The sequence below is a fragment of the Capra hircus genome, chromosome 26 (assembly GCF_001704415.2).
Source record: "Capra hircus breed San Clemente chromosome 26, ASM170441v1, whole genome shotgun sequence".
Lineage (NCBI taxonomy): Eukaryota > Metazoa > Chordata > Mammalia > Artiodactyla > Bovidae > Capra > Capra hircus.
The window spans coordinates 34,295,934-34,432,725 of NC_030833.1; the positions used below are offsets into that span (position 1 = coordinate 34,295,934).

At 42.3% G+C, this 136,792-nt stretch overlaps 1 protein-coding gene across 2 annotated transcripts; it reads right to left on the reverse strand.

The window, feature by feature from the left end:
• On the reverse strand, positions 10,906–110,904 carry ENTPD1 (ectonucleoside triphosphate diphosphohydrolase 1). 2 transcript variants are annotated; one of them, XM_013975163.2, is made up of 10 exons: positions 110,705–110,904; positions 54,153–54,280; positions 40,589–40,706; positions 37,355–37,505; positions 34,083–34,242; positions 32,933–33,172; positions 31,765–32,031; positions 21,905–22,021; positions 17,550–17,687; positions 10,906–15,406 (listed from the first exon to the last, which is right to left on the reverse strand). In XM_013975163.2, exons 1-10 carry the CDS (start codon positions 110,883–110,885, stop codon positions 15,200–15,202), a joined length of 1,707 nt encoding a protein of 568 aa, XP_013830617.1. In that variant the 5' UTR covers positions 110,886–110,904; the 3' UTR covers positions 10,906–15,199. The 2 variants fall into 2 exon arrangements, with proteins under 2 accessions (XP_013830617.1, XP_005698321.1); XM_005698264.3 differs by lacking the exon at positions 110,705–110,904 and adding an exon at positions 110,269–110,349.

The window sequence follows — 136,792 nt, forward strand, 5'->3', positions numbered from 1 at the left end:
ATACTCCATTAATACCTTTCTAAAAATATCTTCTTTTCTCTTTGAAATCTTTTTCATGATGGTTCTCTCATTTCCACTTTCTAAATAAATAAGAAATATCTTTAAGAATGATATAAGTACTGAGAGAAAACAACTATTTTGATGCATAAGATAAACTTATGCTATGTAAATTTTTAGATTTAACTAAAAACTAAACAAAGAAACACACTATTGCCTTTAATACTATTTAGTTATTGATTATCTATAATATTTAATCTTTACTGGTACTGGCATATGGAAAAGGTGGAACTTAACCAAAAAATTCTACAATTAAGTGTGAGACAGCATTATTTCACAGTGTTTCACAAAAACTAGCATGAATTCCATGTATTCCATTACCTAAGTTTGAAAATTAGTGTCTTTTAGTTAACTGTGATCTTATTTTCTAAAAGAAAACCTAGGAACCAAGTCTTGACAAAGGATTTTTCTGATCCATCAATCTGTACATGTCTTTGAAAGGCATCAAAATTAAATCATCCATTGTTCTCAGAACTAAGCCTGAAAATTTCACATCACAACCTGTTTCTGTAGGTCAAGAAAGATTGGGTCTAATTCCCTTGAAACTTCTGGTATTATAATATATATAAAACTGAAAAGGTGACAAACAAATTATAAAAACTGTAGTATATTTTCAAAGATTATATCCAACACACAATGCAATATAATTTCACTACCCACAAAGTTCATCACAGGATTGATAAAAATGTATTAATCCATATAGCACTGAGAACCATGAGGTCTAGAAACCGGACACAAGTAAGTCCTGTGATGCTGCATTTTATTTAAACCTGAACATGTATCTTGGTGCCTGTACTTACAGTCCCTGCTGGAGAGAAACTCAAAATGGAGCACCTTTCTGTAAGTGAGGCCAAGAAAGCTTCTGTCCACTTCCCCACTTTAAGCCCTGCTCAACATTCTCCAAAATAAACCTTCAGCTATACTCAGACCAAACTCTTCTTTATATTTCCTGGCATTTCCACTGTTTGATTTTTCCACCTTTCCCTTAATCTAGGGCATTCCACGTTTCAAAGCCTCATTCAAAGGTCACATCTTCCAGGATTTTTTTTTTTTTTTTCTGACTCTGGTCCTTTTGTGATCTCCACTAGCACTAATAAGAACGTATTTTTTGTTCATTACAGCCTACCCTGCAAGCTCACTTTCTGCCTGCTCTAAAGTGAGGACGAGAGCTAGGCACTGAACTCAACTGCCCTCCACCAATCCTAGCAAGTATCCAGCACACAGTAGGGACTCAATAAATAAGAACCTGGATTTGAAACAAATCAAGCACTGCTCTCGAACGCTGTATGATGGAATGGTTCTCAGCCTTATCAATTCCCAAAGGTGATGACTAATGGATGGGCCAGATCTTGGGGACTACAAGTCTCAGTGGCCCATGCGGATCTGGACCTGGTAGTCTGGGGACTCCGCGGGTTCTTTCCACAGAGTAGGGCTGCAGCCAGACAAAGTATTGGAGTGTCCTACAGGGAAGGGTAAGGACATTTTATGGGCTATTAAGACATTCACCTGAATGGTCAGTGCCCTTCTGCTATGCCTGGGCGGCGAAGTCAGGACGCGCAGTTCACCACGGACTCTGAGCCGTCACCAACCGCCCCGCACCGCTCGCGACGTCTACACCTCACGCACCCCAAGCCTGCGGAGCTCTTCCTCCTCAGGCCTGGACGGCTAGGCGGTCCAGGAGCATGCGCGATGCGGCCTCTCAGCCAGCCTGGCGGGAGCGCGCGCCGAGCCTGTGTGTTCCGGAATTTTCGGTGCGCTACCTCTGCTCACCTTGCTGTCACGGCTTGAGACTCACCCTCGTCCCAGCCTAGCGTGTCTGGTGGGAGCCGCAGGTTTTGATCACCCGCCGCTGAGCTTGTGTCTCAGTAGCCACAGTTGCCCTGGTGGCTGTTCTGGAAGAGATCTGAAAGCGGTCTGGCCTGGATCGTGACAGCCCCACACCTCTCGTCCCGGTGAAGAATTGTATCCCCAACCGGTAAGTATTGGCCGCACGCTCCCCGGCCTGCGCGGGCCGGGGGTGACCACCCGAGTCGCCTCTGAGCAGGTGTTCCTGGCGGAGGATGCTCCCCAGCTGGCCGTGGAAGTGCGGTCGCCCACGCCGTCCAGGTGCGCCTGGGAGCCTGCGACCTGCTTCGCTCTGCGCTGCCTCTGCCTTGCCGCGAGGAGAGATTCTTTGAGTTCAGGCGCTTTGGGTGTGGCATCTCAAAAGACCGCCCGGAATATGCAAGGGGCGGAGGGTGGGGGGGGGGGGGGTCTTTCTCTTTCCGGAGCCTGCTATTAGTGTAACAAATTTATTTTTCAAGCTTGAAATAGGGCATGCTGGACACGCTCACTCATGTCATGTCATCTTTAATAATAATAATAAACTTTACATTGTCTTATCTTCTTTTCCCAGTGATTGACCGCCGTGTTAAAATAAAGAGTTAAATAAAATGTTCTGTGGTTGGAAATTTGTCTTGGCAAACTCTTGGCGGGGGTGTTGGCAGCGGGGGGGAGGAAATTTGCTAGTACGGAAAGCCGCACGGAAGTGCTATCTATGTACGCTTTCATTCATTCAAACGTTTAGCAAATGTTTATTAGCTGCTTTCTCTGTAAGGCGTTGTGCTTAGCGCTTTAATTCTAGAGAAACTAGAAAGTGTTTAAAACTTCTAACAAACCTTGTACATTTAGGGGAGGGGAGATGTGAAAGTAGAGAAACTGCTGCAAAGCTAATGTTCCAGGTTATACTGGTGCATTATGACATAAGTAGAAATAGACCTGCCGTCTATGGGGTCGCACAGAGTCGGACACGACTGAAGCGACTTAGCAGCAGCAGCAGCAGAAATAGACCTGAAGTTCTACTCACCTAATAATCTGAAATAATGCATACAGATAAACGTGTCCAAACCTTGAAATCATTTGGCCAAACTGTCATTCTGAGTAAAATCCTCACTGTGTCTCCCATCTTGATTTTCTAGGGCTCTTCTGTATAGGAATTAAGGAAAAATGATAGTGGAGAAAGAGAGAAAAAGTCTAGAAATACTTCCTTTAAATAGCAACGTTATGGAGTATGTGGGCATGTGCAAATAATATCTAATCTGTTAGGTACACCTAACTCCTGGAATAAAAATATTAATATAATTAATAATTATAATTATTAATTAATTAATAATGATTATATTAATACAGTGTCTTCTGAGTTCACCAGCTCCTAATCCTGTCCACTTAGTTCTTCAGGTTAAGCTTTGAATACTCCAGAAACTCTTCACATAGGACATCACGATTATGGGATAGTTATTTTTCTTTTCTTTTCCATTTGAGTCTTTGTCTCAGCGTGAACTTGTTCTGTGCTTGGTCGCTCAGTTGTGTTTGACTCTGTGTGACCCCATGGACTGTAACCCACCAGGGTCCTCGGTCCATGGGATTCTCCAGGCAAGAATGCTGGAGTGGGTTGCCATGCCCTCCTCTAGGGAATCTTCCAACCCAGGGATTGAACCCAGGTCTCCCACATTGTAGGTCGATTCTTTACCATCTGAGCCACCAAGGAGTCTCATGAATACTGGAGTGGGTAGCCTATCCCTTCTCCAGAGGATCTTCCTGACCCAGGAATTGAAGCAGGGTCTCCTGTATTGCAGGCAGATTCTTTACCAGCTGAGCTACCAGAGAGGCCCCAGTGTGAACCTAGTTTGGCAGTAAAGACAGCATATTCTATACAGAGTTAACAGATTATGTTTCTTAAAAAGCCAGATAGTAAATATTTTAGGTTTGCCGGCCATAAAGCCTCTGTCACAATTACTGAAGTCTGCCACTGTAGCCTGAAATCAGCCATAGGCAACATAAAGAAATGGGCAAGGTTGTGTTCCAGTAAGGCTTTATTTACAAAAACATATCGCTTAACTTCCCAACCCCTGTTCTATACAGTTCCCATCTGCTGTGGGTTAATTTTATTTCCTTCCTCAGGGCTGAGACAAAATGAATTTGCACTTTGTCTGATCACAACTTGAGTAATGTGCTGTACCATCACTTGTGATGTAGTCTGTACAAAGACTTCAGCGAAAGAACCCATTAAACAAATGACCCCAAGCCATTTACTGCAAGTAAGGGACGGTTATACAGATTTAGGAACAGTTTTGTACTGAAAAATGTTAACAATTACTGGAGAGGCTGCGTCTGCTAGTGAAGAAGCACTGCCACATTTCCAAGAGAACTGAAGTTGATTAAGGGGACCAACCACATTCATGTAACTTTTATTACAGTATATTGCTGTAATGTTCTATTTTTTAATTAGGCACATGAGATTGACGGTAACCAGTAATAAAATAAAACAGTTACAGAAATATACTGTAATAAAAGTTATGATTGATTATTGTTGTCAATCTCTTATGTGCCTAATTTATAAATTTTATCATATATATGATATAGGAGAAAACATAGTATATATATAGTTAAGTACTATCCACAGTTTCAGATATCCATTGGGAGTCTTGGAATGTGTTCCCTACAAATAAGCAGGGATTACTGTATCTACTTTGTTTTTACCATTTAATTAAAATTGCCTTCCCAGAGATCACCAACAATCCAGTCAAATCCTGCAGCTTTTCTTTGTTAATGATCTCTGGGATCATTAACCACTCTCCATATATACTTTGTATTTTTAGTTTTGCACAATATTATTCAAGCTCGTCTCTTAATTTTCTGGTAGCTGTCAGTCACCTTAAGTTGTCTTCTTCCTTCTCACTGTAGATATTTTATAGACTCGCTTTGGCTTTGTGCTTTTATTCCTATACTCAATTTTTAAAATCACATTTTCTTTTCAAATCATAAGTATTTGGTAAAGCTTATTTAATAGTTCATAGAAGAATGACTGTTTTATATTTGTTTTTAGAGACTACATCTGTTTTATTCTACAATGTACTAAAGTCTTTTTTTTAGTGCTTGATAGGCAATGGCACCCCACTCCGGTACTCTTGCCTGGAAAACCCCATGGACAGAGGAACCTGGTAGGCTGCAGCCCATGGGGTTGCTAAGAGTCAGACATGACTGAGCGACTTCACTTTCACTTCTGTTTCATGCATTGGAGAAGGAAATGGCAACCCAATCCAGTGTTCTTGCCTGGAGAATCCCAGGGACAGGGGAGCCTGATGGGCTGCCGTCTATGGGGTTGGACAGAGTTGGACATGACTGAAGCGACTTAGCAGCAGCAGCAGCAGCAGCAGGCTAAATAAAGGGCTTCCCAGGTGGCGCTAGCGGTAAAGAACCCACCTGCCAATCGAGGAGACTGGATATGATCCCTGGGTTTGGAAGATCCCCTGGAGGAGGGCATGGCAACCCACTCCAGTAGTCTTGCCTGGAAAATCCCCATAGACAGAGGAGCCTGGAGGGCTACAGTCCATAGCGTCACAAAGAGTCAGACATGACTAAAGCGACTTAGCACACACAGGCTAAATAAAGTTTAGCTAGAAACTGAATTTTGCCTGGGAGTTAGAAATTTCCTTCCCAGTATTTATTCAAGTATTCTAGGAGGAAAATTTACTGGCTAACTCATTTCTATTTCTTATAAGAAGTCCTCAATTAAATCTCTCTCATGTTTTCCTTCTCTTGGAAACCTTTTGCTTGTGCTTATTTATAGCCCTTACCTGAGGAAATGTTCTTCCCAACAGATGGCAAAGTACCAGAAAATCAACACTTTACTAGAATTTAGAAAAGTAACTTTTTGAACTCAGTATTCTGTTAAGGTAGTGATTGCTGTTCTTAAACTAAGATATAATTCTTCTCATCTTTTTATCTAGCCATTATCTCTGAGAAAATTTCCTTTATAACATGTCCAGATGTCAGTTTTCTTCTTTTTGAAACAAAGCAACAGGGAATTTCCTGGCTGTCCAATGGTTAGGACTCTGCACTTCCACTTCTGGGAGCCCAGTTCAATCCCTGGTCCCAGATCTAAGATCCTGTAAACTGTGTGGCGCAGCACTCACACCCACCCCCCTAAAAAAAAAAAACCTAAGCAACATTGGAACAGTTCAAAAATCTTATGTATCTTAGCATATTTTCAGCAGGCATTCCTAAAGAATATCTTCTGTTTAATTTTCTCTTCTTTAATAAAGATATAGTATTCATTCAGCATCTTTTATACGCTGCTTAGCAGTTCTCCTAAGATCTCTACATGTCAGATATAGTACTAAACATGGCTACAGAGGTCAGGAAGAGCCCTTACCTTCAAATAGGTAAGTTAACCAGCAAATATAATAGAGTAGGTGCTATAATACAGGACACACTGCCTATTCCTTTTCATTCTATAAGTATTTATGGCGCACCCACTGTGTCCTAGAACTCTGTTTGGCTCTGAGAAGTCAATATTGAATAAGAAAGACCAGATCCCTTCTCTTATCTTGTCTTTGTGTGGACTAGCAAGGCGTTATATGAAGGAATTCTGCACTGCTGTTCCCGTTACCTAGAATGTTCTATCTTTGCATGGCTGACCTCTTAGTTTAAATATCACCACTTTAGAGTCAGCCTTCCCTGGTTGTCTTATTTAATATTGTCCTTCTCCACCAGTCACTGTCTATTGCATTAACTTAAATTTCCTTATTCCTTGGAAGGAAAGTTATGACCAACCTAGATAGCATATTGAAAAGCAGAGACATTACTTTGCCAACAAAGGTCCATCTAGTCAAGGCTATGGTTTTTCCAGTGGTCATGTATGGATGGGAGAGTTGGACTGTGAAGAAAGCTGAGCACTGAGGAATTGATGCTTTTGAACTGTGGTTTTGGAGAAGACTCTTGAGAGTCCCTTGGACGGCAAGGAGATCCAACCAGTCCATTCTAAAGGAGATCGGTCCTGGGTGTTCTTTGGAAGGAATGATGCTGAAGCTGAAACTCCAGTACTTAGGCCACCTCATACAAAGAGTCGACTCACTGGAAAAGACTCTGATGTTGGGAGGGATTGGGGGCAGGAGGAGAAGGGGATGACAGAGGATGAGATGGCTGGATGGCATCACGGACTCGATGGACATGAGTCTGAGTGAACTCCGGGAGTTGGTGATGGACAGGGAGGCCTGGCATGCTGCGATTCATGGGGTCGCAAAGAGTCAGACATGACTGAGCGACTGAACTGAACTGAGCTGAACTAAACTATTACTTCTCGTTTGAGAACAGGGATTTAGCCTTGTTTGATTACAATATCTCTTAAGTGTTTAAATGGGCTTCCAGGTGGTGTGCAGTGGTAAAAAAAATCTGCTTGCCAAGCAGGAGATCTGTGTTTGATCCCCGGGTCAGGAAGATCCCCTGGAGAAGAAAATGGCAACATACTCCAGTATTCTTGCATGGGAAATCCCATCGACAGAGGAGTCTGGTGGGCTATAGTCCTTGGGTAACAAGGAGTCTGACGCAACTTAGCAACTGAGAATACACACAAGTGTTTAAACAGTGCCTGGCACATTTAGGGCTCCTAATAAGTACTAATATTTGCTGAATGGATAAACTAATGAATAGATGGATAGTGCTGATTCAACAAATAAGGTAATTTCAGATAGTGAAAGAGTGGGTACTCAGAGAAAATATATGGAAGGGTGGAGTCAGGGAGGTCTGATGTCCCGTACTTTAGTACTCCTGACCTTACTCCCTTTCCACCTTTATTTCTTCTGTCACCCTTTCCTCATAGTGCCTGTTCTTAAACTTAAACCCTTAATTTTTATGATCTCTTGGCCACAGGAAATAATATTTATATCTTAACAGTTGAAAATCCTCTCTAAAATTTGGCTTGGCTGATGACCTTTACCTCATGGTTCTTAAGCTTTATTCTTTCCATTAAGGCAAAATAGCAAAATATGTCAATTTTTCCAAGATGCAAATGATGAGCCCATTTGCTTTTTATTTTTTGAGCCTTCAGCAAGTTGTAATATTTTTGCAATAGTATCAGATCACTGATCACAGACCACCACAACAAATAGAACAATGATGGAAAAGCTTGAAATATTGCCAAAATTACCAAAATGTAACAGAGGCAAGAAGTGAGCAAATGCTTTTGGACAAATGGCACCACTAGACTTGCTTGACGCAAGGTGGCCACAAACCTCAATGTGTAAAAAACAAACACAATATCTGCAAAGTGCAGTAAAGCCAAGCACAGCAAATGAGATACGCTTGTATATACAGTGGAATATTATTCACCCACAAAAAAAGAAATCTTGAATTTGCTACAACATGGATGAACCTTGAGGGCATTATGCTAAGTGAAATCAATCAGAAACATAGATACTGTATGACCTCACTTTTACATAGAGGACTCTAAAACAACAATCAGCCAAAAACAAATTAAAGAAAAAAGCTCAAACAGTAGAACACATTGGATTGGTGGTTGCCAGAGGAGGGAGAAATGGTGAAAGGGTTCAAAGGTACAAACTTAAGTCATAGGGGAATGTGTAATGTGTAGTGTGGTAACACAGTTAATAATATTTGTATTGTCTATTTGAAAGTCGTTAGTATTGGAGAAGGCAATGGCACCCCACTCCAGTACTCTTGCCTGGAAAATCCCATGGACAAAGGAGCCTGGTAGGCTGCTGTCCATGGGGTTGCTAAGAGTCGGACACGACTGAGCAACTTCACTTTCACTTTTCACTTTCATGCACTGGAGAAGGAAATGGCAACTGACACCAGTGCTCTTGCCTGGAGAATCCCAGGGACGGTGGAGCCTGGTGGGCTGCCGTCTCAGGGGTCGCACAGAGTCGGACACGACTGAAGTGACTTAGCAGCAGCAGCAGTTCTCATTATAAGAAAAATTTTGGTGTGGTGACAATGTTAACTAGACTTACTGTGATCATTTCAATGTATAAAAATACCAAATCACTATGTTGTGCACCTGAAACTAATATAATATATGTCAGTTCAGTTCAGTTGCTCAGACATGTCCAACTCTTTGCAACCCATGGACACTAGGCTTCCCTGTCCATCACCAACACCCAGAGCTTGCTCAAACTCATGTCCGTCTAGTTGGTGATGCCATCCAACCATGCCATCTGTTGTCCCCTTCTCCTGCCTTCAATCTTTCCCAGATTCAGGTTCTTTTCCAAGGAGTCCGTTCTTTCGCATCAGGTGGCCCAAGTATTGGAGCTTCAGCTTCAGCATCACTCGTTCCAATGAATATTCAGGACTGATTTCCTGTAGGATTGACTGGTTCGATCTCCCTGCAGTCCAAGGGACTCTCAAGAGTCTTCTCCAACACCACAGTTCAAAACCATCAATTCTTCGGTGCTCAGCTTTTTTTATGGTCCAACTCTCCCATCCATACATGACTACTGGAAAAACCATAGTTTTGAGTAGACAGACCTTTGTTGGCAAAGTAATGTCTCTGCTTTTTAATATTCTAAGCTGGTCATAGCTTTTCTTCCAAAGAGCAAGCGTCTTTTCATTTCATGGTTGCAGTCACCATCTGCACCCTGGCTGCAGTCTCATCCGTGTGCCTCGCAAGCTCCTTCCTCTAGGACCGGACCGTGGGCGGTCAGCTCTGGCTGCTGCTGCGGCTTCCTCCTGGGTTCCTGGCCGCCTCCTCGCCCCAGTTCCTACCGCACTTCCTCCTCTTCTCCTCCCACTGCTATCCCGGAGACCATGGGAGGCTCCATATCACGCGGTTCTTCCCGGTCTTCCAGGTTATGATAGCATCATCAGGCTGCGCCCTCCTCCCCGCCCGCCGCCAGCCGAGGCTCCAGTTTTGAGCCCTGCGGATGAATCAGACTCTGCGCGGGAATCTGCGCCGATGCCCTGGTCTGGGGTAGACCTGGGGTTAACCGCCGGGGCAGGGCCTCTTTGGGGCACCTGGTCCCGGTTACAGCGGCTATAGCGCGTGTGTAGCCGGTCCCGTGTGTACCTGCTCCTGGTTAGGCGCCCGCCCTCAGTCCCTGGCGCCCCTCCCTGCCTCCCTCGCACCGCCCCACCCCCATTTGCCTTTTTTTTTTTTTTCTTTCTTTGTGCTCAGCTTTTATGCCTAAAAGCCTATAAGCCGCTTTCTGATTGAATTTTTAAAATTTGAGTTGGTATTTTTCCTCTAGTAATCTTGGAGTGGATATCTGGGATTCTGATGAAGCAGCCAATCTCCCATCCGATTCTATGGACTAAACCATGGATTGACCCTCCAAATGAAGGCTTTCGTGGGTAAAAGAGACATGATTTTATATTAATATTTTATAAATGTTATGAAACATACTTACTAAGAATCAGGAAATGTGCGTTAAAGCTTTAGCTCTACGGCTTAGCAATTGTATATAATTTAGAACAAGCGACATAACCTTTCAGGCCACTCTTGTTTAATTTGTAACCTAAAGCAATTGGACCAGATCAGTTAGCTCTTGTTAAGATGCATCATAAGGATATCGGAAACTAGTATTTCATGAAATATTATTTGTTTTACAGGAGTAAAAAGTGTTTAAGTCAAATAAATTTTGGAAATGCAAACTGCAATTAGCATGAGCATTACTTTTTATAAAAAGCCCTTAGGATTCCTGAAGAATTTATTAAATTTTTATATGTGGAATCTAAAATGTCACAAATGAATTTATCTTTGAAACAGAAACAGACTCACAGACATAGAGAACAGACTTGTGGTTGCCAAAGGGGAGGGGATTGGGGGAGTGATGGATTGAGAGGTTGGGATTAGAAGATGCTAATTACTATTATATATTTTATATAATTATTATATATTATTAAGCTATGATATATAAAATAGAAAAACACCAAGATTCTACTGTATAGCACAGGGAACTATTTCAGTATCCTGTAATAAATCATAATGGAAAAGAATATGAAAAAGAATATAACTGAATCATTTTGCCATACACAAGAAACACACAAATTGTAAATCGACTATACTTCAATACATTAAAAAAAATAATTTATTAAATTTTATTTAACCCAGAATTTCCCCCAAATTATTTGAGCACAGAACTCTTGTTTCCCCCACAGGACAAGCATTAATATGACATGGGACACTAATTGTCTCCAAACTGCTTAGCAAACATTGATTAATCTAAAAGTAATATATTGCAGACAAGATCATTGTTCTTGATATCAGGTTTCTACTGGGGTGGTAATCACAAGATTGGAAAGGGGAATCAAAATGAAAAATGCTGTAAAGGCAGAATGGGCAGGTCTTGGCCAGGACAAGCCCCTGTCACTTCAACACTGATAAAGTTGATTCTGATCTTGGTTCCTTAAGGAAGTGGTGGTGTTAATCATGATAAAATGCAGGAAGAGGAGCAAGTTTATGAGGAAAGGTAGAGCTCAGGATAAGTCATCCTAAATACACACTGTTCCCTATCACAGGACTTTCCTCCCCTCTCTTCTTAGAACCTTGCTATAAGACATGACGTTGTTTCTTAGGAGACTGTATCTCACTTTTCATTGACTAATCCATGTTCTCTGATACTCATCGTGCAAAAGGGATATAGAAATAAAAAGTCAACTCAGGTGCTGTTGAGGGTGATTCCATCATTATATCATCAATATAAATTTAGAAATTAATTTACTTAAAATAGAGAAATACAAAAGGCATAACAACACTTTTAAAACATGTAGTCTTAAATGCCACTTTGAAAGAAGAAGGTTTATGGAGACATTCTTTTCCCAATTAATTTAAAATAATTAAATAAATATTAAAATAACTATTAAAAGACTATTGTGATTAAACCAATTATGTTCAGTTGTATTAGATTCTTGTGCAAATAAAAACTTGAGTAGTTAACTATACACTGTCTTAAACATATAAGGAAAATAAATAGAAGGTCTCTGAGTTAATCTGTCATTTTGGAGAATGTGAGACTGATGTGGGAGGTGCCAGAGCATCCTGGTTAAGGCTGTGGAAAGAAGATGGAATTGGTGATGTTTTGGAAGAAATGACATTTTTTAAAGGATATTCTTTGGCAAGATAAGTAGGTTTCAGTTTATGGAGAACATGCTTTTTAGGTAATGAGAAGCTGTGGTAGACTGAAGCATTGTGCCCACTGTTTCATGCATTTTCTGTAACAATTGGTCATTCACGTCCTTGGCCATATGACTCTGCAATTTTCCCCAGTGTTTCTTCAGTTGGTAAAGTTGGGGGTGGTCATATGACTTATTTTGGTCAGTAGAATGTGAATGGAAGTGACAGGGCCAAGTCTGGGCCAAGACCTGAAGAGGCATCCTGCATTTTCTGTCCATTTCATGTCCCTTCTACTCAGAACATGGCTCAGGAAGCCACCAGACAAGAAGAGTGGGAGATACATGGAGCAGGCCTGAACCTGACCTACTGCCGGAAACAGAGATACTAGCTGACTTGAGACCCATGAACATGAAAATCAATGTTTACTGTGGTAAGCCACTGAAATTTTGAGGTCGTTATAAGAAATTAAAGAAAAAACTAGTACAAACTGAAATACCTGGCTAGTGCAGGCTAATTGTGAGCAACTTGTTATGTTCAAACAAGATAGCCATTATCAGACTCTGAATCAGAGAGGGATGAAACCATTTTGGTGAAATTCAACTCATCTTTCAAACCAACAATACATGAAGATATATTTTAATAGTAATTTTACTATTATATGGTAAACTTTGTGAGCTCTTAAGAGACTAATCTTTAATATTCAAATTTACACTTTGACTATAGAATATAAGCATCCAAATTATCTTGTATTATCTTTAAATCCAGATTAAACTTTCTAAAGTTTAGGGTTAATCATCAAGCATCTTGGTCTGAATGACAGGCATCTCTATTGTCACAAAAAAACACAACAAAACCTGAGGAATAATGTGAAATTCTGAGCTGGGATGTGAAAAGCTTGTTAAGGATAATGTTAAACTTCATATATAATAAATAATAGCAAGGATGTTACAGCATCTATAGCTGTTAAAAGAAGTCCGCCCCACCAAAGAAAGACAAAGTGCATCGCCTGGGTTTTTTAGCTTTGAATGTACTTTTTGATATGTGCTGTTTAATATGGTAGCCACTAGTCACACATGGCTATTGAGCACTTAAAATGTAGTCTGATTAGGATGTGCTCTAAGTGTAATATACACAACAAATTTCAAAAACTTAATATTAAAAAATAAGAAATCTCATTAATTACATATTAATTACATGTTGAAATGGGTTCTAGGCACCTTCACCATAAGTATCTTTGCCATTGACACCTCTGCCACAAGCGTTTTTGCGGCAAACATTTTCATCAAATAACTCATTGCCTATAAGGCACATTCTCCGTGAAAGATAAAATAACCGAGGTGAGAGTTTTTTGTTTGACAGTTTGGTTTCAACTGGTTAAAATGTGTTAGCATTTCTTCTAGTTGGCAACATTATCGATGGCTTTATTCAGCTGGCATGACACTGATTTGTCCCAAGAGTTGGTTTCTTATTTTGAAACACTACTTTGGAGGAGAAAGAGGCCACAGTCCTAGAAGGTGGAGAGGGAAACCCACGTTTCCCACATGGCTTTGGAATGTTTGTCAACGGACACGTAACAGTATGCCAAGAGCAAACAACAGCTGTGTAGAAGCTTTCACAGCACAGCACAAAGCTCAGTTACAAAGATGCCTCTAAGTACTTGGAAACTTACATCACTCTTTATGAAGGAAGAAATTTTAGTGAACAAGAAAAAGTATGATGCAGAATGAGGAGACAAACCAATGAGCCAAAAAAATAAACCCCGTATAAAATGCTATGAATGAAAGACTTGGAAGACAAGTGCTTAGGTACAACCTGCAAAATAAAATAAGCTATTTGTACAGTACTGCCATGAATCTACACACATTTGAAATGTACGCAAACATTTTATATTTCATAGTGTCTTGAATTTCATTATTCATTTCCTTGTGTCCTTTAATTGCCCCTCTTTTATTTTCCATTATTTTATATTTTATGGCAAAATTGCTTCCAAGCCAATTACTACAGCGACAGTGTGGCCACAAGTGCTTGTGGCAAAGATGCTTAAAGGAAAAGTACCTAGAACCAGCAGTAATACTTGTAGATGTGGTTCCTGGCACACTTTGTTGTGTAAATACCATGACACCAAAAAGGCATGCCACTCTCACTCATGAAGTTCCCTCACTAAATTAGATCCTGGGACAGGAAGATATCGCATGGCTTTAGTGAGCATCTCAGGGAGCATCTTTGTGGTGCAAGTGGTTAGCATGTTTAGCAAAATGGAAAGGTTGATGGTTCATGTCTACCTCAGGATGATCTTACACCGGCCAATTTCTTGGTGATGAAAATATTCTGGAATTGGATAGTATGACAGTCGCACAGCATTGTGAATGTACTAAGTGCCACTACACTGTTTATGTTATAATGGTGAATTTTAGGTTCTATGCCTTTTACCACAATGAAAACCAACCCCAGGAGATGTTTTGGAGGACGCATTTTTCCAACCTTATGTTGCCACTGTATTTTTCTTCCTGACATGTGTACACCTAACTAAATAATATGCCCTGATATCTGAATGCCTATATATATATATGTACAGCAGCTTTTAAAATAATCTCTGGTATGGGTGTCCCACTCTGTATCATTTTTGGCATCACCCAGGAATATGTGACTTAGGCAAAAACCCTCTTTTGGCTTGGATTAACTATTACTGCATAAGCACAGAAATTCCTTTGCAAGACTCTTTTGCCCTAGCACGCATTTGCTTAGTCTAGAAAATTTTCCCATGGAAAGGGCAGGCTGGGCTTGGGCGTGTGTCTGTCTTCTCCAAAGGCATTGTACGGCTTTCTTAATAAATGGGAAACAGGTCTGTAAGATCACAACTAAATTAGTTCCCAAGATTCTTCTTTTAGCCAGGGCAGCTTCCCAGCACAGGACTCAAGATTCTCAGTTCTTTTGGGCAAAGTCAATATTGTTCTTTTATAAAGCAATGATCATGAAAGGAGGCAGATCTTTAAGACCCACACAAACAGAGAGTACAAAAGAGAAAGGGGGGAAGTTTGGAAAGACTCACAGAAAAGACAGTGTCTGCCAGGAAGTCCTTGAAGCAGAGGGTGGTGAATACCTCCCACGGAGAGGCTTTAGCAAAAGCCAAAGAAGCCTCATGCTGGTCAAGACTGGCCTTGGTGAGCAAGAGTGGTGACCTTGTGCACCACTGCGGAGGAAAGTGCTTCCTGGGCAAATTTTCTCACTCCAGCCAGAAGATTTCAGCTGCTCCTGCTATACCACGTCTTTCCAGAGATACGAAGGCTTGTGAAAGACAACTATGCCTACGATGATCACTGCGAGCAGGATCAGGGAGAAGAGGACCATGAGGAAGACATAGGTGGAGTGGGGGAGGGGTGCGGACAATGGCTGCTCAGCTGGAATCTTGTTGGTCAGGTTCAGCATGTAGCCCAAAGTCCACCCAACGCTGGTGCTCCGGACCTGCAAACAGTGGGGAAAGTGTTGTTTCTGGTTTGAGGATTAAATGAGCTTTCATTCAACCCTACCCGTAACATTGAACCACTAGGAAGTGAAAGCACCACGTTCGGTTCTCTAAAGGGATTCCTTCTATATTTTGAATTGGGAATATGGCTGTGAGGAGACAGGAGCAAGTGATTAGGAGAGTGTGGGGCCTCATTACTGTATTCCTCAAATTCAGAGAAGAATTTGGTGAATGATGGCTCAGGTCTCCTGCCAAGAAGAACTTAATTCAAATTAGGCCTTTGGAAGTTTGCATTCCTCTTTTGCTGTTTGTGTGAATGTGGGTAGGTGAGGTGGGGAAGGGGGCTGGAGGCTGACCAGAAGCAGGGAAAAGATGAGAGATTAATGACTGTCCCTGTCCTTCTACAACCATGTCAGGCCCAGGAATCTAATCCAAACAAAACCAGGACTTCTGTTATAATTCAACTGGGGAAAACCTGGGGAATAATCCCCATCAAGTCAGTCTTACTCGACTGATGTTCAAAGACATTGCATATGCATGAGAAAGGATTATTCTCAAGGGAAAAAACATTCTCCAACCCTGCCATCTTCCTAGGGATATTTTCAAATCACCTTGAAATGTATTGAAATATAGGTAGTCTGTGAATAATAAATAATTGTGGAAATGTTTCTATTACATGAGTTATATATAGTCACGGTAGGAAAATCACAAAGTACAGATATCTTCTTTTTTTGAAGATAAAACCACCTCTGCTTCATCACTCGGAGTTGTTATTATCATTTTGTGTTATATCCTACCAATCTCTCTGTGCATGTTTTTGACAGAAAAAAGTGGAATTAAATTGCATGTAGAATTCACTTAACAATTCTTTGTAGATATTATCCCACATCTCTTAAGGGATTTCTGCAGCATCATCACTGGTATGAACTACCTTATATGGTCATTTTTACTCACTTTATTCAATTATTTATAAACCCTAGAGATGGAGTGGTTGGACACAGTGATGTTTAAGGCTTCTAGCACATATTGCCAAAACAGTCTTCCCAAAGGTTATGCCAGTCTATATCCCAGCCAATATCACGTGAAATGCTCCTCTCCCCTACGCCTTTACCAGTACTAGGAATTAATAATTTGTAAAATGCCCACTTCCTTTTATGGGAAACTGGAACTTTGTCTGACTGCCTGTGTCAAAGAAGCCTCCAGAGTTACTGGAGTTATCACCTAGGGTTTAGAAATAACAGATCAGAGTTGTACCTCAGAGAATATAAGTCTGACATAGACATCTTTCTCAAACAGACAAACTATGATGGAACAGAAGGAAAACTTGGATGTTAAAACGAGGAAAAGATTCAAATTAGCAAAGGCAATATTGACAAGAGTGTGGTGAAACTAGTACTTTCACGGCCACCACAGTCCTCTGTCTTAATGCTTTGTTTTGCTTGAAGTCACCATATTTAATAAAGGGGTAAATTGTTTTTGCCATTAATTGGTATGAGTTTAAAAGGTAGAGAAACACTGTCCTTAATATTTTTCATCAGGGACGAGTGTGTTCATGTGTCTCACTGCCAATGTAAATGTTGCTCCAGGCCTGAATGCCTGCAGGTGATGCTTTGGTAATGCACAGCCATGAGGTTGCTTCTTTAAGGCTTATGCTAAGCCTGATTTCTTAAGCAAAGGCCCCCATGCACAGTCATTCCTCTCATTCCTCACAGTGAGCTTTCAGACTGGTCATTCTTAAAGCTGCAACTAACAAGGCCTTCACCCCTTATAAGAAACCGTGATCATCCTTTCTGGATTCATGAAGGGGCCTTTGGGATGGATGTTGAAGCCAGCACATAGAATCACTGTGGCTGTTGAAATACTGTTATATTACTTTAATATCTTATATTTTGTCTTATAAAGGGTTAGTCATTGTTATATGAGCAGAAAGGTGAGGCTGAGAATGTAAGTAGACCTCCTTAGATAGGATGCCCACAACTTGGCTGGTCAACATGCCAGGCACAAAATGCCAGCTTGGGTTAGAGGTGAGGTGGCAGAACAGGACATCGGGCCAAAATTTAAATTAGGCGGACTCCGACCTCTTTCAGACTCAAAGCTCTCTCAGTCACTACCACCCGACATCCCCCCCTTAACCCAACAAACCTTGTTCATGAAGTGAATATTTTTCCAGGACTCAGCTGTAAAATGGTAGCCATTCAGGAGGAGAACTAGGATGTAGGTGCCAGAAAAGCAGTATTCACTCAGGTATTTCTCCTTCACATCATCAAAATTCTTCTCCACCTGGAAGCAAAGTGAAGAAAACGTCATACTTGTACAACAGGCCTTTCTCGCTAGCCGTCATGTTCACTATTGAGCGGATCAAGGGAGTAGAAAGCCCCAGCTCACATGGGCCTGAGGGTTGGCCTCTGCAGAGGGCTTTGGGAATGGTGCTGCACGCCTTCCACGGGTGCAGGGGTTCATACTTTAGGGTTTGTTAAGGAATCTTTTCCTCCACAGGGTTCTATGACACATTAATAAATGCTCCAGGAGGAAAAAAAAAATCTAGTTTCTGCGGTCTAATAGGTTCAATAACACGGGATTTTACTATATTTTTTCATCCCTTGTGAAACATTTTCCATATATATTCAAAACTGAAAAAATGTTACATGAAAGAAATCATTAATTTTTGTTTAATGAGCTTGTCCACTTATACACACATTTATTCAGTAAATATAGTATCTGTATTTTCATTTTACAGATCTTTAAGTGTGGGGAAAATTTGATCTTTGTTAAGACATTTCAACATGTAGAATCAAAAGAACTAGGGTTGGAGTCCTGACTCTATCCCAGCTTCCTGCCCTTTGTTGTTGTTGTTCGGTTACTAAGTCGTGTCTGACTCTGCAACCCCATGGACTGCAGCACGCCGGTCTCCTCTGTTCTCCACTATCTCCCATAGTTTGCTCAGACTTATGTCCATGGAGTCAGTGATGCCATCCAACCATCTCAACCTCTTTCTCCCCTTCTCTTCCTTCTCTCTTTCCTAGCATCAGGGTCTTTTCCAGTGAGTTGGCACAGTTACATTCAACAAACACTGCTCTGGAACCCAGTTCAGGAAGCATTTTGCTCAAGAATCCAAGATGCTCGTCTTTCTCCACAGATCACCAGCAGCTGCAAAAAGCCTTCCCTCTTGTAAAGGGCTGAGGCATATCTGAACTGCTCTTTCTGAAAGCCCTGAATATCCTCCTTCATGTCGCAACTCAGACAAAATACTTAAGAGAAAATTCCAAATGTCCAGGCTCTTGTACAATCTTCCTTCCTCAGTTGTCAGTGCCCAAGAGAACAGCATTCATTTTCAATTAATCACATATCTTCAGAATGAAAGCACCATGCATTTTGCAACAGTGTTGACTTAAAACAGCTGCTGTTTTTAGCCACTCCTAGATGATCTGTTTTTTTTTAGAGCAGGGTATATGCAGATGACACCACCCTTATGGCAGAAAGTGAAGAGGAACTAAAAAGCCTCTTGATGAAAGTGAAAGAGGAGAGTGAAAAAGTTGGCTTAAAGCTCAACATTCAGAAAACTAAGATCATGGCATCTGATCCCATCATTTCATGGCAAATAGATGGGGAAACAGTGGAAACAGTGTCAGACTTTATTTTGGGGGGCTCCAAAATCACTGCAGATGGTGATTGCAGCCATGAAATTAAAAGATGCTTACTCTTTAGAAGGAAAGTGATGACCAACCTAGATAGCATATTGAAAAGTAGAGACATTACTTTGCCAACAAAGGTCCATCTAGTTGAAGCTATGGTTTTTCCAGTGGTCTCGTAGTTGGACTGTGAAGAAAGCTGAGCGCCAAAGGATTGATGCTTTTGAACTGGGGTGTTGGAGAAGACTGTTGAGAGTCCCTTGGACTGCAAGGAGATCCAACAAGTCCATCGTAAAGGAGATCAGTCCTGGGTGCTCATTGGAAGATCTGATGCTAAAGCTGAAACTCCAATACTTTGGCCACCTCATGCAAAGAGTTGACTTGTGGAAAAGACCCTGATGCTGGGAGGGATTGGGGGCAGGAGGAGAAGGGGACGACGGAGGATAAGATGGCTGGATGGCATCACCAACTCGATGGACATGAGTTTGAGTGAACTCCGGGAGTTGGTGATGGACATGGAAGCCTGGCGTGCCATGATTTATGGGATCGCAAAGAGTCAGACATGACTGAGCGACTGAACTGAACTGAACTGAAACTCCATATCTTTCTCTTGTGTCCCTGGAAATTTTCATCAGGTAGCACTGGATCTTGAATGACTCAGTGCCTCAGACCAGAAAAAAACTTGTGCTTCTATCATAAGCAGGATATATATTGAACCTGTCTGATGGAAAAATGGTCTGACCACAGTGGTGTCTGTGGCAGATTCTGTGAACTGCCTGTCTTCCTCGGGGGTTAAGGGAAGCAGTGGAAGACAATGTGCTCAGCTCCAAGACGTAGCTCATCATGGATCTAGGGCTCTAAGCTGGTCGTATCTAGCCAGACCTCCTGGAATGTGAAGTCAAGTGGGCTTCAGAAAGCATTACTACAAACAAAGCTAGTGGAGGTGATGGAATTCCAGTTGAGCTGTTTCAAATCGTGAAAGATGATGCTCTGAAAGTGCTGCACTCAATATGCCAGCAAATTTGGAAAACTCAGCAGTGGCCACCGGACTGGAAAAGGTCAGTTTTCATTCCAATCCCGAAGAAAGGCAATGCCAAAGAATGCTCAAACTACTGCACAATTGCACTCATCTCACACGCTAGCAAAGTAATGCTCAAAATCCTCCAAGCCAGGCTTCAGCAATGTGTGAACCATGAACTCCCAGATGTTCAAGGTGGTTTTAGAAAAGGTAGAGGAACCAGAGATCAAATAGCCAACATCTGCTGGATCATCGAAAAAGCAAGAGTTCCAGAAAAACGTCTATTTCTGCTTTATTGACTATGCCAAAGCCTTTGACTGTGTGGATCACAATAAACTGTGGGAAATTCTGAAAGAGATGGGAATACCAGACCACCTGACCTGCCTCTTGAGAAACCTATATGCAGGTCAGGAAGCAACAGTTAGAACTGGACATGGAACAACAGACTGGTTCCAAATAGGAAAAGGAGTACATCAAGGCTATAATATTGTCACCTTGCTTATTTAACTTATATACAGAGTACATCATGAGAAACGCTGGACTGGAAGAAGCACAAGCTGGAATCAAGATTGCCAGGAGAAATATCAATAACCTCAGGTATGCAGATGACACCACCTTATGGCAGAAAGTGAAGAACTAAAAAGCCTCTTGCTGAAAGTGAAAGTAGAGAGTAAAAAAGTTGGCTTAAGCTCAACATTCAGAAAACGAAGATCATGGCATCTGGTCCCATCACTTCATGGCAAATAGATGGGAAAACAGTGGAAACAGTGTCAGACTTTATTTTGGGGGGCTCCAAAATCACTGCAGATGGTGACTGCAGCCATGAAATTAAAAGACGCTTACTCCTTGGAAGGAAAGTTATGACCAACCTAGACAGCATATTCAAAAGCAGAGACATTACTTTGCCGACTAGGGTACGTCTAGTCAAGGCTATGGTTCTTCCAGTGGTCATGTATAGATGTGAGAGTTGGACTGTGAAGAAAGCTGAGTGCCGAAAAATTGATGCTTTTGAACTGTGGTTTTGGAGAAGACTCTTGAGAGTCCCTTGGACGGCAAGGAGATCCAACCAGTCCATTCTGAAGGAGATCGGTCCTGGGATTTCTTTGGAGGGAATGATGCTGAAGCTGAAACTCCAGTACTTTGGCCACCTCATGCAAAGAGTTGACTCATTGGAAAAGACTTTGATGCTGGAAGGGATTGGGGGCAGGAGAAGGGGGCGACAGAGGATGAGATGGCTGGATGGCATCACTGACTTGATGGACGTGAGTCTGAGTGAACTCCAGGAGATGGTGATGGACAGGGAGGCCTGGCGTGCTGCGACTCATGGGGTCGCAAAGAGTTGGACACGACTGAGCGACTGAACTGACTGAAGCCATTTGTAAAATCCTGCATCCTGCTTTCTCAGCTAGCCCTGGCCAATGAGATGTAAGAGGAAAGACTACTAAGGAGCTTCTGGGCTAGCTTTTGCTTTCCTGTAAAAAGGAACTGATGTGTCTGGATGTGATCGCTGAAGCTACACCTTGTTTCCATGAGGAAAGAGGCCTAACAAGAACCGAAGAATGATTGAAGATAGTTAACCTGTTGAACCCATGCCAGCAACTGCCTATTGCCACACTTCAAATTAGGTGAAAATCATTAAGACCTTTTTTGTTTAATCCATTGTATGGCCAGTTATCATGGAATGCCAGTGAGTTTATTCCTAACTGAGTGTACCGTCTGGGCCTCTCTAACACGTGTGTTGGATCTTGGTCACATTAGCACAACCTGAAGAGCAGACTCACGTCCTCCCTTCTGTCAAGGGCACAGGGCAGTGATAACAATGATAACAGCTGCTGTTTCCAGTTGCTTACCTCTTCCCAACGCTGAGCGCAGAACTCTTCCAACTTCTCAGTCAACTTTTCCACAGATGTTGATTCCTGTGATGTAAAGTTGAAAAACTCCATCACATAGTAAAAAGCTGAAAATGCCTACAAGAGAAAAGTGCTGAGTTTGGTGCAGTGTCCAACACAGAGGGGCATTGATTCACTCTCCAGAAGGGCAAACCCCTAGGGAAAGTGCCTGGAAATCTCTGAGGTTAAATCATCGATCAGGTGATATTCCAGACCCAGGAACTGCTTCCTTCCTGGAAGGTGTCACTTTGCCACTGACAGGCATTTCTGAGCTGTTTGGTAGCTAATTTTCTCTACAATCAGGAAGAAAGAAAGAGAATCAGGGAGAAAGAAAGATAGGGAAAAGAGAAGATAAAAGTGAGAGGAATAGGTCAGAAAAATCCCATCTTTAAAAAGCTATTATGTATGAATTTTTAATAAATAAAGCCTGGAAAATTCTACACAGAGGTAATGGGAGTGATCTCTAGCAAAATTATAAGGTGTTTTTTTCTTTTTATTTGTGCAATTTTGAGCCTATTTTTATAATGTACAAGTACTTTCTTTAAATAGCCAATGTTTATTTAACAGATAGTTTTTGCAGGTCTATCACGAGCTAGGCACAACTTAAAAGTTTAAAAAAATCATCATAATATGTGAAAACTATATAAAAAGTTTAAAAGTGAGTGAAAAGAAAAAAATTCTAGAGTAATGGAAATAAAACCCAAAATAACCAAAATGGGACCTTAAAATGTAAAAGCATTTGTACAACAAAGGAAATTATAAACAAAACAAAAAGATAACCTGCAGTCTGGGAAAAATATTTGCAAATGATGTGACCAAAAAGGGATTAACTTCCAAAATATACAAATGTAAGGCTTAATATTAAAAAAAAAATCAAAAAATGGCCAGAAGACCTAAATAGACATTTCTCCAAAGAAAACATAGAGATGGACAACAGGTACATGAAAAGATGCTCAGTATTGCTAGGTATTAGAGAAATGCAAATCAAAATTGCAATGAGGTATCACCTCACACCAGTCAAAATGGCCATCACTAAAAATAATACATGCTGGAGAGGGTATGAAGAAAAGGGAACTCTCCTATACTCTTGGTGGGAATGTAAATTGGTGTAGTCACTATGGAGAATAGTCAAGAGGTTCCTTAGAAAAACTAAAAATGGTGTTACCATAAGATCCAGCAGTCCCACTCTTGAGCATATATTCAGAGAAAATTCTAATTTGAAAAGATACATGCACTCCAGAGATCAAAACAGCACTGTTTACAAGAGCCAAGACATGGAAGCACTCTAAATGTCCATCAACAGATGAATGGACAAAGAATATGTGGTATATATACACAATGGAAACATACTCAGCCATAAAAAGAATGAAATAATTCCATGTGCAGCAACATGGATGGAGCTAGAGATTATCATACTATACTACATGAAGTAAGTCAGAAAGAGAAAGAAAATGTCAAATGATATCACTTATATATGAAATCTAAAAAGGAGATCATGCAAAAGAACTTACTTACAAAATAGAAGCAGACTCAAAAGACATAGAAGACAAACTTATGGTTACCAAAAAGGGAGAGTGGGGAGACGGGGAGGGATAAATTAGGAATTTGTTATTAATATATACACACTGCTATATATAAAACAGATAAACAACAAGGAGCTACTGAAGAACACAGCAAACTATATTCAATATCTTATAGTCACCTACAGTGGGAAAGAATTTGAAAAAGAATATTTATATATAAATGAAATCACTCTAATGGCTAATGGGAACACTCTAATGGCTGGCTGCATGAGAGTCCATAATGTTACTGTATCACAGTTCATTCAACAGCTTCCTACTGGTGAGAACTCCTTTGATGCCAGTATTTTTTCCCATAAGCAAGGTTGCTATCAACAACCATTTAGCTTGTGAACTGGTGCGCTCATCCCTCAGTGGAAGATGAGCTCCGTCGGAAAAGGCAGCCTCTACATACTTTGAACTCAGGAATTCAACACTTTAAATATTGTATGCCAGTTACAGAACAAGATCATGGTATAGTCTTATTTCTATCCTCTTAACCCAAGCCATCATCATCTCCTGTGTGGACACTGCAATGACCTCTTGTTGGTGTCCCATGTTACCTTTCTAGTCCTATCCCAACCCATCCTGAACTGGCAGTCACAGGAATCTTTTAAAAACAAATTTGATCTCTTCTGCTTAAAGCCTTCAGAGACCAAATTCTACCAGATGTCTCAAAGCCATGCATGTTCTAACCCCACCCTCTAGGCCAATACCATCTCATACCACTGCTGACCCACCCACCACATCCCAGCCACCCAGGCCTTCAAGCATGCCAAACTTTTCTTCCCCCTCAGTTATATAATTGCTCTTCCCTCTAGTGGAGTTAACTTCCTTGGCTCCTCTTCAGAGAGATCTTTCAATCACCCACCTAGACTAGGATGCTCTATTAATCCCTCTTACAGTACTTTTTTTCTCCCCAGCAGTTGCCACAGTTTGACTTGCTTTGTCTGTATCTCTGGTCTCTTGTCTGCCTGCCCTCCAGAACACCAGCTCCATACTGTCAGGGCCACATCGGCCTTGCCTCTCAGATGAATCTGCAGCACTAACATGGCACTTGGACATGGAAGAGCTCTATAAATGTGTAAATGGCAGAAAACCACCCTCTCTCTAATTCCTAGAGTACTGGCTAGAATGTGAGAGACACTTGGCAAATCTCATTTCTGAGGCGCATGTATGGCTCAGTCGTGTCCCACTCTCCACAACCTCATGGACTATAGCCCACCAGGCTCCTCTGTCCTTGGAATTTTCCAGGCAAGAATACTGGAGTGGATTGCCATTTCCTACTTCAAGGATCTTCCTGACCCAGGGATTGAACCCAAGTCTCCTGCATTGCAGGTGGATTCTTTACTGCTGAGCCACTGGGGAAGCATAATATGCATAGTGGATGCCTGAAAAGGTTCTCCCCTATTAATTAAAACTATTAAGAGTGTTTTCCTCCAGTGAACTGATTGTGGGTCAGGAAGGAAGGAAAGACTTAAGTTTTTACTGTAAACTTTACATTTTTGTTATAAATAAATTTAACATGAGATCTACCCTCTCAACAAATGTTAATGTATACAGTGAAGGACAAAGCTGTACAGCAGATTTCTAGAAGTTAATCTTTAGCTGAAACTTTATGCCTATTGATTAGTAACTCTCCATCTCTCCCCTCCATCAAGCCCCTGGCAACCACCATTCTACTCTCTGATTGAGTCTGTAAGTTTGATTATTTTAGATATCTCATGTAAGTGGAATCATGCATTATGTGTCCTTTTGTGACTGGCAAATTTCACATAGCTAATGTCTTCAAATGCCATGAAATCAGAAGATGATAGCTTCTTGGCAGGAAAGCTATGACAAACCTAGACAGTATGTTGAAAAGCAGAGACATTACTCTGCTGACAAAGGTCTGTATAGTCGAGGCTATGGTCTTCCCAGTGGTCACATATGGTTGTGAGAGCTGGACTGTAAAGAAGGTAGAACACCAAAGAATTGATGCCTTTGAACTGTGGTGCTGGAAAAGACTCCTGAAAGTCCCTTGAACAGCAAGGAGATCAAACCAGTCCATCTTTAGGGAGGTAAACCCTGAATATTTACTGGAAGAACTGATGCTGAAGCTCCAGTATTTGGTCATCGGATGTAAACAGACGACTCATTGGAAAAGTCCCTGATGCTTGGAAAGATTGAGGGCAGAAGGAGAAGAGGGTGTCAGAGAATGAGATGGGTGGATAGCATCACCAATGCAATGAAAATGAACTTGGGCAAGCTCCAGGAGTTGGTGAGGGTCAGAGAGGCCTGGTGTGCTACAGTCTATAGGGTCACAAAGAGTCAGACATAACTGGGCAACTGAACAACAATGTCTTCAAGGTTCATTTTTGTTTCATGTCACAGGATTTCCTTCTTTTTAATGTTCAATAATATTCTGTTGTATGTGTATACCACATTCAAAAAATCCATTCCTCTTTCAACATTCATAGACATTGAAGTTGTTTCCACACCTGGGCAGATAAACACCCAAAAGAAAGATTGCTTGATCATATGATAGATACATTTTTTATTTTTTGAGGAACCTCCATACTCCTTTACATAGTGGCCACATCCACAATATACAAAGGGGTCCATTTTCTTCACATCCTCACTACACTTGTCTTTTGCTTTTCCTTTGATAATATCCATTCTATCAGGTATGAGGTGATACCTCGTTGTGATTTTGATTTTCATTACCCAGATTGTTAGTGATGTTCTGCACCCTTGCATATACCAACTAGCCATTTGTATGTTGTCCTTGGAGAAATGTCTGTTCAACTCTCTAGCCCATTTTTAATCGAGTTAGTATTCTTCTTGCTGTTGGGTTGTTAGAATTCCTTATATAATTTGGAAATCTATCTCTCATCTGATATAGAGTTTGCAAATATTTTCTACCATTTTGCAGGTTGCTTTTTTACTCTGCTATTTCCTCTGCTGTGCAAAAACTTTCTGGTTTGATGTAGTTTCAGTTATCTATTTTTGCTTTTGGTGCCTGGGCTTTTGGTGTCATGTCTAGAACTCATCGCTAAGACCAATGTCATGAAGCTTTCCACCTATATTTTCTTCTTGAAATTTTACACTTTCAGGTCTTGTGTTAAAGTCTTCAGTCCATTTTAAGTTGATTTTTGTGGATGCTGTAATATATAGTTCCAATTTCATTCTTTTGCATATGGACATACACAGTTATATCAGACTTATGTTGAAGAAAGTAGAGAAAACCACTTGGAGAAGGAAATGGCAACACACTCCAGTGTTCTTGCCTGGAGAACCCCAGGGACGGGGGAGCTTGGTGGGCTGCTCTCTATGGGGTCGCACAGAGTCAGGCACGACTGAAGCGACTTAGCAGCAGCAGCAGCAGCAGCAGAGAAAACCACTAGACCATTCAGGTATGACCTAAATCAAATCCCTTATGATTATACAGGGGAAGTGAGAAATAGATTTAAGGGACTAGATCTGATAGACAGAGTGCCTGATGAACTATGGACAGAGGTTTGTGACATTGTACAGGAGACAGGGATCAAGATGATCCCCATGGAAAAGAAATGCAAAAAAGCAAACGACTGTCTGAGGAGGCCTTACAAATAGCTGTGAAAAGAAGAGAAGTGAAAAGCAAAGGAGAAAAGGAAAGATATAAGAATCTGAATGCAGAGTTCCAAAGAATAGCAAGAAGAGATAAGAAAGCCTTCCTCAGCGATCAATGCGAAGAAATAGAGGAAAACAACAGAATGGGAAAGACTAGAGATCTCTTCAAGAAAATTAGAGACATCAAGGGAATATTTCATGCAAAGATGGGCTCAATAAAGGACAGAAATGGTATGGACCTCACAGAAGCAGAAGATATTAAGAAGAGGTGGCAAGAATACACAGAAGAACTGTACAAAAAAGATCTTCATGACCCAGATAATCACGATGTTGTGATTACTCACCTAGAGCCAGACATCCTAGAATGTGAAGTCAAGTGGGCCTTAGGAAGCATCACTACGAACAAAGCTAGTGGAGGTGATGGAATTCCAGTTGAGCTATTTCAAATCCTGAAAGATGATGCTCTGAAAGTGCTGCACTCAATATGCCAGCAAATTTGGAAAACTCAGCAGTGGCCACAGGACTGGAAAAGGTCAGTTTTCATTCCAATCCCAAAGAAAGGCAATGCCAAAGAATGCTCAAACTACCACACAATTGCACTCATCTCACATGCTAGTAAAGTAATGCTCAAAATTCTCCAAGCCAGGCTTCAGCAATACGTGAACCATGAACTCCCAGATGTTCAAGGTGGTTTTAGAAAAGGCAGAGGAACCAGAGATCAAATTGCCAACATCTGCTGGATCATGGAAAAAGCAAGAGAGCTCCAGAAAAACATCTATTTCTGCTTTCTTGACTATGCCAAAGCCTTTGACTGTGTGAATCACAATAAACTGTGGGAAATTCTGAAAGAGATGGGAATACCAGACCACCTGACCTGCCTCTTGAGAAACCTATATGCAGGTCAGGAAGCAACAGTTAGAACTGGACATGGAACAACAGACCGGTTCCGAATAGGAAAAGGAGTACGTCAAGGCTGCATATTGTCACCTTGCTTATTTAACTTATATGCAGAGTACATTATGAGAAATGCTGGGCTGGAAGAAGCACAAGCTGGAATCAAGATTTCCGGGAGAAATACCAATAACCTCAGGTATGCAGATGACACCACCCTTATGGCAGAAAGTGAAGAGGAACTAAAAAGCCTTTCAATGAAAGTGAAAGAGGAGAGTGAAAAAGTTGGCTTAAAGCTCAACATTCAGAAAACGAAGATCATGGCATCTGGTCCCATCACTTCATGGGAGATAGATGGGAAAACAGTGGAAACAGTGTCAGACTTTATTTTTCTGGGTTCCAAAATCACTGCAGATGGTGACTGCAGCCATGAAATTAAAAGACGCTTACTCCTTGGAAGGAAAGTTATGACCAACCTAGACAGCATATTGAAAAGCAGAGACATTACTTTGCCAACTAAGGTCCGTCTAGTCAGGGCTATGATTTTTCCAGTAGTCATGTATGGATGTGAGAGTTGGACTGTGAAGAAGGCTGAGCGCTGAAGAATTGATGCTTTTGAACTGTGGTGTTGGAGAAGACTCTTGAGAGTCCCTTGGACTGCAAGGAGATCCAACCAGTCCATTCTAAAGGAGATCAACCCTGGATGTTCATTGGAAGGACTGATGCTGAAGCGGAAACTCCAATACTTTGGCCACTTCATGCGAAGAGTTGACTCATTGGAAAAGACCCTGATGCTGGGAGGGATTGGGGGCAGGAGGAGAAGGGGATGACAGAGGATGACATGGCTGGATGACATCACCGACTTGATAGATATGAGTTTGGGTAAACTCCGAGAGTTGGTGATGGACAGGGAGGCCTGGTGTGTTGCGGTTCATGGGGTGACAAAGAGTCGGACTCGACTGAGTGACTTAACTGAACTGAACTGATACACAGTTTCCCTGAAACCATTTACTGAAGGGATTATTCTTTCCCCATTGTGTACTCTGGCACCCTTGTCAAAGATCAGTTAATCATATATATGTGGGGTTTATTTTTTAAGGACTCGATTCTGTTCCATGCCTGTCTTTATGCCAGCACCATGCTGTTTTTATTACAGCACCTTAAATTAAATTAAATGTAATATATTTTAAAATCCACAGGTTGATACCTCCAGGTTTGTTTTATTTTCTCAGGATTGTTCTGGCTTTGTATGGTCTTTTGTTATGCAAATGAATTTCATATATATTTTTTCTGTTTCAGTAAAACACACCACTGCGATTTTAATGGGGATTGCACTGAATGTGTGGATCACTTTTAGCAGTATGGGTACTTTAACAATATTAAGTCTTTCATGAACAGAGGCTGTCTTTCCATTGTGTCTTCCTTAATTTCTTTCATCAGTGCTTTGTGGTTTTCAGTGTACAAGTCTTTCTCTGAGGAACTAAGGGACCAAACAGAAAAGCTACCAGGAGAAGCTCAAGGCTCATCCATGCTTTTCTAGCCCTGTCCTACCTTGATTGGGGGAATTACATTCAAATTACATTCCACCCTCATCCCCATCTTTCCACCCCCAACTGTGCTAAGTCAAAAGGGCTTGTCAAGCTTGAAAGCAAGAATTGGGCCATGTTATTCAGGAGGTAAAGGTTTCAAAAAAGTTAAAAAGCAAATACAAAATAATATATCCCTTTTCTTTCAAATGTAGTTCCCAGGAGTGAGCGGAATAGAAAGGGCCCTTGGCTGTCCCCAGCATCTTTGGCAACCTTCTTCCCTTTTGTGGCACCCTCCTTTCTCTTCCAGCAGCTAGATCCAAGGCAAGGAATTTGGCTCAAAAAAACCCAAAACAGGCAGCCAGTCCTATTTCAGCTATGGAGCATCCAGGTGAGAGTGTAGTTTGTTCTGAATTTGTATTTGGAGCCAACTAATGACCAAATATTACCTTGCCAGTCATTGTGCAGTCATGTATTTCCCTCAGAAAACTGGAGAGGCAGGTAAACTGTGGTCTAGGCCATGGTGAGCAGGATCCATGATTTTACCCATTGTTGTTTTCCAGAGACCAAGGGAATGAAGACCTCCGTATCATTCGCAAATGGTAACGCCAGATTTTAAGCCAGATATGGTTACTACAGGGCCTGTGCTTTCTCCAGGAAGTTTTTTCTGCGACACTGAATTGGGCCAAGAGACCTTGGAGGAGCCTCTTCTGTTGAGGTCTGAGAGAGGAGTTGAACCCCGCTTCCTCACATGCTGATCTACTTTCTGAAAAAGGGAGACTGTGAAGGCAGACAAAAGCCTATTGTTTCTTTGAATGTAATCTTAAGTAGTTGAGATAATATATGTATTAGTCAATAATTAGAACTCAGTTGATGGTAGCTTGGAAGAAATGTTTTGACCAACCTAGACAGAATATTAAAAAGCAGAGACATTGCTTTGCCAACAAAGGTCCATCTAGTCAAAGCTATGGTTTTTCTAGTAGTCATGTATGGATGTGAGATTTGGACTGTGAAGAAAGCTGAGCGCCGAAGAATCGATGCTTTTGAACTGTGGTGATGGAGAAGACTCTTGAGAGTCCCTTGTACAGCAAGGAGATAAAACCAGTCAATCCTAAAGGAAATCAGTCTTAAATATTCATTGGAAGGACTAATGCTGAAGCTGAAGCTCCAATACTTTGGCCACCTGATTGGAAAAACTGACTCATTTGAAAAGGCCCTGATGCTGGGAAAGATTGAAGGCAAGAGGAGAAGGGGACGACAGAGAATGAGATGGTTGGATGGCATCACTGACTCGATGGACATGAGTTTGAGCAAGCTCCAGGAGTTGGTGATGGACAGGGAAGTCTAGACTGCTGAAGTCCATGGGGTTGCAGAGTCAGACATGACTGAGCAACTCAGCTGATGGGAGCTAATGGAACAACATACTTATAAACTGTAAGTACTATAATTTTTGGTCTTCAGGACCAACACATGACATTTGAAATAATGAGTAGATCTAGGGGTACCTCTTTCAGCCTCTGCTTAAATTTTTTTCTTATTCTGAAATAATGAAGAAAAGAAGGAATTTAGAGCCAGGATTCAAATGATCCCCCAACTCTTCAAGATGTAATGAAAATGACACTATCTTCTTGTTTCCTTGGGACTTACTTAGTTTCTACTTCCTAAGTGTCTTTATAGAGGAAAATCCTTACCTAAGACATCTAACTGTTGATTCTTCTTCTGACATCTGAGACATCACCTGTGGCAGATTCTAATGGGTGCCTACTCAACAGCCTTACAGATTCCTTACAATCTGGCTTACAGATTCATGATTTTACCTGGTAGAAGAAAGCAATTTGCTCAAGAAGATTCCCCGGTTCCAGGGAATGAACAGTGATTGTCTAAACCAACCATGGTAACCCATTCCCCTTTATCACAGGTTGGTTTACCAAATTCTGGCTAATGGTATCTAAAAAGATGTCTGTTGACACTTTTGCAGAGTTGGAGAGAGATATATGCAAGATAAACTTCTTTCTTTCCTGCATTGGCTTTGCACAGAGCAGTAGCTGCCATTTTAGCACCACAATAAAGCCAAGAAAATAATTGAAAAGCTGATATTGTTAAGCTAAAGAACTAGCCCAGAACCATCTATCTCAAGGATTATTACCATGTGAGAAGATAAAGAATCCTGTTATTTAAACCCTTTGGAGGCACATATTCTATAATTTACAACCAAAATCATTCTAACAAGTATATCATTATTTCACAAACTTACCCCAAACTGCCCTTGGAGTGGCGGTAAGAAAACCCCATTGAAGGAGCAACTGGAGTAAGGGCAATAACTGGTGTTAAAGAGTTGAATGATGCTTTGCTGACATTGTTGGAAGCGTCCAGTGCCATGGATGTCAACGTCAAAGAGTGGATAAAATGAAGAATTCAACTCATATCTCTTGGTACAGAAACCTTCGTTGAAGACACTCATCTTTACTTTCCTTCTGTATCCGGAGTGAAAGCATGGCTCACGGATGATTCCATTTGTACCCTGAAGGGGAAAAAATCACTTAAAGGCACCACGTGCAAATGCTTTGGACAAAAGCACCAGTCTGACTTCATTAATGTATAGCAACTGAACAACATCCAGGCACTCAGCACTGGCATCAGTAGGCCCCTGCTCTGTCTTTTTGACCCTTGGGAATAGTCATATTTGTTTAACAGGCACCAGAAATGGTATCAGATGTAAATGAACTTTTGCTACTTATAGGAAGCTAATGTGGTTGAAGCTGGGCCCAGAGATTCCACTTGTTTCGATTGGCCCTGAGTGCTTAGGTCAGAAGCAGATCCACAAGGAACACTCTCAAGGGTCTCAAAATTCTGAGCCTGAGGTAGTTCTCTGGGGGTCTGCTTATCTTCCTGCCCCCACGTCTAAGCCAGAAGCAAAAATCCCAAGAACTAGAAGTGCCATAAATCATATTGACACAGGAGTATCAAAATGATTTTCAGCCCACAGCTCAGTCTGTTCAAGAGAAGACCGGGGGCGGCGATGGATGAGAGGCTTAGTGGAGCCTTAGGGCAGCAGCCCCTCCACTCATGGCAGTCATCTTATTGACGGTGCAGAAAGCTTGGGAGGAAAGCATGCACACACACACACATACAATACTCTAGGCTTTTCATTGTCAGCTCTACAGGGATGAGAAATTATTTCCAAAGAAAGGATTTGAGTCGTGTTCTTGGAGACAGGGCAGTAAACAAAAATAGGAGGTGATGTCTAGATGGGACAGTTCACAGGAATTGACCAGATGTTCATAGATATCCTCCCTGAAAAATTTTGGAAAGTACCGCAACCAACTTCAGACCAATTATGCAGTAGAAATAGAAAACAACAAGATGTGGGGGCTGGAGGCCCCCAGCTGTTGGGAGGGTGGTCTGGATTCAGTTATACTTGCCTGAAGTCCCAGGGCCAGTTTCTGAAAAAGTGCTTGGTCTTTCCCATAGCACAGGAAGCTGTGTGTGTATACATTGTAGTTCTTGCCATAGAGGCGAAAGTACAGGTTGTTGTCTGGAGACTCAGTCGTTTCATTTCGGGGCACAAAAGTGATTTGTGTAGAGGCTCCCCCAAGGTCTAAAGCTCCATAGGTTTCCTGAGTATCGTCTTTGCTTGGCTTCAAGTTAAACCAACTCAATTTCTGAAAAAGAGTATAGTCACCAGCTGTAGAAGCCTCTGTACATCTCGCTTTTCATATGATTTCTTGGACTCAAGGACTTCCTAAGGCATAGGAGCATAAGGGTGACACCAAGCTCACCAGAGGTTCCTGAGTCTGCATCAAATCAACAGCAAGAAAAGAGGGGCTTCAGAGACTCAGCTCAGATTGTAGCAATACAGGGCCAGTTTACAACCAGGGGCCAGAAAGACTAAAATTCCAATCTCCACTCATTTGCTCATTAGCTGTGTGACCTTAGGCAGAATAATTACCTTCTCTAGGCCTCCATTTGTGGCTTTTCAATGAGAGAACATCTCCTATAAGTATTCTGAAGATTAAATCAAATGGTATATGAAAAATGCTTTGCATATAGCGCAAGACACACAGCACCGGGAAGATAACAGATACCTTTATTTTCAATGATAGATTTTTAATTTTTCTATGTGTGCGTGTGTGCATACAAAGTCACTTCAGTCCTGTCTGACTCTTTGCAACCCTATGGACTATAGCCCACCAGGCTCCTCTGTCCATGGGATTCTCCAGAAGACGACTGGAGTGGGTTGCCATGTCTTCCTCCATGGGATCTTTCAGACCCTGGGATCAAACCCGTGTCTCTTGTGTCTCCTGCAGTGGCAGGCGGGTTCTTTACCACTAGTGCCACCCAGGAAGACTGATTTTTCTACACTTCTTTATTTTTTATTTTTTCTGTATCTCTGTAAGGTGAAGATATGGCTCCTTTATTCTCCGATAGTAAGAGTAGTTGTAAGAGAATTATACCTCTGGTGACCCTTGCAAATATGAGAGGACGTTAATTTGTTCATTTATCCATCATTCATTCTGTTTAATGGCATTGACCCCCATGGAGCCACCTCCCAGGGTGCTGTGAGATAATCACCTGAGTGAATTTGCCCAGCAAATAGTTGACAGTAATCCAGCCATAGGCACCTTCCTCCTGGCCACTGATGATTCTGGCACCTTGGAAGTCAAAGGGGTACTTGCTGATGCTGCTTGCAACCACAGTCAGGATCTTGTCTGCCATCTGTTTATTTTCCATCCTGCACAAAGAGCTGAGGTTACTGGTTTTGTTTGAATAACTACCACTACCTACTGCAGCCAGAGCTTCCAGCTTGTTCTACTAGGAAGCTGAACCACAAACTCATGGACTAAACAGATGGATGGAGATCCCCACACTTGGCTGTCTGAGGAGCCCTCCCTTGGGGTGAGGCATAACTACTCTTGGCCCCCTCTCTCCAAATCCAAATCCTTTCAATCCCTACATAGGTTGGTCCTCTTAAAAGACCATTTGCATTGTTGTTGCCTGGCTCCAGGAAATTATCAGAGTAATTTTAATTACGGTGGTGGTAGCTGGATATTGCTTGATCACCAAACCTAGAGCTGAGCTGTGCTACATTAGCTATTAATGGAGGCTTTGAGCTGCTTACACAGCCTCAGGACTCTCCTTGAGGTTTTTAATTAGGGCTCTAGTAAATTCCAGGTGGTAAACGTCCTGAGACAGATACCCAAACTCAGTTGGTGCCAGATTGGTTAAAAAATAAAACAACTTTCTCATATTGTGCCTTGGTTTTGGGGTTTGAAATCTTCAGATCTAAAGAAGAAATCTTCCAGGGTTGTCATAATGAAGATGGACAACTGCTTTCACCAAGGTTTGCATGCTCAGCCATGTCTGACTCTTTGCGGCCCCATGGCCTGTAGTCCACCAGACTCCTCTGTCCGTGGGATTTTTCGGGCAAGGATACTGGAGTGGGTTGCCATTTCCTTCTCCAAGGGGTCGTCCCAACCTGGGGTCAAACCCATGTCTCTTGTGTCTCCTGCATTAGCAGGTGGATTCTTTTACCACTGCACCACCTAGGAAGCCCTTCCAAGATCTAGCTAATACAATACCGAGAGTCTCTGGGTCAGAAAATGCTGCCTTCCAACTGGCATCAGACTCCATAATCTCTCAGTCGAATGCCTTCCATACCCTAGCAATGGGCCTCCTTATCCCTAGCTTTCCTCCCTTCCAATCCACCTCTCTACCAGTGTGCATGGCACACTGCATGGCAAATAGAGGGGAAAATGTGGACGCAGCAGCAGATTTCCTCTTCTTGGGCTCCAAAATCACTGTGGATGGTGACTGCAGCCATGAAATCAGAAGCCGTTTGCTTCTTGGTAGGAAAGCTACGACAAACCTAGATGTGTGTTGAAAAGCAGAGACATTACTCTGCTGACAAAGGTCTGTATAGTCAAGGCCATGATTTTCCCAGTGGTCACATACAGTTGTGAGAGTTGGCCCACAAAGAAAACAGAAAACCAAAGAATTGATGCCTTCGAACTGTGGTGCTGGAGAAGAGTCCTGAAAGTCCCTTGGACAGCAAGGAGATTCACCCAGTTAAACGTAAGGGAGATAAAATGAATATTCACTGGAAGGAGTGATGCTGAAGCTGGAGCTCCAGTATTTTGGTCATCTGATGCTAACAGACTACTCATTGGAAAAGTCCCTGATGCTTGGAAAGATTGAGGGCAGAAGGAGAAGAGGGTATCAGAGGATGAGATGACTGGACGGCATCACCAATGCAATGATAATGAACTTGGGCAAGCTCCGGGAGATGGTGAAGGCCAGGGAGGCCTGGCATGCCACAGGCCATGGGGTCGTGAAGAGTCAGACTCGACTGGGTAACTGAGTGTCACCGGTTGTGAAGCATCCTTTCGTGGGTTCCCATTATTTCCCAGATAAACTCCAATCTCCTTGGCATGGCCCATGAGGCACACTGTGATTTGAACCTTGCCCTCTTGGAATCCCACTCAGAATCTGGCTCTACCACTTGCCAGATGAGTGACCTTTGGTGAGTTTCTTAACATCTGTGCACCACAGCTTTCTTAATCTGGTTAAGAATAGCTAATGGTACCTCTTACTGTATAGAGTTACCTCCGTAACATGGTGCTGAGAACCTAGAAAAGGCCCAACAAATACAAGCTTCTACCACTATTATTGTCACTATTGATATTTACCCTATGCACCCTGTGTTCCATTTGTGCAGAACTATCTATAGTCCTCTGAACAGGCCCTGGTCTCTCACATATCCCTCTTGGGTACAGTGATTAGAATACAAGATCCAGGAAAAGGAGGGACTTGTGCCTCACATGTAATAGGTGTCCAATAAACATAGGTTATCAGAGAAGGCAATGGCACCCCACTCCAGTACTCTTGCCTGGAAAATCCCATGGACGGAGGAGCCTGGTAGGCTGCAGTCCATGGGGTTGCTAAGAGTCGGACCTGACTGAGCGACTTCACTTTCACTTTTCACTTTCATGCATTGGATAAGGAAATGGCAACCCACACCAGTGTTCTTGCCTGGAGAATCCCAGGGATGGGGGAGCCTGCTGGGCTGCCGTCTATGGGGTCACACAGAGTCGGACACGACTGAAGCGACTTAGCAGTAGCAGTAGCAAACATAGGTTATGGAATACATAACATCTCCTTGGCCTGTGATGCCCTTCTCCCAACCTCCAACAAGCCCTCGATGATTTGGTTCATGTACTCCTCCTCTGGTGAGTCTTCTTGATCTCCTCCCATCCTTGGCAGGGACAGGTATGTTCCTGTAGCAGCTCTGAGCACTCCTCTAGCAAAGAATTGGCCACCTGTATCAAAACTCGGATCTTGGGAGATGAATAGTCTATTCCCATGTCCTGGGACAGAGGAGGTGGTCACTACGCACTGAATCAATGAGTGAACAAACAAATGAAAAATTAAGCCGATAGGTGCTAAGTGGTGATCAGTAATGCTGTGCTGGGACAATTTGTGTCTTGGGACATCTGTGATCTCCTCTGGGTCTCCTCCTCCCAGATATGGAATGGCTAAATCTGTTACCCCAAATATCAGAGTATACAGGCTCAATCTTTCTTTGTGCCATCACTCCCTTGAACTCCCTGTGGGGAGATCAGCACGAGGGCTTTTTTTTTTTTTTTTACATGTGTAAACTCCCATTATTATACATTCAAAGACTTTGGGAATATTATCTGTTCACTGACATTTTCTTTCTTCGGTGTGGATGTTTAGCATCTCTAGAATTGTGTTAAGAAGTAGTGTGGCATTTGCTCATAGTTCAGAGGCTCTAGTGCAACCAAGCCCAACTCCCAGCCGCGCTCAGTCCCTACAGGCTGCCATACCTGAGCAACCGCATGCCGGCCGTGGCTCCCAGGTAAACAGGTGTTTCTGTGTGCTGGATTGATGGAATCACTTTCCTGGCTCTTTCCATGCATGCAGTCATATAGACATGAATTTCATTTAATTTTTTAGCAAAGCTTGAGATTCCAGGACCTAGAGAAAGATGTAGAAGCAGATGAGAATCGTTTTTAAAAGTAAAGGACATATCATCACATTATTAGAGAAAATAGTGATGTTTTCTGAGAAAATGCAAGCAGATAATTTCTTTTTTTGATATTTATTAGGTTTTGGTGGGCTTCCCAGGTGTCTCAGTGGTAAAGAATTCATCTGCCAAGCAGGAGACCCAGGTTTGATCCCTGAGTTGGAACGATCCCCTGGAAAAAGAAAAGGCAACTCATTCCAGTATTCTTGCCTGGGAAATCACATGGACAGAGGAGCCTGACAGGCTACAGTCCATGCGGTCGCAAGTCAGATGTGACTTAGCAACTAAACAACAACATTAGGTTTTGGTACTTAAAGGATAACTCACTGAATCTAACCTTGGTAGGATTTATTGTCACACCTCGAGCTGGTTTTGTTTGCTGTTCAATAATTTTGCCACTGGGTGGTGCAATTTTCACATTCAATGACATAACCTTCCTAAAAACAGGCTCTCAGATTTTAATGGGGATCTTATAGATAACTACTCTATATATAGCTGCTTTATGACATTACTTCCACAAAGCTGTAGTTAAAAACACTAATTCCTAGAAGACCAGAAAGGTGAAAGGTAACATTTAGAATAAAAATTAAGAGTCTCATGTTCTACCGACTGAGCTAGAGAGATGGTGCGGGGAGGGAGGTGGGAGGGGGGTTCAGGATGGGGAACACGTGTACATCCGTGGCGGATTCATGCTGATGTATGGCAAAACCAATACAATATTGTAAAGTAATTAGCCTCCAGTTAAAATTAATTAATTTGTATTTAAAAAAATTTTTTTAAAGGAAGAAAAATTAAAATATGCACCAGGCACATGGGCTTTTACTGAAAAGATAGGAATGGCTACTAACTGGCTATATAATTGTGGCCAGTCCCCTAAAATTTCTGAAGCAAAATTTCTTCCTTCGTTAGAAAAAACAGGAATAGTATTCATGATTCCTCAGCAATTTTCCCATTCTGATATCCTGACTGCCTTGCAAAACTGTTTATCCAGTTTTAGAGCCTTTTAAACTGTTGCTATGGAGAGGATTAGAGCCAAGATTCCTTAAATTTTTTAAAGTTAGCACAACAATTTTGGCTCATTTTAAGCTAAAAATGCACATTTTCAATGCTTTATAATGAGGATTTGCTTTAACAGTAAGTATCCAGATCTTATCCATGCTGCTGCTATTGTTTAGTTGTGAAGTGGTATCTGACTCTTTGTGACCCATGAACTGTAGCCCGCTAGGCTCCTCTGTCTATGGGACTCCCCAGGCAGGAATACTGGAGTGGGTTGCCATTTCCTTCTACAGGGGATCTTCCCAACCCAGGAATTGAACCTGCATCTCCTGCACTGGCAGAAGGATTCTTTACCACCTAGCCACCTGGGAGGCCTCTATCTCACCCATATCATTCACCAGTATCATTCGCCAAATTTTAAACAGCCTGTCCACTTCACTGTAATAAGAAAAATCAGCTCCAAGTTACCAGCTAACTGTTTTGATTCCAAAAAGTCTGGCTTTCAGTAACTGGTGGCTCTCAACTCAACCTTTCTTTCTGTTTAAATATTTGATTAGAGAACTCTCTCCCTCTCTCTCTTTTGAGAAGGGAAAATTACTGCATTTATTAGACCAAATATGCATGGGATAAATCTCCATAGATAGCTGCGAGGTTAACACAGCAACACGACTTTCAGAAATGGAAGGCAATGAATAATTAAATAGAAGTCAATAAAACGAGGGATTCGGGTTTTAAGAAATGTTTGAAATACTATCTCAGAATTTATGAGACCAAACTGAGGACATCAGGCACTGGATACCATGACTCGCTGTCTTAGAAACACCTCCTATTTACAGCTTTCCTGACAAACTATGAAAAGTCAATTATCTTCTGGGGCGTAGGTAACCTGTCTGACTAAAACTAAACAGTAGGTCCCTGGCTCCAAAGGCCAAGAGAGGAGTCCGAAGATGACAGTGCCACGTGGTAACATTCAGTGCCTGCTGGAGTGTTGGATGGGAGGGAGCAGAGGGAGCTGTTGTCAACAACTCTGTCTTGTTTTGTGACCTGGAAAGAAAACTGACTAGGAAAAAGCTCAGCATGCAATGCAGTGACTTCGAGCAGCAGGGAGCCTGGAGTTGTACTAGGAGGCGAGATTCTTTCCCTAGGTCTGTTCCTACTCGCAAGTCACTAGACTTTCAGATTTTTTGCTTCCTTTTCTGTAAAACACGATTTCAGTGATCCACAGGGTCTTTTTTGCAGCCCTCAGGATCTATGATTTGCCTGCCTATACAGAAGCTAAAGGCTTTTAGAAATTTCTTCCAAGCCTCAAATTAGAGGACAAAGACTGAGAGCAGCAGTTCTCTGGACCAGCAGCATCAGCATCACCTGGGACCTTGTTAGAAATGCAAACTCTCAGACCTTGTCTCAGACCTACTGACCCAGAAACTCTGGGGTGAGAGCAGGCATCTGTGGTTCTGATGCAGGCTCAAATTTGAGAACCACTATCTAACACGTGGGTTTAAAGTTGTGCATGTCTTTGCCCAGCAAAGGAAACCACCAACAAAACGAAAAGCCAGCCTACTGAATAGGAGGAGATATTTGCTAATGAGATGACCGATAAGGGTTTAGTTAAATTGGAGATCTCAGTTTGAGCTCCAGTTCCATCACTTACTAGCTCAAGTAACCTTAAACAAGTGGCATAACTTCTTGAAACATCAGTGCCCTCATTGGAAAAAAAAAAAAAATGGGAATACATTCCTTACAGGGAGATTGTGAGGATGAGATAACGCATTTTCAGTACTTGGTGCACAGCACACAGAAGTGTCCTGTTGACGGGAGCTATTACCCAATTATTCTAAAGTATATTTTTCAAGGGCTTTATCATTAAGGACTGATTCCAATACTATTTTATAATGATAATACATTATTTATAAAATAGCAACAGTAGCAGCTCCACTACGTTCTCACCTGACTTCCCTTTTCCTCGTGTGTTTCACTTTTCACATGCCTCTTGTTCTCTTGTGCCCACTCTCTCCCGGCCCCTTTTTCTTCGTCTTACCTTTCAGCTTGCATTCTTCTATCTGAGTCACCACCCCCGTGTCATTCTCCTTCTCTGCCGGCCATCTATAGATGTACAAACTCGTGTGAGAGGAGCCCGCATCCAGCACAATCCCAAACTGAGGGCAAAACAAACCGAGAACTTGTCAGCGTTACATCATTCTTCTCCACATTGAGCTTGCAACAGAAAGGACACAAAAGACAGGGGCTTTCAGAAACAGGAGGAGAAAGTATTTCAACTCATGGTGAGGGTGGGTTGGGTGCTAGGGGAGTGAGTGCCTGGAGTTGTGCTGATCACAAGATCGACCAACACACCAGTCTCTCTAGAACTGTGGCTCTCAGTGCTGGCTGCACGTTAGCGACATCCAGCCTTTACCCAAGGAGGGGCCTGCCATTGGAAGCTTCTCAGGTGATCAGTATACTGAAGTAGCTGAGACAATAGAAAGGGAATAGAAAGCAATTAATCCAGCAGTTCCCAAGCCTGGAATCATGTGACAATCATCTGAAGAGTTTCAAAGGCTACTGCTGCTAGTGTCTGGCTCCCAGATTTGTGATTTGATTGGTCTAGTATGTATGAGGTCTGGAAGAGAGATATCGAAAATATTAAATGTACCTGTTTTTTTATTACAAATATAGCTACAAATTGTATTCAATAAATTTTAAAAGATTTGTACTTTGATTTCATGATTTTGGCTCTTAAGCATAGAAGGCATGGAAAGAAGAATAACGCAAAGGAAGAGGGTGGAGGAGGAAGGGTAAGAAGACAATATGAGAAAGAATGAGGTGGCCAGAACAGAAAGTTGCCTCTTCATATTTCACGGGGATGGGAAATGCACCAGCAAGTGTTGTGAGGAGTATTCTATAAGAATTGTCTGACTTAACCTTCAGTGCTATAAAGTACATACTGTTCTCATCCCCAATATACAGATGAGAAAAGAGAGTACAAAGAGGTTAAGTAATTTCCTCAAGATTCAGAGTGATTAGGTGACGGAGCCTGGATTTGGATCAGAGTTAGACCTAACTAAGGCCTTGTGTTTCTAATACAGAGGAACAGAGGAGCAAGGTATAGGACAATAGTTTTCCAACTGGCGCCCCATTGAAAGGACTTCTAAACAGGGATGACTATAGCAAAGTGTCCTGATGAATTTTTGCACGTACGCACATCCATATAAACCACCACCAAGATGAAGGTCAGTTCAGTCATTCAGTCGTGTCTGACTCTCTGCGACCCCATGAGCTCCAGCACGCCAGGCTTCCCCGTCCATCACCAACTCCCAGAGCCCACCCAAACTCATGTCCATTGAGTCAGTGATGCCATGCAACCATCTCATCCTCTGTCGTCCTCTTCTCCTCCTGCCTTCAATCTTTCCCAGCATCAGGGTCTTTTCAAATGAGTCAGCTCTTCACATCAGGTGGCCAAAGTATTGGAGTTTCAGCTTCAACATCAGTCCTTCCAATGAATATTTAGGACTGATCTCCTTTAGGATGGACTGGTTGGGTCTCCTTGCAGTCCAAGGACCCTCAAGAGTCTTCTCCAATACCACAGTTCAAAAGCATCAATTCTTCAGCGCTCAGCTTTCTTTATAGTCCAACTCTCACATCCATACATGACTACTGGAAAATCACAGCCTCGACTAGACAGACCTTTGTTGGCAAAGTAATGTCTTTGCTTTTTAATATGCTGTCTAGGTTGGTTATAACTTTCCTTCCAAGGAGCAAGCGTCTTTTAATTTCATGGCTGCAATCACCATCTGCAGTGATTTTGGAACCCCCAAAAATAAAGTTTCTCACTGTTTCTACTGTTTCCCCATCTATTTGCCATGAAGTGATGGGACTGGATGCCATGATCTTTGTTTTCTGAATGTTGAGCCAACTTCTTCACTCTCCTCTTTCACTTTCATCAAGAGGCTCTTTAGTTCCTCTTCACTTTCTGCCATAAGGGTGGTGTCATCTGCATATCTGAGGTTATTGAGATCTCTCCTGGCAATCTTGATTCCAGTTTGTGCTTCTTCCAGTCCAGCATTTCTCATGATGTACTCTGCATATAAGTTAAATAAGCAGGGTGACAATATACAGCCTTGACATACTCTTTTTCCTATTTGGAACCAGTCTGTTGTTCCATGTCCAGTTCTAACTGTTGCTTCCTGACCTGCATACAGATTTCTCAAGAGGCAGGTCAGGTGGTCTGGTATTCCCATCTCTTTCAGAATTTTCCACAGTTTATTGTGATTCACACAGTCAAAGGCTTTGGCATAGTCAAGAAAGCAGAAATAGATGTTTTTCTGGAGCTCTCTTGCTTTTTCCATGATCCAGCAGATGTTGGCAATTTGATCTCTGATTCCTCTGCCTTTTCTAAAACCAGCTTGAACATCTGGGAGTTCACGGTTCACGTATTGCTGAAGCCTGGCTTGGAGAATTTTGAGCATTACTTTACTAGCATGTGAGATGAGTGCAATTGTGTGGTAGTTTGAGCATTCTTTGGCATTGCCTTTCTTTGGGATTGGAATGAAAACTGACCTTTTCCAGTCCTGTGGCCACTGCTGAGTTTTCCAAATCTGCTGGCATATTGAGTGCAGCACTTTCACAGCATCATCTTTCAGGATTTGAAATAGCTTCAACTGGAATTCCATCACCTCCACTAGCTTTGTTCGTAGTGATGCTTTCTAAGGCCCATTTGACTTCACATTCCAGGATGTCTAGCTCTAGGTGAGTGATTATACCATCATGATTATCTGAGTTGAAGATCTTTTTTTGTACAGTTCTTCTGTGTATTCTTGCCACCTCTTCTTAATATCTTCTGCTTCTGTTAGGTCCATACCATTTCTGTCCTTTATCGAGCCCATCTTTGCATGAAATATTCTCTTGGTATCTCTAATTTTCTTGAAGAGATCTCTGCTGCTGCTGCTAAGTTGGTTCAGTCGTGTCTGACTCTGTGCGACCCCATAGACGGCAGCCCACCAGGCTCCCCCGTCCCTGGGATTCTTCAGGCAAGAACACTGGAGTGGGTTGCCATTTCCTTCTCCAATGCGTGAAAGTGAAGTCGCTCAGTAGTGTCCAACTCTTCGTAACCCCATGGACTGCAGCCTACCAGGCTCCTCTGTCCATGGGATTTTCCAGGCAGGAGTACTGGAGTGGGGTGCCATTGCCTTCTCCAGTCTCTCCCATTCTCCAGTCTTTCCCATTCTGTTGTTTTCCTCTATTTCTTTGCATTGATCGCTGAGGAAGGCGTTCTTATCTCTCCTTGCTATACTTTGGAACTCTGCATTCAAATGCTTATATCTTTCCTTTTCTCCTTTGCTATTCACTTCTCTTCTTTTCACAGCTATTTGTAAGGCCTCCTCAGACAGCCGTTTTGCTTTTTTGCATTTCTTTTTCTTGAGGATGGTCTTGATCCCTGTCTCCTGTACAATGTCACAAACCTCTGTCCATAGCTGTTCAGGCACTCTGTCTATCAGATGTAGTCCCTTAAATCGATTTGTCACTTCCACTGTGTAAACATAAGGGATTTGATTTAGGTATGCAACATTTTCTAGCCCCCAGGTCGTTTTCAGTGTCCCTCTCAGCCAGCTTCCCCCGCAGGAAGCCAGTCTTGACGTCTGTCACCATGGAGAAGTTCTGCCTGTTTGGAACGGCAGTAAATGGGCTCACACCGTGTGCACCCCGATGTCTAACGTCTTTCATTCCACAAGTCTCTAAGATGCATTCAGGCTGTGAGTACCCATAGCTTGTCCCTCGTCGCTTCTGTGCTTCATTATATGCATGCACTGTATGTTTATTCATTCCACTGTTGGACATTGGAGGGGTTTCCAAATGTGAAAAACATTTTGTGGGCCTCAGCACCCATTTATTTCAGGTATCTCCCAGGAGTAGATTGCCCACTGGGCTTCCCATGTGGCACTAGTGGTAAAGAACCCACCTGCCAATGCAGGAGATATGAGATGTGGATTCAACGCCTCAGTCGGGAAGATCCCCTGGAGGAGGGCATGGCAACCCGCTCCAGTATTCTTGCCTGGAGAATTTTCATGAACAAGGGAGGCTGGTGGGCTACAGTCCGTGGGGTAACCAAGAGTTGGACAAGACTGAAGCAACTTAGCACACAAGCAGACTGCCCAATGCCCATTTTGAGCGATTAATACTCATCTTTGGTGACGCCCCTGGGTTTAATCAGGAAAATAAATGACATGGTTATCAATGTCTGCCACAGGCTTGTGAGGAGATTATGGTGGCTCGGGTACCTTTTATTTGTCACCCCTATCCTAGAAAGAAACATCAAGCAAAGTAAATGGAAGGGAAAGGGAAGTAAAGGATGAGAAACCAAGGAGGTGCTTCTCAAGTGTGAGCCAGCCACTCACTTGAGTCACACTTTGCTGCCCATCTGAGCTGCGGCCCTCACAGTGTGGTCTGCCGCTTGATACTGCTTAAGTCAGCAGTTTTAGATCTATCGCCTCGTATTGTCTTATCACCTGGGAAGAACCTAAGAGCCTCCAGGGAGAAAAGAAGAATTAGAATTAACTGACCTCCCTGAACCACTGCTGCTGCTGCTGCTGTTAAGTCGCTTCAGTCATGTCCGACTCTGTGCAACCTCACAGACGGCAGCCCACCAGGCTCCCCCGTCCCTGGGATTCTTCAAGCAAGAACACTGGAGTGGGTTGCCATTTCCTTCTCCAATGCATGAAAGTGAAAAGTGAAAGTGAAGTCGCTCAGTCGTGTCCGACTCTTAGCGACCCCATGGACTGCAGCCCACCAGGCTCCTCTGTCCATGGGATTTTCCAGGTAAGAGTACCTGAACCACTAAGGAAGGGAAGGTCGCTCAGTCATGTCCGACTCTTTGCGACCCCATGGACTGTAGCCTAGCAGGCTCCTCTGTCCATGGGATTTTCCAGGCAATAGTACTGGAGTGGATTGCCATTTCCTTCTCCAGTGGATCTTCCTGACCCAGGGATCAAACCCAGGTCTCCCACATTGTAGACAGACGCTTTACCGTCTGAGTCACCAGGAACCACTGCGGAGAGCTAAATGTCAAGCTTGTTGAGGTGTCGAGTTTTCTTCCATTTCGCCACCAGGGAGTGCCACTGTCCTGCTGTGTGAGCCTCCCTGACCTTCCATAACCTCCACAATGTTCTCTGCCCCCTTTTGCACAGTGGGACTTCCCTATGGTGACCAGCATTACACCCTTACAAAGGAAAGGGCCGGCATGCTGGTTTTGGGCATGGTGATGAAGAAAACGGCACAGACTCCTAAGAATCGCCTAAGGTGGTGACCTCTGTGCACAGAGAGGAATCTAACTGAGATATGGGACCTTTGAACTCATGGGAAACCTCCCAGTGTGGAGAAAGAGCCTCAGGGCTTACGTGGCAGAAAACCCTGCTTTTCCCTAGCAGGGTCCCTGAATTCTTCCTGCCAGAAAGTGTCCTAACCACAGAAGTACATGATAAAGGCTGGCTAGGCAGCGCAAGCAGCCTTATTCTGGAATCAGGATGTTCTATTCTGTCTACTCTGTTGACATGAAAGTTACTCTTCCAGTAGAACAGAGGGACCAGGCTTGCTCCTATCAGCCTGTTTCACCAAGGCCTTACACAGTGAGGTGATTGAGAGACGAAAACTTTCACCACATTTCATTTGACAAGTGCTTGAGAAGAGCTGGTAGACAGACTTTAACACAGGAATTGACGTATACATTTCACCTTATATATATAGCAGCTAACCTGTTGAATTGTACTAAATGTTTTTTGTCTTCCAAAATGGATTGCACACACACACACACACACACACACAAAATTGGCATCGCTGGCTGTCTTATGGATAGGTAAAGCTTGATTGTCTGAAAATTCTTAGGTTTGAACATATGGGGTGTTTGCCTTTCATTGTTGCAACACTAAAAGCATATTCATTTGCCGTTCATCGCTGGCTCATTATAGAGTTAGAAGTTCATTTCCCCTAACTGAAATGAACTTCCACAGTTCATTTCCAGAGCAGTTTGACTTGAATGGGTACTTTAATAGTTATGCCTCACCTGACCAATCTAGAACCCCAGGAGCCACCAGCTTTTGTTCTCTTTCCTTACACCAGCATTTTCCAGAGCACTAAGCCTGCAAGGACCCGGGTGAAGAAAGCTTCCCAGAAGTTTGGGGAATGCTTGCTCCCCATCCTGGGCTCATGAACCCACTATGTAGTGACTACTTCAGAGAAGTCTGACAGTGGAGAAACCCGCTTAACCTTGTTTAAGCTGGCATCCCCCAGACTCGGTGACAACAGAATTATGTTTTAAATACAATATCCACCCTATAGAAATGCTTTGTGAAATGCTTGCCATGTTATCACTCTACCCAGTGTGTCTCTGTAGCTCATATTTAAGACATTTCTAAAAGCCTGTATGTCCTTCACATCAAAGAAAAATCAAAGATTTGAGTAGCGAGCTAGAGATCAGACATCCTGTTAATATTATTTTCAATATTACTTCATTTTTTAAAAGTACTACAAGTTTATTAAATAGCATCTAGAAAATTAAGAGAAAAGGAAAAAAGACATTTACGATTTCACCAACTAGACATCACTGTTCCTTTATTCCCTTCTGATCTTTTTCAATTCGTGGTAATGTTTATATAGTTGTGATCAGACTGTGTAAATCTTGATCTTAAGCTAGTTTTTGGTCGTGTACGTGATTTTATCAGTGATAATTGGTCTTGATGAGCTGTGTTGAGTGAATAGAAGCAGTGGTCTAGAAAGAGGGTGTTGGTTCTTGAGACACGAATGTTGGAGCCTTGGTGAAGATCCAGGGATAGGGTGGCAACAAGCCTGAGCTCAGGGAGACTAGAGGCCATGTGGAGGGGGCAAGATCTTATCTTAGGATGGAAATAATTCTACCTCTGCAAATGTCATAAACCCAGCTTCTGAGTAAGTCTCCTTCAATGCGAAAAGAAAGAAAATTGGAACATCAGATGACGCGCTTCTACCCGTGACTTGGCAGAACTGGGATGTTCAACCCTCTCCTTGCTCAGAAAACTGCCCTCATACTATTCTACTCTCAGTTCCCCACTGGCCATGAGATTTCTGTTTCAGAGACTTGGCCCCGAGAGCCCTTCACCTGGGACCCAGCCCTGTTTGACATTCTCAGAGTTGAATCTACCCTCTTAATCCATGCCTCGGATTGCCTGTGTTTTCCCTCTAAAGACGGTACTTATAACAATGTGTAATTACATATTTATGTGGCTAGTTGATTAATATCTGTCTTCCCTGTTAGATTCTAAGCCATGTTAGGGGAGGTCTGCATTGCTTACTATGGTATATCCAGTATCTACCATGGTAGATCCTATTATATGTTAAGTACAAAGAAGGAATTCAACAGACAATTGCTGAGTCACATGAACGAATGAGGGGAGTTAGAACTATATGGTCCCTAAACTCCTTCCAGTTCTAAAAGACGTGAATATTCAGTCTAATATAAAGTAATACCATTGGGCTGAGTTCCATCCCTCCCCCACAACAAAAACCCCAGAAGTCAGGTAACATGGGCTACAGCGTGAATTAACTCTTTTTGGTTTCTTCACACATATTGGTCCTTCAGAATCTTTCTTAAAAGCCCTGTAGTTTTAACGGTAACTTCAGCAACCTCATTGCTCTGTTTCTGTGAGCGCTTTAGAATAAACAGAGCTTGTCCTTTTGAATGACTCCAGTGCTCTGTAAACAAATCAGGTCTGCATTAGCTACAGGGATGCTGGAAGCACCTGGAAACAATTAGGGACCATTTTCTTCTCTTCTTTTTTCTTTAGCTGGAGTTACTAGACCTTTAATACAAACTGCAGTTTTGTTGTCTATTACTTTTATTTTTTAATTGTGGTAAAATACACAGACCCTACAACTGACCAGGTTAACTATTTTTAAGTGCACAGTATGGCATTAAGTACATTCGTACTATTGTATAGCCATCACCACCTCTCATCTCCAGGTGCTGCTGCTTTTTGTTGTTTTGTTTTTAAACCCAGTGGAATGAAAATACTATAGTTATTTTCCAAGAGTATTTGAGGTTGAAAATTGATGCAAATTCTTCCAAATTCTCCATTAAAAAAAAAGAAAAAATCACAAGCGCTGTCCTAAAAGATAACACTTTAGTTCCCAGTGACAAAAGCAGATGCCCAGCACAGGTTAGCAGCAGTTGGAAATCTTGGGAGCACCGGCTTCAGTGAACACAACACACCAAGAGCTGAGGGCCTTTCCTTAAACTCATCCCCAAAGCAGTGTGGACAGCTGGTCTCCACTGAGAGCTTCTGATGCACTGGGCACTCTGATAAGTGAGCTGGCAGTCCTATTCCATTTAATCCTTACAGCCATCTTCCAAGTAGCTATTATCACCATGTTACATATAAGGAAACTGATGTGCGGAGAGAATTTGCTTGCCAGAAGTCTCAAAGCTAGCAAATGGCAGATCTGGGGTTGAAATCAAAGCTGTCTGGCATTGCAGGGAAGTGGCAAGTTTTAATGTAGGCTTTGGACAGGGTCAGTTTGGTGCCTTAGAAAGAAACGTGTGGGGCTCTGTGTGTGCCAGAATGTGCAGTGCTTGTGCTGTAGCAATATCCTGACAGGTCGACAACGGCAACTTAGGAAGTGTTGAGCCAAACAGACCTCAAAGCTACCTCCCCACCAGGTCCACAGGACAAAAACACTTTCCCAGGGGACATTTAGGTACAGATAATGATTCTTCAGTATATTAAGGTCCCAGTTTGTTTGCTTTAATGTGGTCACTGCATATTTACCCAGCAGCAGTTCCCAGACTTCAATGTCACGAGAACGGCCCAGGATGCCTGTTATGTGTGTGGATTCCTGGGCCCTACACACTGGAGGTCTGAATTATGTAGGCTCTGGGAATGAGGATGCGGAGCCAGGACCCAGAGGGCATCCTGAGGCAGAGGCCTGCCTCCCACACTGACAAATTCTTCTGTCCTTCTTCACATCCTCTTCACATCCAAGCAGGGAGCCCACTCTACTCACTGAGTCAGCAAACTTCTGTGAGGCCACCCCAGTCAGATGCTGTGCTGGCCGTAATTTAACATTTATTCTGTTGACAGTTCAGTTAATGATTGTCTCTTCCGCTAGACTATAGCTTTGTGAGGATCAGGACCTGGCCAGTCTTGCTCACTGCTGTAGTCCTAGGGCCTAAAGCAGGGTAGATGGTCAACGACTATTTATTAAATGAATGAATGGAGTGAAAGGTTAAGACAATATTGATATATGCAAAGATGAATGAAACCCAGTCCTTGCCTCAGAATGCTTACAACCTGGGTGGCTGGGCAAGTAAAGCCATCAGTACAAAAGAGAGTTCTTGTGTTTTGTGAGATATGGTCAGGCATGAGGCAACCACTTTCCAACCAGGCTGAACCCAAACTGGATCAGGCAGGAAGATGAGAAGACTGGATCTTTGGAACTGGAGAGCTAACCTGAACTGGGCTAGAAGAGGGCAAGTCAGATGGGAAGAGGCAGGGAAAAGATAAGTGGTGATTTGTCACCAGGCAGACAGGCTGCAAAGATGATAATGATAACACGTAAGTTGCCAACAACAAGGGTGTGTGGTGGGCCAGTATCCTGTTCTGCACTTCACACTGCGTTTACTTTATCCCACTCAACTCCTACAGTAATCTACAAGATAGCAGTGATCAGCTCTGTCTTACAAATGGAGAAACTGAGGCTCAGAGAAGTTATGTCCTATCTCTATAAGAGCAGAGCTGAGGTTTAAACCCAGGTGGTATGAATCCATGGCCCCTGCTGTGTTGCACTCCAAGCAGACAGAATTAATGATCCCCACAATAAGACAGGGATGAAGAGTCAGGAAATGTGTAGAGACAGCCGAAAGCCTTCCCGTTCAGAAGCATATGGCCACCACCCTCTTTAAACAGAAGCATGGAGAGATTGTTCTCAACATGACATCCAAGGTGTTCCATCTTTATCTTAAAAGGTCCTCTAAAGAATCTAATGATAAATAATTATGAATAAATAAATTAGGAAAGGAGTATGTCAAGGCTACTTATTGTCACCCTGATTATTTAACTTAAATGCACAGTACATCATGCTTGGATGAAATACAAGCTGGAATCAAGATTGCCAGGAGAAATATCAATAACCTCAGATACTCAGATGACACCATCCTTACGGCAGAAAGCAAAGAAGAATCAAAGAGCCTCTTGATGAAAATGAAAGAGGAGAGTAAAAAAGTTGGCTTAAAAGTCAACATTCAAAACACTAAGATTATGGCATCCGATCCCATCACTTCATGGCAAATAGGTGGGGAAACAGTAGAAACAGTGAGAAACTTTATTTTGGGGAGCTCCAAAATAACTGCAGATGGTGACTGCAGCCATGAAATTAAAATATGCTTGCTCCTTGGAAGAAAAGCTATGACCAACCTAGACAGCATATTAAAAAGCAGAGACATTACTTTGCCAACAAAGGTCTGTCTAGTCAAAGCTATGGTTTTTCCAGCAGTCATGTATGGATGTGAGGGTTGGACTATAAAAAAAGCGGAGTGCTGAAGAATGGATGCTTTTGAACTGTGGTGTTGAAGAAGACTCTTGAGAGTCCCTTGGACAGCAAGGAGCTCCAACCAGTCCATCCTAAAGGAAATCAGTCCTGAATATTCATTGGAAGGACTGATGCTGAAGCTGAAACTCCAATACTTTGGCCACCTGATGCAAAGAACTGACTCACTAGAAAAGACCCTGATGCTGGGAAAGATGCTGGGAAAGATTGAAGGCAGGAGGAGAAGGGGACGACAGAGGATGAGATGGTTGGATGGCATCACTGACTTGATGGATATGAGTTTTAGCAAGCTCTAGGAATTGGTGATGGATACAGGAATATCCTACCTGATCTCTCTTCTTATCTGCTCTCCAGCCAAGAAGAATCTCAGAAACACAATCTGCGCCCCACCTCCCTGTTTGCTTCCCAGGTAGCTCAGTGGTAAAGAATCTGCCCACCAACACAGGAGACACAAGAGACGCGGGCTCTATCCCCGGCTTGGGAAGATTTACTAGAGGAGGGCATGGAAGCCCACTCCAATATTCTTCCTGGAGAGTTCCATGGACAGAGGAGTCTGCGAGGCTATAGTCCGTGGGTCGCAAACAGTCAGACACCACTGAGCACACGGACACACACCCTGTTGGAAATATAAGCAGTGGTTGACAAGCATGACTGCCCATTAAAATCACCTGGGAAGGTTCTAAACATACCCCCAAAGATTCTAACAGACCCAGGGTAGAGTCCAGAAATGAGTATTTTTAAAAAGCTCCCCAGGAGCCAATCTTGAGCACTGCTACAGCTGAATGAGATATCCATCACTGAGCTAGGCATACTCAGGTGGAAGTCTCCTCTCCCACCATTCCTTCCTGCCCTATGTTCAATATTCTAGCCATGATGAACTGTTGGTGATTCCCCAGGATCATCTGTTTATTTTCAGCTGCCACTCTGCAACAAATGGTATGGCCTTTGTCCAGAAAATGTCCTAGCTCACCTCCTGTCAGACTCCTTAGTGTTCTTCATTACTTGGCCCCAAGGCCACCTCCTCCGTGAAGTCTTCACATGACCAGGCACAACTGGTGACTCCTTCCTCTGGGCAGCTGTAGCACTACACCTATATTCACATGTCTCTGTTGTTCTGAAATTATGTGTACAAACAACTCTCTCTCCTACAAAAGGGTATCAGAACAGTGATGCTTCAGATAACTTTGGTGGCCACTTCATGCTTTTGATCAGCATTTTTCTAGCTCAACCTGTATCTTACCTCTCTATTTCTTCACAGAGTCTTCTCTCCTACTACCTCGTAGTCCCACACAGCCCCTCTGACATATGCGTAAACCTGGAAGTGCCAAGGAGCTAACCTCTGGGGCAACCCTTGACCAACAGGGATGAGAACGCAGGGATAAATCCCTAGAGCAGTAATTCAGAAGTGCTTTCTCCACAGCTCTTCAGAGGGTCCTAGTGGGATTGGGCCAATCATACTACTATAAAGATTCACTTTAGATGACAAAGACCTTGTTCCATTTTTCCAGGCCAACACAATAACACAGAATCACAACAGTCTTGAAGACAACCATCATGAATGACAAAAAGTCATCCATGACCACAAGTATTCACTGAGAACACAGAGCCTGAGTCTGTCATGGATTTTGCCTCCTAAGCCACCTCCCTCACCAATGATGCAATAATGGACATATAAAAAGGTCAAATCAAGAAGGCAATCACATACTTTTGGAGCTGGTAAACAAATAGCACAACCAAGATGTCATGAGGCTTCAATTTTGAGTGAAGTTTAGCCAAGAGAGCCAGCATCACTGAATATTTAAAGTCAAGAGACCATTGACAGTGAGATAGTATCAGCCTTCAGTGCTGACAAAGGGACTGCTGTGCACAGCCCCACTGAGTTGAATGTGTGTGGCAAACAGATGCCAGTGTAACATCCAGGCCTCTGCTATAGAGCAAATGATTTGAGTAAGTGGCAGTAGTTTCAGAGGCCTGGCATATGCACCCATCTTTCCAGGCTCAAAGTTTAGTATATTCAAATGCAAAAATATATATACTTCTGCATATGTATTTCAGGGTTTCCATAATATGTCACTGCCCACACATATGTATGTGTTTATTAGCACACTGGTCTCTGGGCCCTTGAAGATTTATTAACTATAATTCAAATGAAAGTTTAAAATCAATGTATTTACAATAAAAACTTAAACTTACTGTATGTTTTTAAATTAATGGCCTAAATAATGAACATATTACAAGGTATTAGTGAGGTATTCATGTCTTTGAAATTGAACTTTGATTAATTTGAAAGGAAGCAGAAATAAATCACAGCAGAGTTAATGACCCTAATTATTTTTAATGATACACACACACACACACACACACACACACACACACACACTAGCTCTTCAAATGTGGAAATTTCACAAGAAATCTATACATCCATGCGTTCATTTCAAGTTACTATATTCAATACATGTATGTGGTCTCCAGGGGCTTTTAAAAAAATTGATCTTTAAATTGATTTCTTTTTAATATTTTAGAGATGAGGAACAAGCCTTCGCCAGAATCTTTGACTTCCAAAGTGCTTCATACAGAGCTGTCTAGTAAAGTTTATTATTTTGGTGATAGTGATAATAATGGAGTAAGAACAAAGAATGCAGTGTTCAGTAAACAAAGAGTTCATTGTTTCCACAAGGAAACAAACAGTAGGAAGCAGAGACAGTACTAGAGTTATGGAAACCAACACAGTATATCACAGATCTGGATGTGGTGAATAAAGCATTTGTCTCTGTTAGAATACAGATTTAATCAGCTTGCTGAACAATCGTAAAGACAATTATCTTTCCACCCCTAATTGATCCAAGGCATTCTCTCCTCCAGAATAAGCATCCGCTACCATTTTACTCACCTAGTTCAATGGAGACTGACTTGCTCCTGGGCTTCCAGAACCTCAACTCCTACTGCTCTGATTTACCATAACTCCCCTTTCCCTCTGCCCCATCCAGGGACCCTAAAACACATGTACACACACACACATACTCAGGGGTTTGAGTTACCTTAACATTTTCTGGCAGTGCTTTGTTCTGGGTCAGCCCCAGAGCGAGCAACGCTATCACAGCGATGATGCAGGAGAAACCAAGGATGCTCAGTATGTTTTTAGAGCAAAATACCTTCAGTTCAGATTCTAAAATCAAAAGAAGAAGAGAAAACATCAGTAAGAGATGACCAGACATTGGTTTTCCTCCCCTTTCTGTATGGTCTTGTGCTGGCTTTCTGGAGACAGCAAAGAAGATAAAAGGTGAACTTTATCCAAGAGGCACTTGCAAAGTAATTGGGTAAAAGTTAAAAAACAAAAGTATGTGTCTGTACTGTGATGACGGCCAAAACTGAGTGAGTGGCTATGGTAAGGAGAATGGGCAGAATTAGGTCAGTGATGAGAAGTGACAAGAAGGGAAAATCCCAAACGGGCAGCTTGTTTACTGGGTCATATAGATCTACCTATATGGACTTCCCTGGTGGCTCAGACCATAAAGCGTCTGTCTACGATGCGGGAGACCCGGGTTCTATTCCTGGGTTGGGAAGATCCCCTGGAGAAGGAAATGGCAATCCACTCCAGGACTATTGCCTGGAAAATCCCATGGACAGAGGAGCCTGGTGGGCTGCAGTCCATGGGGTTGCAAAGAGTCGGACACGACTGAGCGACTTCACTTCACTACTGCACACAGATCTATCAAGGTTAAAGCAAAGATGGCCTTCCTCATTTTTAAAATCTACCAAAATATGAGCACAATATTAAAAAGTATTCAGAAAGTATCACCAAACAAACAACAAAGTCCCTCTGCTTCATGACATTTCCTGGCTTGACCTTCAACTTCAACCACCCTTACATGTTAAATAACTGTAGGTAATAACATAGGGGCTGTGGAGTTTTAAAGATTTCATCATTTGTATTATTTTATCTATCTTGTAAATACTTTCATCATCACAGGCCATAAAAAAAGTTCCAGAAGGAGAATTCTATAACGGGCAAATTTACTTTGAGCAGGATAAACAGAGCCTGCGGCAGTGGTGAACTCTCATCCTTCCACTCTAGCTTCCCAAACTATCCCCAAACTTTTTCCTAAGCCTTTGGGGAAGAAGGACGGGGTCACGTCAAAGAAAAAAAAAAAGCATGTGGAAATGAGATGGGCTCTCCAAAATAGTTTGCACTTCTCTAAGACAGAAGGCAAGGGATTAAAGCAACTGAAAGAGGAACTTGAGTCCCCTCCTCCTCTTTCCCTCTTGCTCAGCAGCGGCAGCTACGCCAACACAGGATCTCCTCCTTGAGCTCGTGAGCACAAGCTTGGACTTAATCCAAAGGGTGGTGATTGCTTGGGTCTCCAGCCTGCACCTACCTCTAGAACCTTGAATCAGTCTGTTTTCATCAAGTCAAACAGTACAAAACTTAGGGGGGAAGTTCTAGCAACACCATTATTTACTTCTTCCAAACAAAGGAACAATGAATGAAATACACAATAAATGAAATGTCCCCCTCCTCTCTTCCCAAAGGAATCTCAGTTTTGTTCAGATGCCTGCCGCTCCCCCAAGCACCTCATACACCTCCTGGGAAGGGGCTAACTGTTCTGCATAATCTCCTTCCCTCTCCAGTAACTGGTTCAACAGTGGGCACATACCCCCAAAACAGCCTGTGAGACCCTGGAGGAAGACTGCTGGGACAAGTCTAGGAAAAGAAAGGAAGCATTCTCTCTTCTTCATCAGACATGGTCCAGCCAATGATGGTAGAGCAGAGAGATGGAAAGAATTTGAGTTCTTGAAGCATTTTGAGCTGCTGAAACAACTTATCCTGATCTGATCCTCTCATGAGACTCAAGCTTTGATCCAATTAGAATGATGATTTAAATACCTTGAAGCTAAAACATCCTGATACAACTGTGACAGGAATGTCCTTTTTGCTGCCAGGGCTGTGAGATCTGGAAAAGAGCCCCTTAGCTAATTTTACCTATCTTGGTTCCCAAAGTGGTGATACTGACAAACACAGCTTATAAGCAGCACGTGTTTTAGATGAAAAACTACAAATCTAATCTAAAAATTGCACACTGCAACAATAATTCTACTATAACAGAATTGTGAATACTCCCTCAAACTGTTCAAAAGGTTTACCTATTCTTTTGTTTCTGTAAATATGACAATTTTGATTATTTCATTTCCTTTCATCCATTTGGGTGCTAATCCAATGAAAATGACCAAAAAGGTCCCTACTCGTTGGAATTGGCATCTAGTTGGGAAGATAGATAAGTCAGAAAAGAAGTCTGCAGAAAAGGACTTCAGGTCATGAAAAGTGTGGAGGAGAAATTCAAACCAAGAAATGTTATAGAGTGACTTGCAGCAGAGATGGGGTGGGGAGATGAGACTAAGGGTCAGGAAAGGCTCTCTGAGAAGACGACATTTAAGCTTAGACCTTAAAGGTGAGAAAACACCAGTAATGAGAAGGAGAAATAACATTTCAAGAAAAGGAAGCACAAGCTGAAAAAGCCGTGAGATGGTAAATAGCTTGAAGTGAATCTGTTTCTTCCTTTTTCAAATGAAAATATTTACTAAACCATTATTATCACTGAACAGTTGAAAGTGTACTTTTCCAGGGAACCCTCCTACACTGAGGGTGGAAATATGACTTGGTGCAGCGACTATGGAGAACAGTATGGAGGTTCTGCAGAAAAATAAAAATAGAATTACATGGGGAGCAAGACCATCCCCAAGAAAAAGAAATGCAAGAAAGCAAAATGGGTGTCTGAGGAAGCCTTACAAATAGCTGTGAAAAGAAGAGAAGACAAAACAAAGGAGAAAAGGAAAGATATACCCATTTGAATGCAGAGTTCCAAAGAATAGGAAGGAGAGATAAGAAAGCCTTCCTCAATGATCAGTGCAAAGAAATAGAGGAAAACAATAGAATGGGAAAGACTAGAGATCTCTTCAAGAAAATTAGAGATACCAAGGGAACATTTCACGCAAAGACGGTCTCAATAAAGGACAGAAATGGTATGGACCAAAAAGAAGCAGGAGGTATTAAGAAGAGGTGGCAAGAATACACAGAAGTATACAAAAAAGGTCTTCACAACCCAGATAATCACTGGTGTGATCACTCACTTAGAGCCAGACATCGTGGAATGTGAAGTCAAGTGGGCCTTAGGAAGCATCACTACAAACAAAGCTAGTGGAGGTGATGGAATTCCAGTTGAGCTATTTCAAATCCCAAAAGATGATGCTATGAAAGTGCTCCACTCAATATGCCAGCAAATTTGGAAAACTCAGCAGTGGTCACAGGACTGGAGAAGGTCAGTTTTCATTCCAATCTCAAAGAAAGGCAATGCCAAAGAATGCTCAAACTACCACACAATTGCACTCATCTCACATGCTAATAAAGTAATGCTCAAAATTCTCCAAGCCAGGCTTCAGCAATACGTGAACCGTGAAGTTCCAGATGTTCAAGCTGGTTTCAGAAAAGGCAGAGGAATCAGAGATCAAATTGCCAACATCTGCTGGATTATCAAAAAAGCAAGAGAGTTCCAGAAAAGTATCTACTTCTATTTTATTGACTATGCCAAAGCCTTTGACTGTGTGGATCACAATAAACTGTGGAAAATTCTGCAAGAGATGGGAATGCCAGACCACCTGACCTGCCTCCTGAGAAGTCTGTATGCAGGTCAGGAAGCAACAGTTAGAACTGGACATGGAACAACAGACTGATTCTAAATAAGAAAAGAAGCACATCAAGGCTGTATATTGTCACGCTGCTTATTTAACTCATATGCAGAGTACATCATGAGAAACGCTGGGCTGGAGGAAGCGCAAGCTGGAATCAAGATTGCTGGGAGAAATATCAATAACCTCAGATATGCAGATGACACCACCCTTATGGCAAAAAGTGAAGAAGAACTAAAGGACCTCTTGATGAAAGTGAAAGAGGAGAGTGAAAAAGTTGGCTCAAAGCTCAACATTCAGATAACAAAGATCATGGCATCCAGTCCCATCACTTCATAGCAAATAGATGGGGAAACAGTGGCTGACTTTATTTTTCTGGGCTCCAAAATCACCGCAGATGGTGACTGCAGCCATGAAATTAAAAGACATTTACTCCTTGGAAGAAAAGCTATGACCAACCTAAACAGCACATTAAAAAGCAGAGACATTACTTTGCCAATAAAGGTCTGTCTAGTCAAAACTATGGTTTTTCTAGTACTCATATATGGATGTAAGAGTTGGACTATATAGAAAGCTGAGCACTGAAGAATTGATGCTTTTGAACTGTGGTTTTGGAGAAGACTCTTGAGAGTCCTTGGACTGCAAGGAGATCCAACCAGTCCATCCTAAAGGAAATCAGTCTGGATATTCTTTGGACGGACTGATGTTGAAGCTGAAACTCCAATACTTTGGCCACCTGATGCGAAGAGCTGACTCATTTGAAAAGACCCTGATCCTGGGAAAGATTGAGGGTAGGAGGAGAAGGGGACAACAGAGGCTGAGATGGTTGGATGGCATCACCAACTCAATGGACATGAGTTTGAGTAATCTCTGGGATTTGGTGATGGACAGGCAGGCCTGGCGTGCTGCATTCCATGGGGTCACAAAGAGTCGAACACAACTGAATGACTGAACTGAACTGAACTGAGGATCCCACAATCCTACTCTTGGGTATATAATCCAGAGAAAACCATATTTCAAAAAGATAAATGCACTCCAATATTCATTGCAGCACTATTTACAATAACCAACATGTGGAAGCAACCTAAATGTCCATCAATAGATGAATGGATAATGAAGATGTGGTATATATAATGGAATATTACTGAGCCATACAAAAGAACAAAATAATGCCATTTGTAGCAACATGAATAGAATTAGAGATTATCTTACTAAGGAAGGAAGAAAGAGAAAGACTAATACCATATGATATCACTTTCACATGGAATATAAAATATGGCAGAAATGAACCCATCTACAAAACAGAAACAGACTCACAGAGAACAGACTTGTGGTTTCAAGGAGGAGGGGAGAAAGGACAGTGACGGTTTGGGAGTCTGGGGTTAGCAGCAGCAAAGTGTCACATTTAGAATCGATAATAACAAGGTCTTATTGCATAGTGCAGGGAACCACATCTAGTCTCCTGGGATAAACTATACTGGAAAAGAATATTTTTTAAAAAAGTATGTATTGTATAACTAAGTCACCTTGTAGACCTTGTAGCAGAAATTAGCACAACACTGTAAATCAACTATACTTCAATAAAAAATAATTTTAAAAAGAAAGTATACTTTCCCACATTTGCCCAGCTTTTGCAGCGATATCCATATTATTAGAATGTATCCAAGTCTTTCATCACATTAGTCTTATCGAAGATATGATAACAAAAAGGACTTCAATCAGAGAGGAAATTTAGGAATTTTTCAAAAGCTGTATTATCAAAAAAAGAATGACTTTTTCATGTGAACTAAGTTACTTAGGAATAATTAAAATACTATGCTTTCTATGAACTATGCAGATAGTTTTCAGAAGTCATTATCACATGGGAGGAAGCCAGGTTCTTAGGAAGTGGTTTGCCAGATGTGGGGGCTTCCCAGGTGGCTCAGCGCAGTAAAGAATTCATGTGCAATGCAAGAGATGCGGGAGACACAGATTTGACCCCTGGATCGGAAAGATCCCCTGGAGAAGGAAATGGCAACTCACTCCAGTATTCTTGCCGGGAGAATCCCATGGACAGAGGAGCCTGACAGGCTACAGTCCACAGGGTTGCAAAGAGTCAGACACAGACTGAGCAAAACAGCAGACATGGGGGTCCAGAGGTGGGCTTATTTAAGACATCTCCATAAAAGGGAGCCACTTGTCCTTCCTAGGCCCCAGAGCTCTTTCAGATGTCGTGTCTGCTACAGTCAAGTTCATACAGTCAAGTCCATAATAGTATGGAAAATTCACAATGACTATATCCCCCTGAAAAGCTCCTCGTTTCCCTTGCGGATAAAAGAAACGTGGTTTGTAACATACAATGTGAAATTATATTTTAAAAAACAATTTCAAGAAACAGTTTTACCAAAAATATCTTAACGACGAAGTGTTATATTGCTTTGAATTTTCCCACTATCCTGAGGAACTTAAGACTGCCCCTGCCCTCTTATTCCCTTCCTGTCACAGGATGAATGAGAAAGTTTCTCTGTTTTGGCTAAGAGCCAGGTAGAAATGTCAATTCTTCACTTGACAGAGACAAAACTGTAGGAAACCCAAGCTTTGACAAAACAGGCTGATTTCAAGCCAATTAGCTATGTCAGAGGCAAAAAAGCTGATTCTTTTTAACTCTAACAGAAACAGTTATCATGACATCCAGAGCTGGCATCCTATTAAAGATGAAAATTATGTAATTTGTCCTTAGTCAAAATTCTGCAATACAGAGAAATCCCAGCTTCTCTACTTTATGATACCAAAGATGTTTTATTTTAAAATTTCACTCTATTAGTAAGAAAGATTTGGGGTGTTGGCAGATGCGGTGGATTTTAGGCAAAAAAAAAACAAAACCCAGAAGTTTTGCTCTGCAGCTTCAGTGTGACACATTAGATTCAAATGGTTTCCAGTTTCTGATGGGTTACATCCAGACCAAGCTTGGCTTGTCATATAGAGAACAAAACAGCCAATACAGACGAGCACTGGAGAGTGAGCATCAGTGGAGTGCTGTGGTCCCTTCCTGTGTTTACACAGCGCAGTGATGGGACAATCAATGAAGCTCAGGGGACTGGTCCTAATCTGACGTTGCCATTTCTCCAGCTCCTAGAGTCTCTGCCCCCTCTCCACCTCTTCCTTCCTTTCCATTGGGGAGTTCGTGGTGACACATACTTAGATTATTCTCACATTCAGGGGCTTTAAGATCCTTTCTCAGCTGCTTCATTCCAGGTCCCTTAGACTCAGTCTCTTCTATGGCAACATCCCTCCCTCTGTTCCAGTCACCACCGCTTCTCTCTAATAGCCCTTTCTGGTATCTCCCTAACTCTTTTTCCTATCAGAATCCATCCTTCATGCACCTGCACAATTCCTCCATAATTGATATTCCCAGGGCTCTTCCTGATTAAAAATGAAGGTAGTTTCCTTCTGATTGCCAGATGAAAACTTCACTGTCAACCCAGCCCTCTCAGCCCTTTAGAAACTTAAGCACTTCGCATCTCACCATTCCAATAAGCAGGTGTGTGTGTCCGAGATCATACTGCCTGACATTACAACCACTAGACTGTATGCTCCCTAAGTGCCACGACTTTTTTCTGGTTTGTTCATTGCTATAGTCCTATTTTGAATGAATAAATGAATTTTGGATGCTGATATTTTTCAACATGAGATTTCCTTCAGCTGGAATCCTATTCCCCTCTTTCTCCGCCAAATCTTTTTCCTTGTCACGTTCAAAATCAAGCTCAAATAGAGGCCATGCTTCCCTCCATATGCCTCAAAGCTCAATGGTTCCTGTACTCCTCTCTTCACGTGCTTACCTCTAGATATTTAACGGATTGGCCTATTTTGGTTTGGGAGTTCTGTAGTTGTTATTTCATCCATTGTTCTATTAGTCAGCCAACAATTATTTATTCAGTGCATTACACTATTCACTAGACCTGCCTGAGGCTAAAGTTACAGCAGTGAACAAATGTTTCCATTTCATGGTGCTTATATTCTAGTTTGGAAAAATAAAACAAGTAAAGTTTATAGAATGTTAATAATTATAAGTGCTAAGAAATGAGAAGAGGCAGGTAAAGAGGCAGCGCAGAGTGATTAGGAAAGACCTGAGATGGTGATATTAAAAGCGATAGGGATAAAGAGACAGCAAGCACACCACTTAGCCAAGAGCATTTAAACTGGAACTGCAGGTACAAAGGCCCAGGGGTGGAACAGCACCTGGGCATGAGGCCAGTGTGGCTGGAAGAGTGAGGAAGGGGAAAAGAGTGAGAGATGGTCAGGGGTGGGGGTCACTGGGTACCTTGCTCATAGGGCTTTGCAGGTTCTGGTGAGGGTTTGGTCTTACTCTTAAGTGATCTGACTTCCTTCTAATCATTGGTATAATTTATCTTCAGCACCATGGTAAACAAGGGACCACCAGGGACCTTTGAAGACCCTGAAGGAGGGTGTGGTCTTTTAGGTGGCAGGTCTCTGCCTCTTGTAATGAGGAGCTGAGGCACCCCAGTGAAGTCAGCTCTCAGGACAACCACTTAGTCAAGTTCGGACAGAGCCTGGCTCTGCTAGAGTAGAGCCTGTGCCAAGACCAGGGCTGGGAAGACATGGCCAGGAGGAGTAAGAACCACATCGTGATAGATCTTCTCTATACCTTCTGTTCTCGTTGGTAGCTCAGAGCTGCTAAATCTTCGCGGAGAGAACATCCTTATGAGGGGCCTCCAAACCAAAAGTCACCTGGATCCATCACCCCAAAGCCCAACTCCACAGACTTCTGAGGGGTGGCTCAAACTGGAGCACAGTCCAGACAACCTCACCTTTGCTCAGTGTCTAATCCTCCATTTCCCTGCATGCAAGATGACTCATAATAGTACGGACTTCATAGGGTTGCTAGGTGAGAGTCAATGAGCTAACAATACATAACAACCTACAAAAGAACCCTCACTGTATTCCAGATTATGTTCTCAGCACTCTACACACAGCAACTCATTTAACCGTCATAACACTCCTTCGAGGTACTATTTTCATCATCTGTATCAGCTTCCTATGGCTGCCACAACAAATTACCACCAATGTGGGTGACTGACAACAATAGAATTTTATTCTCTCACAATTCCAGAGGCTAAAAGTCCAGAATTAAGGTGTCAATGGGGCCAAAGGCTCTGGAGAGATTCCTTTCTTGCCTTGTCTAGCCTCTGGTGGCTCCTGGCATTCCCTGGCTGTGGCTACGTCGCCCACTCTCTGCCTTGGTCTGTGCATGACCTTTCCCCAGTCTCTGTGTGCAGTAGATTTCCCCCTCCTTTCTCTTTCTTATCTACCAGTCTTTAGATTTAGGGCCCATACTAAAACCAGAACGACCTCAAGATCCTTAACTACATCTACAAAGACTTCATTTCCAAATAAGACTGCAGTATCAGGAACTATTATCCTCACTGCTCTCTCTTTACAGGTGAGGAAACTGAGTCATAGGTTCAGTAGATTGCCCAAAGTTACACTGAAATAAACGTAGGGACCAGGAACTAAAGTCAGGCATTCTGGGTCCAGAAATCAAGATTTTAGCCACCACTCTACTCAGACGGTAAAACGTCTGCCTAAAATGCGGGAGACCCGGGTTCGATCCCTGGTTCGGGAAGATCCCCTGGAGCAGGAAATGGCAACCCACTCCAGTATTCTTGCCTGGAGAATCCCATGGACGGAGGAGCCTGGTGGGCTGCAGTCCATGGGGTCGCAAAGAGTCGGACACAACTGAGCGACTTCAAATTCACTTTCACTACCCTATACCATGGGCTTCCTCAGAGGCTCTGCAGAAGCCTGCAGAGAATTCGCCTGCAATGCAGGAGATGCGGGTTCGATCCCTGGGTCAGGAGGATTGGAGGAGGGCACGGCAACCCACTCCAGTATTCTTGCCGGGGAAATCCCATGGACAGAAGAGTCTGGCAGGCTGTAGTCCATAAGGTCGCAAAGAGCTGGTCACGATTGAAGCAACTGAGCACACACACTACCCTACACTCTACAACTGTGCCTGCTGTGCGGTACAAATGCTGAATGTGGGAGCCAATCCCATTATCCAGAAGGGAGCGAACCATGACTGACTGAGGATTTGGCTGAAGGGCTTGTCTGGACATCAGACAACATCACACTTTTTCAAATATAGAGTCTTTTGGTCCCTGATGGTCAGAAGCTAGCAGCTAAGAGACAGAGGCTGGGATTATGGTTCCCAGGGAGGTTAAGGGACTTGCTCAAAGTCACACAGCTAGTAAGCGGCAGAACAGTGACTGGATCCAAGTCTCCCAACTCCGCTCCACTGCCTCAACTATTGTCCTGCATTAGAGACGCATAGAAGTTACTCAGCTTCATTCTTTCTTGGCTGAAACAATGCAAAAGAACCCAAAGTTCTGTTCAAATAGATCTTAAATTTCACCCCCACCCCATATTTTCCCAATTAATACATTCAGAGTCAGTTTGAAGATAAAGCAGTTTACTTTGGTGAGGTTTTTTTCCTGCCTATTTTTAAGTCAAGGAAGTCAATATAATGTCAATAAATAGACAAATGCTAAAAGTGCACTTCAAGGCCTCAATGATGGTCAATCAGTTAAAGGGTAAAAAGTAAAGGAGAGGAGGGGAAATCAGGTAGACACAGAGAACACGAGTGGAAGGGAGACGGCGGGGGGAATAGAAAGAGAGGTAGAGAGAGACAGGTTAATAAATACCCAAGTCCAGTTCCACGGATCTCTTGAACCACAGACTTCAGAGAAAGTTGTATGTGCCTAGTCACTCAGTCGTGCCTGACTCTTTGCAAACCCATGGACTATAGCCCACTAGGCTCCTCTGTTCATGGGGATTCTCCAGGCAAGAATACTCGAGTAGGTTGCCATGCTCTCCTCCAGGGCATCTTCCCAATCCAGGGAATCCATCCAGGTCTCCCACATGGCAGGTGGATTCTTTATCGTCTGAGCCACCAGGGAAGCCCTCAGAGAAAGTTACTTGACTTGTAAATAATCCTTTGTTTCTGCTCTTTGAAATGTTACTTAGCTGGTTAATCTCAGTTCACAGTACTTTAGTTAGAAAAAGAATGCATTTATCCTAACAAAGTAGCCTGGTTGATCCTGAGTGGTCCCCGAAGAGGCTCAGTTTTGGGTGGGAAGAGGCCATTGAGTGACCTTGGGCAGTGGAACCGGGGTCGGGGAACAGAATAAGCTCTTCCTGCTAGTCAGCCTCAGCCAACCTCAAGCTCATCACCCAACCGTTCTTGCTGTGGGCTATGCTCTTCTCACATTGGTAGCAAGTAACTGATTGACTTGCACTGGTGTGCCTGACTCTAAAACTGTTAATAACTGCAAAAATCAAAGAATAGCAGAGGATCTGCGTATGGGAAATAAGGAAGCAAAGGAATCCCCTTCCCTTTCTCCTTCTTACTTCCTCCCACCACACCACCTACCTCCTCACCCACCCTCTCTGGCCTTTCCTGAATTCTTTTGCCCATAGATTGCATGGAGAACAATAGATCTTTGTGGACGTCGTGGATTCCCATATTCAAGTACAGAGTTGTTTCCGGCAGAGTGATATCATTGAGATCACAGACAGGAATTCCCTGTGACCCAGCCAACAAGGATAATAACCACGTGTATTAATGGTCTCTGCAACAAACACACTGCTTCCACTAAACAAATCCTCTTCCATATCTGAAATTGAAGAATTGTGCTCTGGGGATTCTATGCTTTCTCAAATCAGCTGCATTTGTCAACAAGCCTTGGTTATGCTGGTGAGAAAGACAGAAAATCTGTGCTGGCCATACATCACTAGTGTGGGAGTCAAAGTGGGGATGGGGTGAATTGACTCACCCAGGTAGCCCAGCCTCACAGCCCGCCCCTCCACCCCACCCCCACCTCTGTCTTCTGCATCTCATTTGTAAGTTATCTTATTTCTACCTCCTCATTTTTTCACTTATGAAGTACAAAAGTCAGAAGCAACATAAAAATATTTCTGCAACAAAATATGCCATAAACAAAATAAAAATGACCAACTGAGGAAAATGTTTGTAACAACTATGAAATAGTTGGTTTCCTTAATATATGAAGTCATTAAAAATCGATAAGACAATGATCAAGACAACCCCTCAGAATTACCACAAGTCAATACCAGAAAAATAAACAATCCAATCAAAAAGTGGAGAAAAGACCTAAACAGACATTTTTCCAAAGAAGACATACAGATGACTAACAAACACACGAAAAGATGCTTAACATTGCTCATTATTCAGTTCAGTTCAGTTCATTTCAGTCGCTCAGTCGTGTCCAACTCTTTGCGACCCCATGAATCGCAGCACGCCACGCCTCCCTGTCCATCACCATCTCCCGGAGTTCACTCAGACCCACGTCAATCGAGTCAGTGATGCCATCCAGCCATCTCATCCTCTGTCATCCCCTTCTCCTCCTACCCCCAATCCCTCCCAGCATCAGAGTCTTTTCCAATGAGTCAACTCTTCGCATGAGGTATCCAAAGTACTGGAGCTTCAGCTTTAGCATCATTCCTTCCAAAGAAATCCCAGGGTTGATCTCCTTCAGAATGGACTGGTTGGATCTCCTTGCAGTCCAAGGGACTCTCAAGAGTCTTCTCCAACACCACAGTTCAAAAGCATCAATTCTTCGGCGCTCAGCCTTCTTCACAGTCCAACTCTCACATCCATACATGACCACAGGAAAAACCATAGCCAATGCAAATCAAAACTACAATGAGATATCACCTCACACCAGTCAGAATGCCCATTATCCAAAAGTCTACAAACAATAAATGCTGAAGAGGGTGTGGATGAAAGGGAGCCCTCTTGCATTGTTGGTGGGAATGTAAATTGATTCTGTCATTATGGAAGACGGTATGGAGATTCCTTAAAAAACTGAGAATAAAACCACCATATGGAGGGATTGGGGGCAGGAGGAGAAGGGGGCGATAGAGGATGAGATGTCTGGATGACATCGGTAACTCGATGGACGTGAGCCTGAATGAACTCTGGGAGTTGGTGATGGACAGGGAGGCCTGGTGTGCTGCGATTCATGGGGTCGCAAAGAGTTGGACACGACTGAGCGACTGAACTGAACTGAACTGATGACCCAGCAATCCCATTCCTAGGCACATACCCTGAGGAAACCAAAATTGAAATAGACACATGTATCCCAATGTTCATTGCAGCACTATTTACAATAGCTAAAACATGGAAGCAACCTAGATGTCCATCAACAGTTGAATGGATAAAGAAGCTGTGGAATTTATAAACAGTGGAATATTACTCAGCCATAAAATAGCACATTTGAGTCAGTTTTAATGAGATGGATGAACCTAAAGCCTATTATACAGATTGAAGTAAGTCAGAAAGAGAAAGATAAATATCATATACTAACGCATATAAGCTGAGTGCTGACAAATTGATGCTTTTGAACTGTGTTGTTGGAGAAGACTCTTGAGAGTCCCTTGGACTGCAGGGAGATCCAACCAGTCCATCCTAAAGGAGATCAGTCCTGAGTGTTGATTGGAAGGACTGATGTTGAAGCTGAAACTCCAATATTTTGGCCACCTGATGCAAAGAGCTGACGCATTTGAAAAGACCCTGATGCTGGGAAAGACTGAAGGTGGGAGGAGAAGGGGACGACAGAGGATGAGATGGTTGGATGGCATCACCAACTCAATGGACATGAGTTTGGGTAAACTCTGGGAGTTGGTGATGGACAGGGAAGCCTGGCATGCTGCAGTCCATGGGATCACAAAGAGGCAGACACGACTGAGTGACTGAAATGAACTGAACTGAACTGAACGCATATATGTGGAATCTAGAAAGATGGTGCCAAAGAATTTAACAGACATAGACAACAGACTTATGGACATGGTGAGAGGGGAGGAGAGAGTGAGTTATATGGAAAGAGTAACATGGAAGCTTCCATTACCATATGCAAAACAGATAGCCAAAGGGAATTTGCTGTATGGCTCAGGAAACTCAAACAGAGGCTCTGTATCAACCTAGCAGGGTGGATGGGGAGGGAGATGGGAGTGAGGTTCAAGAGGAAGGGGACATATGTATACCTATGGCTGATTCATGGTGAGGGTTGACAGAATACAGCAAAATTCTGTAAAGGAATTATCCTTCAATTAAAAAATAAATAAATTTAAAAAATTAAAAAGGGCAAAGAACATAAGTAATTTAAAGAAAAAGAAATAAATACTGTCAACATGTTAGAAGCATGTACTAAATGTACTAAATGAAAAATGAGATACTATTTATTACTTATCAGAATAACAATGTTTTTTAAAGTTTGATATTAACAAAGTTTTTTAATATATAATATTACATACTTATTAGAATGGCAAAAAAAATGCAATGTTGGCAAGGATGCAGAGCAGTTGGAAGTCTTATACACTGCTGCTGGGGATGCAAAATGGAACCGCCACTTTGGAAAGAATTTGGGAGTTTCTTATGAAGTTAAAACACACATGTGTGTCTGCATGTGTGCGTGTGCGCAGGTGTGTATGCTAAGTCACTTTAGTTGTGTCCGACTCTGTGTGACCCCATGGAATGTAGCCCACCAGGCTCCTCTGTCCAGGGGATTTTCCAGGCAAGAATGCAGGAATGGGTTGCCATGCCCTCCTTGAGGGGACCTTCCTGACCCAGGGATCGAACCCACGTCTCTTACATCTCCTGCATTAGCAGGTAGGTTCTTTACCACTAGCACCACCTGAGAAGCCCCTTGTTAAAATATATACTTATCATATAACCAGACAGTCCTACTCTTAGCTATTTACCCAAAAAGAGTGGAGATGTGTCTACACAAAAACCTGTGCCTGATTATTTATAACAGTTTTATTCACCACCCCAAACTCAAAACAACCCAAATGTGCATCAGCTAGTGAAAGCACAGAAACTGTGATTCAACAGAATTCTATTCAGCAACAAACAGGGTAAAAACTATTCATGAGCGCAACAGCATGGATGGATCACAAAAGCGTTATGCTGAGTGAGAGAAGCCAGACTCAGAAAACTGTGCATGATTTCATTTATATGATATTCTGGAAAAGGCAAAACTAAGGACAGAAATCAGATTAGCAGGCAGAGGTTCAGGGACAAAGGACGGACTGAGAAGTCCACGAGGGAACTTTCAGCAATGCTGGATGAATTCTGCATCTAGACTGTGGTGGTAATTACAAAACGACATACATTTGTTAAATTCTCTTTCCTCTCCCCCTTCCCTCTCTTTCTTCCTTCTTTCTTCTCTAGTAATTAAAAATTCTTAGTAAAAATTCCCGAAAACCTAAAGGTTCTGAGTTGAAGAGAAAGAATTTACAGAGGGTTTCCAGTTGGGATTAAAGTGATAAAGATGCTAGGAGCCTGGAAAGTGGGCATCAGGTAAATGGGAAGAGATGTGTCTGTGATCTGATGTCACCTTTGCTGATTCCCTGCCCTCTCTACCATCCTGCCAGCCACTCACTAACGTGAGCAGTCCAAGCAGCCATCTCTGGGTCCCCATTCACTCAGTCTTCCCAGATCAACGTCATCTCTTTTGTATTCTTTACAGAAAAATTGTCAGATCTCATTTCGCCAGGCTTTGGGTGGATTAAAAGCTTTATTCTGAGGGAAATTTGGCATCTCTTTTCAGGCCTCTCTTCCCAGGTAGCCCAGTGGCAAAGAATCTGCCTGCCAATGCAGGAGACATAGGAGATACGGGTTCAGTCCCTGACATCGGGGAGATCCCCTGGAGTAGGAAATGGCAAACCACTCCAGTATTCTTGCTTAGAAAATTCCATGGACAGAGGAGCCTGGCGGTCTACAATCCATGGAGGTCACAAAGAGTCAGCCACAACGCTGACTGAGTATGCACACGCCTGAGTATGCACACGCTCAAGCATCTCTGCTGTTACGTATTAATGCAAGAGGGAACAGCTCTCTGGATAAGGCATGATCAAGCTTCTAAACATCCATGGTAACTGTCACAGATCACCTGGTATCTAAGCAACTCTCTTCAACCATCAACGCAGAGTACCTGCACTTCAGATGCTTGTGTGAGAACTCAATCCTAAATTGATTAATATGTAGTTCCTGTCAAGGAAGTGACAGATAACAACTTATTTGGGAGGGGCAATCTGAGAGTACCCTAGATTATTCAAAGCATATTTCCTGTACTCATTTAGTGAGGTGGAAGGCAGGAGTTAGAGAAAGGTTCCTGGGCCTTGGAGAAAGGCGTGTCCTCCTTAGAGCAAAACTAATAAGATAAACCCATAACAGATGAAAACAGCTCCTACCAAAACCACCCACACTTTAAAAAATGTATGTTCAGTCCTGTGACTTGAGTATTTCCTCACATCCAGAATGCAACTAAGAAAGTGGCATCCTACTCACTTTTGTATCTTGGATGAAGAAACATGTGAGAATATGGTGAGGCAGGGCCGTCTGCATGCAGTGAAAAGGCAGCTTAAAGAACTGGTCAGTGCAGGGTCCCTCCAGTACAGTCTGGGAGGGGACGATGTCTTGGGTCACGGTCACTTCCCTGAAAGTTCTTTCTCCATAGTGACGAAGGATAATTCCTCTAAGTTAATCAAACTAACCCCCCACTATGATTTCATGTTCACCAAGTTTTCTTGCCATGATTTTTCTACAAGGTAAAAAAATATGAGCTGATCATTGTTAAACAATAGTGGTATTATGCCATGAACTAGTCAGTCCTAAAGGAAATCAATCCTGAATGTTCACTGGAAGGACAGATGCTGAAGCAGAAACTCTAATACTTTGGCCACCTGGTGTGAAGAGCTGACTCACTGAAAACGACCCTGATGCTAGAGAAGATTGAAGGCAAGAGAAGGGGGTGGAAGAGAGTGAGACAGTTAGCATCGCTGACTCAATGGACATGAATCTGAGCAAATTCTGGGAGTTAGTGGATGACAGAGGAGCCCGGTGTACTGCAGTCCATGGGGTGGAACAGAGTTGGACACCACTCAGCCACTGAACTACAACAATGAAACACAGGCTGCATGTAGAATACAGATGTGATGCAGAGACCGCAGGCCACGGGTACAGCACAGTCTATGCACTTCTTGCTCACACCCAAGAGGTCTGTTTTCTTATTTGCTCAGATTCACAGAGGTAGGAGGGGTGCAGCCAAACAAAGAGGCAACTCTAGGGGCTCAAAACAGACAAGACAGATCCCATGTGCTTTCCCTTTTCCGGAATCATAATAATGTGCTGAATGGAGGGGAAAGTGGCTCTTAGCAAAAGCTAAGGACACCACATAAGGATACCATACTAGGAACCATACATTTTAGTCTTTGGAAATGATGGCTAAGACAGTTAAATTCTTTATAAAGATGCTTACAAACCCAAAGACTCTGGGGAATGCAAGAGTTGAAGAGGAAATTTTTACTCCACCTTCTGCTAGTCTTTGTTTCCTAGAATTGACCGCTGAGAATGCCACATTAGTAGACCCATCTTTACAGGGTGGATAGCTAAATTAGATAACAAAGACACCATTGGGCTGGCTCACCACTAAGTCTCTCAGGGCTGGGTGGAGAAAGGCCACTTCCTTTCTTAGACCTTTACACAGCGCTGATACGTTTATTCCACTTCTCTTGCCTTTAGTATCCCCACTGAACGGATCCATGCCACACCAGTTCTAAAGATTTGACTTCTTCTGACTTGTTTTTGTTTGTTGTTGTTGTTGTTTTTTGCCTCCTTGTACTCTGTGCATGCCTAAACTCCACCTTTCCACAACCCACGTTATTCTTTGATTCACAACACCTGGCTTCTGTCCCACCATTCTATTAAAGCCCCTCACACAAGTATCCAATGGATGTTTTTCCATTTCTTATAGAATTTGATACTGTTAATTACACAAACTCTCCCTTTTCTTGGCTCCCATGACACCAGACTCTTCTTGTAGTCCTCCGATCTCTCTGACCCTTACTTTCCTGGTATCTCTTTCTTATCATACTCTTTCAACAGAGATGTGCCACAGTGTTTCATCTTGGGAAACTTGGCTCATGTTGCTTCACACACATACAACCAACGGAATGGTGATGGTTCCCCAAGCTTTACTGGGATGACCTCCTGATCTATGTCTCCAGTCCAGGACTTTATCTTGAGCCCCAGATCTGTAATTCTAGTCACTTACTGAACATACCTGCTTTGATGTTCGACAGCCAAAATCGCCATGCCTAAAACTAAATTTCCCTGTTCCACACGATCTGCTCCGTGAACATCATCATCATGCCCCTAGTCTCCCTGCTGCTGCTGCTGCTGCTAAGTCGCTTCAGTCGTGTCCGACTCTGTGCGACCCCACAGACGTCAGCCCACCAGGCTCCCCCGTCCCTGGGATTCTCCAGGCAAGAACACTGGAGTGGGTTGCCATTTCCTTCCCCAATGCATGAAAGTGAAAAGTGAAATTAAAGTCGCTCAGTCGTGTCTGCAGAGAAGGCAATGGCACCCCACTACAGTACTCTTGCCTGGAAAATCCCATGGGCGGAGGAGCCTGGTTGACTGCAGTCCATGGGGTCGCCAAGAGTCGGATACGACTGAGAGATTTGACTTTCACTTTTCACTTTCATGCATTGGAGAAGGAAATGGCAACCCACTCCAGTGTTCTTGCCTGGAGAATCCCAGGGACGGTGGAACTTAGTGGGCTGCGGTCTATGGGGTCACACAGAGTCGGACATGACTGAAGGGACTTAGCAGCAGCAGCAGCAGCAGCAGCAGTCGTGTCTGGCTCTTAGTGACCCCATGGACTACAGTCTACCAGGCTCCTCCGTCCATGGGATTTTCCAGGTAAGAGTACTGGAGTAGGGCGCCATTGCCTCCTCCCCTCGTCTCCCTAGACTCTCCCTTCTCCCTTCAATCAAACTTCAAGTTTTTATTGATTCTACCCACTAAATATCTCCCAAAGCCTTTATCTATTTCTTCCCTGACTTCTACAATAGCTTCTGTAGAGGCCTTTCCACATCCAGGCTCTTCCTCTTCCAGCTATCCTCTACTTTGAAGCTAGCATTATCATCCTAAAAATGCAAACCTCATTACATGACCGCCACCAGTGTGATCTTCCCATACGTCTCAAAATAAAAGTTAAACACTTTAACCACAATTTAAAGGCCAAGTCCCCACACAATTCGTGTGTGGCTCAAAGTGTTAGTTTCTAAATTGGCCCTTCTTTTTCGTATTTCCGTGTCTTTTGTGTCTTCATAGCTTTTCTCTCCTGCCACAGGTCCTGCTTCTTTATTCTGCCTGAAGCAGTCTTCTTTCCTCTCTTCTTTATCTTTTCCTAACTTACGAAGAAATTGGAGTTGAGGATAATTAGTGTACGTGTCACCGCTTCCAGGAAGTCTTCCTGAAAGTCTCTTGACCCTTCTCTAATGACAGATTAAATACCCTCCTTTGCATCTGTCTGTGTCAGTCTCCTCTATGAGACCAACACGCTTTGAGAACACTACACAGTTTTAGATCTCCAGAAATCAGCAAAGGATCTGGTCTGTGTCAGTATTCCATATGTCAGCTGAAAAAATGAATGGATAAGATGGATTTGAATCTCTAGTACACAGCGTTTTCCCTCAAGAAAAGGGGAGATTTATTTGATCTTTCCAAATGTGTTTTAACTTCTCAACTTTATGGTTCTGACTATTTTTAGTGAGCTGCCAGGCAACTCAACTTCAGTTTGTATGTATTGTAGGAAGCAAGAGGACAGATGTTTGGGCAGTAAGTCCCAAATCTGGATCCCAGAGCTTAGTCATAAACTCCATGGAATATTCTCTCGCTGAATTACCAAGAATAATAGATTCAAATGATTTGTTTTTAGTAGAAGGAACTACACATTTAGTTTGTCCTTTCTAAGCTAGCATGGTTAACTATATTGTCTCTGAGAGTGAGTCATTCTGATTAAAGAGAAGCATTTCACGATTAGGTAACAATCCATCTATTTCCTTGTGTTTGATTATATAATCATCCTATAGGATGGACTCTCACCCCTGCCTCTTAACTAGCTCTGTGACTTGGGCAACTTACTTGATCTTTCTAAATCTTCATTTTCTAGACTAAAAATTTTAAAACATCTGTCACTTAATTTGGGAAGCTGATGTGAAGATGTAGTGAGCTCTGTATGGAAAAAATGATTTGAGTGATCCCAACCAGCCCCATGGGCTCAGTTCCTACTATCCATATGTGGGAAATACTCTAACTTATATTTAGTCCAGACATATGGATTCTTGATATTTCAGCGGTCTCCTTGACACACAGGCACCTCAAATCTATTCCGCCCAAACGGAATTCATGCTTTCCCCTTCCCACCAAACCTGTTCCTCACCCAGCTCTCCATAGCCCTCAGTGAGCATCTCTACCGCTCATCCAGTTGTGAACCAAGAATAATGACATCATCCTCCACCCCCTCCTCATCCCTGTCCACATCCTAAGAGCTGCCCATCCAGCAAGTGTAACTGAGAGTTGTGTCGAACCCTGGAATTCACCGCCCAAAGATTCTGATGCCCTGTCCTCCACCACCACTCTCTACCGCTCATCCAGTTGTGAACCAAGAATAATGACATCATCCTCCACCCCCTCCTCATCCCTGTCCACATCCTAAGAGCTGCCCATCCAGCAAGTGTAACTGAGAGTTGTGTCGAACCCTGGAATTCACCGCCCAAAGATTCTGATGCCCTGTCCTCCACCACCACTCTGCCACCTTCTTACTTCAACCGCCACCTCCTCCCATGGCAGGTTGGTCACCCTGCATACATCCGTGCCTCTTGACAACTTGTTTTCCACACTGCAGCGTGAACTTTTCAAAGTCTCTATATGATCACAAAACCCACTAGTTACTTAAAACCCTTCATAGCTTCCCATTACTCTAAGACCACAATCCTTCATGTAACTCGTAGGTTCTGCCCTTCCTCAGGTTCCAGCCTCTCTTATCACCTCTCTTCCCTCACTCTGCCTCCTTTCAGCCCTCACTCCAGCTTTCTTCCTCTGCCACAGGGTCCTAGCACAATTTTTTAACTCTGCTTGGAACATTCTCTTCCCACTCTCTAGATTACAGGTGAAAGTCACCTCCTCAAGGATGCCTCAGAAACCCCATGCATGAACTCCTCACTAACTGGCACTCCTCACAGCACTCTAAATGGTTTCTTCATATTGCTTAAGGCTGTTGTAATTAATTAGCTGGGCTTCCCAGGTGGCTCCGCAGTAAAGAATCCGCCTGCCAATACAAGAGATGTGGGTTCAATCCCTGGGTCCAGAAGATCCTCTGGAGGAGGGCATGGCAACCCACTCCAGTTTTCTTGCCTGGGAAATCTTATGTACTGAGGAGCCAGGCAGGCTACAGTCCATAGTGTCACAAAAGAGTCAAATATGACTTAGCGACTAAACAAAAATCAATCAATCCATTAACTACATGCTGAAATCTTCTACCTTGTCAGTCATTCTCAATTCTAGCTGCACATTAATGTCACTGGAGAACTTTGTGAAAATACCAACCCCCGAATCCCATCCCAGACTAATTAAATCAGAATCATCAAGGTGGAGCCTGGGCATTGCTATTTTCTAATGGTTCCCTGGTGCATCTAACATGCAGCCAAGGTTGGGAACCTTTGCTTCAGAGGGCAAGGACCAGGTCTGCTTATCCACAGCTTTATCCCTAGAGCCAAGCACACGGCACTGTCGCACACAGTAGGCACTCAATAAATGGCAAATGTAGCTATGATTAGTATTATTATTGTTATGGTCAATATGGTTATGATTAAGATTATAACTTTTTTCACATTTTTGGCATCTGTGATCCTTTACCACAAAATCCCAATTACGTATTAATAGCAGCCAAATCATGCTTTTAAAATTCAGCAAATTTCTATTTTCCTGTCAACACAGAGCTTCAATTAAGAACTGACTAGGCTTACTTGACAAAATATTTTCACAACAAGCTATCTCTCCAAGGTGAAACAAAATACAGCATATTAAAAAATTCATAGCTTCAAATTCTTTTCTATGTATGTATATACATTAGCAATTATAGTCACTTGAATAGGAACTTTCTAGTTTTGTAATGACAAGAGTTAATTGGATTGCCCACTGCTTTGTCATTCTGATTCTTTTTTGTTTTACTCTTCTCTGTTAGTAGCTTTTCTCTCCTGCCACATGACCTTTTCTTATTAAGCAAACGTCAAACCCACTCACCACCCTAGCTCAATGGCAGTTGAAGTTTCTTCAGCTTGCAGTTTTCCTATTAAGTCCTGTGTCAGAGGGCAAACTCTGTATAACTAACTCCTTTAGAGAACCTTCTAAGGATATAGTTTCTATAGTCCTATATCCCAGGCCTCAGTCATCAACCTGCTCAGAATCACCAGAAAGTTTTGTTGAAGAAAAATCACTGGACCCCACCCTCAGAGTTTCTGATTCAGTATGTCTGCAATGAGACCAGAGAATGTGTACCTCTAACAAGTTTCCAGGTAATGCTGGTTCTGGGGCCACACTTTGAAAATCACTGCTACCTCCCACTTAATGGCTGATATTTTCTTAAAATAGAGAGAGAAGCTATGAGGGCTTTTAGGGGTACAGCGGGTAAAGACTGTATCCAGCGTATTCTTTATAAATATAAAGAAAAAATATGCACAGCCATGGGTCTTTCTCCCATGATTTCAGAGGGATTTTCTCTGCGCTATTCTGTAAACAACTATACCGTGCATATACTTCTCTTTTTAGAAGAGACTGTGAAGCTATGTGGGGGGAGCATGCCTCCAGTTTCTTCCTAACAGGGAAATTAGAAAACACCTCCAGGCTCCTTTTTAAAGGCAGCCCTGGTTCACCATTTCTGCAGCCAGCCAGATTTGTGAAGCCACCCTCAGGATTGTTTAACACAATGGTGGAAGAGGGGTTGAAATAGCAGTGAGGGAATTGCTAAGAAGCTCTTCAAAGAAACAAACTTCACAGTCACTCTAGGAAGTTTCAGCAGAGGTTGGTGGGGAAGGATAGGATAAGGGGTTCCAAGGTATCCCAAAGCAAGCTACTGAGCCTAGCACCAGCACCCTGGCAAGATGCCAGGCAAGCAAGCAAGACACTATCACTGGAAAAAATACCTAGAGTGCACGTAGATTTTAGCCTTAGCAACTGCTCAGCATGTCAGTGTGATATATTCAGATGTGCAGACAAGACATCTTCTCTCTTCAAGGGGAGCGACTAGGACAACAGAGGTTTTCTGTGTGCTGTCCTAATCTGGGGGCCGGTGGAGCACGCTAACGGTGCCCAGGACCATCCTGGTTTTAATGTATCTTCAGACCTCTTTTCAGTCCTTTCAGTTCCACTCCCTTCCCCTTGTACCGTCCCCACTCAGCTTCACTCCTACCTTCTCCACAACCACACAGGCACCCTCTCCTCTAAGACACACGCCCTCCTGGTAACCTCCAGCAATTTTAGTTTCACTTAAACCATTCTTTTTCCTTCCCTGAAGTAATTTTTGTGTCTGATTTCAGCATCATATTCAGGCTTTCCACCATTCTGACTTTGGGGGAATGAATGGGATTTATCTTTTTCAGATTAAAAAGAATCTCAAAGTTTGAAAGGATCCTTAGAGTTTCTGCACTTCAAGGTTCCAGCCCTGACTACACAAGGAGACTCACCTGGGACTTTTTCCAGTCCTACCCAGAGCAATTGTATCAGAATCGCTGGGACTGAACCCACGTACTGGTCATTTTAAAAGCCTTTCAGGTGATTCTAATGCACAACCAAGGTTTCAAAACTTCTTCTAAGTGGCAAATTCAGTTCTACAGAATTCTTGAAAGATGGATATTTAACCTCTTCAGTAAACTTCTCCATTGATGGGGACAGTCACTGGAGTCAGGACTACACTACGTGTCCATGTAGTCCTAGCCTTTGACAGACATCTATAATTATCAAGAAACTCTTATCTTAATTCAAGCTTTGTTACATTCTAAATCCTATCCCTTGATCCCAATGAGCTATGAAGCAACACAGTGTATGTTTATTTCTTTATTAATTTTTTTTCTAATCCTCAAAGACAAAGCTATTTATATACAAAACTATGTTCTGTTGGCAAACTTGCTAATCACACTTTCTTTGTTTTCATTCAAATCACAGATAGTAAAAAGCAGAGACATTACTTTGCCAACAAAGGTCCGGCTAGTCAAGGCTATGGTTTTTCCAGTAGTCATGGTATGGATGTGAGAGTTGGACTATAAAGAAAGCTGAGTGCCAAAGAATTGATGCTTTTGAACTGTGGTGTTGGAGAAGACTCTTGAGAGTCCCTTGGACTGCAAGGAGATCCAATCAGTCCATCCTAAAGGAGATCAGTCCTGAATATTCACTGGAAGGACTGATGTTGAAGCTGAAACGCCAATACTTTGGCCACCTGATGGGAAGAGCTGACTCATTTGAAAAGACCCTGATGCTGGGAAAGGCTGAAGGCAAGAGAAGAAGGGGACGATAGAGGGTGAGATGGTTGGATGGCATCACCGACTCAATGGACATGAGTTTGGGTAAACTCCGGGAGTTGTTGATGGACAGGGAGGCCTGGCATGTTATGGTCCATGGGGTCTCAAAGAGTTGGACGCAACTGAGAGACTGAACTGAACTGAGGAGATGAACGCCAGGTGAGCAAGTGAAGCTTCATCTGTATATATAGCTCCTCCCCATCGTTTGTGTTACCGCCTGAGCAGTAACTTTAGATTCTCACAGGAGATGGAACCCTACAGTGAACTGCACATGAGAGGGATCCAGGTTGCACACTTCTTATGAGAATCATCCTGAAACCATTCCTACCCTGTCCCCAGCCCATGGAAAAATTGTCTTCCATGAAACCGGTCCCCGGAGCCTAAAAATTTGGGGACTGCTGATCTATCACCTTTCTTCAATGTGGATTTCATACCATCTTTGACATGATTTGGTGGCTCAGACCAATCTATGTTCAGAAAACATAGAAAGTGTGATTGGCCAACAGAACATAGTTTTGTATATAAATAGTTTTGTCTTTGAGGATTAGAAAAAAAAGTTTTTAATAAAAAATCCACTTGCAATGCAGGAGATCCAGATTTGATCCCGGACTTGAAAAGATCCCCTGAAGAAGGAAATGGCAACCCACTCCAATATTCTTGCCTGGAGAATTCCATGGACAGAGGAGCCTGCTGGGCTACAGTCTCTGGGGTCGCAAAGAGGCAGACATGATTGAATGACTAACACTTTCACACATTTGACATGATTTAGCCATGATTCATACTAATGCTAATCCTCTTAGTTCATTCTTATCCAGTCCATATTTCTCCATCTCATCTTTAAGCATATCATGAAAGACTTTGTTATACATCTTTCTCATCCTAAAATACTTACATATAAAATTATATAATATGTGGGATTTGTCATAAAAAATTCCAATACCAACAACAAAAAGACTTGGTGGAAGGGAGAGTAACAGAGGAAACAAAAATCTCAGAACATGTATTGATAATTGTTGAAGATGGGTAATAGGTATGCAGAGGTTTATTATAATATACTGTTTTTTGTTTGATGTTTTCTATAACTAAAAATTTTGTGACTCTTTTGCTGAAGTAGAGAACACTATTTGTATAAATTTGAGAGACTGCCAAAATTTATTAATTCTAGCCCCCAACTATCCATCTCCCAAATGGGGGTGATTTGATATGACTTGATTTAAAAACTCCATGCCAGCTCAACTGTTTGGGATCTTTTTTTTCCTAGGTTCTAACAAATCTTTCATATTTATTTTAAGATTTTGCCAAGAATTAACTTCATGTGGAATTTCCTGAATCCAGTCTCTCCCATATTTCATAACTTGGATTGCTAACTCTAGAGTTTAAAGGTCATCTCTGTCATGTTCTTTAAACTCATTTAGAAAAGTCAGGGGCTTTCTTAATAACTTAATAATGCAAGTTTTAGTTTGAATTGATTGAACTGCATTTTTCTAGACTGAAGCAAAATAGAAGTTCAGAGTTCCAATTCCTTTGTGAAATCCATTGTCATTGTGCATCTCCCTTCCTGCTCATGTTCTTGAACTGAATCATAACCAAAATAACTTTTTTTTGTTATCTTTAGCATTTTTTCCTGCCTGCCTAATCTCCAGATGATACTTGGCCCAAGTGACACTATTTTTAAAAGAATTCTCCCAGCTTCTAAACATTTTCTCAATTACTCGCTATTTTTTCTCTATTGTACAAATATCTGGGGAAATTTTTTTTTTATTTCATAAAAGTTATGGTCATCATAGACATTTTCAGGAAAAAGAGAAACACATAAAAGAAAAAACTCACCCATAATTTCTGAGCTCCTTATCAAACTCCCTCTGGTCAAATGAATGTTTTAAATGTTTCTCTTCTCTTATGTATTAAGATTACTTGTGATTCTATAAGTAGATTTCTCATTTAGTTGATTATTTCAATTTTAGACTCAACTTTTTTGAGCCATATTCTTTACTAAATCTGGCCATGGAATCTCACCTATCATCTTTCTGATTATTTTTTTAAATCTGCCTTCTGATTGTATTTCTTAATGTTAGGATTATTAATGCCTAAATAAACTAGTTATTTCTCCTACATTTCTGACCATATTTTTCTTTTCAATCCGAATTAAATCAAGGAAGAAGGGCACTAATGAAGGCTTCACAGGTGGCTCAGTGGTAAAGACATACAGGATCAGAGGTAGATGAGAGGCTCAGAAGTGAGGCCCTCACGTAACACATCTACTTCATCAGCACCCAGTTTTACCCAGCACTCACCCTGTCTCCTTCCCACCTCCTCAGGTGGAAAGAGAAGGACTACAGACCAGAAAAGCTCCCATCACCCTCACAGTCATGTCCAGCATCATTTGCTGTGTGTTTGCTGGGTACCAGGGACTGTGCTAAGCACTCTACATGCATTATTTGTGAAAGCCTCTAACACTGTAGATAACATCAGACCCTTTTTTGCATTTGAGGAAACTGGGAGTCAGAATATGCTCATGGTCACACAGACACTGAGTGCAGAGCTGGAATCTGAACATAAGCTTGTCTGAGTCTGGCAAGTCTACGCTCTTAATTATCAGGAGGAACTGATACTCATCTAATTCTCTTCTATCCCTCCCACCCCCACCTACCACCCACCCACTTCCTTCAGCCAAGCAGAACCAGTTTACGCAGCCATCCTCTGAGAAAAGTTGCAATGGACTGTTTCTGTCTCATAAGTTGTTAGGTTGGGTTTTGTGGCTGACCTTCATATCCTGTGATCTTATGATCTTGGCCACAAGAGGTTGTTCCAGCAATTTCTGCTTAAGCCAAAGCTTAGGCTGGGTTTCATGATCTCAGTTAATATTTATAACAAAACTATAAACTAGGTACTCATATTTTAATCCCATTGTATGGGTGGAAAAACTGCCATTCAGAGAAGTTAAGTTACCAACCTGAGGTCAAACAGCTAGTAAAGGGCAAAACTAGGAGTGGAAGTTGGTTCATCTGCTCTATCTCCTTTTGGGAGAAAGATCAACGGAGTTGGCCTGAACAAGAAACCCTGTTGAAATCAGTTTGTGACAACAGAGGGGAGTTGTCCAGCCACCACAGCAGAGAACAGAATCAGCGAAGAGAGGAGTTTTTTCCGTGGAAGAGAGATCGGAGGGGGATACCTCCACAGTAGCTGTCCAGTCGTGTGAGCTGGTGCTACACCTTTATCAAAGGGGCCCCCAATCCAGCTGATATGCAGCAGTAGAGTCTGTTATCTGTATTTCCTGACTAATCCATATGGGGAAGTAAACAGGAAAAGAATCCAGTCCTTGTCACCTGTGCCTGACACAGACACACTCTTAAGGCTTAAACTCCCTGCAACACACCCCATCCCAAATCTGGTCTGAAGGATGGAGTGACCTTGGAACCTTGCAGATCCTGATCCTTGAATCCTACCTTCACCCCAGCCTCCAGCTTTACTTCTTCTCCTGATAAGTAACTCTTGCCTCCTTCCTCTTTGTCTGCCAGCTTCAGGAAGAGGATACGGAGGCCTAAGGTGCTTTCAACAGGCCCTCTGTGCCCTGGGTGGACATCAAAGGTTGCCTGGGAGAACAGCAAGTCGGGTGTAGTGGGCAACTCAGAAGGCCGTACAAGTATTGGCCTCTAGCATTTCCACTTCCTGGGTCTACCAGGGTCTTGGGGTGGTGGGGAGTAAATCCAGAATCTTTCCCCAGCGTTCACACCTGCAGGTAGAGCCCCTATTCTCTACAAGGGACCTCAGAGCTCACAGACATCCCCACATCTCTGAGGTCGGCCCGAGTGAAGAGTTTCTGGTGAGAGTAAGTGCTGGGAATGCTGACAACTAACCATGGAGTGCGTTTTTAGTGCACCCATAAAGTCTGCGTATTCTAAGGATCTCGTATACATACCACAAACGATGGGCTATCCCAAGAAAGATTCAGGAATACAAAAAGCAGGATTTCTTGGCTTCAAGTCTCTTCCCTTTGAAATTCTGTCTTATGGACAGTTTGGCAAAGGGACAAATTGCTACCCAGATCTTTCCTACTGAAAAGCGAACAAAACAAACACACACACAAAACTGAATAGGAAAATCACTTGGTTATATAAAGCATTCCACCCTCAGGAAGACAGGATATAGTAATCAGAAACAGAAAAAGAGGCAAAAATTGACTAGGAACCTGTTTTTTTTTTTTTTTACATAGATGATCTATTTCGTTCCACCCCTATTCCAGGGCCTCCTGCTGTTCTATTTGTTGGTTACCGAACGTCCCATCTTCAAATCTGTTCCTCCTTTCCATAATCAGCAATATCTAGAAACTGAGTTCCCAAGACAACCACAAATGTTTGTTATTCTTTTTGTCGTGTGACTTGCCCTAAAAATAAACTCAGATATCTTTCCTACTATCAAAATGACAGGAAGAATGTAAATGGATATTGGTTTTTTATGCATACCTATAAAATAACTAAGGCACAATGCCACTTAGGCAAAATTTCTAGGAATACTGTGAAAGTCCTAAAACAGAAAATAATGTAAAAGCTGGGTGTATTAGAAGATTGTTCCATGTTTAAAATGGATTGTTCCATGTTTAAAATGGAACAAGCAAAAGAAGGCTTGGGGAAAATGGATTAGAATAAGCAGATAAAGTTTACATGCAAACAAGTAAAACAAACAAGGGGACAAACAAGTAGAAAATGTTTTCCTTTAGAAAGGGAGAGGCGAAGAGCAGAGGGAACGTTGGCTCTGAGGTCTAGTCAAGGCTTAGCCTCTTTCTGCTGAAATGCCCCCTTGATGTGCCAGCCAAGGACCCCCAAAGACCTCCATTTGAAGCTGACAGTACTTGAAACCAATTCACAAACACGGTTTGTTTTCTGTTCTCATGTGACTCTGGAGTGGTTGACCTTTAGGGAATGATGGATAGAGTCTCTATTACGGCTCCAACATGGTAATGACCCTACTACACAAATTATTGTGAGTTAGGGAGCTGTCAAATTAAATGAGGTTCAACAAATGGCATTGTCACAATGGCAACAGTGATACTCACAAAGCTTTACATTTTGATGGTCTTGACAAGAGTTTGCAAACACACATTTATGTCCATTCTCTTTTCTGATCTCCAGAGAAACTCTACAGGACACAGAAGAAACACACACACACAAATCCCATATTCAGGTATGTAAAAGCTGAGGCTAAATACCAAGGAAACTTGTCCACCCTGTACGTGGCAGGGTTGTACAATTCAACCAAGGCTTCCACGTCCAGCCCCATGTCCTTTTATCTTAGATGTTCTCTATGGCTCCACCTCACCATTCCCATTATCATCCAAGAATCCTAAAACCAATAGAATTTGTGATACAGAGGACTGGAAGTTTAAAAACCATCCTTAGAGCTTTTAGAGAATTCAGTTCAGAAGTAAAACACAGAAAGATTGTGGAGAAACAAACAGGAAGTGTTCAGATGAACTAAGGCAGGATGAAGTCAATAAGGCAACAGGGAAATTCTCTCTCTCTTCCTCCTTCATGTCCTCCCTACTCAGAACTTCCTCAAAGGGCCTATTCTAAGACTCAGGACTTCCCCAAATGACCCTTTCATCCAATATTGGATAGTCTCTTAAATTCCTCTGGCTAACCTGACTCGATGCACATGAGTCTGAGTGAACTCCTGGAGATGGTGATGGACAGGGAGGCCTGGCGTGCTGCGATTCATGGGGTCGCAAAGAGTCGGACACGGCTGAGCGACTGAACTGAACTGAACCAAACCTTCCTGACTGACCAGGAGTAAGTTTCCAACGTTTTCTTGGAACTACCATATCAGTACCAGTCACATTCATGTCATTATCTCCTTTGACACATGCTCCTTATATTACATGGCCTCTGGATCCTTCCCCATTCTGGACACATCCACCCACCTAGTTTGTCAACATCTCACTTTCGGTGTGATGCACAGAGGAAATGTACCACCCATAATGTGATTTTCAGTTCTTCACTCCATAAATCAACCAAAAGTAAATTGGTATGTACTGAATCACGAGGGAACTTTGGGGGTGATGGAAATGCTCCATATCTTGATGGGGACAAAAAGGGCTGTTGTAAAGATAAATGAGATAGTGGAAGTCAAGCTCTTAAAAGGGTCCTTCATGCGCTGTGTTCAGTTGCTTCAGTTGCGTCCAACTCTTTGCAACCCCATGGACGGCAGCCCATCAGGCCCCTCTGTCTGTGGGGTTCCCTGCAAGAATACTGGAGTGGGTCACCATGCTCTCCTCCAGGGGATCTTCCTGACACAGGGACTGAACCCCCATCTCCTGCATCTCCTGCATTACAGGCAGATTCTTTACCACTGAGCCACTGGGGAAGCCCAACTCCTTTACGCATCACTTCAGATCAGTGACTTCACGGCACCATCTCTGCAGTATTACCTACACACTTCAGGGCAGTGCATTCAGAGAAAGACATTAACAGACTGGAGGAAAGAAGATCCAAAGAAAACAAAGAAGCTCTTACGCACTGAACTTCCACCAGCATTTTGTCCCTCTCTGTTTGCCCTGTCCAGCTTTGTCCTGCTCTGGGAAAGATAACACTGGTTTTCATCCTGAGGATGAAAACTTCTGGAAGATATTAGGAACCCCATCTAACTTCTGGAATATATTAGGAACTTCTTTACCTTTGTGGGAGAGCATCTGGAAAATCATGATTGCTCCCATGCCTGGTGTTAAGTGTTCTGGAAAGAATCTCATCTCCCCTCTGGAAGAATCTGGGCAAACTTCCTTAGCTAAATCCATCCCAAAGTGTGTAACAGTCTGCCTGGCTACCCAGGTCCTGGTCCTCATTTCATTTCCACCCAAGGACTAGAGTCTGGCCATATATGTTGACCAAATTGTTAGGGGGCTGACTCCCTCCACTGGTTTCAGTCCGCTCCTTTCACAGAGGACCTAAATGCAGTTTCTGATGTTCTCTCTGTGCTCATGCAGACAGATCTCCCTACCTGACAATGTGGCCACAGACCAAGAATGTACTCCTCAGACACCGCCAGAGCTGGACCCCACTCCTCAGATCCAAACCCTTCAACATGACCGTGGCCTGGATCAAAAATGAGTTTATTCCCCTCCCTTGGACGTGATGACCTGAACTAATCAGGGCAACTTCCTTTCACTCTCCCCCATCTGCAGAGATGCAGGCAAATCTCATGTTAACGGATATTCCATTTAGAACACTGACAGGAAGGAAAAACATACAAAGAGCAGACATGTGAGCTCATAGAGAAAAGCCGGCAATTTAGGATTTAGTACAGGGGCAAATAAGTCTAAAAATACTAACAGAAAAACTTTGATTGGTGCTATTCCATAATTTCATTCATCCATTCATTCATTATGTACTCACTCATACTTGCACTGATCTGAATCATATTTGATTGCCTGGAATGTGAGTGGTTCTAGATACATAAATAGGAATAAGACTTAATCCCTGCCCTTAAAGAACACAAAAATTAACGCTCAGAATGTCAATGTCATCATCTTGACCTATTAAACACATTTTTGAATGCTTGGTGTGCTGTTAGAGAAAAGAGAAAGAGGCAGTACACTTTAGTAAATTAGATAATTCCATCAACAGTATCAGCTATAATTAGCACAAAATGTCATGTGTGAGCTTCATTTCTTTAGGAACAGTACTGTCAGCCTTGAATCTGGCATTTCTAGGCCTGCATCTCACTTTTGGCCCTCCTAGTTATACCAGGCATTGGCCTCACTTCCTTACTTCCAACATGAGAATAATGGTAGTTCTCATCTCTTAAGATTATTATAAAGGGCAAATGAGGTAGTATATACAAAATGCTCAACATGGTGCCTGGAATAACCCTGTTTCTGTTGTGTTTTCCTCTTCAAATATGCACATTATAGTTTTATTTATGCACCTAATATTAACAAGATCTTTCCATTTTTCAATTTTATCTTAGCACCTCTATTTGGGGTTAATAACATCTAAGGTCAGGGGCTTCCCTGGTGGCTCAGTGGTAAAGAATATGCCTACAATGCAGGAGATGTGGGTTTGATCTCTGGGTCAAGAAGATCCTCTGGAGAAAGAAATGGCAACCCACTCCAGTATTCTTGCCTGGGAAATCCCATGGACAGAGAAGCCTGATGGGCCACAGTCCACGGGGTCACAAAGAGTTGGGCATGAATTTGAGACTCAACAACAACAACAAGGTCAAGTGCAACTGGCCTTGAAAAGAAAATCCTAAGAAGTTAAAACAGTAACCAACAGAGAGTCTCCCACCCCGAACCCTTCACTAGAGACTGCTATCCTTGACTACCTCCCTGTTCCTTAAACAAACCATGCCTCTTCCTGACACAGAGCTTGACATATGCTGTTCCCTTTTTCTGCTCTGTGTTCCCCTTGCCACAGTCTCACCCAGCTTCTGCCTTCTCATTTCTTAGATCTTCATTTCATTTCACTTAATTGTACCTCACTTTTGCTGGGTAGCTGCTGTTCTCCTGACACTATAATGACTGCTTTCATGGACTTCCTTATTCAGTCCTTGCAACAGACGCTCCTCTAGCCCCATAGAGGCTTTCCACCAATAATTGGATGACCTGTGGAGACAGGACTCAGATGCAGACTCTGTGCCCCATCTCCCTGTCCCCACACTCCTTCACCCTCTCACCCCCCTGCACCCTCTCACCTCCCTAAGCCCTCTACATCTTTATTCCTCACCTCCCTGACCCTTACCTCCCTGGCACCCATACCTCCCTGCACTCCCACAAAAAAATAGTAATCAACAAAAGGGATAAACTTAGCAGCTGCTGCTGCTAAGACGCTTCAGTCGTGTCTGACTCTGTGCGACCCCATAGACGGCAGCCCACCAGGCTCCCCTGTCCCTGGGATTCTCCAGGGAAGAACACTGGAGTGGGTTGCCATTTCCTTCTCCAATGCGTGAAAGTGAAAAGTGAAAGTGAAATCACTCAGTTGTGTCCGACTTCCACAACCCTAATCAAAAACCGCCCAGAAATTAAAATTTATGAAAAACTTCTCAAAACTATCACCTACTAGGAAAAGAAGCACATGAAACTTCCCAGGTTAAAACTAAACCAATTGTAGGAAACATTAACGAGAATATCCCATTCAAGTTTCAGTGTTTCAGAGCACATCTGGAGTCTGCATTAAGTTACAGACACTATGCTTAGAGTGAGATCTGGACAGCTAAAAGCTGATCCAGAGCTTTCCAAAACATTAGCCAACTGGAGCTTGACGGAAGAGGGAAATACAGTAGGAGACCTAGGCCTCTCCAGATTGGAGAATGACAGACATGGAAGGGTCCTGATGATATCCTTGCAAATATGTAAGGGTCTATCCTACGGAGGGAGATTTAGGTTTGGTCCGTCTCTTTGGCCCAGAGGACAGAACTAGTGGTACCGACAGAGGAAAATGCAGGGAAGGAGAAAGGTTTCAATGAGACTTTATAACGATCATATCTTTCTAACAGAGCTGTCTAATATAGTAAGACAACTTTCTCTGGGAGGTGGGGGAGGCAAAGTATAGGAGAGTAAGAAGAAATCTTAACGATTCAAAAGAGAGCCCAGTGTGACTGAGAAGCTGGCTGGTGGATATGCCCAGTCCATGATAACGTTTTCAGACATCCACAGTAGGAGAAATAAAATAATGACCTAAGAACCACTAACAATAAAAAGAGGATATTAATAATATTAATCTGATAGAATTGTGTGATGATAATAATAATACATACAGAAAAAAGTCTTCAACATGAAAGGCAGAAATGAAAACAAACAACAGTGACAAAAAGAGAAAACAGAGAGAATAAAACTTCACTTTTTAGCCTCAGAGAAATAAGAAAATATTATATCTATGAGGCCAAAAGAGTGTACAGCTTTGTTTAAAGAAACCACCAGGAAATAAAGACAAGCTTTTAGAAATTTAAACCATAAAAGCTGAAATAAGAAATTTTTAAATGTTATGGTTGAAAGATAAAGTTGAAGAAATACCCCTGGAAAGTAGAGCCAACTGTCAAAGAGTAACGAGAGGAAATAAATAACATTTAATTAATATGAGAGACAACATCTGACTAATAGGCCTTCCAGAAAAGAAGAACAGAGAACAGCGTGGGAAGGAAATTATCAAAGAAACCATATGAGAAAATTTTCCCAAACAGAAAGATCTAAATTGCCAGATGGGAGGGGCTGAATGCCCAACACAATGGATGAAAAACACACACCAAAGTACACCAGCATAAATTTCAGTACATAACGGATAAATAAAAATCCTAGACGCTTCCTGGAAACAAAGGGTGGGGTTGAAGGAACAAGTGATATAAAAATAATTGGGAGTTAGAATAACATTGAACTTCAAAATTCTGATACACAAAGGCCTCCAGGGCACCTTTTCTCAGGAAGTTACTGAAGGATGTGCTCCACCCAGATGAGGTAGTGAACCTAGAAAGAGGAAGAGATATAGTACAAATCAAGAATTAACACAGGAGGAAGGTCAAGGGAAGTCCAGCAAGACAACTGTGAAGTAGGCCAAGAGACCAGCCAGCTTAGACTGGAACAAGACAATAGATTCGGAAAGGGGGGTTTAAAAAAGAACAGACAGGAAAAGAAAAGGGACAACAAAGAAAAGATTTGTTGACTATGCAGGAAATTATATCAAAAGTTTTACCAAAAAAGAGTTGCTATCAGAGACATAGATGAAAAAATGAGACCTTATTAACACCAGTAAAAATGAAAAGTCACACAGGAAAGGAAATCTAAGCCACACACAACACTTAACTTAGATTTGCTATGTTAATTAGCAGAGTAAGCACAAATGCCAAAAGAAATCCTGAAAAGATTTAAAGGGTTAATCTGCAGAACAAGGCGTAAGGGTAAGGGGGCGGGCAGAAAGTGATGGTATGGGTGACTGCAGTTCTTTGCTATGATTATTAAACTTGACTTGCTTCCCTGATAGCTCAGTTGGTAAAGAATCCACCTGCGGACGTGCTTCCCTGATAGCTCAGTTGGTAAGGAATCCACCTGCAGTGCAGGAGACCCTGGTTCATTCCTGGGTCGGGAAGATCTGCTGGAGAAGGGATAGGCTATCCACTCCACTACTCTTGGGCTTCCCTTGTGGCTCAGCTGGTAAAGAATCTGCCTGCAGTGTGGGAAACCTGGGTTCGATCCCTGGGTAGGGAAGATATCTTGGAGAAGGGAAAGACTACGCATTCTAGTATTATGGCCTGGAGAATTCCATGGACTATGCAAAGAATCGGACAGGACTGAGCAGCTGCATGCATTACTTTGATAAAAATTGATATTGACTTTTTAAAGAGAAATCCTACCAGTACATCAAATTTAAAAACTCCTGTAGCCACCGAACTAGTTGATTATCAAGGTCTATAATTCTTTGAGACCTATTTGATGTCCTCATGTTCCCTAGCGGAGTTGTTGATCTGTGCTGAGAAACTTCATTTACAAGGCAGACAAAGGAGAATTGTAGCCAATCTTACTATTATGACACTAAGAGTTTAGTGATTTTTCAGTTTTGCAAATACCTGTTCTTTTTTAATCCAATATAACTTTCTCATTTCATTTTCATTGCTACTTTCATCTGCTTCTGTTATTTGAAATTCAGATTTCTTATCTGCTTAATTATTTAGTAGTCAGTAAGTTTCTTTCCATTTAACATTAAAAATTTTCCACAACAATTTTTTATGATTGCAAAATATTATATGCTGACTTTTAAAAATTTGGAAAACAGAAATAAAAGAGGAAAATAAAAACCCACTCTCTTTTGAGTACTCATAAATAGTCCTTTTAATATCTCATTATATATTTTGCCAGTCTTCCTCCTGTGTATATTTAATGTCTACATTTATAAATTTTTTAACAAAATGGGTCTTAATCAAGTTTATAACTGGTTTTTTTCTTAACAATGCTTTTTTTCCTCTTGTCCTTGGAAATTCTTTTACTATATCATTTAATTATTCGATTGTTTCACCTAGGCATGTACATTGCTGCTGCTGCTGCTGCTGCTGCTGCTGCTGCTGCTGCTGCTAAATCGCTTCAGTCGTGTCCAGCTCTGTGCGACCCCAAAGACGGGCAGCCCACGAGGCTCCCCCGTCCCTGGGATTCTCCAGGCAAGAACACTGGAGTGGAGGCATGTACATTACTTTATGTTATTTCTGATCATTCACTATCACAACCATGCTCTAATGAGTATCCTTGAAGGTACATCTATGCACATATCCAGGTTGCTTCACTTAGGGTAAGTTCTGATGTGCTTAGTGCTGGGTCAAAGTGTACACATTTTCAAGGTTTTGAATAAGTATAGCCACATTTCCCTCAAGAAAAGCTTACCCACTGCATTCTGGCCAACAATTTGGGAATATTAATTTTCCCACCTCTTCAACAACAATGGACATTTTTTTAAATGAAAACCTTTTCCTATCAGTATGTGAGAAATGCAGCCCTCCTTGGGTGTTTAGGAGTCAGTGGAAGACCTTCTAGAATCTGTCTTGGGGATATTCTGGGATATGCAAGTGGTATGACGTCTAAGATCATAGATGCCATGACATGTATGTTTCCTTGACGTCTAAGATCATTTTACATATTACGATGAATCATAAGAAAGTGCCAAGAGTTGACAATTTTTGATCTCACAATACTGTCAGTTTCAAAAGCTTCAACCTAATAAATTTATTTGTCAATTGGGGAAGGTCTCTTAGGTTAAGAACTGGCCAAACTGCCAATGCCTTTTTAAAAGTTTCTCAGTTACAGAAGAGCCACCTGTACAACCTGCTCTAATGTGAAGGCCTTGCTGTGTTTCTGCCCACTGGCTGGATGGGGTGGGGTGACTCAAAGCGAACCATGACCAGCATAGGAGGGGGACTCAGTCACTGGAGTCCACTGACAGGTGGCTTTGCTTTAGAGAAGCACTACTGTGAAGCAGCATTCTAGAAAGAAAGTGTAAAATCAGGAAGGGTAAAAAGAAGTCCGAGAAACCTCAGTAACACTTCATGTGTGTGAAGGAATGTCCAGGGGGTGTGGCTCTTGACTAATAAAGAAACATTTACAGCCCCAAAGAAGAAGGCACCTGAGGAGTACCATCTTCTCCCATGAAAAAAAAGTGTCTCTAACTGTTCAGAGTTCATGTGCACAGATGAATTAGAGGACTAGTTTGGCATGAGTGGGAGCTGCAGAGTTTGCAGGAAAAAAGTATATGTCATCAGTGTCAAGAGGTTCTGCAGGACATCACTAACAGGGAGCTGAATGTAACAGGAGGCATGGGGTCAAGGAAACGGATCTTTCAAAAGACAGAGCAGCTGGACTCCAAACCACTCAGCCACTGACAAGGCGGCTTGGGCACATTCCTTCCCAACTCAGGACTTCAATACTTCTGTCCCTCAGATACTGCTGTAATTTGGAGATCAACTTACAAATTCTACTTTAGGAATTTATACTAAAGAAACCTTGTGAGATGACCCACAGCAGTTTTTGTAATAGCGAAATATTTGGAAATTTCCTAAATATTCCACAAAAGGTAATGGTTAAATAAATATATGGTATATCTTCAAATAATGGAGTACTATATATGGTCATTAAAAATCATGGTGGACTTCCCTGGTGGTCCAGTGGTTAGGACTCTGCCTGCCAACGCAGAAGACAAGGATTTGATCCCTGGTCTGGGAAGACTCCACATGCTGAGGTACAACTAAACCCATCCATCATGACTACTGAAGCCTGTGCGCCCTAGAGCCTGGGTGTGTGTGTAAGTCGTGCCCGACTCTTTGTGACCCCATGGACTGCAGCCCCCCAGGCTCCTCTGTCCATGAGATTTTCCAGGCGAGGATACTGGAGTGGGTTTCCATTTCCTTCTCCTAGAGCCCGTGCACCACAACAAAAGAAGCCAATAAAACGAGATGCCCATGCACCGCAACTAGAGTAGGCCCCGCTCGGTGCAACTAGAGAAAGCCCGCACACAGCAACGAAGACCCAGCACAGCCAACAATAAATTAACTGATTTAAAAAAATCTCACCCCAAAACAATTTGATTGTCCTAGCAAATTATAAAGTAAAATATAAGATTACAATCAGTATGGATAACATGGCTCCAAATTTTTAGAAAATAAGTAATAACAATAAGTAGGAGAAAACAGAAAAGGGAAGTTACATGACAATGATGCATGAACAGTGAGCTTACAGAGGATTTTTGTTTTCTTATTTGTTCTTTATATATCCCAAATTTTCTGTAAAAAAAACTTGTATCATGTGTGTAATTTTAAAAGACAGCAATACAATTATATTTTAATGAAGAGATCTGAGAAGATTCAAGTGGCCTTCCAGCACGAACGCTCACTGAGTCTTCTTAAACTGCCAAATGCAGAAATACCTAGACCACACTTGAACTGTTATTTCCTACAGGAGACCTGGGTTCAGTCCCTGGGTCAAGAAGATTCCCCTGGAGAAGGGAATGGCACCTCACCGGGAAATTTCATGGACAGAAGTGTCTGGTGGGCTACAGTCCATGGAGTTGGAAAGAGTCAGACAGGACTGAGCAACTGAGACTTTCTCCACGTCTATCCTGCCCTTATTTTGTCTTAGGATGCATAATTCTCCAAATCACTGGATTTTGCAAACAGATATACCATATGAAACCATAAGGCAGTTCTGGAAAGTGCAACAGTGACTGGGAGCCTGGTGTTTGGGCTGTCTTCATAGTCTGAATCCTGGAGTGAACTTCCTGAGAAAGACACATTTGTACAAGCGTACACACTTCTTGGCCCTGTAGGGCCTCTGCCTTTCAAGGAAAATGACTGCCATATGGATGGTTTATCAGCACCAAGTTATAAGCCTTCCTATAAAAGTTGCCCTTCCCAAAAAACTTTACAGACAGCTGATGGTAGAGGCTGTAAATAGGATACCCAGGACAGAAACTGGCTATTTCTAGCTAAAGTGAACATTTGCTGTACTGTCTGCCAAAAATCCATTTCCCCTTCTTCTGGTACCAGGACTCTGGATTTCCTTTGAGGAACCATGCCCCTTTCACACTCCACCACGTTCTCCAGATATCACTGATTCTTCTTTAGTTCAGGGAAGAGGAAGGGGAGAGGAGAAGCAACAGGATGAAGTCCAGTGAGAATCTAGCTCCCAGCACTCCACCAAACGGGCTCTTACGGAGCCGGCCACGGCCCTCCACTGCGCTAAATGCAACAGTCACTTCTCAGCTTCACTTTATTTGACCCATGAGCAGCATTAGATCCAGCCAACCACTCCCTCCTCTTCCTTAAAAAAAAAATATTTATTTATTTTATTTTGGCTGTGCTGGGTCTTCACTGGCTTTCTCTAGCTGTAGTGAGTGGGGGCTACTCTCCAGTCACAGCACACAGGTGTCTGCTGTTGCAGACCACAGGCCCTAGGGTGCACAGGCTTCAGTAGTTGTGGCAACTCAGTAGCTGCCACATGCCAGCTCCAGAGCGCAGGCTCCGTAGTTGTGGTGCATGGGCTTAGCTGCTCTCCGGCACATGGAATCTTCCTAGAGCAGGGATCAAACTGTGTCCCCTGCCTTGGCAGGCAGATTACCAACCACTGGACCAGCAGGAAAGTCCCTTTCTCCTCTTAACACACTTCCTTTACTTGGCTCTCAGGACAACATACTCTCCTAGTTTATCCCCTCCCCCGACTCCAACACAAACACGCACATATACACACTTTCTCTGTCTTCTTGGATGATTTCTCTTATTCCTAGTCATTAAATTTGTAGCATTCCAAGGCTCCGTCCTTGGAATACTTTTCTATCTGCACTTCCATGGTGGTCTCATCCAATCTCACTGCATTTAAATCCAGTATAACTGAGTTTCAACACCACCTAACACAACTGGGGATGGTGACTACCTGTTCGTAGTGGCCTGGCTCCTTCCATGGCAGATGCAGAGCTGTGGTTTTCCTGGGGCTGGTGTGGTCGTCCTGGGACTGGTACCTACACAATGGTGTGTGAGGCTAGGTCCTGGGCCCCTGTGCACAGGGCTGTGTCCAGGGATGGCTCTGGACTCAGGATCTTAAGGCAGCCTACCTGCAGTGGGTGGAGCTGTGTGCTTGCTTGGCTAGTTGTTTGGCCCAAGGCATTCCAGTATTCATGCTTACAGAACGAAGCAGGGCTGGGGCTATGTCCCAAGACCAATAAGGTAGAGAAAGTGTTAGTCGCTGTCATGTCTGACTCTTTGCAATCGCATGGATCTCAGGAGCCCACCAGGCCCCTCTGTCCATGGGATTTCCCAGGCAAGAATACTGGAGTATTCCCTTCTCCATAGGAATCTTCCCGACCCAGAGATCCATCCCAGGCCTCCTGAATTGCAGGAGGATTCTTTATCATCTGAGCCACCAGGGAAGCCCTAAAAAGGTAGAGAGAGGGTTCCAAAATGGCATTTGCCAGCATTAGTGTCCATTCATAAAATGAGATCCCCAATATGCCTGCTACCAGAGTTTATGGTCCCAGGGTGAGATCTAAGTTGTCTCCTGCCTCTCTGGGAGGTCTCCAAGATCAAGAGGTGGAGCTGACCCAGGCTTCTTCAAATCACTGCTTCTGCCCTGGGTCTGACAGCACATGAGATTTTATGTGAGCCTTTTAAGATTGTAGCCTCCATTTCCTGCAGCTGTCTGGGTCTCTCCAAAGTAAGCCTTGCTGGTTTTCAAAGCCAAATACCCTGGGGGCTCATTTTTCCAGAAGAGGACCTACAGCTGGGATGTCCCATGCGGGGCCCAGATCCCTCATGTTTGGGGGAAAACCTCTGTAACTGTGGTTATTCTTTCATTTGGGGGTCACGCACCTAGGGGTCACCAACCCAGAGGCATGGCTCCTGACAATACTGTGTCTCCGCCCTTCCAGCCCATCTCGCTGTAATTGCTTCCTTATATCTTTAGTTACTGAAGACCTTTTCTGGAGGGTTCTGGCCTTTCTCATCAATAGCTGCTCTGTAAATACTTGCAATTTTGGTGTGCCTTTGGGAGGATATGAGCATCCTACTCCATCATCTTGAGAACTCTTCCAAGAAGTGATTGGATTTTGAAGGGAGAGCCAACAGTATTTCCTGACTGGATATGGATAGAAAGCAAAGAGAGAAGTAAATTTGATTCCAAGGTTTTGGGCCTTCCAAAAACTAGGATGGAGTGGCCTTGAGCTGAGAAAGACGGTAGGAGAAACAAGTTTGAGTGGGAAGCTCAGGATCTCAGTTTTGGATGTTTTCAGTTTGAGATGCCTTTGCTAAGAAATTCTATTTGGAGACTTCCTTATGGTCCGGTGGTTAAGACTCTGCACTTCGACTGCAGGCAGCACAAGTTCAATCCCTGGTCAAGGAACTAAGACCCTGCATGCCGCATGGCAGGGTGAAAAAGGAAAGGAGAGAAGTGCCCATTTGATGCGGAGATTTTGAAATAAGCAGATGAATATGCAAGTCTGGAGTTCAGAGGAGAAGACGGTACTGGAGAAACAAATGTGGGTCCCAGATCTGCCCACCGACAGATCAACACCAGCTCTGGGGCAAGTTGAGCCCCTCAGCCAGCCATACTGGGACTGGGCCTTACTTATCAGCAGGCCAACACGAATTTCAGTACATCCCAGATCCTGTAGCCAACTGTGTCAAGAACTGGCCCCACCTACAAGCAGTCCAACACCTGCTCTCAGACCCCTCGGTTCTGCAGTCAGAGACTCTGGGACCTGGTCCTATCTACCAGTGGGCCAGCACCAGCCCTGGGACACCCTAAGATCCAGTCCCACCCACCTGCAGGCTGACACTAGCTTCTGGACACCCTCAGGACCCTATAACCAGAGACTTTGAGATCTAGGTCCATGCACTAGTGGATCCAGGATCCCCTAGATCCCTGGGCTCTAGCCCCACCCACTATCAGGTCAATACTAGCCCTGAGACCCCTTAGACCCTGACCACTCCCCCACCAACAGATCAACGATGGCTCTGAGATACCTTGGCTATTCAACTAGCTGCCCCAGTTTCTGGTCCCACTCACCAGCAGGCCAGCACCAGCTTTAGGACACCCCAGAACCCACAGCCAGCTGTGTCAGGAGCAAGCTCCTCCTGCCAGCAGGCCAACCCTAGATCAGTTGACCCTACAATCACTATTCTAGAACCTGGCTCTGCCCACCACTGAGCCAGCACTAGCCTGGAGGCTCCTGGGGTGCTGCAATCAGCTGCTTCATGACCCAGCCCCACCAACCCACAGCTAGCAGCCTCCACACAAAGCAGGACCGGTAACCAACCAGACTGGGAGCCAGCCATACCTACCAGACCATCCACAGTAGTCAGCCCGCCACAAACAAAAGACAGGCAGCACCCACCTGGGGGCACACCGATAGCACATAGACTTGGCGACCAGAGGGGAGTGCACTGCTGGGACTCATAGGATGTCTCCTACAAAAGGCCACTTCTCTAAAGTCGGGAAATATAACCAACCTACCAGATACATAGAAATAAAAACAGCAAGTTAGGCAAAATAGGTGACAGAGGAACATGTTCCAAGGGAAGAAACAAGATAAAATCCCAGAAGAAAAACTAAGTGAAGTTGGAGATGGGCAATCCATTCAGCAAAGAAATCAAGGTAATGATTACAAAGATCAAAGAACTCCAGAGAAGAATGGATGACAGGGTGAGAAGTTAGAAGGTTTTAACAAAGAGAAAACACAACAAAGGAACAGAGGTGAAGAGTACAATAACTGAAATGAAAAATACAGAAGAAGGAGGGATTGTCCTGCTGGTCCAGTGGTTAAGAATTTGCCTTGCAACGCAGGGTATGTGAATTTGACACCTAGTCGTGGAACTAAAGATCCCTCATGCCGCAGAGCAAGTAAACCCGCACACCACAACTAGAGTCCATTGACATGACAGAGATCCCATATGCCAAAACCAAGACCCAAGGCAGCCAAATAAATATTCAAAAAATACACTCGAAGGAATCAACAACAGACTAAACGATATAGAGGAACGGATCAGTTAATGAGAAGGGTGGAGGAAATCACTGAAGCTGAACAAAAAAAGAATTTAAAAAATGAGGAAAGTTTAAATAAAGAGACCTCTAAGCAGCAGCAGCACCAAGACGATATCAAGCATTCTAACATTTGCATTATAGGGTTCCCAGAAGGAGAAGCGAGAGGGAAAGGGCAGAGAACATATCTGAAGATACAATAGCTGAAAACTTCTTCAACCTGGGAAAGGAAACAAACCTCCAGGTCCAGGAAACACAAAAAGTCCCAAATCAGGATCTACTCAAAGAGATCCTTATCTAAAATCCTCATCTAAAATTATAACCTCCCTAGACTCCTCAGTCCTCTTCCCTGCTTTAGATTACTTTTCATCACTAAAATATATCTTATCTTTTTCCTTTGCTTATTATCTGTATGCCACCCAGAACATAAACCCTGTGAGGTTAAGGATTTTGTTTTGCTATCCACTGTATCCTCAGTGGCTAGAACAGTGCTTGATATATATTCTTTGCTCAGTAAATACTTATTGAATGAATGAGTCCATCTTCCTTCAGTTGGCTCAGCAGTGAAAGCACAGGGTCCTAAACCACTGGACTAGTAGGGAATCCCCTGCTGTTGGTTCTTATCCTTTAAACATAATCAAGTCCACTCTAGTCTGCAACACTCTTCCTTTGACCTAACTCACCCCTCAAGTCAGCTCTCTTTCCCTCCACCACCTCACTTCCTGAGTCATGTAATAAGCTCAATGTTCCTACTTTCTTAATATCTTCTGTTTAACCTCTTAATATTCTACTAAGTCAGTTTCCACCAAGAATATTCATAAGCTCCAAATTCCCAAACCTGATCACATCTCTTCCACTGTAAAAGGTACCATTAGAGTTTGAAGGGTTTTGCTGGAGGGATTAAGGGTCTGTGGGCAGGAAATACTATAGTGGGCCTCCCAACTCCCAAAAGCCTTAAACTATGGGGCAGGGGTCGAGGCGGGAAGTGTGCTAGAAAAAGAGAAAATACAATTCTTCCTCTCATTCTCCTTCTTGCCTAATCGGAAGATTTGGCACTTCTTCTAGAAGCTTTGGTCTCAAGACACTCTCTTTCTTGGCTACCAGGTTCAGACTCTCCTTGGCTTTCTCTTACCTTTCTAGGCTTTCTTTCCGAATCTCTCTTCTTAAGTCCTTTCTCTTTCCATTCCTTTATTGTTGGTATTTCCTTGGGTTCCGTTCTTCAGCCTCTCTGTTTTCATTCCCTATAGTTTCCAGAGTGACTCATACTTCAAATGTTCATATTTTCAACCACTGACTCCATGCTCCAACTCCAGCTCCCATTATCTCTTGATTTTGCTCAAACCTCTACAAGCTTTAGACTCAAATTTCCAGCAACCAACAAAATAGCTCTGCCTTGATGTCTTATAAACATCTCATATTTAGCATGTGCCAGGATGAACTTATTATCTCTCTCAGCCCCTGCCAAATCCTCTCTCCCTCCCCCATTCCTAGTCTTATCCATAAATATGTATTAACCCAATCATCCACAGCTAAACTTGGGAATAAATCTTAACATCTCCATCTCCTTCTCTCCCAAAAAACCACCCACACTCTACCTCAGACTCTACCTTATAAATATTGCTTAAATCCAGCCCCTCCCACCCATCCCCCTCCCCTGTGTGCATGCGTGCTAAGTTGCTTCAGTAATCCAGCGATCCCATGGATTGTAACCTGCCAAAATCCTCTGTCCATGGGACTCTCCAGGCAAGAATACTGAAGGTGGGGTGTTGCCATGCCCTCCACCAGGGGATCTTCCCAACCCAGGGATCGAACCCAAATCTCCTGCAGCTTCTGCATTGCAAGTGGATTCTTTACTGCTGAGCCACCAGGGAAACCCACCCTCTTCCCCTACCCACCATCAATGCCTTAGGCAGGTCCCCATCATCTCTCACCTAATGGACTACTGCCAAAGCCCAATACTAGTCTCTTCCCATTGCTCACCAACTTCTTGGTTCATTCCTGCCACAGTATCTCACAAAGCCAAGTCTTATGACCACTAAGTATGATGATTGCATAACTGAAAATACTTTGATATACGCTCTCACATTCTTGTAAAAATCTGTATCTGCATCCTAAAAAAATATTTTTTCCCTCAAAAACTGTCAGTGCATTAGTATTAAGAAATGATATTAATGGCAAGCATCACCTCTTCTGAGATAAGACAGCATGACCAGGGCAAATAAGCAGAGGTCTCAGATGGCCCTCACGATACTCATTAACTTGGAGCCAACCAAAGCACACTGTGGGTGCTTCCCTTGTGGTCCAGTGATTAAAAATCTGCCTTGCAATGCAAGGAACAGAGGTTCGATCTCTGGTCTGGGAAGATTCCACATGCTGCCGGGCAACTAAGCCCATGTACCACCACTGCTGAGCCCACACTCTAGAGCCTGTGAGCCACAACTACTGAAGTCCGTGCACCCTAGACCTGGTCTCAGTGAGAGGCCCGCTTGCGCAATTAGAGAAAGCCCTTGCGCAGCAGTGAAGACTCAGTACAGCCAAAACTATATAATTTTTTTTTAAGTGCACTATGGGAGACGAGAAGTGGGACGTGATGGGAGGGGAGAGGGAACTCTTTGGGAAGCCCCCGTGTTTGTTGTTTGTCTTGCTTTGTTTTGCTTGTTTGTGTGGGGGTTTTTGCCTCTGTGAACTGGTAACATTAGGTCTACCATGAGTATACAGAGACTTAGAACTGTTCTCCAAAAATGGCATTACTTGGCCAAGATACTAAGCAGTGGGACAGGAGCTCACTCTGCAGTTTAATGGAAGTTTGTTCTCAGTAGAAAAGGGGGAAAGCAAGAAAATGGGCCCAGAGAAGGGTCCTTCCTGAATGTCTTTATGCCTCTGGACAAAAATATTGACAGAATCCTGACACCACTAGTCTCGCTATCCTCTGAAATATGACTCTATGGCAACAGAACTTTTCTTTCCTGGATCCTAGTGAGATTTTATGGGTAAAGGACTGAGATATCTTCCCACTCACAGAAGGGGGACCTAGAATTTGGTGACTGTATTATTTCAGGATCCAAATGGATCTAAGGGAGTCAAGGGGAGACCACTCATTCCTCATCTCCAACGCTGAACGAGGGTGAATCTCCCTTAATGCTTCCTTAAACTCCTTTTAGAATAAGATGAAAAACACTGTTGACTTAAGAAAAATGCCCAACGTGGGAGTTGCAAGTTACGTTTTATTTGGAGCCAAATGAGGAATATAGATGCAGAAATAGCATTTCAGACAGCCCTGAGAAACTGCTCCACAGAGTGAGGTGGAAGGTCAGTACATATGTGATTTTGGTGAAGGGGGAGTACATGCACTTAAGCATATATTTTTGCAGAAGGTTTCTGCTAATCAAAAGAAGCAGAAACAAAAGAAGAAATTTAGTGCTTTTCTAGATGAGATAAAAGAACTGGGCTCATAAAATCAGCTTCTGAAAGTATCTATCTGAAGACCTGTTCTGCCAGTTTTTCCAGAGCCTCATTTCTGCTCTCTGCTCTGAACTCCCTTCAGGGGATGTTAAAAGCCAGCAGCTGCAGCAGCACATGGTTTTATGCTTGTAAAGGTAGATGGCAAGGGCCAATGTGTAGTTACAACAAACACATTCATCCTTGCACACATACAGAAAATACCTCTTTTCTTTTCTTTCAAGGATAAGGCCTTCAGTTCAGTTCAGTTCAGTCGCTCAGTCGTGTCCGACTCTTTGCGACTCCATGAATCACAGCACGCCAGGCCTCCCTGTCCATCACCAACTCCTGGAGTTCACTCAGACTCGCGGCCATCGAGTCAGTGATGCCATCCAGCCATCTCATCCTCTGTCATCCCCTTCTTCTCCTGCCCTCAATCCCTCCCAGCATCAAAGTCTTTTCCAATGAGTCAACTCTTCACATGAGGCGGCCAAAGTACTAGAGTTTCAGCTTTAGCATCATTCCCTCCAAAGAAATCCCAGGGTTGATCTCCTTCAGAATGAACTGGTTGGATCTCCTTGCAGTCCAAGGAACTCTCAAGAGTCTTCTCCAACACCACAGTTCAAAAGCATCAAGATTAACTAAATTTTGCAATAAGGTAGAAAAAATGGTAGAGGGAAAGCCTGCTTCCAAAAATAGATATGATGCAGGAAAGAGAGGAAAATATTTATTTATTTTTTGGTTGGATATAAGAGGATGTTGCTTTGAGAAGAGAATACACTGAGATAGAAGATTTCATGGAAATCTAAAATATTGCAATTGAATGGAAGTTCATACTAGAGATAATTAAGGAAAATTGAATCAGTGATATAGAGAATAATCTTAGGGAAATATTGTCAAAATACAACGAAAAATAAAGGAAAGAAAGGAAGAAAGATGGAGTAAGTTCAGAGATAAGAGATCCAAATAATAAGTCACTGAAGAAGAAAAGCAAATGAACAAAATATGAACACTGATTCAAGTTATGACCAGAGAAATCTTTCTTGCCCTAAAGAAGTTCTGAATTTGGAAATCAAGAGGGTTTACCATTTTCTAAGCAAAATCTATAAAAGAAAGTCTATACTTGGTTGTCTTACTGTGAAAATTATGTCAGGAGTAGAGAATAGAAAATTATTCAAGCTGAAAAACAGTGTCCTCAAACTTCTTTACAGAATCAAACTCCTCAAAACAATAGAGGAATACCTCCAATTACTTGAAGGGGATAAGGTATCTACATTTAGACAAGTTGTCACTCTCTTACCACATTGATGCCCTTCTAAAAAATTACTTTCATAGGTACCAGATCATTATGAAAGGAACTAAAATTAAGAACTCAAAAATAAAGACAGTGAGAAAAGAACTACATGGAAATTAATTAAATTCACACTAATGGGTATAGGGTTTCCTTTTGTGGTTCTAAAATGTTCTAAAATTGATCATAGTGATATCTGTACAATTCTGTAAACGTGTTTAAAAACAATGAATCATTTTTTTTAAAGCAAGTATCATTTCTCTAATTGTTTAAGCAAGCTTATATACAGGTATTTTGTTTTAAAAAACATATGTATATAAGTTTTCTCTTACAGTAATTCATTTCAAGAGCAATTTCATTATGTATCTTCTACAGAGCCCTAAACCGAGGCAGCCAGCATATTCAAATAAACTCCAAGGAGTGGGCATGCTTCAGGCCAGCTCCTCATTAGAAACTCCAGCATGGGGGCTCTGGAGACCAACACGTGGAAGATCTTCTAGGGAGAGCTGAAATGTTCAGATAAGTGAGTTCTAGAAAGAAGGGGTAGCTGGGGGGCTCTGGATTTGAAAGAGACACATGTACCCCAGTGTTCATCACAGCACTGCTTATAATAGCCAGGACATGGAAGCAACCTAGATGTCCATCAGCAGACCAATGGATAAGAAAGCTGTGGTACATATACACAATGGAATATTACTCAGCCATTAAAAAGAACCCATTTGAATCAGTTCTAATGAGGTGGATGAAACTGGAGCCTATTATATAGAGTGAAGTAAGCCAGAAAGAAAAACATCAATACAGTATACTAATGCATATATATGGAATTTAGAAAGATAGTAACGATAACCCTATATGCGAGACAGCAAAAAAAAACTGAATCATAGGCTTTAAATGTGTTAATTACATGGTGTGTGAACTATATTTCAAAATAATAAGATCAACAACTATGGCTTCAAATGTCAACCTCAGCACTTACCAACTGAGAGACTTTAGGAAGGTCAATAAACTACTTATTCCTTGGTTTCTCATTTTGTAAGAGAGGGACAGTACCAACTTCAAATAGTTGTTTGAGAACTGCAAGTGGACTGGAACAGCATGTGGCTCAGTACACTCTATAAACCTGTGGGTTAATGAACTCAGCCATCACCACACCCACGTATTAAATACTTACTGTATTAGTTTCCTAATGGCTGCCATAACAAATTACCATAAACTCAATGGCTTAAAACAACACACATTTACTCTTATAATTCTGAAGTTACCAAGTCTGAAGTCAGTTTCATAGGACTAAAATAAAGTGTGGGCAGGGCTGCCTTTCCTTTTCCATCTGCTTGACGGCATTCTGTGCATTCCCCATTTTTTGGCTGTGGCCTCTCTCTCTGTCCAAAGCCAGTAGCACAACATGTGGCTACAGTGACTGCACTGCCTTCTTCTGTGTCAGGTCTCCTTCTTCCTCTTTCTTATTAGACCATCCGTGATTATCTAGGATAATCTTCCCAGTTTAAATTCCTTAATTGAATGACATCTGCAAAGACTCTTTTTCCATATAAGGAAACGTTCATAAATTCCAGGGATTCAGCGCTGCAATCTTTGCAGCCTACCACCATTATTATATCAACCAAAAAAGAAGAAAAAGAAAATAAATGTATGAAAAAGCCTTTATGATTATTTGCAAGTACACACACACACAAAGCAATAAATAAAAAAGACATTAAGCAAAAGATGGTATCAAGAACATTTGACACAGCTTACATTAGAAAATATAAGTACTGTACACTGTGCTTAGTCGCTCAGTCATGTTTGACTCTTTGTGACCCTGTGGACTGCAGCCCACCAGGCACCTCAGCCCATGGGGATTCTCTAGGCAAGAATACTGGAGTGGGTAGCCTTTCCCTTCTCCAGGGAATCTTCCCAACCCAGGTATCAGACCCAGGTCTCCCGCCTTTCAGGCAGATCCTTTATCAGCTGAGCTACCAGGGAAGCCCACTGCACTATTACTTTCTATTTACCAATCCTTGTTCACTGGAAGCTTTTAAAGTTCTCTGTATCCTGCCTGTTCAGTGCAATGCCTAAAAAACTATTTTGCTGATGACACATGGCTTCAGATGTCTTTTGTGCATGCGTGTCTGAGTCTTTATCCACTTGAGCAATCCTGTTTCAGTTTTATAGTTCAGAAATTCTGACCCTCACCTCCTAAATCTTGCCAACCAGATCCACCTCTTGGCTCTAGCCATGGGGCCTGCAATTATTATTTGGAAGGGAAAGATCTGGCAATTTTCATTCACACCACACTTCAATACTTCCTAAAATTATGTAGCTATATAAAGTTATTCTGCCTAAGATGCTGAGAATTTTATCTCCTCTTCTTTCATCATTCTCAAAACTTTATTGAACTACTCCTTCTCTGCATCTACTTTACTTCTTTTTATAGTCTTAAGTCTCCATCACCACTCCCCATCCTTTTCTAATAAGCCGTAATATAAAGTGATTCCCTGGATTCTTTCTCCTGGAATGAAAATGCGTAGGTAACAATAAAAGCATATAAAAGTTAATGCACATACACTATAATTTCACATAGGAGAAAATTATGGTTGAGGAGGGATTACCATATAATTGAAATGACTGGATAAATTTACAAATATCCAATTTCATATCTTAAAAACAGAATACATCTTACTCACAAGCATTCACAAATTTGTAAAACTTCACTACATGCTTTGGTTCAAAGAAACCTCAGAATATTAAAGCCATATTCTCTAATCCTTGTGGAACAAAATGAAAAATTAATTAAAAATTATGACTTAAATAAAAATGACAATTACTTGGCACTTTAGAAAACTTATTCTGGGTTAAGAGACAATAAATGCAATATCAAACTTTTTTGGAAATATAATACCATAGATTAGAAATGCATTGGATCTATTCATAGTTGTAAATCTCTGTATAAAAACGTTAAGATTTCAGAAAAACTGTTACAAATATAGCATAAAAACTTGAATATATTTATTATATCAAGAGCTCACATAAATTAATTTCAAACATAAAATCCAATGAGTAAGAAACAGGCAATGAGAGAGCATATAAAAGGAGAACACTATGTGCAAAATGTCAAATTCACTGGCGATTAAACAAATACAAACTAAAACAACATAAAAGTGGGTAAGACTATGAAAAAAAAACCTAATCTCTCAGGGATGTAGCAAAACAGGAACTGTTGTGGAAGCACGAAGGGTCTCACTTTGGTAAAGCAACTTGCTGACAGTAACCAAGAACTTCAAAAAATTTTACCAATTTTAATCCAGTCATTCTGCTTCTGGGAATCTATCCTCAGCATGCAACCCCACACATGGAAAAACTTCACACACAAAGATGTTTACTGGAAATGGCAACAGACTAAACGTTCAATTACAGGGACATGGTTAAACTATGTGACTATAAAAATTATGCGAACAAAGACTATGCTATGAGGCAGAAAATACCTGTCCTTTATTACTGCACTAGAAGTCTGGCTTTAAAATTGTATATTCAAGCTCACAATCACAGTGCCATCTCTTAATTTTGCAAAGTCCTAATCTAGTAAGTGCTAAAAGAGGGAGAACCCGGGCTAGAAAAAGGAGCTGCAAGGAAATACACCAAAATACTGTCACGAGTGATTGTTTTTCTTTTCTTCTCCAATTCATATTTCATGTGTTTGCTTTTTTTCAACAAGTATGTGCCATATTCCTTACATCCTCATGGATATAAAGGAATTGTCCACATCCTTTCTGTGGATTAGAAGGAAATACCTCTTTATGTAGGGCATGTACTGCCATCGTTCCTGGGTCTCTAAATTCATTTTGAAATTCCAGCACAAAAACTGTGGGATGGAAATATGTTAGCCAAACTCTTTCCTGCCTTCTCTACTCTAACAACTTCTCTTTTCCTTATAATTCCTTCAAGTTTCCAAACCTAAAGAAATTCCATCCATCCTCCCTGCACTCACTTTCCTCCTTTGTGTCTGGGATCCTTCTCACCTCAATTCTGCAGTGCAGAGGGTGTCCCTGCCATGTTGCTCCCAGCCTCAGAGTTTGGAATCCTTGCTAGCCCCAGCTCTCTGGCACTCCAGACACCCAGCAAAGTACTCGGGCAGCCACTACTTCCCAGGTTGGAGGCAGAGAATGAAAGCAGCTTAAGGAATCTTGGAGACACAGATAAAAGGTGGGAGATAGTCAGGAAATCCAACACAGGGCCTTTTTTGTGTAATAACAGATTGTACGTGATTAAGATTCAGATTTTGTTTCTTGTGTGGCAAAATTCTGGCATATACACTTACTGAAAGAACAGATGAATGAAAGAATTAGGTTTTCTATCATCCTGCAATGACAGAGTTGATCAGTAACTCCAAGTGGTAGCTTCAGTGGGTGGAGGTCTGCGGAGGGAGGGCTTGGTTGTTCGGTACCAAAATAAGTCCTGAGACTAAGACATACAATGAACTTATGACGTGGCAGTTGAAATGTGGCCTAAGTAGGGGCAGATTTACTGCCACCTGGGAGCTTGCCAGACATGCAGAATCTCAGGCCAACACTCTAGAGCTGCTGGACCAGAAATTGTGCTTTAACAAGGTCCGCAGTGACGCACACGCACTGCACACTGACGTATAAGAAACACTGTCTCAGAGCACACACACACGCTCACCAAGACAAAGATGGCACCGCAGCCAATCTGCACTTTCATCAAACCATCCAGAGGTTTGATGTTTCTTCACTGCAAGGGCTGCCCTCAATTTTGGTCTCCCTCCAAACTTTTTCAGGGAATGGAGCCCACAGGAAACAGACCAGGGGATGTGCCCCACTCTGCACAGGCAGGTGGGATTAAACATTAATTCTCTTGAGCATACCACTGATTATGGAATCAGAAGCAAGCAAAAGACCACACAAGGGAGAAAACACACTTAAAATGTGGTTTGGCCAAGTACAAGCGAGACCAGTCACTGCCATTTGTAAAAACTGTTTACCAAATGGGCCCAATGATCTTGCAAGACAAACTTTGGATTTCTGCCTTCAAATCTCCAGGATGAACATGTAAATAGGTTTCCTACTTGAAACTTAGAAAACGTGGAAAAGAGCTTTTTACTCTTAAATCTAGCCTGTAGTTTAGGTAAGAGAGAAAACTGGTCTTTAAGCACCGAGGGACTTGGAAGATGCTTACTGCGGGCTCCAGACTCTATTCTTCTTTCTGGGTCCCACTGAAGTGCCCCATCCTTTGAGAAGTTTTCCCCAAAATCATCACTCCTTATTCTGGTTCCCGGGAGATTTTCCTGAAACTTTTAGTATGGCTCTTAGGGAAGGAAGTACGAGAACTTAATCTATTAGGAATCCAGGCTTTGCCACTGGACTATAAGGGTCTAAATTCCCCCCTTTGTCTATGAATATTACTAGCTGGGTGACCTTGGCCAGGTAACTTCCCTCCACAGCTGTCAGATGGAGAAACCTGTATCACAGGAAGTTTTCGGGAAGGTTACATGAGATAACGCACATAAAAATGACAGTGCCTGCCACATAATAAATTTCCAGTGTTAGCTATGATTATTAGCACTTCGCAGAGTCTGGCTTCAATTAGAGTTGGTTGTATGTATGTCTGCCTTCCTTGCTAGACTGTGAGCAAATTGTTTACACCCCACATCTGCCACAGGGTCTTACAAATGGAAGATACAATAATATTTGTCAAACGGGTTTGAAGGTATGCCAGGAAGAGGAAAGGGAGGGTGCTGGAAACAAGTTTAATGTACTTTTGATTTTATCCAGGACCAACCTCTGCGATACTTGTTTGTCTTCCATTTCCAGAGCACATTGTCTCAGACTTTGGCTGCTGTAAATGGGGCTGGAAGAACACTATTTCTGCAACCAGATGCTCTGTTCAGCGATATGAGGTAGTGCTATGAGGCATCTGAAATCTCCAGTTTGGTCCTGGGCTGGAAGGGGAGTTGGGGGCTGAAGTTCAGCCAGAGCTAGACTGGCTAAACTGGGTGCCCTAGCTAGCATAGGGTCACATCAGCTCTGAGGATCACCCACCTAGAAGAGATGTGTTTTGATTCTCAGTGTATTCACCTAGAGGGATGTCTCTACATACTGCACAAAAGAGCTGTTTGTACCAGCAGGACTCCCCTGCAAACTCTGAGGGCCCCTTGAAAACCAGCCTACTGACACTTGGATGAATATCAACTAAAATAATGTCACTTTGCTTACTATTTATTGAGCACCCATTATGTGCTAAACACTGTGCCTGACACTGCAGATCCGAAGGATAAAGAAATTACAGTCGGGGAAGGTTGGGAAGTGATGCAGAAAGCAGGAATATGGACAAGTACAACAAGTGCCACCTTAGGTGTGAGTACGGAGGTAGTAGAAGCATCCAACAGAAGGCTCAAAGGGTTGGAGGAGGCTTGGAGGAGGGACTAACAACCAAGATAAACCAAGGAGCGATCACAACAGCTAACATTTATTGAGCACATACTACATACATCTGGCCCTGTTCTGAGAAGCCTGCTTGAGAACCCTCATTTAGCACCCTGTGAGGTAGATAACATTATTCTCTCCATTTTAAAGATGAGGAGACTGAGGCTTAAAGTAAATGGTGGAGCTAGATTCAAACCAAGCTGGAGCAGCTTGGTTCCAGACTAAACGGGAAGGAGAGAGCTAAATCAGCCTTAAAGGCAGAGACAAGTGTCTTGCAACAGTCTAGAAGGAGGAAAGACGCTCCCCAAGTCCCTTGAGGAACTAAAAGTGTCTGGGGGTGGGGGCAGAAGTTCCAAGATGACTCAGCTCCATCTGCAGGTTAGAAGGGAAACCAGAGGCAGGGAACAGTCTGCTGTGGACTTCTGAAAACTAGCTGTGTGACTCCTGTCATCTAACCCTTCTTGGCTTCAGTCATAAAAGGCAGTAATTGCCCTTTCATAAAAGGCAATAATAAAAATGCCTGGACTCTACCATAGAGAATGGCCACAGGCACCAAATAAGAAAAAATGCATGTAAACTTGATAGCAAAGCGCAGATTGCTTCACAGACTTGAGATTTCATCAATATCATTTCCCCAGTAGCTTCAAAGATTTGCAAACATAATCAACAGTGTCAGGGCAGTAGCAGGAGACTTTGAATTGGAGCAACAGAATGGGGAAACAGCCCCTTGGACCCTGTGTCCATCACCTGCATCTAAACTCACCGCTTACTGTGTGATGCCAAGGCAAGCTACTCTCTCACTACCTCAACGCCATCATCTGGGAAATGGGGGTGATGATAGCATTCACTTTATAAGTCGCAGGGAGTGGCTTAGGACGGCTCCCAGCACAGAGGAAAGACGAAAATGTTAACAGCTATCATTTTTATCATTATTAGGAACTCTATTGGCTACTCATCCCATTCCTCCACATTCGATGTGATAAAAACACATGGGGATACTAGAAACCGGAGGTGATGAAGGTTTACAATCCTACACAAGCACGCTGCTGCAGACATTCTTCCTGGCTCCCATGGGCTGGCAAGCAGCTGGCTCTCTGTGTTCTCTGTCCTGGCAGAAAATGCCCAAAAGAGGTAAAAGACAGAGATCGCACACCATCTGTGCAAACCAGGCTGCTCTCCTAGTTTTTAGACAGAATCTAAAGTCAGTCAGTCAGATAAGCCTTACTTTTTTAAGATAAAACTGTTCTTGGAGATTTCCCTCCCCTCACCCCACCCCACCCCCATACTCATGCACACTCCCCCACACCTCCCAAGAAACGTTTAGCCTTTTGCAAGACACACTCTGGGGTCCTGTTGAGACAGCCTCTTGCCACATTAACTTCTCTGTCTAATTCCAGGCAGAGAAGTCTTTGCTAATTTCACAACAGGAAAGCACGCAGGAAATTCGAGAACAAAGCAGATCTACAGGGGCAGCCCAGCATCTTCCAGCAAACGCGGTGAGGCACTGACCCGAAGCAAGACGACTCCGGACTGCAAAAGAGGCAGCTGCCTCCTAAACTGTGAGGGGACGGAAGAAGTCTTTTGCCTCTAAAAAACCAGATCTGAATACCAATTGCTCATAAATATTCATGAGCCGCTCCAGCTTGCTCAAGAGTCACCCTTGACTGTAACCCTGGAGCTTGGCTTTGTAAAATATTCCCCAAAGTTTTTTTCTCTCTGCCTCCTCTCGGAAGGAGAGGGTGGGAAAGTGTATATAGGGCTTTTTGCCTCTTGCTCTTTCAAGTACTTGCTTTTGGTCTGGGCTTTTGGTTTCCTTTTTTTGTTTTTTTATTTTTATTTTTTCCTGGTCTTAAGGATTCAGATCAAATCAATTTTGCTCTTACCCCTTCTATCTTCCATAATTGGCAGCTTTTGTTTTCTTCCTCTTTGCTCTTTACTTTTCAGCCTCTGCTTGCTGTGGTCGGTCTCAGTGAAAGAGGTACTCAAGGAACAGAGATATAACAGACCCTCGGAATCATGGGAGGGGCTAAATTAGCCTGCCCCGTTTCGGAAGGAACCTCAAACCCTATGTCTTTTTCATTGACTGAAAGGACAGAATGCCGAGGAGTTCAGCAGCTCATTCCCCTAAAGCTTGCCTGGGCTGTAACTTTTTCTATCTTGAGGCAATGTGTGTTCAGATTTCGCTTCAGAGTTTCCCCTCTCTCTTTGATACAGAAATCCATTTCCCCCCTTGAAAAATGTATCTTGTCTGCAAGCAAATTAAAAAAAGCGCGATTTACTTTCTGCAATTTTGAAGCAAGCTAACAAGAAACTTGTTACCTTGATACCGGCTGGAAAAAGGATGGGACTCAGGAACAGATCTGCTGGCCCCACAAATCCGATTACTTCTGGTTCCCTGATGAGCAATCCCTTTTTGGAGTTCATTACGCCAGAAGAGCACTGGGTCGCCCAAGCAAAGGACGCTGCGGCTTGAGAAACCGTAGTATTGGTCGGAAGTCATGGTGGGACGGCAGAGAAGGCTGCTCGCTGGGAACAGCTGTCTAGCTGTGCTGATGCGAATTGTCTACCTTTTCCAAACCTTCACCCCCTACCTCTGAAGTCTTATAGGCAGGAATTGCCACATCCAGGCTTTGCCACGATGACCCAAATACAGACTGACCAAAGCATTAAAAAGAAACGGTGTCTATGAAGTTATTTTGAAATCAGGATAAGAGACAACCCACAGGAAGGTAAGTTCCCAAGTCTTAAGGCAGCGTGTTTGGGCAACTTCTCCCTCCAGGAGGCTGTCAAACTTTAGCATTTTAGGTTTCAAAGAGACCTGACGGGTAGTCTAAGCGACGATAGAGATGTGGGGATGTTAAGCTACAAGTTCATGTTCGCGTTGAGGGCAGGGAGCTGCTCTCTCTTGTTACCATGCTCTCCAGCACCTGATACAGTTTCTCCCACAGTGTAGGTGCTTAGTAGATTTTTGATGAATGGTTGAGTTAATAAATAGCAGCCAAGCAGAACATAAATCTGATTTCTACATTGTTTCTTCCACGTGAGAATTTGTGTCTAAAATCGGTTACACCATAAAACATTTTGAAAGTGAAAGTGAAAAGTTGCTAATTCCCATCTGACTCTTTGCAATCCCACAGACTATACAGTCCATGGAATTCTCCAGGCCAGATTACTGGAGTGAGTAGCTGTCTCTTCTCCAGGGACTCTTCCCAACCCAGGGATTGAACCCAGGCCTCCCGCATTGCAGGCGGATTCTTTACCATCTGAGCCACCAAGGAAGCCCAAGAATACTGGGGTGGACAGCCTATCCCTTCTCCAGGGAATCTTCCCAACCCAGGAATTGAACCAGAGTTTCCTGCATTGCAGGTGGATTCCTTACCAGCTGAGCTATCATTTTACTTCCATATATATTCCATAAGCTATTAAATTGGTGACCACTAAAGGCTGTTTTTTACTCTATAAAAATATATTCTCCACTATACTTTTAATCATACTTTAATAAAGGCAGGGTTTTTTTTTTTTTTTTTCAGTTTAGTGTTTCTGTTATTTGCTCAGTGCTCAGCAGCATACTGTGTGCTCAATAATGTTTCATGTTGGACTTTCCTGGTGGTCCAGTGGTTAGGACCCATGCTTCCATTGCAGGGGGCACGGGATTGATTCCTGGTCAGGGAACTAAGATCTTAATGGCACAGCACCTGCCCACCGCCCCCCCCCCCTCAAAAAAAAGTTTAGTGCTTTAATAAATCTGAGTCTGCACAAGACTCTTTCTTTACCTTACTAAAGGTTTCAGAGTTAGAGTATTTGCCATTTATAATAAAAGCTAGTTATACTAAATGAGAATCCAGTGGATGCCTTTTCCAGATACCAAGATTTCTAATAAGAAATGTTAGTTTGGTATTTGTCCTATTGTGGTAAAATTGTTTTTAACTGATGTGATGGTATCTCTGTAAAAATCAACAAATTTATAATGGGTTTATGACTGTCTGGGCATCATTGTTTCAGAGAAAAGTTCCAAAAAGAACATGTCTACAAAATATCCTGTGAACTATGGGATGGAAAAAAGACTGTCAAAGCTAGAAGGAGAAAAAAAAGGATCTAGATCCATAGTGAGTGAGAGGTTATGTGGGAGAAAAAGAAAAGCATGTGAACATGTCAAGGAGAGCCCCCTCCAGAACATGCCCTCTTCTCGTTACCCCCAGTGCTGCCACGCTGGGCCAAGCTGCATCATCTCGCACCTGGTTTATTATGATAGCCTTCCCACTGGTCTCCCAGATCCTGCTCTCAATCCTGCTCAGTCATTCTGTACCCAGTACTCACAGTCATTCAGTTAAAACCAAACCAAGCATATCACTCTTCTGCTCAACCTTCCAGTGGCTCCCATCTCACTCCAAGCATAAACCAGTTCCTACCTGGCTTGCTCCCCATCACCTCTCTGACTTTCCTACTGTTCTCTTCATGTTGCCTTGTCTCTAGCCTCAGAGTCTTTGCACTAGCTGTTCTTTCTGCCTATAGTACTGTTTTCCCAAATATCCACAGAGCTCATTCCTAAGTCTTTAATAAATTACTGTCTTCTATCCTAGCACAAGATAGTGATCTCTAGTGTTTTCCACGAAAATGAACCTAGGTTCTTTGGAAAGATGGCAAATTCCAAGTCTGAAGCAGGAAGTGTATAACATGAGATTGGAACCTTTTGTCATACCAGAAATAAAGGACACCATCTAAAACTACTAGGGTCATTCCAAAAGGACTCAGGAGCCAACTTCAAGTGGCTTCTACTAGCCAAAGTAATAAAAAATTTGAGTGGCAATAATAAATAATAACTAAAATGTATTGAAACACATTAGATATATTGACACTCATATTCATGATGGTACTATAAAGAAATCATTGTTCATCTTTGGAACCAATACATTATTCCAAAAAAATGTAAATAAAAAAGGAAAATATCAACACTCAACCTGCCTTTGCTGCACAAACTGCACCAATAGAAGGGCCAAATAGTTGACGAAGAGGGAGAAGTTCCTCCCTCAAGTATTCCAGATAATTGAAAAAAATTTGAGTATAACCATTGTGCAAACAACCTCCCTACAAAAAAAAAAAAAAAAGAATAAACCTAAGCATAATCACCAATGATTGCTTATATCACAAAAGTAGGTACGAACATTCATTGACAACCTTCTGATGGAGGTATAGCACAACTTCTGAAGCAGTCTTGCTAACATCGAAGCTTCTATATATAACTACCAGCTCACAGGAGGCCTGGGGGCACTGAAAACCAAATTAAAATGCTCCACAGGAATGCAGTCAGTAAAACTTGATCTGGAGGAAACACTATAAAATAACTCAATTTCTTTAACAAGGAAGTTGCGGGGAAGAAAAAAGAGGATGGGGCACCTATAGACTAAAAGAAATTTAAAGATACACCAAGAAAATGCAGTAACTGGGCCTTGAAATCCTGATTTGAACCAATTTAAAAGAAACTTCGGGACAGGACAACTGAAGAAATTTGAACACTGGATATTATATAATGTTAAAGAGCTGTCATTTTTAAAGAGACATATAATATTGTGGTTATTTTTCAAAAGTATGTATCTTTTGGAAATACATGCTGAAATATCTACAGAAGTCTCAGACTAGCTTCAAAAAGGAGTAGTAGATTAGGTATAAATAAAACAAGATTACAGATGAAGTGATAATTGTCGAAGCTGGATAGTGGGTACATGGGGGTTGGATTTGCTATTTTCTCCATTTAGTATGTTTGAGATTTCTGTAATAAAAGATAAAAAAAGAATCTTAGGTTAAAAAGTGGGAAACTGATGATATGCAAGAGTTTTATCAGGGAATTGTTCCAGAGTTTTAAAGACATGGTTTCATATTTACTGAGACAGTAGCCATATGTAAAATCAGCTTGGGGGTTGAAAGAGGACAAGGTTCAGCTGGGTTTTTAAAATCTCAGATGAAAGAGATTATTTGCAAGATTTATTTGAAAAATAAAAGAAATTGAACAACAAACTGGTCAAAGCTAAAAAGTTGTTATACCAGCATAAGCCAGAAAAGTATATTCACTATGCATTTTTTTTTCCTGTGACACAGTAATCAGGCAGCTATATCAGGATTTTCTTAGATTTCTTTGTGGAACATAACATGAGATGTAGAAATTAAAAAGGACTATATGCTAGATCCAACATGCAATATCCACAGCGTGTTCTGACTACTTGAGGCACTCTCCATACACCCAACAGTGACCAAATAGGAGTAACATTAACTAGACAGAGTAATGATGATAGTTTCTGCATCTGCGGGGCAGGGGTAGCTGGTTGGGATAGGGTGGAGAATGGGCATTCTGGTCTTGACACTGTTTCTAATTCTCCACTAAAACAAAAGTCTATTGATAAAACTCATGAAAAGAGGTACTCTGCTTTTATGCATCTTAAAAGAAATGGCCAGGGTAACTATTGTGCAAAATGACATGTTTCCCCAATTTTAAGAATGCCTGTGTTTATCTATACAGTTTTTATTATTTTTGAATATACCAAAATGTTCTTCATAACATTTGACACAGTGTTCAAAATGTTATGTCATTTTGATGTTAAATAGTTCTTACTTATGGTTGGTTTCAAGGCTAAAAGGAGACTGCAAAAGGATGGGGTTTTATAATTGATAGGGATGTCCTAGACATGGTAAATCATACTTCAAGAAACATGAGGTAAAAGGTTAAATGCTGTATGGCAATTAATAAATCTAATCTTCAGTTCAGTTCAGTCACTTAGTCATGTCCAACTCTTTGCGACCCCATGGACTTCAGCACACCAGGCTTCCCTGTCCATCACCAACTCCAGTAGCTTACTCAAACTCATGTCCATCGAGTTGGTGATGCCATCCAACCACCTCATCCTCTGTTGTCCCCTTCTCCTCCTGCCTTCATTCTTTTCCAGCATCAGGGTCTTTTCCAAGGATCTTTTCCAGGTTCTTTGCATCAGGTGGCCAAGGTATTGGAGTTTCAGCTTCAGCATCAGTCCTTTCAATGAATATTCAGGACCGATTTCCTTTAGGATAGACTGGTTGGAGATCCTTGCAGTCCAAGGAACTCTCAAGAGTCTTCTCCAACACTACAGTTCAAAAACATCAATTCTTCAGCGCTTAGCTTTCTTTATAGTCCAACTCTCACATTCATACATGACTACTGGAAAAACCATAGCCTTGACTAGACGGACCTCTGTTGGTAAAGTAATGTCTCTGCTTTTTAATATGCTGTTTGCTGCTGCTGCTGCTAAGTCGCTTCAGTTGTGTTTGACTCTGTGCGACCCCATAGGTTGGTCATAACTTTTCTTCCAAGGAGCAAGCGTCTTTTAATTTCACGGCTGCAGTCACCATCTGCAGTGATTTTGGAGCCCCCCCCCCCCCAAAATAAAATCTGTCACTGTTTCCATTATTTCCCCATCTATTTGTCATGAAGTGATGGGACCAGATGCTGTGATCTTAATTTTCTGAATGTTGAGTTTTAAGCTGAGTTTTTCACTGTCCTCTTTCACTTTCATCAAGAGGCTCTTTAGTTGTTTCTAAAATCTAATCGTAGAAATTTATACAATTTTTTTCCCACCAGGAATACACCCAAACCCCATCTTCTTACAGCTGCTATAAACCGAGATACTAAATCAGTACTACTTGGTATTTGCTGTAAGAATATTCAACAAACTAAACTTACCAGCACCTTTTGAAAATCAGATCAAATTTTCATGACACTATTTTTTTTTCACTTGTAACGGACTTTTATTCTTTAGAGCAGTTTTAGGTTCACAGCAAAAGTGAAGAGAGTACAGAAGTTTCCCATATATAATTCTGTCACTGCCACAGCCTTGCTTGCTATCTCCCATCAGAGTGATACATTGGTTACCACTGATGAGCCTACACTGACACCTCATTATCACCCAAAGTCCATAGCTTATATTAGAGTTCACTCTTGATGTTGTACATTCTATGTGTATGTATGTTAGTCGCTCAGTCATGTCTGACTCTTTGCGACCCCATAGACTGTAGCCCACCAGGCTCCTCTGTCCACGGAATTCTCCAGGCAAGAATATTGGAGTGCGTAGCCATTCCCTTCTCTGGGGGATCTTCCTGACCCAAGGATCAAACCCAGGTGTCCCGCATTGCAGGTAGATTCTGTACCATCCGAGCCACCAGGGAAACCCTGTACATTTACAGGTTTTGACGAAAATAGACTGACATATCCATCATTATAGTTTCTCGCCAGTATCTGATACTGTGCTTCGACAGTCTATCAGTACCACATGCACATGCTTTATTAAAAAAAAAAACATGGATTAGATTAACTCAATCATATAGAGGGCAAAGCGCCTGTCTGCAATGCGGAAGACCCAGGTTCGATCCCTGGGTCGGGAAGATCTCCTGGAGAAGGGAATGGCAATCCACTCCAGTACTATTGCCTGGAGAATCCCATGGACAGAGGAGCCTGGTAGGCTACAGTTCATGGGGTCGCAAAGAGTCGGACACGACTGAGCGACTTCACTCACTCACTCATCATTGATAATAACCTCTGCCCTTACTCCATCTGCCTGCTTACAGGTATTCAGTGATGATAAGAACCACAGTGAGGGCTAGGAAACAGAGCATGGGGTGGACCTAAAAGTACTCTGGGAGTGTTTAGAGTGCACACTGGTTCAGAAGACACCCCTTCCCTTCTTTTAGGAGAGTAGGAAAGGTACTGGCTCAGTGGTAAAGAATATGCCTGCACCGCCAGAGCCTAGCAAGAGTCCCCTGGAGGAGGGCATGGCAACCTACTCCAGTACTCTCACTGGAGAATCCCAGGGACAGAGGGGCCTGGTGGGCTACAGTTCACGGGGCTCACAAAGAGTCATACATGACGGACCCACTGAGTACAAGGAAAAGCTCTGCTCAGAGCAGAGCCAGGGCTCTCAACCCCAGCTGCACATTATACAAATTGTTATCACTGGCAGTGCTTTAAAAACACAAATTCCCATCCTCATTCTCAGAGATTGGAATTTGGTCTAAGGTTCAAGCAAGGATTTCTCTTTAAGGGCTCAGGTCATTTTAATGTGCTGCCAGGGCTTTAGAGTTAAGGAGATCTAGATTAAAATCTTCACTGTGTGAAATTAGACAAGTTGGTGAGCCTCTCTGAACCTGTTTATCTGCGACCTGAAGTTTTCTTTAAAAAATCTACTTCACAGAGCCACGGTCGGGGAAAGGAGGAAATAAATGATAAGACCTCCCTACAGAGACCCCAGCACATAGTTGGCACTCACCAAGTTCCCGTTTCTTTCCTCTTCACTTGTACGCTAGGTATATGGTTCAGATTAAATAAAATATTGTCTTCTCTTCCTGTGTCCCTTACTTTTCCCCTCTCTAACACCTTCCATTTATTTTTCAGAAGTAACCCCACAGCAACTTCAGTTTCCCTGCAGAGAACAGAAGCCCCTTCCCTCCTCCGGTACACAGGACCTCTCTACCACCCTTCCCCAAACTTACTGTGATCTTACATATTCCACAGCAACTGTGGGACTAGGAGCATGCTGAACTAGGGGGTTGGAGAGGGAAGTATGACCAAGGGTCACTCATGCCTTTTTCTTTCAAGGATAAGCAAGTGGCCTTGGAAGTCAGGGAGGAATGCCCTGGACTCTGAGTTCAGGGAAGCCCTTGCATGTTGCAGAATGGGGCCAGCTCTTCCAAAGGGGAAGTACATGACCAAACAGTTGCACAAGAAGAAGGCATGTTCTGGGCACATGGCACATGGGAATCAAGCAGAGCAGACACTCAACAAGGAATCTGAAGAATTAAAATAGAGATCCTGAGCTACAGGTAAATGCCTAACCTGATCCCAGTACTTGATAAAGTCTCTGCTGTCTAGGTATTATCTTTGTTTACAGCAAGTATTGAACAACTGAGTCATAACCACTCTATTCTGAGCTACAGCTACCCTTCACTTCTCCTGCATTAGCTGAAATCTCTTATATTTTCTATTGAAACATCCCCTTTACCTCTTTTATCCTTCTACCCCCCAACATAAAGTATCCTGATTACTCTAAATGTCTCAGAGGTTTGCAGATGTAATGTTCCTTCATTAAAAATGATAAAATTGTATTGCTACTTCAAGAGGCCAGCCCCAAATCCACGAGTTTCAGGTATAATAACTGATAACAGCTTTAATATCTCTGGGCTTCCCCAGTGGCTCAGTGGTTAAAGAATCTGCCTGCAATGCAGGAGATGTGGCAAAAGCCGTAGGTTCAATCCTTGGGTCAGGAAGATCCCCTGGGAAAGGAAATGGCAACCCACTCCAGTATTCTTACCTGGGAAATTCCATGGGCAGAGGAGCCTGGTGGGCTACAGTCCATGGAGTTGCAAAGAGTTGGACACGACTTAGCAACTAAACACAAACAACAAAAAACATAATATCTTAAAGGTCAAAGATATTCACTTCTAAAGAAAGTACTATCTATGAAAGTCCAATTGATATACGTGCTGTGCTAAGTCACTTCAGTCACGTCCAACTCTTTGTGACCCTAAGGATGTAGCCCACCAGGCTCCACTGTCCATGGGATTCTCCAGGCAAGAATAGTTGAGTGGGTTGCCATTGTCCTCCTCCAGGGGATCTTCCCGACACAGTCGAACCCGTGTCTCATCACCGGCATTGGTAGGTAGGTTCTTTACTGCTAGGGACACCTGGGAAACCCATTTGATTTATAAAATCTCCAACTATTTAAAAAAATTTTTAATTTTAAAATATTTTTTAAATGTTAAATTTAGATAGCGATGGTAAACAGATCAGTGGCTGCCCTAGATCCACTGGGGCAGAAGGAGGTCTTGAATAAGTGAAGCTTAGGGGATTTTTTTAGAGTGGTGAAACTATTCAGTATGATACTATCATGATGGATACGTGACAATATTTGTCAAAACCTGCAGAACTTTAAAGGACAAAGAATGCAACTTAATGTACACAGTTAAAAAAAGAAATCATCCATGAGGTTAAGGGATGCCTGAATGCCATGTCGGTTATGATGAAAGAATCTAACTCTATTACAAATGTATGAAAGAACCTCATTGAAGAGAGCAGGAAAAAGGTTACTTCCCTGAGTCACTTTGGAAATGAGTGAAGTTTGTAAAACTAAAGGCAGAAGGAACCATACAAAAACTAATGACTCTGTTGATACAGCTGTTTCCCACGGGGATATGGGTTCAAAGTTCATATACTACTACATATGTTTACTGGCATTGGACAATTATGTAAACAGATGACAATAGGAGTGAAGGTTCTCAGTGTGGGAGTGGAAGGTTACAGACAGGCAAGGGTAGGGGTGATTATAACAAATCGGTCACACTAAGATAATAGAGGAAACTGGATATGGAGTATATGAGTGGTCTCTACAATCTTTATAAATTTTCCATAAATCAATAACTATTCTAAAATTAAAAGTTGATTTTTTTTAAATATGTTGTTAAGCATTGTATAGGTGTTTAAATGCATCTGTTCTACTGAAACTAATGCTGAAGGACATCTTTACTAAAATAACTGCTAAAAGGACATGGTTTTGCAAAAGTATTTGTTACACATGATTTCTTGTTCAAACAGAATTCATTGTCCCTACATCCAGCAAAGCAAAGTTAACTCAGGCTCTGTGCCAAGACACGGAAACAGTCTTGTTACATAGACTCCATGTGATAATGGTAGTACTCACATCTTTTCATCCATGACACACAATATTCCCATTGGTCTAAAGGCAAAAAGCCTCACTGGCTCAAAAAGTTTCCAGTAAGTGTCTCCAGGGAGAAGTCACAAACTCTGGGGCCAGGGGAAGGCAGGAAGGAGAACTGACTGCTGGTTCCAGAACCTGGAAAAAATAATTAAAAAGGGAGGAGAATGCCTACGCTTCTCCAGACGACCACCCTCATATGGGAACATTGCCTGGGGAGCTTAAAGTAGCTCTAAGAAGGAGACAAGCTGTACTTAAGAAAAATTCACCACACTTAACTGACCCTAAGTGCTGGACCATACTTGCTAGGCAATCAAGACTGCCAAGGACATAAATTTCTAATTCAGGACACTGCTAGTGCTAGGAGGCAGGAGAAATTCCTATAGAACACATGGCTTCTAGAGTCTTATGCTCAAGACTTCAACATGGTGGCTCACACACTCATTTTTTGAAGACAGTAATAGCCCACAATACCAGGCCAGTCTGAAGCAAGAGGTATTCATGTTGCTGTCAATGTCTCTGCCTCTGCAGAGCTTAGTGGGGGTGACAAACTGGAGACAAGGCCAAAGTCAGGCATCCTGCGTTCCTTTACATTAGGCCCTTCGTCCATTCCAGGCCAGCAGAGCCTGAAAAAATAAAGGGTAGAGAAAGATAACAGTGATTTTTCTACTCTTGAGATTATTAATTGCGTGGTTATTTTTAAAGGCTTCCAAGCTCCTCCAAATTCTGAGAGCATAATTCTCCTCTTAAAGTGCCAAGTAATTTGGTGGTGGTTTAGTCGCTAAGTCATGTCTGACTCTTGCGACCCCATGGACATAGCCCACCAGGCTCCTCTGTCCATAGGATTTCCCAAGCCAGACTACTGGAGTGGGTTGCCATTACCTTCTCCAGGGGATCTTCTCAACCCAGGAATCGAACCCCGGTCTCCTGCCTTACAGGTGTATTCTTTACCAACTGAACTACAAGGGAAGTTGCTAAGTAACAGCACTTGCTTAATGCCTTGCACTTCCAGCTTCTTTTCAAGTGTGATCTGTCTCACATACAACGGCTTCCCTGTGGCTTGGATGGTAAAGAATCTGCCAGCAGTGCAGGAGACCCAGGTTCAGCTCTTGAGTCAGGAAGATCCCCTGGAGAAGGGAATGGCAGTCCACACTAGCATTCTTGCCTGGAGAATCCCATGGACAGAGGAACCTGGCAGGCTACAGTCCATGGGGGTGCAAAGAGTCAGACACGACTGAGTGACTAACATGACTATATCTCATATACACAACTAAAGAGTCTGACTTCAAATACTTGAGCCTGACTACAAATTCTTTTTCTCTCCTCCCCATATACATCCTTTCAAATCCCAGAGCACCCAAGCCAGTGTTTTGCCTATGTGCTTAAATTTTAGGGGGAAAAGTTAGTTAGAATCTTTTACTAGATGAACCATTCTCAAATAAAACTCCTTCTCAGCTCATGACTTGGTCATACAAATCTCTCTCAACTCTGAAATTTTCTGATCTAGTCCAAAGTATGTAACAATTCCTATTGTTTCTTAAATTCAATACTCGGCATATGACAGCTAATCTGCCACATTGAAAAAAAAAAGGTAGGTTTGCTGAATTGTAATCTTTAAAAGGTTTCAGAAGCCAACTGGGAATCAAGAATGTAAATTAAAATACACCTACGTTAAGCACTGTTACAAATTTGTTGAGTTGGCGATCAACCGTTGAGTTGGTGATCAGATAAAAAGATCTTCTGTGCAACTGAGCACATATGTGCACAATGACAAACACAGCATAACTTACAGTTCTGCCTGGAAACAGACGGATTTCTTCTGACATTTAATTCCAAGACACATGCCTACTTTCAGAACATTAAAAATCTGTTTTTATCACGTGTTTTAGGATTAAGGATATACAGACTGCATATAGAAAATGTCTCGAAGCCTATCCACGCAACCATTCACCTTAATTTTTTCCAGGAAAAATGGAAATTTCATTGAGGTCCCTGCTCCAGAGCCTCTACAATGGCAAAGAGAAAGCTGCTGATTGAGAAAAGTATCTGTGGGAGGGACAGACAGGGGAGCACAAGGATCTGTGCTCTGTGTGTCAACAACGTCTGTTTGATGAGACAGTGCTTTTTCTGCCCCTGTAATCCAGAGGATGCACAACATGGACAACACGGGATATACTCAAGTGTGACATGTAACTAGAGGAAAGGAGAAGAAATTACCAGGAAATAATACTTCATTAATACTTGACTAATATATAACTCGGAGAAGGCAACGGCACCCCACTCCAGTACTCTTGCCTGGAAACTCTCATGGACGGAGGAGCCTGGTGGGCTGCAGTCCACGGGGTCGCCAAGAGTCGGACACGACTAAGCGACTTCACTTTCACGTTTCACTTTCATGCGCTGGAGAAGGAAAGGGCAACCTACTCTAGTGTTCTTGCCCGGAGAATCCCAGGGACGGGGGAGCCTGGTGGGCTGCCGTCTATGGGGTCGCACAGAGTTGGACTGTCTACCACATGTACAGTTATGTTATTGTGCTTTGTGTTATAAAAAGGGAGTAAGTTAGAAGAGGATCAATGAGGAAAAAGAATTCTTTCTCCTTCTCTACTTAACTTCCCTGCAGTTCCTTCCTCTGCCTAGCTGGAAAAAGCCCTGTGAAAAAGAGACTGCTCCCAAACAGAAAATAATACTCCGTGGTTTATCACAGCTATGTTAAATCCCATAGCCTCCCATAGTGCCAGCCCCTGTCATTTTCTGCTTTTTGTTTTGGTTATTTAAGCATGGAGCAGATTCTTTCTCAAACCATTATGTTTAGGTACCTAAGAAGTTTTGGTACCTTCATTTTCTTTATATTAACTTAAGCCCATCTTGGTTCCCTCTGAGCTGGCAAGAAAGTCGATAGCAGTCATTACTGGAATCCCCTTACCTCCCTGGTTTACACCACAATCAGGGAGAAGTGCATAGATGAGAAAATAGGGGGAGGACTCCTAATCTCTCCTCTGCTTTGAGCCCTTTTGAAATTCTCACTTCCCAACCCTGAAACATGACAGGCTTTCTGCTCCACTGCTGAGTGGGGATGGAGGTGGTCTGGTGAGGGGGGTTCATCTTTGCTGGAAGCTCTGGTGTCTAGAGTGGAGTCTCCGTAAGGCATCGTATGACCATCCTGCTGAGCAGGACTCAACCACAGAACAAGCAAGGGTGCCCACTACCCACCAACCTCCAGCCCCTCCCCAGCGCTCCAGAATTTCCACTCTTCCCTGGCCCTCAGAGGCTTACCCCCTTATTACTCTAGTACTCTATCTATCCATTACTCTATCGCTTCAGGGCACCTTGTGCAATTTCAACAACAAGCTAGGAGGGGACTAGGGACTCACAATTACTAACACCTTAACAAAGCATCCCGCCACTTTACACTGGTGGTGTCATTCCCTCCCACCCCAAACTTCCCTCCAGCCCTCCCTCCACACTCTATCACTACTCGACTTGGAGTTCTGCAGGAAAAGGACAGGTTATTACTCATTTTATGTCCTCTAAAATACCTCACACGGGAATTCTCAACCAGGGCACACAAGAAATCAAATCCCTGGGAGGGGGGTCCAGGATGCGGAACACGTGTACACCCATAGCCGATTCATGTTGATGTATGGCAAAACCAATACAATATTGTAAAGTAATTAGCCTCCAATTAAAATAAATAAATTTATATTAAAAAAAGAAATAAAGTCCTTGCCTAGCAGTCCCTCCAAATTTTTATTGATGTTTCAAAAATTCTTTTCCTACAATTGAGTAGAAGTAACGTCACAGCAATGCCCAAGACATGAAATGAAGCACATCAGGCAGCTGAGTGTGGAGCAGCTTTGCTTAAGAAGGATGAGGTTAGCATGTCATCAGATAGGGCTACGGAGGAATTCCAAGAACTCTGCCTCCAAAGAGCACAGCCAGGACAGAACCAGCTCTTCTGCAAATGGCAACCCTGAAGAGCACCCTATAGATGACCCTGATACCTTTACTGACATTATGGTGGTGACTGCATTATAATCCCTGCTGGCCTGACTAGCATTGCTGCCAATCATTTAATTATCTGACAATATGTCTCCAAAAATTCTAGAAATTGAAGTGTTCTTCTGAAGTCTGCTACACGTTCACTTCTCTTACTCTCATTTTCTCCCTATCTAAAAGAATATCCATTGTTTAGCCACCCGGCATAAAGACTACATTGTAACCTATTCTGCAGCTGTGTGTACAAAAGCAGTGACTCACTCTGGCAGTAGCAACGATGGATGTCCATGATTATGCTTGGCCCAAAGGGGCAGCAGGAGGAAAGAAGAGGTTCCTGGAACCCACAGAGTAATGATGGCTACAGAAGACAGTTGCTTGACAAGAACGGTGGCTTCTACTTTGGGTTGGGGTCCCCCCAAAGCCATTCTCAAGAGTAGGATTTCAGCACAAGTAGTTTATTTGGAAGCAATCCCAGGAGGTCCTGGAAAGGGATGGGTAAGTGAGACAGGGCAGGGAAGGAGGCCAAGACAGTGTGCACTGATCGGCAGAGATGGCCACTGAGTGCAAATGTGGCTCAGTCTCCATAGGGACATAAGAGATGATGAAGAACACGGCTTAGAGTTGTCCCAACCCAGGGGAAAAGATATGGGGATGTCTACTCACCAATTCCCATACAACAGTGAGACTATCAACTGTCCAGCACCTTCGGCCTGCCCTGAACATAGAGTAGGCATGTTTCCATGGCCAGAAAAAGCCCTCAGGCAGAGAGTGGCAGGTGTTTGCACAGGAAGGAGCCAACACTGTGCATCAGCAGTGGTGAGGGCTGAAGGAACCTGGGTGGGGACCATGGCATCTGCTATGCCTCAGGTAAGGGCTGTAGCCACTGCCACTCTGGCCCCACAGAGAAGGAGCAGAAGAATAAATAAATAGCTGACCTCGCTCTCGGCCCATCCCCCAATCTCCTGCTGAACCTCTTCAGATGCCCCTTGATGCAGTTCACTCTGGACGGTCTGCCATGGCACAGAGCAGGGTGGAGGAGGGGGAACAGTGGCCTGTGGAGCAAGCAGAGAGTATCCAACACATCTGCCTTCCACCGTTTCCAAATGTCTGCATTTAAAATCTAGGACAGCACTCTCTGACTATAAAAATGTCATGATACATTTGTATCTTCACTAAAACTGAAGAAACGTGTGACTGGAAAGGACCTTGGAAAACATCTCTGTGAGTCTAAGCAGCAGAGAGAGCACAAGGAAAATGAGAGGAGGCTTAAGTTCTAGTTCTGATTCTAATAATTATGAATGATGACAATTTGAGCAGGTCATTTTGCACTTCAAACTGTTTCCTCATTCTTATAATCAGCAAGCTCCTATTGACTGAACAAAGCTGTTATGAAAATCAAAAGAATATAAAATACCCTGTGGTTAAAAGGGTTATACAGTGAGGAGTTAGTATACCTTCACCGTCCAGACAGAAAGGAAGCCATACCACTTTTAAACACTTTTCAGAAGGAAATGCCCCTATTTTTGTGTGTGTTTCTTTCAGTTAGGAAGATATTTACATGTTTACCACCACACAAAAAATTTTTTTAATTAGACAAGGCATAATAATTAACATGTATTTACTTACAGTGATTTTCTTACCGCTAATCCCCAAACAAAAAAATCTACATTCATTTTAATTACATCAGTTACTATTCTAATAAACAGTCATAGTCATTTTTCTCTAGTTATTTCCTTTTATTTTTGACAGCGTTTTTGACCCTTTTAACCACTTCCTCTCTGTCCTTATATGCTTCAGCATTTCTGATGACCCAGTAATTATGCCCAAGATCACAATTCTACATCTTTTCTCTTTTCACTTCCCTTTCAATGTAGAAAATAAGCCTAATGATGGAGGCACCATTAGATTATACTAAGAAATACTAGATAGAAAATCTTCTAGGTGCAGTCATCGGTCTAAGGAATGAATAAAGTTACAATTATTGCCCCTAACTGGAGATGTCAGAGTTGCTCCCTTGCTAAAAATCAGGAATCAAGATTATCAGTAACCCAGAGAAATTCATGAAACAAAAGGCAGTGTTTCCCTTGGGGTTATCACACTGTTACTGCCTTGGATTAAAAACCACCGTAGTAACTCATTTGACTGGCCTAAAGTTTTCATGAAGGAACTGTGGGGGAGGGGAGGCTGTTTTCCAAGGTACCATCCCTAGGAAAATAAGCACTTAATAGTTCTTACCCATCCACAGGGTAGAAGTAGGTGGAGACAGTCATTAAATAAACAAAATAAGATATATCAGAAGAATGAACAAATTTTTTTAAAAAAGAGTGAACATAAAAATATCATTCTTTTCGCTGACTCTATTGTTTCAAGTCTTTGTGGTAGGTGGGAACAGGAAGACTCAAAAATAGAGGGAAGGAAAAGGCTTTGGCTTTTTCCTTAAAGCATGTTAACTCTATTTTAATTAACCTTCGGGCATTACCGCTTTGCTTCACATCAAGAACAATGTAACATCCCATTATCACACTGTCTTGAGGAAAGAGATATTGCCCTTCTGAACTTTGGCAAAGAAGCATAACAGACATAACAGCTCAGAAATGACTACTCCAGGAAAGACAATTTTTGCATAGACTCTCCTCCCAGTAAGGTTAAAGGAAACTACTTTAAAAAAATTCTCTATGAAATGATAAGCCGTTTTCCATGTAGGTAATTTCCATTGTCCATATTTCCAATTCTCTGAGTAAAATTGCTAGGAACTCCATTTAAGACACTACAATATCTGACATGTGTTTTAAAAGGGAGGGAGAAAGCAGGGGAGAAAAGAGGGAGAGAGATAAGATGGGGAGAAGAATTGAAAGCACAAGTGAAATCAAATATATTCAGTGGTTAGCTGGCATTAATAAGCTATTATTTTTATATTCATAAACTTGCTAAAAGATTTTTCCAATTTGTAATACTGAAAACAACAAACATATTAAAATTTAAAACATTTTTTGGATGGAAAGGATATTCAAATAATTTAATTTATACAGGATGGTTATATAAATACTCTACTACTTACACAACTGTCATTCCAAATGTGGAAACTCTATAGATTGGCGTGGGTTTTGGCATCAGACTGCTAGGAATAATGAGACAGACATTATCTGGGTGTCACCTTCAGTGTACTGTTAAGAGAGCCTCAATCAGAATTTAAGTGCTTCTGCCCACTGCCTTCTGGAATCTTAGATGTCTTTAATGTGGACAAATTATTTACTCCACAATTAGTTGTAAATAGCCATGAGAAAAGTAACATCAGATACCATTTCCAGGTTTTTAAAAAAAGGAATAAATGTATGCACTTAAATGAATTACAAATACTGATCCTGACGTGAATGATAAGTATGGATCTGACTAATGAATGGGAAAGAGGGGTAGAGAGATTATGCTCTCTGCACAACACATTTTGAGCTCTTCTATATCTGACTGACTAGTGAAAGAGCTCTTTCCCAAAGATATGGGTATTCATTCAAATAACTCTTTATGACTGTAAAGTATGAACTGCATACGTATTCTCTGGAGGAAATCCCTAGACAGCTTCCAAATAGGAGGTCGAGACCTTGAGATCATCTCTAGACTGAATTCTGACCACAGTTCTCAGATATGGAGAAGAAATTCCAGAGAATAAATATACATAGAGGCCTTACGTTTTGGAGGTTGTCTAGGTTCACTGATACAAGGGTTCTGCTTGATTAAATGAATCCTCTTTCCCCCAGAATAAGAAAATTCAACATACTGAAGCTATGACTCACCTCTAAAGGTCAAGAAACATTGTGAGTACCAAGTGTGATCACACCCTCCAGATGTCAGAGCTTCACATTATGGGTCAAACTGGCATCCCATCAACTTCTGAACCTGAGAGCTGGGGCAAAATTTACTGTGGAAACACCACTGAAAGAACTTCATGTTCTTGGAAGCTCCCTGGATTATAAACTCAGAACTGGAGATAGCAGTGAGAGTGATTAGACAGAGTTGGAAAGTTCATGCTCCCAGAGAAGTGGTAACGCCTTCAAACTTGGGCAAAGGGCTCCTGCTCTAGTTCCGCACCTTAGAGGGACCCGTAAACCAGAAAATCACAAATAACAAATTTGGCAAAAATCACATGGGTACTTCTGTCACTCAGGACCCAGTGCTCAGTGATGACACTGGGCAATTCACAATCCAACATGCCTGCTGCTGTGATTCACACCACTTAAGCACCAGAGGAACACTCTGCCACCCTACCCTGTGTCCAAATGAAGAAGAGAAGACTGTGGCACTGCTGACATCAGAGATGGACAAAGCGTCAAAGCATGAGGAGCATGTGAGTTGGAGAAATTATTAAGTAAGAAAAAATTTAGCTCATTGTATCTTTCTTCTCAAATTTCATGACCACAGTAGGTATTTGAACAGTAAAATACGTCATAAAGCAGAGTGCTCACTTTCTTAAACTCTTTATATCCAATATTTAACAGTTTTTACAACAGTTGCACGTGGCATCTGAGGAAAACTTAACAACAGTAAACAATTGTTCAGTTGCTCAGTCGTGTCTGACTCTTTGCAACCCCATGGATTGTAGCACTCCAGGCTTCCATCCTTCACCATCTCCTGGAGCTTGCTCAAACTCAAGTCCATTGAGTTGGTGATGCCATCCAACCATCTCATCCTCTATCGGCCCCTTCTCCTCCTCCCTTTGTATATATGTAAGTCTAGATATAACATGTATTAAACACAACACTTATTCTTCACATTGGTAGCTATAATTATAACTATTATTATAAAATATAATAATATAATTTTATAATAATATAAACTTTATATTATATAATAATACCTAGTTAAATTTCAGGAAACAGTTAAAACTTTTGATTATATTTAAATTAATTTAAATTTTGATTGTCATTAATTATCATTATATCTGGCCTTTGTATTTAGCAGATAATATTGAATATGTACATGTATATGTATTTGTATATGTATATGTCGCTGTCATCTCTGACTCTTTGCAACCCCATGGACTACAGCCCACCAGGCTCCTCTGGTCCATGGGAATTCTCCAGGCAAGAATACTGGAGTGGGCTGCCATGCCCTCTTCAGGGGATCCTCCCAACCCAGGGATCAAATCGAACCCAGGTCTCCTGCATTGCAGGTGGATTCTTTACCTTCTGAGCCACCAGGGAAGCCCAATATTGAATATACTAGAAGAAAAATAATTTCTTGAAGCCATTGTTTCTAAACTTTTTTACATTTATTTTATACTTTTTATATAAAAGATACTCAAAGTTTCTATATATTTTGTGGCAGTTTAAAAAATTGGCCTCAATTTTTTTTACAGCCCTTCCGTAGAGAGGTCAAGGGGAGGGGGGTGGGACGTCTCAGCCAATGGACTAAAGTAACATCAAATGGCTTTTAAGACTAGATCCAAAAAGGCCATTTAACTTTTGCCTTGTCCACTAGAACACTCTTTCCTGAAGCTCTGAGCCACCACTGAAAAAGTCTGACCATCCTGAGGCTACCATACTGTGAGGAAACCTAAGTCACAAGAGACCATGTCATCGGCATTCCAGTTAGCAGGCCCAACTAAGCCCAACCTTCAAGCATTCCCAGCCCAGCCACCAGACATGTGAGTGAAGAGACCTACAGATGATTCTGGACCTCATCCAGTAGTCTCCCCCAGCTATCCAAGTCTTGCCAGCAGTGACCCCAGATGTCATGAACCAGAGATAAGCCATCTCTGCCGTACCCTGTCCAAATTCCTGACCCAGAGAATCCATAGTGATTATAAAGCAGTTGTCATTTTATGCCACAAAATTTTGGTATGGTTTGTTATGAACCAAGAGATAATTAGAGTGTTTTGAATGCATCTAAATTCTATTTTTAAACTTAGATTATTGAGGATGATTATTAGTTAAACTAGTAATAGAAACTGTAAAAGTAGAGGGAAACAAAAAATGTTTAAGAGAAAAGTAGAGAGACTTTCAGTTATGGCAGCATGAGGGTTTCAGCAATACTTCTCTGTAATAAAACAAGTATATCCTTCGAGGAAGATAGAATAGATATATTTTTCCATATTCTTGTTGCTTAAGTACAACTGAAAACTCTGGACACTATATGCATGTGTGTGTGCACGCATGCACACACGCTAAGTCACTGCAGTCCTGTCCGACTCTTTATGACCCTGTGGACTGTAGCCTCCTCTGTCCATGGGATTTTCCAGGCAAGAGTACTGGAGTTGCTTGCCATTGCCTCCTTCAGGGGATCCTCCCCACTCAGGAACTGAACCCATGTCTCTTAGATCTCCTGCATTGGCAGGCAGGTTCTTTACTGCTAGCGCCACCTGCTGCTGCTGCTAAGTCACCTCAGTCGTGTCCAACTCTGTGTGACCCCAGAGACGGCAGCCCACCAGGCTCCCCCGTCCCTGGGATTCTCCAGGCAAGAACACTGGAGTGGGTTGCCATTTCCTTCTCCAATGCATGGAAGTGAAAAGTGAAAGTGAAGTCGCTCAGTCGTGTCCGACTCTTTGCGACCACATGGACCGCAGCCTACCAGGCTCCTCTGTCCATGGGATTTTCCAGGCAAGAGTGCTGGAGAGGGGTGCCATTGGGAAGCATACATATATATATATATGTATACGTGTATATATATATATATACATATATATATACATACATACATATATATATGTATATATAGAGAGAGATTCTAAAAGCTGGAGAGAAGAAGGCAGATTGGCTAGCAACCCAGAAACTCTAGAAATGACACAAAGAACGAAAGTTCTTTTTGCCTTATACATCGCACACTTTGAGAGAGCTGGCTCTTACCCCACCCAGCAGTAACAAGAAGTGCTGCTCCCTGGACTATCAGTGGAGGCTGGGTGGGGAACTGGGGCTTTCATTACCATCTGGTAGTGATGGAGGTGTGCTGCCAGGGGTATGCACATCCCTTCCAGAGCAGTGTCAGAGGAGGCTGGCTAAAACAGAAGTTAATTAAGATACAGAGCCCCACCCATAACATAATATCCAAAATGTTCACGTTTTGACCCCAAATCCACCATATCTGCAATTAGGAAGATGACAAACTGAATGACAAAAAATAACAAATGCCAACACAGAGATTCTAGTTTAATTCTAGTTTGAACTCTGCTTTCGTTTTTTGTACAAATTCTAATTTAAATACGTAAATATATTTAAAGCAATGATGTAAATTAATCTTTGAGAGTTCTAATTATTACATAAGTATGGGTAAGCCACTAAAGTATGTTATGACTTAAATTGTTGAGGTCTTTTATAAAATTCTCCTCTATCCATGGAATTCTCTAGGGAAGAATGCTGAAGTGGATTGTCACTCCCTTCTCCAGGGGATTTTCCCAACCCAGGGATTGAACCCGGGTCTCCTGTATTGCAGGCAGATTCTTTACTATCTGAGCCACCAGGGAAACCCCTTTTATAAAATTATTTCTTTGTATGAAAGATATCCAGGGGTAGGAAGTCCTGGGCAAGCATGAAGTTTCCATGGTTGTCAGGGATCCAGGTTTCTTCCCTTTTGTTGCTTATCTTTGCTTATATTTCTTCTCATGATCCAAAATGACTGGGGGAGCTCCAGCCATTTCGCTCAAAATTAAAGTAGCAACATGGAGAAGGGAGGAAAAAGACTTTTGTTTTCTAAAGAGATTTTCCTAAAGTCTCATCAGTTCTTTAATGTATAGCTCATGGATCAGAACTATGTACATAACCCCAACTCGCTACAAAGGAGCTAAAATGTCATATTTTGGCTACATTGTGCTCATTAAAAATTTGATTTTCTGTCTATTTGAAACAGAGGAAAACAATACAATGGGAAAGACTAATTTTTCTCTTCAAGAAAATTAGAGATACCAAGGGAACATTTCATGCAAAGATGGGCACAATAAAGGACAGAAATGGTGTGGACCTAACAGAAGCAGAAGATATTAAGAAGAGGTGGCAAGAATACCCAGAAGGTGAAGGTGAAGTCGCTCAGTCGTGTCCGACTCTTTGAGACCCCATGGACTGTAGCCTACCAGGCTTCTCCAAAGTGTACAAAAAGATCTTCATGACCCAGATAATCATGATGGTGTGATCACTCACCTAGAGCCAAACATCCTGGAATGTGAAGTCAAGTGGGCCTTAGGAAGCATCACTACGAACAAAGCTAGTGGAGGTGATGGAATTCCAGTTGAGCTATTTCAAATCCTAAAAGATGATGCTGTGAAAGTGCTGCACTCAACATGTCAGCAAATTTGGAAAACTCAGCAGTGGCCACAGGACTGGAAAAGCTCAGTTTTCATTCTAATCCCAAAGAAAGGCAATGCCAAAGAATGCTCAAACTACTGCACAATTGCACTCATCTCACATGCTAGCAAAGTAATGTTCAAAATTCTCCAAGCCAGGCTTCAACAGTACGTGAACTGTTAACTTCCAGATGTTCAAGCTTGATTTAGAAAAGACGGAGGAACCAGAGATCAAATTGCCAACATCTGCTATCAAAAAAGCAAGAGAGTTCCAGAAAAATATCTATTTCTGTTTTAGTGACTATGCCAAAGCCTTTGACTGTGTGGATCACAAGAAACTGTGGAAAATTTTTCAAGAGACAGGAATACCAGACCACCAGACCTGTCTCCTGAGAAATCTGAATGCAGGTCAAGAAGCAACAGTTAGAACTGGACATGGAACAACAGACTAGTTCCAAATAGAGAAAGGAGTCCATCAAGGCTGCATATTGTCACCCTGCTTATTTAACTTATATGCAGAGTACATCATGAGAAATGCTGGACTGGATGAAACACAAGTTGGAATGAAGACTGCTGGGAGAAATATCAATAACCTCAGATATGCAGATGATACCACCCTTATGGCAGAAAGTGAAGAAGAACTAAAGAGCCTCTTGGTGAAAGTGAAAGAGGAGAGTGAAAAAGTTGGCTTAAAACTCAACATTCAGAAAACGAAGATCATGGCATCTGGTCCCATCACTTCATGGCAAATAGATGGGGAAACAATGGAAATAGTGACAGACTTTATTTTGGGGGGCTCCAAAATCACTGCAGATGGTGATTGCAGCCAAGAAATTAAAAGACGCTTGCTTTGGAAGAAAAGTTATGAGCAACCTAGACAGCATATTGAAAAGCAGAGACATTACTTTGCCAACAAAGGTCCATCTAGTCAAAGCTATGGTTTTTCCAGTAGTCATGTATGGATGTGAGAGTTGAACTGTAAAGAAAGCTGAGTGTCGAAGAACTGATGCTTTTGAACTGTGGTGTTGGAGAAGGCTCTTGTGTCCCTTGGACTGCAAGGAGATCCAACCAGTCCATCCTAAAGGAAATCAATCCTGAATATTCATTGGAAAGACTGATGCTGAAGCTGAAACCCCAATACTTTGGCCACCTGATGCAAAGAACTGACTTATTTGAAAAGACCCTAATGCTAGGAAAGATTGAAGGCAGGAGGAGAAGGGGACGACCGAGGATGAGATGGTTGGATGGCATCACTGACTCAATGGGCAAGAGTCTGAGTGAACTCCAGGGGTTGGTGATGAACAGGGAGGCCTGGTGTGCTGCATGCAGTCCATGGGGTCGCAAGGAGTCGGACACAACTGAGTGACTGAACTGAACTGAACTCATTTCATTTTTTATGTTATAAATTTTATCACCTAAAGCTTTTTATTTTCTAATTTTTTATTTCTATAATATCAGAATACAATTGAATTTTATATACTGACCTTGCATTTGTCCTTTCCATTGCTCTTAATTTATTCCAGCATTTCTGCACTTCCATCTGAGGTCATTTTTCCTTTAGCCTGAACAATTCTTGTTAGCAATTCCTTGTGAGGATCTGTAATAAAATTTTTTTTCTTAATTTTTGTTTTCTAAACACATTTGCATCTTCATTTTTAAAGGCTACCTTGCTGAGCACAGAATTCTAGGTTAACTTCTTTCAAGACATTATTCTGTTTTCCTTATTTCTGTTAAAAAGTCAGGTGTGAGTCTCATTATTGTTCTTTTGAAAGTAGTGTATCCTTTTTAACCTATGTTTTTGGTAGATTTGTGGAGGAGGGAATGTTGGGTGTACACCTTGAGAAGGGGAACTAATACCAGCCTTCAAGATGTGAGGCCTCTCTTCCTCCTCGATGTCAAAAACTATCCAGGGCCCTGTCCTATCTTTTTAATAAAAGTGTGTACATGGCTGTCTCTGCCGTCTTTAGGAGCAAGTTCTTGTAGCCACTGTTTGTACCTGGAAGCAAGGCTGAAAGGCTGACCTTCCTGACTCTTCCTACAGTGGTACCTCAGTCAGTAACTCTACTGTCCAAGGGCCCTTTGATATCAATAGCTTCTTTTTGTGTGCTTAGAACATCCCCAAGAGCCACACCTATTTCAATATTAAGCCTCTTTGTTTATCCAACTATAATCCTATCCTGAGAGCCTTCTATTTTTCAAAGGTTGTCATAATGTCTGGTCCTCTGAGAGCACTCTTTCATGTTTTCCAATATCGGTGTGCATGGATGCACACGACTATGTGTGCTCATGTAACTTTCTTGTAATTTTTGAAGATTCTGGGGATAATCTAAAGAGGGGAGGAGTCAGGAGAGACTAGAACTTGTTCTCAGTCTGCCATCTTGATTCAATCTCTTCGTAATATTTCTAAGTACACACTGCTCTCTTTTAGTACCAAACCCAGACATCTGCCAGTATCATATGATCTTTTCTGGGAATCTCTGCTTCTGAGGTGACACATTAAGCTAGTTCAATATAATCCTCATGTTAACATTGGCATCTGTGTGAAACATGTGAATAGATTTCCTGTCCTTCAAAATTATCTTCCAGATTTTAATATCTCAAAAGAACTGAGAGTTCTGTATTACAGAGTTTGCTACAAACATATCACAACAAAAGTACAAATAATATTTTTGCTCCACTATAACAAAAAAGAGAAAACAAGTATTTAAAAAGCATGTAAAGTGCTAAAATCCAAAAATAAGAAAAAACAACTCAGTAATCCATTAATGTTATTTCCCTATACTCAACCCTGAAACTACTTCAATCAACAGATTCTTTTTTCAACACTAATAAATTCAATAATAACATCATTGATTTATCATTGATTAGAATTAAAGAGTAAAATGCAAACTTGGAAATCTAAAATAGTCTCCAGTTGGTTATAGAAATTGTATATAAAGAAATGCAGTTCATAATTAATATAAACACTAAATATTCATAGGAGCTAAATCTAAAGAGTTCAACAAAACAATATTTTTAAAAATATTTAATGCATATCTAACATATCCTAGGCACTGTTCTAGGCATTGGATACAAGCAGTGAACAAAACAAAAAACCCTCTGTTTTTGGAGCTTATCGTCAGTAAATACATATAATTTGAGTAATATGAACTTGGCCTTTTCCTATGGAAATTACTAAAAAGACAGATATTTTATGCCCAAACACAAATATAGATATCTCTTATGGAAGTCCATCACACAATCACATAAAAACATATTTGAGAATGTTTATAGCACAAAGATACATTTAGCTACTGGATTCAAAACACTAGACTATCAGTATCTTCGAGAATGTGAGCAAGGTCAGTTGCCCTAACATTTACCTGCCTATGGAAAAGGAAGCATTAGCTAGTTTTTGCTAACTGTATTAGACGTTAGACAACTCTTGCCTGTGCATGTTTTGTCACTCAGTCTTGTCCGACTGTTTGTGACCCCATGAACTGTGACCCGCCAGGCTCCTCTGTCCACGAAATTCTCCAGGCAAGAATACTGGAGTGGGTTTTCATTTCCTTCTCCAGGGGATCTACCCCACCCAGGGATTGAACCCAGGTCTCCTGCATTGCAGGCAGATGCTTTACCGTCTGAGCTACTAGGGAAGGCCAATAACTCTTTAACAGGTCTTAATTTATATCCCTAACCAAGCAATTGAAATAATCCAGGTATCCGGAATATGCAGGTTGACAAAAATACTGGGTCTAACAGCAAGATTTTGATACCCTAGAGTTGTACTATACAATACACTGAATACCAGTCACACGTGGTTATTTAACTCTGAATTAATTAAAAATTAAAAATTCAGCTCCTCAGTCACATTTCGGGAAAGGCAATGGCACCCCACTCCAGTACTCTTGCCTGGAAAATCCCATGGACAGAGGAGCCTGGTAGGCGACAGTCTACGGGGTCACTAGGAGTTGGGCAAGGCTGAGTGACTTCACTTTCACTTTTCACTTTCATGCACTGGAGAAGGAAATGGCAACCCACTCCAGTGTTCTTGCCTGGAGAATCCCAGGGACGGAGGAGTCTGGTGGGCTGCCGTCTATGGGGTCGCACAGAGTTGGACACGACTGAAGTGACTTAGCAGCAGCAGCAGCAGTTGTCACACTTGCGGTTCCTTGTGGCTCAACTGGTAAAGAATCTGCTTGTAGTGAGGGAGACCTGGGTTCGATCCCTAGGTTGGTAAGATCCCCTAGAGAAGGGAAAGGCTACCCACTCCAGTATTCTAGCCTGGGTCGCAAAGAATCCGATTCGTCTGAGCAACTTTTACTTTCACTTTCTTTTCCTGTGCACAGTAGCCATATATAGCCTGAAGCTGCCATTCTGAGCAGTGTAGACACAGAACATTTCTTACATTGCAGAAAGTTCTATTGGCTATTGCTGCACTAG

Bases quoted from the DNA above. Each gene is read 5' to 3' on its own strand.
- ENTPD1 (XM_013975163.2), bottom strand. From the start codon at position 110,885: ATGACTTCCGACCAATACTACGGTTTCTCAAGCCGCAGCGTCCTTTGC. The intron at 34,243-37,354 runs GTATGGCAGCCT...CTCTTTGTGCAG, and splicing joins GCCGGCATGCGGTTGCTCAG to GATGGAAAATAAACAGATGG. The intron at 33,173-34,082 runs GTGATTATCTCA...ACTCTTTTTCAG, and splicing joins TGCTGGGCAAATTCACTCAG to AAATTGAGTTGGTTTAACTT.